Source organism: Cyprinus carpio, chromosome A15, assembly GCF_018340385.1.
Source record: "Cyprinus carpio isolate SPL01 chromosome A15, ASM1834038v1, whole genome shotgun sequence".
Taxonomy (NCBI): Eukaryota; Metazoa; Chordata; class Actinopteri; order Cypriniformes; family Cyprinidae; genus Cyprinus; species Cyprinus carpio.
The window spans coordinates 14,349,812-14,466,735 of record NC_056586.1 but is presented as its reverse complement, the minus strand read 5'-3'; the positions used below and the strand labels follow the sequence as shown (position 1 = coordinate 14,466,735).

General features: G+C 37.2%; 6 protein-coding genes, 1 long non-coding RNA gene and 2 pseudogenes across 11 annotated transcripts in view; 6 read left to right on the top strand and 3 right to left on the bottom strand.

Moving 5' to 3' along the window:
* Nucleotides 1-404: 404 nt before the first annotated feature.
* Nucleotides 405-4,808, top strand: LOC109085625 (layilin-like). Of its 3 annotated transcripts, none has more exons than XM_042771105.1 (7): nt 405-670; nt 1,139-1,427; nt 2,373-2,530; nt 2,672-2,719; nt 3,456-3,545; nt 3,712-3,826; nt 3,937-4,808. In XM_042771105.1, exons 1-7 carry the CDS (start codon nt 592-594, stop codon nt 4,241-4,243), a joined length of 1,086 nt encoding a protein of 361 aa, XP_042627039.1. In that variant the 5' UTR covers nt 405-591; the 3' UTR covers nt 4,244-4,808. The 3 variants fall into 3 exon arrangements, with proteins under 3 accessions (XP_042627039.1, XP_042627037.1, XP_042627040.1); XM_042771103.1 differs by having other exon boundaries at nt 3,456-3,563; XM_042771106.1 differs by lacking the exon at nt 3,456-3,545 and having other exon boundaries at nt 406-670.
* Nucleotides 4,809-6,246: 1,438 nt separating this feature from the next.
* On the top strand, nt 6,247-38,715 carry LOC109085620 (serine/threonine-protein kinase SIK2-like). Its single transcript, XM_042771089.1, has 15 exons — nt 6,247-6,668; nt 9,518-9,634; nt 13,040-13,103; nt 18,019-18,180; nt 22,063-22,187; nt 22,678-22,801; nt 27,756-27,976; nt 28,077-28,229; nt 28,334-28,492; nt 32,391-32,622; nt 32,756-33,031; nt 34,150-34,310; nt 35,698-35,808; nt 35,999-36,090; nt 36,177-38,715. The coding sequence occupies exons 1-15, from the start codon at nt 6,531-6,533 to the stop codon at nt 36,724-36,726; spliced, it is 2,685 nt and encodes an 894-aa protein (XP_042627023.1). The 5' UTR covers nt 6,247-6,530; the 3' UTR covers nt 36,727-38,715.
* A 4,241-nt stretch (nt 38,716-42,956) lies between these two features.
* On the bottom strand, nt 42,957-55,080 carry LOC109085623 (annotated as a pseudogene).
* Nucleotides 55,081-64,213: 9,133 nt separating this feature from the next.
* Nucleotides 64,214-68,177, bottom strand: LOC109093280 (uncharacterized protein NKAPD1-like). Of its 2 annotated transcripts, none has more exons than XM_042771126.1 (6): nt 68,069-68,177; nt 66,221-66,299; nt 66,058-66,134; nt 65,835-65,990; nt 65,688-65,741; nt 64,214-65,263 (listed from the first exon to the last, which is right to left on the bottom strand). In XM_042771126.1, exons 2-6 carry the CDS (start codon nt 66,287-66,289, stop codon nt 64,867-64,869), a joined length of 753 nt encoding a protein of 250 aa, XP_042627060.1. In that variant the 5' UTR covers nt 66,290-66,299; nt 68,069-68,177; the 3' UTR covers nt 64,214-64,866. The 2 variants fall into 2 exon arrangements, with proteins under 2 accessions (XP_042627060.1, XP_042627061.1); XM_042771127.1 differs by lacking the exon at nt 68,069-68,177 and adding an exon at nt 67,120-68,051.
* Nucleotides 68,178-77,422: 9,245 nt separating this feature from the next.
* Nucleotides 77,423-83,898, top strand: LOC109064604 (L-amino-acid oxidase-like). Its single transcript, XM_042771131.1, has 10 exons — nt 77,423-77,597; nt 78,207-78,306; nt 79,857-80,080; nt 80,747-80,856; nt 80,928; nt 81,131-81,331; nt 81,562-81,630; nt 81,756-81,892; nt 82,438-83,219; nt 83,300-83,898. Exons 2-9 carry the CDS (start codon nt 78,276-78,278, stop codon nt 83,201-83,203), a joined length of 1,539 nt encoding a protein of 512 aa, XP_042627065.1. The 5' UTR covers nt 77,423-77,597; nt 78,207-78,275; the 3' UTR covers nt 83,204-83,219; nt 83,300-83,898.
* A 1,886-nt stretch (nt 83,899-85,784) lies between these two features.
* Nucleotides 85,785-88,477, top strand: LOC109058506 (succinate dehydrogenase [ubiquinone] cytochrome b small subunit B, mitochondrial-like). Of its 2 annotated transcripts, none has more exons than XM_019075700.2 (4): nt 85,785-85,890; nt 86,363-86,473; nt 86,716-86,866; nt 87,935-88,477. In XM_019075700.2, exons 1-4 carry the CDS (start codon nt 85,842-85,844, stop codon nt 88,098-88,100), a joined length of 477 nt encoding a protein of 158 aa, XP_018931245.1. In that variant the 5' UTR covers nt 85,785-85,841; the 3' UTR covers nt 88,101-88,477. The 2 variants fall into 2 exon arrangements, with proteins under 2 accessions (XP_018931245.1, XP_018931246.1); XM_019075701.2 differs by having other exon boundaries at nt 85,825-85,890; nt 86,719-86,866.
* Nucleotides 88,478-91,523: 3,046 nt separating this feature from the next.
* Nucleotides 91,524-92,855, top strand: LOC109064610 (annotated as a pseudogene).
* A 1,406-nt stretch (nt 92,856-94,261) lies between these two features.
* On the bottom strand, nt 94,262-95,076 carry LOC122147698. Its single transcript, XR_006161746.1, has 3 exons — nt 94,960-95,076; nt 94,544-94,636; nt 94,262-94,400 (listed from the first exon to the last, which is right to left on the bottom strand). It is a non-coding gene; the product is annotated as an uncharacterized LOC122147698 (long non-coding RNA).
* A 1,674-nt stretch (nt 95,077-96,750) lies between these two features.
* LOC109103530 (sortilin-related receptor-like) overlaps nt 96,751-116,924 on the top strand; it is a 60,485-nt gene continuing 40,311 nt past the window's right edge. Inside the window, exons 1-5 of the mRNA XM_042771082.1 lie at nt 96,751-97,084; nt 103,366-103,482; nt 105,017-105,145; nt 108,766-108,927; nt 109,173-109,240. Coding sequence (XP_042627016.1) covers nt 96,797-97,084; nt 103,366-103,482; nt 105,017-105,145; nt 108,766-108,927; nt 109,173-109,240 — 764 coding nt within the window. The 5' untranslated portion in view covers nt 96,751-96,796. The remainder of the gene's footprint in view (nt 97,085-103,365; nt 103,483-105,016; nt 105,146-108,765; nt 108,928-109,172; nt 109,241-116,924) is intronic.

Sequence of the window (116,924 nt, the reverse complement as noted above, 5' to 3'; positions counted from 1 at the left end):
AACGTTATTATGGATTATGGACTCTAAATTTTGTCCGGAATTATTAGTCTGAAGTTAAAACACATTAATGATGGATGTGTTTTACACACAAGCAGCTTTTATGCAGCTTTCCACTTCACAAGACGTTGATTGAAGAATTGGAGTATACTTGTTGATTACTGTGATGTTTTATCAGCTGTTTGGACTCTCATTCTGACGGCACCCATTCACTGCAGAGGAGTGATGTGGTGCTAAATTTCAAAACTGTACTGCTTTTCAAAGACACATAAAAAAGTAAACACGCACATAAATACATTTGTGTAATCTTTTAAACATGTGTTAGCTAAGTTACTATTAGCTTGTTTATTTAAAAATACCGAACAAAAACATGCGATGTAGAAAAACCCATTTCGGAACACTTCACACGTAATGAGTGGGAGCGCAAAAACAGCTACAGCAGCTTCTGCTAGCAGCCAGCCACTTGGATTCGGAGACTCGAGCAACCTTTCTGGAGTCTGAGCGAAAACTTGACAACGTTGGGTTCTGTCTGACAGCGGGACGTTTCGGCAGGATCTAGAAACAGTCGTGTGGTGCCATTGAAGCTATGTAGAGATGGAGTTCATGAAACTGATCGGAACCGTTTTAGCAGTTTGTTTCCATCTCTGCTGCTGCGCATCAAGCGCGTTCGGCGGTGAGTTTCTGCTTGTTCAGGCATAGTGATATTCAAATGATCTTACTTCGTTAGATTTTGTGTGCTTCTTGAGTGCACAGTATTTAATAATGACAGTCTAATAATACGATAGTTTCGGTTAAGAGACTGCAGTCTTTTTCAATAATGATTTTTGAAGCCTTTGTTTTGCAGAACCATATTTTCGAATATAAGCGTCTGGTGATGCAACAAACGCTTAAGCAGAGTTCTTTTATGTTACAGTGGTTTGTTTATGGATTTTATTTTTGGGTCACAGCTGTTTTTTAGTGAGGGAGGATATGGCTGATGGCTGTTCCGCCTGGAAGTTTGTGAAAGTTCTACTGGTTTCTTCCTCTCTTTGCTCGCATATGTTCCATCGCCAACTTTCCTATAAAGGTTCCTGCAATATTTCCATAACAGTACTTCAGGTTCAATACTAACATCAGCGGTTTTTGTTGATGTGGTTTGCAGATCACAGGATATGCCGGAGAGGGACAGAGAAGCCCTGCTATAAGATCACAAGCTTCCAGGACATCGGGCTCAGAGCAAGTTTTGAGGCAGCCAGACAGAAATGCAGGGAGGGTGATGGAGAGCTGCTCAGCATTGAGACCGAGAATGAGCAACGTCTGGTGGAGAGATTTGTGCAGGAGCTCAGGGCCTCTGATGGAGACTTCTGGATTGGGCTACGAAGGAGCTCACAATATAATTCTGATTGTTCATCACAGTATCACTGGTTGGATTACAGTCAGGCCACATTCAGGTTGGATATTTGCAGTAATAATCTGAAATATTCTTGTGATTGATTAATTGATTGACTGATTATTTATTATTATTTATTTTAATTTTTTGCATGTTTGGTTATAGTTTTCCCAAAAAATAAAATTCAGTAATTTCTTCATTCTCATGTCATTCCTGTGAATTCTTTTCTTCACAATAAGTTGTAGTTATTATAATTAAAACCAAAACTCCATACTACCTTAATAGTTTTTGGTAATTGAAATAAAGCTGAAATAAAATAAAATATACATATTATATAATAGAAATATACATATTAAATTAGAAATGTTGCCTTGGCAAGTAACTGAAAAAAGGTTTAAGTTGCAGTATTAAAATGAATAAAATGGGAAAAAAATTAAAGCTATATAGAAATATTAAAAAATGACAAAAGCATATAACAAAATTAAAATGAAAACTCTACATGTAAAAATCAAAGCTATTTAAAAATAAAAAATAAATACTATAATACTATATAAATATAATTCTGTGTTCTTTTAATGTATTCTATGTTTTAAGTCTTCTGAATCATGTTGGTGAGTAAATGTTGATTGCAATTTTTGGTGAGCTTTTCAGTGAAAGCAAAATACTAAAATGTGACACAGAAGAGAAATATTTGAAGATTTTCAAAAGCACAAAACAAAATTACTAAAACTTAAACTAAAATTAAAATGAAAACTGACTGTAAAAATAAAAGCCAATTGAAGATAAATAATAAATGAAATAATATAATAGCATATAAAATAATATTTTATTTTTCAATTAGTATATTCTATATTCTAAGTCCTCTGAATCAGGAAATAAAGTAAGTAAATGATGACAGAATTATTAATTTAATTAATTAGTAATTTTTTGGTGAACTGTTCCTTCAAGTGAAAGCAGAATGGTAAATCTGATATAGAATATTCAGTGAGTCTGTGATTTTTTTTAGGAACTGGTTGGTGACAGAGCCCTCATGTGGCCTTGATAAGTGTGTAGCATTATTCTACAGGCCCTCACCTTCTTCTGGCCAGAAGGAGCACAGCCTGTTCAAGTGGACTGACGACAACTGCAATTCCAAGAATAATTTCATCTGCAAGTACTCAGATGGTAGGCTTTTGCATATGTTAATGTTAGCTGTCACATTAAGATATTGAATTGGCAACAAATCTGAGACAAGCATCTTTAGTGTTAACATATTATGTAAGAGGACTTCAAAAGTAAACTCTGCTGCCTCCTGTGTGTGTTTAGAGAAGCATCCTGTCCCCACTCCAGCAGGAAATATCACAACACCCACAGGTAAACAATTCCTTAACTTTTCTCTGTTGCATTTGCAACTTTTTTCTGACACGATAATGGTTCTATTTTTTTTTTTTTTCATGATAGTACCTTAAATTACAGATTCAACTAAATTATGTCCTACATAGCTCAAAGATTAAGGGGGTAGTTCCCAAAAAAGTGCAAATAATTCTGATCATTTAACAGTGTTATCATCATAAAATAAATATTAGATCAAAATTTTTTTCCAAAAAAATCTGAAATGCTGCCTTGGTAAATTGAGATAAATAAGTGCAAGCTGAAGTACTAAAATGACTAAAACTAAAACTGATATAAAACAAAATTAAAGCTAAATAGAAATGTTAAAATAAAAATCAATAGAAAACAAAAGCATATAACGAAATTACTAATACTCAAATTTAAAATTGAATATATTAAAATAATAGATAATTAAATATATTAATATGTAATATAATAGTATATAAATTTAAAATAACAAAAAATTATAATTTACTCTCCTGTTCACTTTAATCAGTTAAATGTGTAAACTAGGACCTAATAAAAGGACAGAATTTTAATATTGAGGCGAAGTATTACTTTAAAAAGATAATAATGCTTATGATGACCTCTAGTGGTGGAAGTGGAATTATACTTTTGCCTAAAGTATACAGTCAGACTCAAAATCCATAGTAGGTCATTCATCAAGGCCAAACACCATAAATGCTTATTTATCATTCAAAGTGATTCTTGTTTTTAGGTATTGATAACCTGACTCTGGTGCCAAAGCACCTGCCGCCCATTACAGTAGACAATGACAAGATAAAAACTGAACTCTCTGAGTCATCAGGTATTTCAGAAATGAATGGTAAATAGAATATTGTTTGAATTATATATATATATATATATATATATATATATATATATATATATATATATATATATATATATATATATATATATATGAGAATTTTCTGGATATTAACTTTTTTATATAATGATGGACTTTCTCTTAGTTTCTATTTCAGATGACACTAATATTTACTACATCCTCCTCGCCACACTGCCTGTAATGTTGCTGTTGATATTGGTTGTGTCGGGGGTGTTTTGCTACAGAGTCATGTCAAGGAGGTATGGAAAGACCTGCTGACATTTTCATCATTTCTTAGTTTGTTATTCTCTATGAACTATTTTGTCTGTCACCCTGCCATATAATATCCTCTCTAACTGTGTCTTTGCAGGAGAAAAGAACAGAATGAAGTCTATGCTGTGCCAGGACAGTGGGTGCGTCCCGTAGCTCCAAAATGTCAGAAGGATTATGAATGCACCGACAAATTCAACCAGTCTGGAGCTCATCTGGAGTACATGAGCTCTGAAATTAACAGAACATTTAGTATGACGTCTGCAAAGAGTCAGTTTGAGGACTATGAGAACGTCCAGAGCCGGCCCACGCAGTGCGGTTTTGTCACTAATGACATCTACGAGACCTCCCGGGGGTCCTCGGCGGTAGAGGCTGGATGGGTGGACAATGACATCTATGGATACTAAAACACTATAGAGTGTATACTGACTGGTAAAGTCTCTGTCACTAGTGTGTCTGGCTCTCCCACCATCATGTTTGATCTCTTCTCCAGTCTGTATGTCTGCTCTTTTTATGTGACCTGGTGGGGAAGTCATTGGGGGTCTAATGCAGGGGTGTATAGATTCCCATAACTGACTATACAAAGTAGCATAAAGGTGTCATCGGCTTGTGAGAGCTTCCTCTGTGGAAGCTGGCATCCTGGAACAGGACCCTCCATTTGGAAATTCACAAAACAGTGCGCTGACCTCTCAGCTCATCTCAACAACATCCTTCTGTGTCTCTGAGAAAGCCCTCTCTAAAGGATACCTACTGCTGTTCCCTTCTTTTTGAAGACTGTGTAGTTGCTTCGTAAGCTCTTTTGTGTCAAAACTGAATGGAAGGATTTATATATATAAAAAACATTATTGTAACATATTGAATATGTATTTTGCTTTCAGGTATCAAATTATGAGCAAAAAGATGAGAGTTTTGTGCTATATTTGGATTGTAAATGATATATTGTTTGTACTACTAATAATACTATCTTTGTCAGATGTTTGTGTTTAATCAAAATTGTTCCCGCACTCCTGGAAAACCTGGAAATGTTAGGGAATGTTAGGCCTGAAAAGGAAGACTGTATATTTTTATAGTGAATATACATTTTTCTTGTTAGTTATAATTGGTAAAAAGTTGAGTGCAGTCACTGCAAAAGTCATAGGAATGCTCTGACTTAACCCTAATGAATTATTTTATTTAATTGTATTTGATAAAAAATAACCTTTTTTTTTTTGGAAATCTTATTCAGATGCTTTTGTTATGAATGCCAAGAATAGATCTCTACCTTTTCCATATCGTTAAATGTCACTGCTGCATGCTTAGCTTTAACTTCACATCGGGTTCAGATGACTCGTTTTCCAAACCACTCTGTTTGTACCCTTTTTATTGACTGCGTCACTCTCAATTTATTGCGAATATTTTGATCTAAACGTTATTCTCTGGAAATGCTCTATTATTCAGCTGAATTCCCTGACGTCATCGGAGCAGTGAAGTATTTTCTTAGGCCTGAGTGACTGCAGTACAGCACGTGACCGTGAGGGGTCGCCATATGATAGGCCACCTAAAACCGAAATACGTGAAGCTTTTGAGGACATATTTGTTGCACTTATGTCATGGAGGTGTTTAATTACATTTTCCAATACAAGACATGCACTCTCTGTAATGCGTTTCTACGCTTACATACTCTTAATATGAATGACTTGTTTATTAAGCTCGAGTGCTGTCCAGTACAGCCCTCGCTCAGTTGATTCTTCAAACACATTTAATGTCTAGTGACAAAATACTGCTTTATATGACTGTGATTATGATTATGTAATTGAGCAAATATGTGCCACGCCTGCTTTGATGTCTACAGGGTTGGGTTGCAAACATTTGACTTCGTACCCTAGATGTCAAAATATGATTACTTAAAGACAATTAAGGGTCCAGGGACCACCAGGAGGCCGCAAAGTGGGTTCATGGAAATGTTTAAATGTTTTATTTAATTATTTTTTAATATATATAAATAAAAAAATTACGATTTAAATTATAAATTACATTTAAATAAGTAAATATATTTAAAGAAAAATATACTAATGCACTGTACAGTACAGTATAAGTGGCGTCTTTCCGCAGAAAACTATTAAGAGTCTCCGTGGAATCTAAAAAGATTGAAAACCCCAGACTTAAGATATACTTAAGATTCAATAAAGCCGGAAAACCACAGCGTAAAGCCTTCAAACTCCGAGCACGTTGCCCTCGGCTCTCATTCCTCGACTGAAGCGCACGAGAGACTGCATCAAAGTTACTGTCGGAGCCCGCGCTCGACAAACACAGCGACTCTCTGGCCGTTGACGTAAGAGGTGGGTCTGGTCGTCTTGGAAACGAATTGGCACTGGAGTGTGGAAGCGCTTCGAAGCCCCGCCCCTTGTACAAATACCCCCACAGGCTCTGACGTCAATGCACGTCAACCAGAGAACATGATGCCTCCTGCAAGTCAACTCGTGTACTCTCGCAAACACAGCTGAAATATTAGAGCTCTATTGTATTGGAGGAGGTGGCGTGACACATCGGCGCGCTCCTGCTTCTTCGGCTGAGACTGGAGCGGACCGTCAGCGAGCACCCTGGCCGGCACGCTGGCATTTCGACACGTTTTAGCCTCTGCTAGACGTGTTATCTTGAGGCTCAAGTGGCAGGTCTCTATCTTCTCGCCACAAACCCTAGTGTTTCACTAACAGCATGGTCATGGCTGACTGTCACCAAAAGCCAGTGCTCAGGGGTCCCGTCCGAGTGGGCTTCTACGATATCGAGCGGACTCTTGGAAAGGGGAATTTCGCTGTTGTAAAACTGGCAAGACATCGTATAACCAAGACCGAGGTGAGTTGAGCACATATCAGCTGCAGAGTCATAAGAGAGAGTCCTCTAACTAACCCCTGTGCGCTGCACAGAAACACTACGAGATACAAGTTACAGTTTTACTCACACTGGCTTGATTATATCATACTATTGTTGATGCTAGTTATGTGAGAACTTGTTATTATCTTTGGGTAATAAACAACCTGTTTGTCTGAAGCAGTGTCACTTTTTTTAGGAGCCACCTGGATTTGATTTTTAGGAACGTTTTATAACTTCAGATCAAGGCTGATTTTTTTATTTTCTGTGTTTTTTATGTTTTTAACCATTTTCTCGAAATGTAAAATACTTAAATGTTTAATTAAAATCAGTGATTTTTATTATAATATAAAATTATCATTAAGCTCATATCTAGATAGGCCTATATAAAATACTAATAACATAAAATAATAATAATAATAATTAACTTTTTTAATATCAGTTGCATTTTTGTTCATTTCTGACTATGGTCTAAGGTATGTTGACTTTTCTAATATTTTTTGGTTTATAACAATTTGCTTTCAAGATGTATGTAAAATATTAAAATTAAAACAAGTGTTTTATGTTCATAACACACAAATAAATAAATAATATTTTTTTTGTCACTTTCAGTTACATTTTATTTCATTTCAGACCCTGCCTTTGTGCAGCTTTGCATGCACTGATAAACACGCATCCAGAGTATTCAAAAAGAGCAAGGTGTCCAAAACTAGTTGTCAAAGAAAGACAAAGGCTGTGTACAATAGCAAGAAATGATGCTGGTTTAGTGCCCTTTAAATGTGGGCCATGCTGTTGTGCATTTGTGCAGTGGTTGCATAAGCAAAGGGTGATTTTGTGATAATGGATGTCGTCTCATCACAAAAAACAAGCTGATGTTTGTCTCACATTCCTTGCAAAGAAACCCTGCTGAGCACTGTTTGCATGACACAAGGTTACCGCAGTCACAGAAAATGTCATAAATTATGAAAAAAAAAAATTCACATTATTCTGGTTACACTCAGCTCTAAAACATTTGTATTTTGTAAATGCATTAAATGATTTTTAAAAATCCAAGGCAATGACCTCTGGTGACATTGTGCCATTGTGATTGTCTCTTTGTAGTAAAGTTTTGGTTCAGGGTGTTATGCAGAAGGTGCGAGCTGTAATTTATGCTTGGTCAGAAAGCTCCTGTGGTTTTCAGACTGTCTGCAGATGTAGAGTTTAGCATTGGAGCAGTGTGTGAGGGAATTATGATATTTAACAGGATTACGTTGTACACAGCTGATGCATCTCTGCAATGGCTGCCTTGAGGTGCTTCATTTCTGAGGAGATGGCACTGTATCAGCTTCCCATGAGTCTCTTGTGTTTTGTGATTTCTCCGCTCTTCCTCTGAGCTGTCTTCAGAATACACATTATTTGATAGTATGTGTCTTCTGATTTGTGCATTGCTTTTATTGTTCATGGTTTCAGTGGACAGTTGGATCACTGTTGCTGCCAATTAGAATGACTAACCACATTCACATATGACAGCTGATTCATAGCGATGTGCGCTAATGTTTTCAGTCAGTTACGATTATGCTTTTCAGGGGTCAACAACAAGGATGGCCTGGGGTCAGTGTGAGACAGTTTCAGGCCAATAGACAGAACGGTTACTTGTCAAGTACATTTTGTCTTACATGCGTTGATCATGCATATATGTTTATATGCCTTTGAAATATAAACATTTGGATTTATGCAACAAAAAAAAAATTTGTTTTGCAAATTCTGCTGATTTTGATTACACCAAGATTCTACCCTGGCAAACAGAGATGGTGTTTTGTTGAAATTGCGTGAAAACAAATCATTAAAGCATAAGTTACAATCATAAACCAGTCAGTATTTTTTTTTTTTTTATCATATGCCACCCTTTCAAGTCTTTGTGAGCCTTTGAGTAATTTTGTATATATTTTATTTAATATATTTACTGCATATATTTACATTTAATATATATTTAGATACATTTTTATATAGATTTAAAAATATTTTTATAGAATATAGGTATTACACTAGGTATTTTATTCTAGGTTTTGGTTTTTGCAGGCTTTACCAAAATTTTCACTGAGCCCAACAGTTTATTTTTCAGAACATTATTTTTAATGTTTTGCAATGCAACAATGTTGGAAAATATATAAATTGTGGTAGGACTGGTGAAAATGTTGGCAGGGTAAAAATCCAATCCGACCTGGCCAGCAGAAAAAAATCCTTATTGTTGAGCCTTTCTTTCGCATGGAAAAATATTTGTGGTTTAATGTACGTCAAGTTCGACTGATATTTTTTTTAAGATGTTTTTTTTATTATTCTGTTATACTATAAAGATTCCTCATACTAACAGTAGAAAGCAAGCTGAAGCACCACAGTGTCATAAATCTTCATAACATAAAATGTTTTATATTACTGTAATGATATAAAACATAGGTCAAAGTCTTTAACTCTGCAATCTGTTTTTTCTGCTTCTGTGTACTTACCTGAACATTGTTATTATACAGTCAAAAGAGGGATTGACGTATGAGTGGTTATGAAATGGTAAATAACTCCTGTTCTTCTCCCATTTGTCTGGCAAATGATGAAAAGCCTGTGGGAAAATGCTAAGATAATTCGGCTCATTGGCCTACTTCAGTAGTTAAGCCGTTAACCATACGCTCAGGTGTGTATTAGCTTTGCTCACATGTATTCTGCCCTTGAACCCCGCATAGGCTTGTGAAGACTGGATCGAATTGCACTGCAGACAGCAATAAGACTAATGAATTTCACTGAGTAGCTCGAGGCATTAAGCTCTGTGCCAATGAAAGTGTGTTTCTGTGCCCTTCGTTCAACAGGTGGCTATAAAGATCATCGACAAGACCCAGCTGGATGCTGTGAACCTAGAGAAGATCTATCGTGAAGTACAGATCATGAAAATGCTGGACCATCCACACATCATTAAACTTTACCAGGTAAAGGCCATTTCCTGTACTGTTCAATATAATATGATAAATTGCTTGTGGTGCTTTTCGTTTTTAAGTTTATTTGGATAAAAGCATCTGCTTAATGACTAAATGTAAAAATAAAATGATAATAAATTATTTAAATAAAAACCCTATTTAGAAAAAATAGTAAGGTTTTATGAGGGATGTACCAATGTAGAATTTCTGGGCTGATAACAGACAATCTACAGCTTGTTGTGGCTGGTACAATAACTGATGATTTTGATTTTAGTTTTTAAAGTTTTGAGCCTTCAGTCTGGTAAGCTAGCTAGCTAGCTAATTAATTAATAAATAACACAGAGTAGAATTTGGACTTTACAATGCATACAGGTGATCTGAACTCTGAAATAGATTTAGAAATAGAGTGAAACAGCTGTTTCACCACCAATTTGAACATCTGTGCAACTGCTGCTGGAGATGGCTTTAGACGTCTGTGTTTGGAAGTGTTGACCCAGGACTTGTTCTTGCATTAATAGACACCAAACAAAATGGAACAGACACTTATTGCACAGGATGCTGAAAAAAACAGCAAGAGGTGCAACAAACAAAGAAGTCCATCTGACACGTGTTAACACAGTGGCAGTGGCAGAACACGCAGGCAGCCCATGTCATATACAGATGTGGCTTTTTTGTAGCCTTTTGACTCGATGGTAACTCTTAAAATGTCTTTCAGAGTCGCGCTTACAGCTAGTGACACTAATGCATAAGATTGTATGGTTGGATCTTTTACAAAAAAAAAAACAATAGTACAAACAAATATGGAGTTACAGTTTATCAGCTGTAGTTCCACTGTCTGTATTGATAATTAAATTTTACCTGAAATATTATTTGATATACGATGCAGTTCTCTAATTTTACCTGAGCAAATATCACCATATTACCAGCCATCAAGCCGAAGTTAATAGCTAACTACTTTTTATAGTAAACTTTCGCATGAACACATTAAATTTGTCCAACTGGAAAAAGCCTATTTTTTTTTAACTAGAGATCATTCACACTTTGGAGTCAAAGTCACACAAGCACTTAGAAGATGAGATAACTTCTCCCCTAGTGTGACTTCACTGCAGCATTATGTAAGAGTCAAGACTTTAGGTCACTTTGGTTTTTGGGAATGGGAATAGCGCTTCCTTATTATACAACGTACCGGCACCATTCCAAGCCCTTGCCGTGTAATCATAGTGTGTCATTATTTCCAATGGTTACTCCATTTAAACGGCATGGGTCAATTAGTCATTTCCTTTCAGGCCTCATAAACAGTGGGCAGCTCTGCAGGCCCTGCCATCTCATCTCTAACCCCCGGTTTCCTTCTGGCCCATCTGCTACGGCTCAGGGTCCTAACACCAAGCAGCTGCTCTGCACACGCACCCTCATGTACACGTCATGCAGCAGCAAATGGTCCATATGTACTGTGGTGATCTGCCTTTATTCACACGTCATACATCAGCAGCATTACGTGTCAGCTATTTCTTTGGTCATTTCAGATGTGATCACATAGGTGCATATGTAGCACACATGCATTTCAAGCACATTATAATCAATTTATGAAGCATGAGTATATTAATATAAAAACACCATATATAATTAATTATATATAAATATATATGCATACAGTGGGTTTTTATATAATCACATTTTGTTGCTTTGCAGCCTGAAATGAAGACGTACACAGTTTTTGTTTTATCCAGCTCTATTTACTCAGTGCATCTTATAACATCCAAGCGAAAGATATAACTCCAACATAAAAATAAAAAAATTCACTGAGTAAAACAAAACTGGCAAAAAAAAAAAATGTTATGATTTTAAAGGGGGTGATTCTTTTCTATACCCACTGCATACTTTTTTCATACATACACACAGTTATAGGGGTAACGCATTACAAGTAATGCGAGTTATGTAATCAGATTAAGTATCAGATTCAACTAGTAAAGTAAAGTTGCTTCCTGAGTTTTCCAATTTATTCACTGACACTGCATATTAAGAGAAGATGGGAGTGAGGTGCAGAGGCACTTCCTTTAGCCTGAGGCTTATTAATTTCACGTTTTGGTATGAAAGGGCCAAAATATAACTTTTGTTATTAAAAAGCAAATGAGCTAACCTGTCCCAGGTGAGAAAAAGTAATGCAAAAGTAACGCAATGTACTTACAACCTAGAAAATGTTTAAAGTTTGTGTGTGCTTGTGCGTGTGTTGGGCAAAGTAAATTTTAAAAGTAATGCATTACAGTATTGTGTTACTCCATAAAAAGTAACTAATTGCGTTACTTAGTTACTTTTTATAGAGTAACACAATACTGTAATGCATTACGTTTAAAATTAACTTTGCCCAACACACACACAAACTTTAAACATTTTCTAGGTTGTAAGTAAAAATTTATTGGAGTACTGTAAAAAAGGTTATTGGAGCATGTTTTACAAGAAAATACGTCTACATCAAAATTTCATGTTTAATTCAAAGTGTTACTTGTGTACAAATTAATTCTTTGCAATTGTTTGCGAAAACATTACTAGCAATTGTTTCTACACCAAATTATTTTCAATGTACTTGAATAGACGTTATGTAATTTCTAACTGATTGATAGTCCTATTTTGTTGTCAGTTATCATTGGCAACAGCATGACACATCCCTTGGTGTAATGTGATTAACCACTGCCAGTGTGTCACGTAACAGACAGCCAACTAGTGTACAATCAACTACTGACATGAGATAATTTGAGTTATTTCCAGTTATTTGCTTATTTGGCAGCTGATTGGGATAAAAAGTGCTTTGTGATCATTGTGTTCTGAGCAGCTCTGAGATCACAGCTTCCATCAAAACATGTTTCTGGAAAGGAGAATTAGTTTAGGAGTTTAAAAGATGATTCATATTCTGGCCTAGCTGCTGATTTTATTAGTCAACCCTGTAATGCCTTTAAATGGAAAGAGCAGAAAAACCCCTACAACTTGAGCCCCGATAAGGGCCCAAACCAACAGACTGTATAAATGGCTGACAGTAGTGTTTATGTGGGACTCTGTGAATGTTTCTGAATTATAACATGCTGCTTCTCTACACTACATTTAGTCCTATTCATCTTTTTGTTTTCTTTGGCTAATTCTGGAGTCCTCCCACACATTGCTGGCTCTGACACTCCACTGTGAATCGAGCTTACGAGTAAACCAGCATCCCACTCTGATTCATGTGTGTTTCATTATAATACTGTGAACTCAATGGGATACTTCAGATTTCAGCTGAATGTACTGTAGCAGTCATTTTATCACTCAACCCACTATTTGCACTCGCTTTGTGATTCGTGTGTATTTTGGATCTATGCTGGCTATCTATTGTAGTGGCAAGACAAGAGGATTTTACCTGTAATGCATAATTTTTTCATCCTCATGCAGGTCATGGAGACCAAGAATATGCTGTACCTTGTGACAGAATACGCCAAAAATGGAGAAATCTTTGGTAAGTGGTACCAAACATTTACAATGGTGAGATGCAAATTTTGATACCTGATATGAAATATCTTGCTCTCTGACAGCCAGACCTACCACTTATCAATTTCACTATACATTTATCCTGATTCTACATCACTGACATGGAGAAAGTGTGTATTCAGACTAACATCTTGGTTTCAGATGATAGTACCAAAGGTCAGGCTGAAATTAGTTCAGCCGAGACAAACACAGTCTGTGTGAATAACCATCATAGTCACAAGCAACAAATGTGTCAGTGATGATGATCATATTCTGACGGCTCAGCTGTCTGTCTTTCCGTTGCTTTGGAGTTCTGTTCTGTCTGACACACAAGCTCAAAGCTAAGAGAAAAACTGAAGGTCAAAGATAATTAAAGGATTAGTTCATGCAAAAATTTGCCTGAGTGCCTTACTTTCTTCCGTAGAATACGAAAGGAGAATTTTTTAACGAAGTACCAGTACTGGTCACCTGTTACAGTTAGAGTGGACCAACTGAATTTTTAATGCTTCAAAAAGCATCCAAAAGCCCCACAATAACAGTCCATTTGACATGTGCTATATTCAAGTCTTCTGAAAGTCATATGATCACTTCATGAGACACTTCATGATTTAGTTCCTTATTCACTGATAATCTTCCATTTGGTTTTTCCCACAAAGTTATTGAATGACGACTTAAGATTTGTAATATTAGGGAATACTACTGTTATGATATTGTATAGTTTTTTTCACTGCAGCCCTTCACTTTTATTACAGTAGCTATATGGAAAAAAGATATTCTGGTCAGATGTTCTTTAAAGACTTCACACAGAGAAGATGGTTTGGAATAACATGGACGTAAATAGTTTGAATTTTCAGGTTTTTTTTAGATGAACTATCCCTTTAAAAAAATGACTTGTTGGTGATTTCTGAGGGTGAAAATGATGTACAAATAGACTATATTACTGCCAGTGACTGATCTCTTTGGCTGAATCTGAAATCGCCCCCTATACCCTCATTCACTATTCCTTGCATTAGGCTACTAATATAGTTCACTTGAAGGAGTGAATGAAAACGTGAGTGAATTCGGACACAGTGCAGAAGGATGGATGGATGAATCAGCTGCGGGCACTATCTTCTGGCAAGATGCGTCAATTCATTCGCAGAGTGACTCTCGCAGTGCACTATGGGTATTCTCTAGCTGTTAAACATATATCAGTTGTACACTCGTTATTGATGTGCATTGTGGGATTGAATGAGTGAAATTGATAATGTCCTCTAAGGTTTCGGACACCACTGAAAATGGCTGTCCCCTCAAATAGTGCAACAATTAAGGGTGTGGGGGCGATTTCAGACTCAAGGTTTGATTTTGTAGCAGCAGCTGCTGTGCACCACCTGTGAAAACTCACATAATCATCACACATTGTTCTTGCATAACAGTGTGTCTGTTTCACAGTACACGGCAATGTGATATGCTACCAAGAATGTGTTCCTACCCTGGGGAGTCAAGTTTTTGTGTGTGTGTGTGTGTAAGTTTTGATGCGTTTTAAGGGAAATAGCTGTAATATAAAGCCTATAGATAGAGTAGCCCCGCCCACAGTGAAATCCTATTGGTCCAAAACTGTATATTCAACATTAAATACATTCTAATTGGCTGTTCTGCATTGTGTAACATTTCTGCATTCATTGCGGACAGACAAATGACTTAACACTGTTTTGTTTCGGATGTAGGCCTATTTGTTGTATTTTTGTAAACATACAGTATTTGTCACGCATATTCTGTTTGGCCAGCCACCAATCAGCAAGCTCGTACTGGTAAAGTGTTTTATGGCTAGACAATAAACAGATATTTAGCGTGATTCTTTTACAATCTCGCGGTTGTGGTGTACTTTGTACGGACACCATGACCCTGGTGACAACAGCCTCTCTGTTTTGAAAGAGATATAAAGAGGGATGTCGTGGCTGGGGCAAACCAAATGACTTGTTCCCGCCCAATTGTGCCAAAGGGTGAGATAACAGCCAAATGTCCCGTAGAGAATTGAAATGAGGTTTCCGAGGTCAAACAAATAAAAAAACAAATAAAATGATCTGTCGACATGGCATAACTAATACTTACACAACAGTTTTTGTCAAGATTACCATATAATTACTCTCTTGTAGTACTGAGAGGCCATGCTGTCCAGCTATTGAGATTCTCTGTTGCACAATATGATTATGCAACTTATTTACAGCATGTGCCATCTCTATCAAGACTAAAAGTCTCTCGTTAATCACAAATTATGAGAGATACTTTTTGGAATCATTAAGACCAAGTGGTGTGTGCTTGCATCACACCGAATCTAAGCTATTCTAACATAACAAAGGCACTCACTCCCATCAAATAATCTTCACAGGGATAAAAGAGAGAGGAGAGAGAGACTGAGCAGCATTTGGTGTTGTGAAGTGCTGGGTTCGGTCCCCCGTGGTGGAGCTTAGCAGCACAGAAGCCCACTACTAGAGCATGTCTGCTCCACCAACACCGCAGAGCAGAGCCGAAGCATTAGAGGGACCTGGAAATTGGGTCAACTTCGAATAAGTAGGAGCTGCAGAACGCACAGGCAAAGCAGGAGAGAGAGGGAAAGCTAAGAGACATTGATTTGAATTTTGGAAGAGGAGGGGAGAAATGTAGGCCATGCATATTTTAGAAAAATCTAGAGCTGGAGAAAAGGTTCTTTTTGAAGATGTCAGCTGATCAGTCTTGACACCCGTGTCTGCCCTCAGCGTCTCGATTCCTGCCTTTTACCCTCTGGCTCTATTTCTAGTCTGTCAATTTTAGGTTTTAGCATTAGTTATGGTAGTATAGGAAAACTCATAATTCCTGACTAGATCATTTATGACTCACTGGAAAGAGCGTACATGTGTTCGGAGACCAGAAGAAAAGTATTCAGTATGTTGGAAATAGTTTCACTTATTTGTAACAAAATAACCAAAATAAAAATTACCAAATTTATCTTGTTATTACCATGTTTTTGCATATTTATTATGGAAGCATTAAGTTTTTTTTTTTTAGATATTTAATACCACGGTTTTATTCTTTAATTTGAACTAATTTTGAACTGATCTTTAATTAGTATGTATGCAGTTTAGAGTTTATGATCTCATAAATTAAGAGACTGATTGAAAAAATTTGAAAATATTTTTTATAATTAAAACAAATGGTCACACAGCAAGAGAATACAGAATGATGGTGAAGAGCATGATGTGAAAAGCTTAAAATAAATGGTCATCTACTTAATGAAGAATCTAATTAAATCTAATTAAAGTATTAGAAAATACCAGGGCATAGTTTGAAGGATTTTTTTTTTTTCTAATTATTTTAAAATTAATGTATATGCTTATATATGCAGAATGACCTTATTAACTATTAAATGTAATATGTTTTTTTTATTAATAAAATATTTTATTTATTAAATACTTATTATTTTTATTATTATTACAAAAAACTTATTTATTTCAGTGAATTAAAGTTTTTTTTTTGTACGTGACAATACTGCCAGGACAAGGTTCAGTTAGTTCATGCTTTAAAACCCCTAATAAAAATTACCCCGGCAGTAAAATGCACCTTGCTGGGAAGAGGAAATGCTCTTTCTCCTCTCGCGTGTCTCTTAAAGGCAGTAAGTCAGTCTATGCGACTGTGGTGTGACTGCTGCTCTGTTTGTAAGGGTCAGTTGAGAGTAACTCCAGTTGTACTACTTATAAAGTAGAAGCAACTTTTATTAGCCCAGCTGGCCAGCTCAGGCTCTTTTAAGTCTATCTTGTTAATGCTCACATGGCTAAGAGAAGAAAAAAAATCATGCATAACAAGATCATTTTAGATGCCTGAGGTACCTGGTATGCTGGCACCAGAATGATATGTTGTTCTGTTGACCAAAGTCCACAGTCTGTGATTTAGTGGGGGTGATTACACCCAGTTGAGTGGTATAAAGCAGAGTGTATATGAACACCTTATCTTAAAGCAGATTCCTGTTGGTCATTTGACACAAATACGAGACATTCCTATGTCAGACGTGTTTTTTGATTAGCAGAATAGTCCTAAAAAAAGTTTAAAATGGAGCACAATTTCAGAATGTTAGAATCTGGTATCTAATTGGTAAGCTCAATGAATTTTACATTAAATATATATATATATATATTGATGTCACGTGGACTATTTTAACAATGTCCTTACTACCTTTCTGGGCTTTGAATGTGGTAGTTGCATTGCTGTCTATGCAGGGTCAGAAAGCTCTTGGATTTCATCAAAAATATCTTAATTTGTGTTCTGAAGATGAATGAAGGTCTTACAGGTTTGGAACGACATGATGAGTAATTAATGATAGAATTTTCCTTTATGGGTGAACTATCCCTTTAAGGCTAGGTTATCCAAGGTAATTCTGCAAACACAAATTGCCGTCTGTTTTTGAAAATTGATTTTGATATTTGAAAAACAGCTTATGCAGAGAATGACGTCTTAAACACACTGCCATGTACCCACAATCACTCTGCCAGCCCACCTCAATGTAATCCCAAGACGAGTATGGAATGGAATGTGTGAGGACTGTAGGTTTGGCCCACAGGCCGAGGGCCAGGGACTGACCCAGTACTCTAGGGTGTGGTGACCACATGATTACACCATCCGGGGGGATGTTTACCTTACTCACACACCACAGAGCCTCCTTATTGTGGCTCATCAATCTCTGCCACTAGCCACACTACACCGCCGGAGCCTTTCCCGGTACAGCGTGTGGTCATGGTTTTCAACACTTTCTTTTTTTTTTCTTCTTTTTTTTTCAGTCACATTTTATTGTGACCCATATTACACTACATTACCCATTTAAAATGTTTAATTGCTTCAGGTCTGTGCTTTGTGTATTTGTGATGTTTAACTAACCTCACTTCATCTTTATTTAGACTACCTAGCCAAGCATGGACGGCTGAGTGAACCAGAGGCACGACGCAAGTTCTGGCAAATTCTGTCTGCTGTTGAGTACTGCCACAATCGAAACATCGTTCACCGGGACTTGAAGGCGGAGAATCTGCTGCTTGATGGACACATGAACATCAAGATTGCTGGTATAGGCGGTCACAGTTACATTATCTAAAATTTTGATACATTTCTAGTCTTTGGTACATTGGTATTGATATTGAATTGTTGAAAAATATAAAACAACTGTTTTATATTAGTTATTTTATATATTACATATAATGTGTACACATTTACCCAATTTGATAATATATAATATATATTCTATGGCTATAATGAATTATATTTTATCATTATTTTATATGTAATATATGCTCAATGAAATAGATTTATTTATTTTACTTATGCTTTTTATTTATGCTATTGGGTAAATGCACAAATAAAAAGCATAAATAAAAAAACAACTGTTGTGTGTGTGTGTGTGTGTGTGTTTGCTTTTATCAACACTGAAGTGGAGAGTCTAGATTGTAGTGTAAAACATCATAGTTTGTATAATGGTTTGGTACTTTTGGTTTGGAATTTCCCTTGCTTTAGAAGATTTTCGCCTACATTTTTGTGATTTCACCATAGTTAATTATAGGGTGTGATGGACAATTTATTAATCAAAACTGTACTGCTTAGGGTGATGACTCGGGTACTGCTCAGTTGGTGGAGTCATGACTAACGTCAAGAACACAGGTGCATTCTGTGTTGAGCTATATATTCAGACTAAGGTTCATTTGCAATTTAATTTGAATTTGAGCAATCAAGAGGTTACTGACTATAAAGGCAGCCAGGAGAGCTTCCCACACACATATGTGTGCACATATTCACACGCAGACCAAACATTGTCAGTTTCCCTGACACATCAACCTGCTCTCTGCCCAGTCTCCACTATCATGTTGGTAGATTATGATGTTTGGCACAGCAAGTAATTCAGTGGCCAGTACAGAGGAGTGTCCCACAAGGCTTTGTTAAAGGTCCTTTTTCTTTTAGCCCTCACACTGATGCACAGTCAGCCTTTTAGAAGATGGCTGAAGCTGGGTCACTCAAAGAAAGGTCATCAGCCTTTTATGTTCCACTTCAAACATTTATGTGCTTGCATCATGACTGAAAGAAGAAGACAGTGAAACTCTAATCTATTAACCATGAATACATTTTTCCATATTGTACAGATATATAGAGCAAAATATGTTTCATATTACAGTGGTTTTGCATTGTGATTACATGACATTAGAATGTTAAAGGGTGAAGCAAGAGAAGAGTGTACACTACAACTGTTTTTCCCGTAAATCATGTTGAATGAGCAAACCTGTGGGATTGAGAGACTTCCTGGGGGTGGGCAATGATTGGGAAACCGTATAAAAATTGTTATGATTGGATCCCCAGAGATCTTTACACAATCAACCTCCAGCACCAGTCCAAATGCAGAGCATGTTGTGTGTCCACTACATGACCAAATTATGAGAGCCAGTGCTACTGACCTCAATAAAAGCTTTTATTTAAAGTAACAAAAAGTTCAGTTCTGCCTGCCTTTAAATATGGCATTAGCCACTGTTTTCCAAGCTGCAGGAGTTAAGCTCCAGGGCCGGATGTGATTCCTGTATTGAATGCTGAGGCTCACTCCTGCAATGTCTGCCGCTGGACTGCCTAGGGCATTGACGTCAATTCCTCCTGCTCAGCATTCAACTCATGAAGTGGGTCAGCTCAACTGATATGGACTCATCATACTGGCTTCTTACATCACAGTCACAATGTAAAACGAACATGGCTGCTTTTTATCTCTCCCTTAAGGTTCCCATTTTCATTTTATGAGGCCCCTGAAGCTCAGATTCTAGACAAACTCTTAATACTCACTGGAATTTAAATAAAATCTGAAGATTTGACATTCCAATGATAATTTCATCCTTAATGACTAAATTCCAAACAGAATGCACTATAAAATAATGTGTATATATGTGTATATATAATACATACAAAATATAATACGTATACACATTGGCATTTTTTTTTTTTTTAAGCATAAATCTAACTAAATTTAGTGAGGTTTAAGCATAAAATAAGAAAATGCAAATGTAAGAAAAAAATAAACCTAATTCAAGATGTATTGTTTGGAAGCAGATCCTAGTATCTTTGCTTTTCAAGTAAATTGGTCTTGTTTTTTTTTGTATGTTTTTTTGCAGCTGCACACAGTTATGAACAAATACAGGTTTGTAGCCTATGCTTTTAAGGAAGGTCGACCGTTGTACACATTGGGCTGATTTATCTGAGAACCATATTTGGCCAAGACGCCACTGTCTTAGACTTCTGGCAGTGGTGGCCATTGTATCTAATCTCTGAGCACTTTGTAAAGTTCTTCCAAACCCATTAAAGCCAGATTGAGGTGGTGATGACGGTTTCCATCTTCAGGGTTTGCACGGCATGATCCACTAAACCCTATTACAGATGCTGCTCAGCTTGTGTGTTGGCTTAGCGACCCTCTGTTCCTTCATTGGCTGTTGTCAGCATACCGCATTATACAACATTTGCCAGTAGACGTAGTGTGGTACTGTATAATGCCAATTTAGTCTCATAGGAATTTTAAGTGACCTTGTGTTATGTAGTCTGATCTTTTCTCAATTTACACAGTGTTACAGCTTGTTAGTCAAAGTATAAATCAAGTCACTGTTTATTTCTTTCCTCAAGACCCCATGACTTTTTTAAGCACAGTTTTCTTTCCTCGCTGATGTATTTCCTATTGAAACAGGAATTTAAGATGAGACATTTCAAAGGATTTGTGTCTTTTATAAAATAGCCAATGGGCTTTAATTATATCACAGCAATGCACATTTTCCGTTATTTTCTAATCAGTCATAGGCAGTATTAAAGGGAGGGATATTTTCATTCTAGAAAGCATTTGATTGGAGATCTGTAGTGCAATGGGTGAATATTTTTGCTCTGTTTTCAATAAATGTATAAAGTGTAAATCTTTATATCTAACACTAACATATAGATGACTTCAGACAGATTCAAAACCACAAACTCAAATTTTGATTTCATGGGATCTGAAAGATTTTAAAAATGGTCTCTATATAAAAGTTGCCTTTCTACTGTAGGCAAAATTACACACTAATGGCAAAGTTTGTGTGGAAACGATTTTTTTTCTCAATGAGTACAGCAATAATATTAGTCATCAAAGTAGAAAGAAGTGGGCTGTAAAAGCATTGTTCTGTGAGCTTTGAGGATGTGTGGAGAAAATGGGTTTTTGGCTTACTGTAGGTTATTAGAGAAGGATGTTTTTGCAGTGTCTGTACTTTCAGAGTCATGGGTAATCATGTAAAGCAAGTTTTACATCTCTGGTTCATCAGTAAACTAATTTTGCACAGAAATTACGGTATGCACGCGAAAGGATATTATATTTCCCAACTCTTGATGTTTGAAGACAAATGATTCACACACTTACAGGATCCTTTCTTTTTTCCACACTTGCCAAAAGTGGGTAAATTGAGAATTTAACAACCATCAATATGCCTCACCAGTCATGAACCTGTGTTTGCCATTATTTTTATGAATTAAAGCATCTGTAATTTTAAAGTTGATGCTTCTAGCCCTGGAAAAGTCATGGAAATGTAATGAAGACTGAAGTAATGGTTGCTGAAAATTCAGCTTTATAAAATATATTTTATAAATATATTAAAGTAGAAAGCAGTTAACTACTTCAAAATATTACTGGTTTTATTGTATGTATGAGCGCAAAAGACTTAAAAAAAAAAACCCATAAACTTTTAAACTGTAGTGTAATTCATTAAATTGGTTGACAGCAGTCACAAATGACTGGAAGAGTTCAACGGTCACTAGGTGTGGGAACCTTGATAGTACAGTCAATATTGTAATGAAACTTTCCTGTTTGTCCCCTAAAGCTGAAATGTGATCCATGTCCCTGAACACAGACATAGCAAACCCTGTCAGTTTCATTCTTATATCACCTTTCTCTATTTTTTTCATCCCTGCAGATTTTGGCTTTGGAAATTTCTTCCAGTCGGGAAAGCCCCTGGCCACATGGTGTGGGAGTCCTCCATATGCAGCCCCAGAGGTGTTTGAGGGACAGCAGTATGAGGGACCCCAGCTGGACATCTGGGTAATGCTGCTCTGCACTCAACCGACAAGCCAGCATTATACGTGCAGGTTCACGCTGTAAATGATTAGTGAGTCAGCTGACAGTTGTTTGCGTTACCACCTTTTCAACCTTTGAGAACTCAGCTGACGTCAAAGCGTAAACCAAACACCCTGTGCTCAGTGTGAGATAGAGATCAGATCATGTGAAAGCTCTCTTGCTCTCTATTAACTGCCAATAAAGAAAGAGTTTGCCCAAAAGTGAAAATCGTTTACTTACTCTCAAGTTGCTGACTTTATTAGGTGGGATGCTCATATACAGTGAGAAAAGAGCAGCATTAACATTCTGCTAAGCATCTGTGTTCCACAAAAAAGAAAGTCATGCAAATTTAGAAAGGGTGAATAAATATTCATTTTTAGGGTGATCTATCCCTTTAAATGTGTGCACCTGTACATTTGCACATTGTGATCGTGTTATTCACCACTGAGCTGACGCTGTGTGTGTGTTCCTGCAGAGCATGGGGGTGGTTCTGTACGTGCTGGTGTGTGGCGCCCTGCCCTTCGATGGCCCCTCTCTCCCCATTCTGCGGCAGCGTGTTCTGGAGGGCCGTTTCCGTATTCCTTACTTCATGACAGAAGGTGAGACTAGGAGAGGTTTTCTGGCAGCAGTTGCTGTTTTTTCATGAAATTCAAGCCTGGTCAATTAAAACATTCCATAAGTGCTTGGCTACAGTTTGTGTGTGTCTGGACTGTATAAAGAGGAACGGCTCTAACTGCTCGGAGACGTTTAGCAGTGGAACATAAAATGAGTCATGATGATCCACCAGCAAACTAGTCATCCTGTAACCGACTAGTCTGTTAGTGTGGTTGACTGCTAGGGATGCTCTGATATTACAATTCTGGTCGATATCAATAAAATGATTATTTCTTTTAATTCTGTTGATGATAAGCCAATTATAAACTATTAATTTTAAATTCTACATGTGAATTTAAGCATCATAGTGTTATATTTAAATAGGAAAAATGGATGTTCATTTTGAGATTTGCTAAATTACATTTAACACTGTTAATAAATTATTCAAATATGAACGCCAAAGATAATCTACACTTACTGTTCAGAAGAAGTTAGAAGTTCAGAAGTTAGAAGTTTCTTATGCTCACTAAAACTGCATTTATTGTAAAAGATTGGAATTTAAGATAACTATTTTCTTTTTAAATATATTTTAAAATGTAATTTATTCCTGTGACGTTAAAGCTGAATTTTCAGCATAATCTGTGATACTTTTTTTTTTTGTAACATTATAAATGTTTTTACTGACAATTTTGATCAATTAAATACATCTTTGATGAATAAAATAATTACTTTAAAAAAAAAACTTTTGTAGGATAGTTAAAAAAAAAAAAAATTCAGGGAAATGAGCAATTAAACATCCAATATCGACCAATGCAATAAATGAAAGTCGCTTACTGATGGTACTGCTATGTCATGCATCCCTATTGACAAGTGTATCTGAATTTTTTTTTTTTCTTTTCAGTTCATATTTTTTGCATGGATTCCACCGTTGTGTATTTTATTTTGTTACAGATAGTATTTTGAAAGCACGTCTCGAGATCTCACTAGCTGAATTAACCCACTATGTGATTGCCCCCAAAGAAACGCATCCAATCAGGGTCAGGTGAACCAGAACGCCGATCTAGTTATACAGAGCTTCCTTAAAACTGATAAGTCTACTAGTTGTTACTTTAAAGTGGTTGACCCATGCTCAGTAAAATCACAGCAGTCAACATTTACTCCACTCATTTTACAGGCAGAATAACACAAGCTGCAAAGGGCGAGATTGTGATCGAGATAGAAAGGAGGGCAAGAGAGATAAAGTGAGAGGGCAACGGGTGAGAGCAAGACAGTTCAGACTATCCTCGCTGGCAGCGAGCCAGTTCACGGCAGACTGAGAGAGAGAGGGAAGGAAGGACGGTGGGCCGCTCTTGACGTAAGAGTCAGAATGTCACATTCGTTCATTCTACACAAGCTTTGCTCACTGTGATTAAACACGGATCAAGTAACCCGAGGAAGAGCGAACACATGTTAACCTACCGGTCCTGCCAGGATGGCCCATGATTGGGGGGAGGGGGGCTGGTAGTAGGGGTCCATTGACTTTGTTCAAGACATTTAAACAATTAAGCAACGTTGAGATCCTTGCAGGTCTCGCAGTGTAGCTGAGCATACTCCCCAAATGAGAAGAACAGCGTGTGCTTTTCCTTTACATTTCCTTTTCAAATGCTCTCATCACACAGGATTTCACCCGTACGGAGTATCGACCCCTCCTCAGCGTGCTCTTAGACAGAAGAGTGCTAGTACACACTACATGCTACACACTACGTTACACAGTGAATACAGCACACGCACCGTTGGGAAAGATTATGAGCGCCTGGTGTGTTATACGGGGAGTTTTGGCTTTCTTCTCCGTGAAGAAGTACTTTTCCAGAATTATTCTGGTTGGTTTAATCAGAACTCGAGACAATGGAACATTCAGGAACTTGCATAGTAATGGCAATATCTTCTATGAAATGTACTGTAGGACAACTTTCAGAAATCCCAAACTTTCCTATGGTACTTGTCTAATAATTTGAGGTGAAATAAAATTATGGATATGGAAAGTACTTTTACTTAGAAATTTGAGATTTGCCACAGATTAGGATAATTTTAGTATACTGTAAAAAATAAAAATAAAAAAACATTCAAACTGGCTTTAAAAGTAAAATTTTGTATAACTTAAACTTGAAATTGGTTAAAATTATTTAGATGAGTTAAAATAATGGAAAAACATTTGTTGCTATGACTTACTGATCATATCATTTTTTATATATAGGTCTCACTAGAAAAAAATGTTAGAATTTTTATCACAAGTAAATTTGAAAAAATCTTTTGTGATGGATAATTGATTTTATTTTATTATTTTAATCCTCCTTGTTCTTGTCATGAAAATAGTCTTTGCTGCTGAAGTTTCATTAACATTCATTTTAATCCTTAGTTTTGACATTCCTGAATTTACGCAAAAAAAAAAGTTTATAAACAATCTAGATATCCGATTAAATTGTTCCTGAAATGTGATCTGAAGACAAAAGGAGTCTTACATTGTCTTTACATGGCAAAAGCCCTGCAAAAGCTGCAGCTTAATCTGCATATTTACCACAAAAGGTGCATTTAAGCTGTTGCATGCTGCATAGAGGCAGTGCATTTACACAGAAGTTTTACAGCTGTACATTTTTGTTTAAACCATCATGTTTAAATCATTTGCACAGAACCAAAGCAGCATCTGATCCTCCTCTGATACTGGGGTCTTTGTTAAAGTCGACAATACTACTGGAACAAAGTTCTGTAGGCTAAACTAGAACTTTTTGGGTAAATATAAAATCTTTATCTCCAGGGAAAACAAAGCGCTGCATACCAACACCAAATCGTCATCCTTACATTTAATGAAGATGTGAAATGGTGTTGAGCTGCTTTGAACAGCCGAGATCAATAAACTCACAGAGGAAACAAGACTTTACAGCAGCTGTATAAGATCTAAAGCTCAAAGACCTTGGGCCATGTTCCATGACTCAAAACATAAGTCAGTTACAAAATGACTCAGACAGTCTGCGGTTTAGGATTTAAAAATTTCTAGTCCCGGGCTTGAAAGGATAGTTTACTCAAAAAATGAAAATTCAGTTATCATTTCTTCACCCTCATGTCATTCCAAACCTTTTAGCATTTCTTTTTTTCTGTGGAACACATAAGGAGATATTTATGAATGTTAGCAACCAAATAGCTTTTGTTCCCATTTACTTCAATTGTATTTTTTGGTTCATATAATGGAAGTCAAAGGAAAGAAACTGGATAACATTCTTCTAAATATTTTATGTTCCACCTAATAAGAAAGTAAATCATACAGGTTGTGATTGACATGAGTAAATGATGACCGAATTTTCATTTTTAATTCATAAATATAGTCTTCAATCATATAGTGATTAAAAATCTATAAATATCAGTATTACAGCCAGTTTGCATCCGAAGAACCATTCATCCTAAATTCATGGTATTTCCAGAGGGTTTACAAACTGTTCCTCACAGCTGAATTTATGGATATGATTTCCACATGAATGTGGTAATAAGATTCTGTGATTCCCGCTGCTGAAGTGAGGGAGCTGTCGAGAGGAGGATGTTTCCAGCAAGACATCCCACTGTGTTCCAGCACAAGGAGTATTACTGTAGCTGTGCGACTCCCTCTGTTTGCTCTAGTGTCTCGCAGGCTCTCCAGAAACCGTAAATGCTGCAGATTAACAGGAAGAGCCAGTCTTGAATAAAATGATCAGCAGCGAGACGCACAGAAGCGTTGAGAACACCCGCATCACTGTTAGTCCTGTGAAGTCTCATTCAGTTTCATTCAGCCCAGCTGAGTCAGACATGGTCATTAATCAAGGGCACAGGGACAGACAAAAGGCCTTGTGCATTCTCAAGAGGATAATGTGTTTTGGGTTTGGGTTAGTCTGACAGTGAAACGTTTGTTGGGCAGTTTTTTTAGTTGAGCCAAGCATTGGACGGTACAGGCTGTCACCAATTCTGAGTGTACAGTATGCTTTAGATGCAGCAGTGTTTACTGTGAAGCAAACACACTGTGACCCTTTCAGGATGAGATTGTAAAGAGCTGCTGTTCTCACTGCTGAGACAAGCACAGAACTTTCTTACTGCTCCCACAATTATGATAATACTTGACTAATAATAATGATAATTTACTGGTAATTGCTTTCAGAAGAAACAGTTCCTCGGCCAAGTAAACTGTAGTGCTGTTTGGGTTTTGCAAAGCAACTTGATGCATTAATATGCTGTCACATGTGTATTCAGGAATATTTTACAATGGGTTTTGAATATTTTGATTTTTTTTTTCTGACACAAAGCTATATTTTGTATTAGTTCATTAAATGTATATTAAAACAGCTTTTAATGGGTGTTCTTAGACATGTGAAGCAAAACACCTAAATCCATAGTAAAGTGTTTTCTATTTAAATAGATTTTGAAATGTAATTTTGTATATTCCTGTAATGGCAAAGCTGAATTTTTTTTAACACCCATTACTTAGTCTTCAGTGTCACATGATACTTCAGAAATCATTCTAATATGCTGATTTGATGTTAGTTTTTATTATTATTATTATTATTATTATTATTATTTCAAGCATTTATTTGAAATGGAAATCTTTTGTAACATTATAAATGTCTTTACTGTCACTTTTGATCAATCAAATGTGTTCTTGCTTAATGAAAGTATTATTTAAAAAAAAAAACCTGTAATGACCACATGCTAGAGAATATGGTTTAAACATATTACCCATCAACTCACATTTGCTTCTTGGCCAGTTAGTAAGAGCTGTGCAGGTAAACCTCACCCCCCTGCAGTCTTTAGTGTCCTTGTTAGCGCGCCTGCCTCCTTGCCGGAAACACTCGCTTAGACCGGCTTGAGTAGAACCGGAGGGGTTAGATTGGCAAGTGTTGTTTTTGTTCCTGGGTACAGGAGGTGTCATGTTTATCTTTATCTTCTTTTCTCTTTTATGTGCAGACTGTGAGCATCTGATCAGGCGAATGTTGGTGTTAGACCCCTCCAAGCGTCTGTCTATAGGACAAATAAAGGAACACAAGTGGATGGTGATAGAGGTGCCTGTGCAGAGGCCGATGTTATATCAGCAGACTGTAGAGGGGGAGGCTGGTGTGGGAGAATACAGTGAGCAGGTGCTCCGGTTGATGCATAGCCTGGGCATTGACCAGCACAAGACAGTAGAGGTGAGAAATAACACAAACTTAAAGAAATGTAATTGCATCTTTAATAACCACACAGGCTTGACTAATGTGGCTCTTTTTCGTTTATTTCTCTGTTTTGCAGTCTCTTCAGAATAAGAGTTACAATCATTTTGCTGCTATCTACTACTTGCTGGTTGAGAGGCTAAAGGCCCACCGCTGCAGTTTCCCAGTGGAGCCCCGACTCGATGCCCGCCAGAGACGTCCCAGTACAATTGCAGAGCAGACTGTCGTCAAGGTATCACTCTTCAAATTGCCTCTGAAAATTAAAATATTAACAGTAGAGTAAATATGGTGTTTACCAACTAGTTGACTTTACGTATCTCTCTCTCCGCAACGCAGGCGAGCAGCGCTGCTCCTCAGGTGAGCCTCCTTCCTCAGAACATACGTCTCCTAAGATCCCCAGCTGTGCCTCAAGCCCCTGCAGACTCCTTCACGTTCCCACAGTCCTCCTGTGCTACTCAACACAGCCTCATGGAGGAGGAGGTTGGGACTCCCAAAGTGAGTGAGAAATGGATTAGAGGTTGAATTATGGGGGAATGAAGCTCGTGTTCTCTTTGTAGCCTGTTTAAAGCTCAAGTTTTCACTGTAGCATAGCAAATGTTTAAGATCATCTAAATTTTGATGAAATTAGATGAAATGGAAACCAAGAACCAGTGTCAAAAATAATTTTTTGCTAAGGGGCAGTATTTTTCCACTTTTATTTTAAGGGATTGATTGATGGCTTCGTGGATTGATAGATAGATAGATTGATGGGCAGGAGGACGGACGGATGGATGGATGGATGGATGGATAGATATTGATTGAGTGATTGATTGATGGATGGATGGATGAATAAGCAGATAGATAGATTTAAATAAAGTTTTTATTTAAATAAAGGCTAAAGGAATTCGGAGGAATTTTGTTCCCACATATTATATTTTTTCTTTTCTTAAAATGTCTCGCCCAGTGTCAACCATATATGCGTTTTAGCAAAATCCCCCATAATCCCATTCTTGGGGGGGTGTTGATTAGCTGTTACAAACATCTGTTGTTACAGCGTTGAATCAGACTGCTGCTCATTGAGTGCTCTTACACTCCTTCCCAACATTGGTGTTAAGCAATTCAGTCCTTCCAAGGTCAGGCAGTGGGCCTGGCTGTTTGCTCGGGCCTCCTCATCAAGCCTGCTCCCCGAGGAGCCTTTTGTTCAGAACCATACTGACAGACGGCCAGATCTGCTGCCAACTTGGCATACAGAACAGGAATAACAGCACAGGAGCCGGCCAGCTCTGCCACTCTATCTCCTCACTAGAGTCCTGTTTACACTGTCTTCATTTTTATCTGTCTGTCTCTCGCTCTGCTGTCACTCTGAGACAGCAATCGGCTCTCTCCAAGACTCTTCTTTCATGCACATACTTTGTTTTAATGCCTTTTGCGTCGATGAGGGAGAAGCTGTTTACTTTGATGGTTTTAGCCTTAGTCATTTTGTCTCTATGCATCACTGAAGGTGAGGTGAGACATACACTGTGAGTGTGTTTCCCCTTGAGGACGTCCACAGCTGTTTGGGTTACATAAGCAGGTCAGTCTGCAGTCGTCTCTGGCAGTGACACACATTGGATGTGACAGCTGTCCATTCGCTCCGGCTTAGTCGTTCCACTTTTTCTTCTCGCTCTCATTCACTCTCACATACGTGCACACCACAGACTGTCTGGCTTTGTGTGTGCTGGTATTTTACCCTCTTTGGAAATGTGGAGTTATTGAGCATTCATGGCTTTCATACTGAACATTGCATCAGCCAGTTCCTCTCTTGAACAATGTGTTCAATAAACAATGTACAAAATTCCTCTTATTGTAAAACTTTTATCGGTAAGTGTCACCTGTATACATATATGGATGTTAGAGTTTTGTTGCAAGAGGAAATGTGTACATTATTTCTTGAATACTTAGTTTAGGAGAGGAAATAATTAATGCAAAACTCAGTAGGAAGTTATTTGGTTGGTATTTATTTAAATGACATTTACGATATTTGAGTAGGATATTTAATGCAAAAAAATCAAGCCCTTTCCAGTGTTATCTAAGTATCATTGATGTTATTATAATTTTTGTTCATATTTAGAATTAGATTTTATTTTTATATTTTCTGTTTTCACTTTCATTTTTGTTAAAGGTTTAGTAATTTTGTGCTTTTTTAATCTATGTATATAGTTTTGATGAATTTTTATTCATCTGTTTTAGTTAATTTAGTTTAGTTATTTTAGTACTTTAAGTTTAATTGAAAATGAAAAATGTTGCTTTGGCAAGTTTTCTTATATTTTATTTCAGTTTACCTTTATTTTGTTTCAAATATTTTTTTTTACAGTTTTAGATTTAATTAAGAAATAACAGTTTTTCTTTATTTTTTTCATCACAAATTGATCAGGTCATAAAAAAGTTGTTTCAGAGGTGGAGCAAGTTATATCTTGTTAAAAGATAAAAAATTGCACAAAATAGCATCTGTTTTCACACAGGTTTCCCCAAACAAGCCCCCATGTGCTATTGGCTGAACAAACAGATAGCCCTGCCCCAAACTCACACCATTGGTTGAGGGAGTGTTGCTGTTGTCAGGCTAGTTTGCTCTGTTTGTTCAAACTAACTGAGCAATATTTTGAAAGCACCATAGAGATGGTGTTTACATTTCGAGGGAAATAAATGGCTGCAAACGTCTTATTTATAGTTGTCTCTGCTTATTAAGATGAGAAATTTTTGCACTGAAAAATGACACACTTCCCCTTTAAGATCAGAGGAGGAATTGTGACACTCTCCAACATGAGATGTTTAAAATATGAAGTACAACAGAACCCCTGGTAGGGAGGGGACGGCAGGGATTACATAATTTGTTCAGAGTCTGTATAATCACACTGTTTGTGTGTGAAGGGACCGGGCAAAATGATGGGCTGAAATGTAAAAAAAAAAAAAGAGAGAGAGAGACAGAGAGATAGAAGGAAAAAAAGACAAGAGAATCTGTGGCCGTTCTTTAACCGTGTGCTGGGATAAGAGTATTCCTGGCCCAGCATGCTGCAGGAAACTCAACTCATCCAGATGATCCATGTTGGTTGAGTGTGTGTTTGATGGCATGTCTCAGTGTACTCCGTCTGCATGAGACTCTGACAGCCCTCTCAGCCAAAACACACTTCCTGTCCCTGCATTCCAGAATTCCACCCCCTCCTCTCCAGCTCACTCATTCGTTTAAGAGAAAAGCAAGAGTGAAGGAGAGGGAGCAATAAAAAGAAGCAAAAGGGAGAGACTGCAGTGCTTTTGTTTACACTCGCTTCATCCCCAAATCATTAGGGAATGTGTTCATGAAGTTCAGCTTGTCATCACAAAGCATGTTAAAGTTTGTGTGTTTGGTGCTGACTGAGTGGAAGTTTGCCCCAGAACTGTGAGTGAATTATGAGGGCTGATGGGAGATTAGAACTTGGGAAATACAATGCTTGAAGGCAAATGTCTTATCTACAACACTGGTGTAAGTGAGGGTTCATCCAAAGAAAAAGAAACATCCAAAAAAGATCTCCAAAATCTTTTAAAGGAAATGCATAAATCACATTTATAACATTTCCACTTCAGAGTAATAAAGAAATTAATTATATCACAATTTCCCTCAAATGTTTCAGGGTTGCGGCTTTATTTTTCTTATATTCTCCAAATTGCGACTTCATAGTTTTATCTCACAATGTGACTTTCTATCTCACAATTTTTGTAACTTAATATCTCTAAATTATGACTCTCGAATTTACAACCATGCTTTTATCTCACAATATGATCTATATTATAAAATTATGGCTTTATTGTAATTGCCTTTGCAACTTAAGTTCACAAAAAGACAACTATATTTGTCATAATTATTAATATATACGACACAATGACTTAATATCTAGCAATGTGACTATATCTCACATCATAATTGTAACTATAATTCTAGAAAATGCAACTTTTTTTTCTCACAATGTGACTATATTGTGACATGACTATCATAATTGCGACTTGTGACTATATAATTCACAATATGAAAATGCTGTATCTTGCAGTGGGAAAATATTTAACATTTGCGACTTTGTTTCTGGTAATTGCAAATATGTTTCTTGTAAATGCAACCTTTTATCTCTAAATTATACCTTTATAGACTTTTTATCTCAAAATGTGACTTATTTTGAGATCATGACTTTATCATTATTGCAAAGTTGCAACTATTTCTCATAAATGTGACTATTTTGCACAGTTGTACAGTAACTATGGAACATGCATTGTGACTAAATATCAGATTTGCGACTTTGAATTAATATCTCCCACTCGCAATTTCAGGTCTTCTAGAAAAGCTTTCCAAATACTTTTCGCTACAAAAAAAACCCCCATTATATTTAGAGATCTTTACATTGTTTTGCAGGTCAACGGCTGCATGCTGGACCCCCTGCCCCCTGTGGCTGTTCGCAAATCCAGCGCCTCGTCCCCCAGCAACATGATGGAGACCTCTATAGACGAGGGCATTGAGACAGAGGAGCTGGACACCGAGGATGATCATACCCACGTCTTCAATGCCTATCAGACAGCCCGCTTTGGACAGCGCAGACACACGCTGTCTGAGGTCACCAATCAGCCAGGAATCATGACCAGTGGAGGTGGGTCTGGCTTAAGGGTATTCATTATCCCTGTATTAATAGTAACAGTTTAGATAAAAATGACAATGAAATCACAATACCTGTTTCATAAGTGTTAAGATGATAAATTATCGTCACCTCTCTGTTGACCCAGGTAAACTGTTCAGTGTGGGTCATAACCCCTCACTGGGTAGCATGGACTCAGAGTATGATATGGGCTCCATGCACAGTGACCTCAGTCTGCTGGAGGATGCACCCTCTCTTAATGAGGTGGTCCTGGCCAACACATCCATGACTCCACCCTTCATCAGCGCTCGGCCCGCTAACCCCGCCATGCAAGCGCTGAGCGCCCAGAGGAGAGAGACACACAACCGTTCTCCCATCAGCTTCCGCGAGGGCCGCAGAGCATCAGACACCTCACTCACACAAGGTGAGCACGACCCTGGGATTACAGAGAGACTATATATATATATATATATATATATATATATATATATATATATATATATATATATATATATATATATATATATATATATATATATATATATATATATATACACACTGCTCAAAAAAATTAAAGGAACACAAATCAGAGTAAATTAAACTTCTGGGATATTGATCTGGTCAGTTACGCAGCAGAGGGGGTTGTTAATTCATTTCAGCTGCAACAAGATTTTTTTTAAAGAAATTGATACTTTTATATTGCAGAGATGCATTCAATTAATCAAAATGACACTTACAAAAGCTATATTCTATTTGAACTTTCTATTCATTAAAAAATCCTGAAAAACACTGTTTCTGCATAAATATTAAGCAGCAACAGTAATACACGGTTGTTATTCTGATAACATAATTTATATTAAATATAAAAAAAATAAAAATAGCTTGAAATTAAAATTAAAAAATGTGTAAAAATATTACATAATTTAAAAATATGCACAAGTTTCCATGTTTACTAGTGGTCTCAGACGATTGGATCCCACTGTGGTATGTGGGTTAGATTCGATTTCTCTTCCTTCTCTTTCTCTCACACTTATTGTTATTTTCACAAATTATCGCTCCCTGTTTCTCTCTTGTTTTGCACCACCCCCTGTCAGATGAATCATTGTGTTGAATCAGAGAGCGCTTTGAAGATTAGGCCAACTCGGTCCTATTGAGTTCTCTCATCCTGTGGCCTGAATAATTACCCTTAATCACTTGAAGCCCTAAAATAACCTGAGAATCCTTTTTTTTTCAACCCTCTTCCATTCAGCAGCAGAGGAGTCAAGAACCACTAAACAGCATTTTAATATGCACTTGAGCATTTGCAGCCTGCCTGGACATAACTTCTCCTGAAATAGATTGATTAGCCACGTTAAGTTTGGTCACATGGTAGAACCGCACCAGAGCAGTGGGCCTGAAGGAATGAGAGTCACTTCCTCTGTTCTGACACTCCCATTTGAAAATTCATGACCACACATGGATGTGGTACATTATCTGATGATCTGTAAGTCATTCGGAAATAACAGTGCTATTATTCATTATCTTATTCCTCTCTTCATGTAGGCTTGGTGGCCTTTAGACAGCACCTACAGAATCTGGCACGGACTAAAGGTATCCTGGAGCTAAATAAGGTGTATGAGCAGATGGGCTCTGGAGAAACCCCTTCCCTGGGGCTGCTGAGCCCTCAGGCCCATCCACATGACTTATTGGATCCTGCACTACAGGTCAGTCCACCAGGGAAGCTAACCTGAGATCTGTTTTGTAGTATCCCTTACAATCAGGAATGACTAATGCAGAGGTTTCAAACTGAAAAAAAGAAGCCTAGATTACTAAAATTACTGAGTAACATGCCAGATAAAAGCAGTTCGTTTTTTTACACCAACAATATACTATAGGTGTACTACTTGGCACACTGCCTTTGTCTTGTCCTCACTTAATTTAAAGTGCTCCCACACAGCTGAGGTCTTAGGCATTTTTGTCTTCTCTTCCAGATGAACTGAATCATGACATTCACTCAAGGGCGATGCATATTCAACGGTGAATGAGAACCGTTTCGTGGGGGATGCCAGGTGTTCGAAAAAAAAAATATTAAAATCTCAAAATTGAAAATCGAATGCAAACCCACCAGATGAATATTCGAATAATCAAATATTCTGGTCCAGCCCTAGTAACTAATTATGTTATCATGTGTTTTTTACACAGTCACCAAATTTGATTATATTACAGTTTCATTCTGCTTTCAAAACTGGTAAAAAAATTCTGACAAAGTTATTAAGTCCTAGTTTTAAAACACAAGAAATAATAAACAAGCCTGTATTTATTTTAAAGATTTATACATTTCATATTTCTGTAATAGTGTGTAGAAAAAAGATCCACTTTCTATATTTTCTATTTATTGCTCTCTCTTTATATAAGCCAAAAACATTAAACAGCAGAACTGTTTTCTTGAGCATCAAATCAGCTTATTAGAATGATTTCTGAAGGATCATGTGACACTCAATTTGTTATAATGATATAAATATATATGCATAAAATTAATTGGAAGCACTGTGCGTTACTTTGATTGGAAAGTGTCAGAATGCCCTTACTTGAACTCTTCTACCCTTCTAACTTCCCTACTGACACACAGACAGACCCGCTTATGTAATTATGCGAGAAGAAGCAGCCAATTGTCAGTTGTTTACTGTCCATCCGGTAAGCCCCCTGAATGCAGCCATTGTTGAGTAACAGGCTGGTGCCCGGTGCCCAATGCAGGCTCACCAAAGACAGAGATTTAGTATGAATCAGTGAATAAATACTTATGGGAATAACACATAGGGATACCACGCAGAGCAGGCGCCAGTGTCTAGATGAAGTCCAAGAAAAAAAATCGTCTCTAAATCGAGTTCATTTTACTGGGCTAATATAGCAGTGAAAATGATCTTCCATTAGAGGCATGTGGCATTGCGAGGATTAGCTACTGGAGCAGACTGGCATGTTTTTCCCAGAATCCCTCAGGGTCAGAGGACAGCTATTCAGCCTTTTCATAACCAAGTAATGAATTCATGCATTTGAGTGCACAGCCGTCAATGTGGCTGCCTAGCAAGGCGCTGACATGTTTTCTGTGTGCAGGAGGAAAGAGGTCACCAGCACGACATGGCTCTGTGCTCAGGTGGAACACACCCCGCACTGTTGTCAAGGAGACAGAGTCTGGAGCCGCAGTACCTGTCTCACAGAATACAGGTGACGCACCTTTATTTCTGACAACATTATCTAAATAACACACATTTTAGCTCATCTGAGATGTGTGTACAATAAAAGTAATAAAACGGTAAAAGTTCACTGCAGTATTTCACTAGATGTGCATTGCAGTGTAGGACAATTTCTACAGCTCTGCATTTCACAATCCTTAACATTGTGTATCTCTGTACAGAAAGCCACACTGATGGCCAACAGCCCCAGCAGCTGCCAGATGTTCTGCAAAGAGACCCCTCGCAGTCTGGAGCAGCAGCTGCAGGAACACAGGTATTACAGGAACTACAGATTACTCTGCTTTCCCTTAATGTCAAACCGGTGATCCATCTATTAAACCCCTTCTGTTTGATCTGCAGGCTGCAACAGAAACGCCTGTATCTTCAGAAACAATCCCAAATGCAGGCCTACTTTAACCAGATGCACATTGTGGAGGACCCTTACTCTCCCTGTGCAGCCATGGGCCACCAGGACTCCAGAGCCCCCCCTCAGCCCCAGGGTTCGATAGCACCAGCACATCAGCAGAGTTCCCAGTCCTCACCTCAGTTTGCACATTCACAGCCTCTCAGCCACCTAATGGAGCCCAACCCAGAATCCCTGCCGTATGAGCCCTACCTGGGCCATTATGCTCAGATGCAGCCTCTACCACAAAGCTTCTCCGCTCAGCTGCAGCCCCAACAGCCCGAACCCCTCAACTACACCTACCCAGCCTGCGATCCAATCCACTCCGCCTCAGGAGAAGCACTGTACCCGGAGCAATATGACTATCCGCTTGAGCCCGGGCAGCTGCCTCCACCTGCAGAGGGCGGCCCGGCTGGGTATGAAGGGTTGACATTGGCCGATCCATTTCTAGACAGCGAAATGATGGAGACGGTGGACCCCCAGCATGGTTTTGTGCTGGTGAACTAAGCCGAGACTCGAATAACCAGTATTACCTTGATTTCTGACTCACTACGGATGAATTGACGGATGAGATGACGTCACAGGGACGGATTGAGTTTTGTACGTTCGATGTTTAGGTTGCGGCAAATGTGAGCTGTAATCTGTATACTTCATGAAACTCCTCCCTACCTCCCTCCTCGTTCTCCAGTGGTCCCACCTGCTGCTCTCTCACGATAGAGTGCCGGATGGCGTGGCGTTCAGGCCAGCCGCAATGGGGCTCCGAACCGACCGCAGGATAGGAGCTGCTCGCTACGCGCCTTATGTAGCACAAAGACAGCCTAGATCTGCAATACGGAGCCTGCTCGACAGCACAATTAAATATTGACACGTTTTGTACTGAACAAGATCACTCAAAGCGTCTGACTTTGATTATGGAAGACTAGTCATGCGCACTCAATAAGTGCAATGTTAGTTAAAAACACATGGCAATATTGAAGCAATATACTGATTCATCTAAAAACTGAAAAAAACGAAGCCATAAGTCAGAACTGCACCACCCAAAACTGCTATCACCAGACGTTTCTCAACTTTTAAACGGCCAAAGCCACAGATAATTGTGGACGAAGCTGTGATTTTCACTGGATTCCCTCCTCACGCTCATAACCCTAAAAATAACAATCTGTTCTCCTTGAACCGCAACAGTGTTATTTTGTCTGCTAATATTCCTCAATATTTGCGCACCATGAAAGATCAGTCATGACTCTCTTTACATGGTGATGATTAATAAGGAGCGGTTTTTAAGTCAGGGTGATATCATCACCTCCATGGGTGGTGTTGGTATGCGTTTAAATGATTTAGAGAATTATATTGCTGATATTTACCCCTTTACACTAAAGAATACATCAGCATTCAAGTCAAGTCACAAGACACTGGATAGTTCGGTTAATTCATTGCATTTACGACAGACAAAACGGAGATTGTTTTTGTTAGCAGCACTTAGAAAATCTGTTCTACTTGAAATGACAAGTCTGTGACTAAACCCAGATATCAGATACTCTACAGAGAACAATCATCACGCAAACTGATCGCAAGGTTCAGGGCTTTGTAACAGAACACGTATTAAGGCAGATAATATACTGGAGCACTTTGTCAAGGAAGCTAAAGGAAATGTAGCTGAGGAGACGGCAGATGGGTGAGGTGAACCTGCTCTGCTAGTTTCATCAAACAAGAGACATAAAATTCATCTCTTTCCAATAACGCGCTCTCTCAAAGAAGGATGCCGAGAGAGAGCGCGACTGGGCGATTGTTTTGTGTAACGTAGAGGTTAGAAACTTTGAAAGTGCTTTCAAAATGCAACAAATTTTGTATTTAATGTGATAGTGTTCTGTGTGCCTTTTTCTTCTTTCTTTTAAGTTAAGATCTTAAAAGGATCGTTCACCAAACATTCAGTCTTCATTTACTCTCCCTCATGTCGAGCCAAACTTGTATGGCTGACTTTCGCCTGTGAAACACTTTCAAGCATCAAAAAGAATGCAAAAGAACTATGAGAGTATCATGAAAATGGCCCAAACAGGTTAAGAATGACATGAGGGCGAGTAAATGATTTTTGGGTGAATAGTTCTTTAATAACCTTGTTTTTCAGTTTGATTCTGTTGGTATTGTTACAGGACATATGTAGACCCAGGTTTTACAAAGGTACAAAACCAAAGTCCCCTCAGAAGTGTTCCTGTATAATAACCCCACCGTGTGGAGTTTGGAGCTTCTTGGTCAGCGTTGTAACAGTGCTGTTTTTTTGTTTTGTCAATCAGTATATGCCGGTGAAAAGTATTAATAGCAATATTTCTTATGAATAGTTCAGAATGAACAGATTAGTGAATGTGTTGCCATATCATAATCACACCTGCTGGCAAACACCATTCCTTGGACATCCTACAATTCTGCATTTACCTTCATGGTTGTTGACCACACATAAGCTAATGTGCTGTTAAGATTTCAAAAAAAGATTTATTGAACAAAGCGTTTTGTGTGTTTATTTTCTCTGGTGGGATTTTCAACATAACTCAAATTCACTTGACTGCACTGTTTTTCCAATGTTTTATTGTCACTTTTACACAGCAGTAGAACACGGCTACGTTCACACAGACTTCGGTTATTTTCCGGAGTGACAACATTTTTATAACTCACAATGAACCACATTTTTGTCAAAATTCACAAGGGGTCTTGTCACGTCATACAGTGCGAGAGATGTGCTTTGTGCTCAGGGTTGCCAGGTTTTCGCAACAAAACCCGCCCAATTGATACTCAAAACTAGCCCAATCGCGTTTGGAGGGGGTTCCCGCGGTAAAAAAAAAATACTTGCATTCCGGGGGGTTAAATACACGTTTTTTCGGCGGGAATCCTCCAGTAAATTTGCATTCCAGTGGCTAAATATCATGTTATTGGTGTCGCTTCAACCCACGGCAGCAGTGTTAAAGTAGACCAATTCTGCGGGAAAACCACAGACTTGGCAACACTGTGCTACACAAACATCTAGTATTTCTGTTTTTTTTTTTTTTTTTTTTTAATGTGTGTATTCAGTAACTTACAAACTCGCAGATATTTGCTGTCTGTTATCTGAAGGTTTTAGATCCAGTCATTGTCTTCCAACGGATCTCCTTCCATCAATTTTGCTTGATTTTGGGCAAGTATTCAAAAATTCTACTCAAGTGAAAGTACAGATATTCAGTGAAAATCTTACTCAGTTAAAAGTATCTGGCCAAAAGCATAATTGAGTAAAAGTAAAAAAGTATAACTTTAAATTTTACTTGAGTATTTTATTGAGTATTATTGAGTATTCCAAATAAATAAATACATGAATAAATATAATAACAGGACATCCAAAGATAATGCTTAAAAAACTACACAATTACACAGTGAGGACGATGGTAACCCAAACAACACCTATTGATGAATCAATGTCGTCTTAAGTTAAATGATAGGAGTGTGTAAGAAAACATAGGCCTACAAATATTAGGCTTCCGAAGCGGTCCTGTACACTTGCATTATATGCACACATTAACCGTCCAGCATGTTTAGAATGTTTAAAACAATTGAAAAGCAGTGTGATGCACAAAAAAAGCCCCTTACAAACCCTCATAGAAATATTAGAAAGTATTTCATGCTACATCAGTCAATTAAACAATACAGTTTTGGTGTGTAAAGGGGTTTGTGAGTTTAATTATGTGCAACAAACTTATGATTCCCTATTAGAATGTTTCAATTCATTTGTTCAGCAGAGCATTTAGAGTTCACTCTCAAAGGAAGCTTCCTCTTCTGCTGTGATTTTCACATGACCCTGAGCTCATTTGTTCTCATTCACACATCCATGTACGTTCTCGCCCTCTCTTTCTCACTCTCACTCTCATTCACTCATTCTGATCACATATGAGGCAAGAGCCCGATTTCCAGACAGCTCACCACACAAGAATGCTCACAAATTACACAAGCGGAGAAACTGTTGTTTTTTCCACTGTTCTCAAAATCAACCACCACTAAATATTTCTCTTACCCAACTCAAATCAGATCGTATTGTAGCCGAAAGTCTTTTCCAACAGTTTGAAAAACGTCCATTTCACACATCCTGTCTGCTCAGTGCAGTTCTGTTGAATTTCATTTATTTCATTTATACCGGGAACAAGAGAAAGTGTAAAACCAGGTACAAAATCTATTTTAGGTTCCTGCTCTACTTGCATAAAACATAAGCACAAGTCAATGGCAGCAATGTTGACAGTGGAATGGTGTTACTCTTGATACACCTGAGACAAATGTGTTTAATGCAAGAATAGTCCCATTGCTGCAGAATCCTATTATTACAGCATAATTAGGTGGTTATCAGACATATTATCCTCAGAGGAGCATCAAGATTGGCACAGATTCATTTGGCCTGCTAAACTGGACAGAAACAACTGATCCAATGAGGTCAGTGATGGCTTACCTGTATATAAGTGTCAGTGCCATCAAATCCTCATTTTCTTGGAATCATGGTTTCCAACTGGTGCGTCTCTCATTAGGCAAGAATTTTGAATTTGGTATCAGCCAACAGCAGTTTTTTTTCCTCACATTTGGACAAATATGATAGATCATTTAGTAATAACTAATATCTGTCTCAATTAATTGTTTAGCACTTGCTGAAATCTTAACACCGTGTACCGTTACAACACTATGAAATCAAAAGGCATGGCCACTCCACAAACATTTGCCTTTTTAACAAAATATTAAAGTTAATAAAGAATAATGAATAAGAGAAGAATTTTCCTTAGTCTATAAACAGTTTATACAATTCCATTTCATCCATAAGAGACACAACATCACAAAGGACTGGACTGGAATTCTTCAGTGGTGTTCATTAGCCTCATGAAAGACCATCACATCATAAGACAAGCATGAAATATCCAAGGTGCAATCTAAGGAAATTGAATTGCTACAGCAATATAGTATGCAACAATTAGAATCTTCGCATATTCTCAAAATATTCAGATATCACTTGTCAAATCAGATTAACAATAGGTGTAAGAGAAAACCTTAAACTTGTTGTAGCTTTCAATCTCTATGTTAATTGTCCCCGTGACGATGAATGTTGGCCTTTGTGAGTTAGATGCAATGTTTGTTGTCTTCTGATTGAAGTCAGATTTAACATTTATAATTGAATACATTGTCCGTCAAAACTACAAACAGAGATACACTTTGTATCTTGTTTATTTCCTTAAACAAGTAATGTGTTAAAAGGACAATAATGCATTATTGATGCAGGATGCCTGTAATGTTCTAGTAATGTTGAAGGCCTTGATTAGCTTGTTTAGGCATGTTCAATCCGGCCTCTGTAATGGTAAGTTTGGGACAATGCCAAGTACGTATATAAAAATAACAAAATCTTAAAAACAAGTGCCATATTAAAAAGAGGGATGAGTCAAATGACACCTAGATTACAGTTTTTAGAGAGCTTTAATGTTGACTCACAAACCAAGCTTTGTTTTTGTCTAATTAACATCAAAAGATTTTGAGTCGAGTTTCAGGAAGTTACAGCTCATCCAGTACTTGATGCCACAGCGAGATGCAGCAAGGAAACTGATAGAAGTGGTGTTTCAGAGCCGGTGCTGAAATCTGAATGTCATCAGTTTAGTAGTGAAAGATGACACCATGTTGATAGATTTTATCAGCTCAGAGAAACAAAAGTGAAGAAAATAAAAAATGTGCCAAGTACTTAACCTTGGGGAACACCTTGTGTAATTGTGAAGAAATAGTAGATTTGTGCTTCCATTAAATAACCATTTGAATGATGTAATAACATTAGAAACTAAACACACAAGAAATTACAGCATTTTGGGAGTAGATGACCACATCTCAGTGCCATCAGTCTTTGATTTCAGCATGATGTTTAAACAAAATGATTATTAGCCATCTTCAGCACAGCTGCCGTTGCATAATCTTGCTTAAACACAAGCAGGAACATCTGAAAACATTTGGCCACAATGACCCATCTCAGCTACACAGGAATTACATAGACTTAACACTGATGAGAGCACAGCTTAAAAAGTTGACTTGAACATATCCACTTCCTTCAAGACAGAGGTCCATTTCACATTTTGTTCTCTAGTACTCTACATGCTATCATATACTGCATGGCCATTTATAAGAGTAATTACTAAAGATATTAATTTGAGGTTTAGACAGCTCACTAATGGTCCATTGTTTCCACATTTAGGTTCAGGTAATGAGACGGTATTAAACACCCATGCAAACCATTGATCTTAAGTCAGTCTGATCTATGACTAAATGCCTCCGAACTGTTAGGGTCCGAATTCAAATGATACAGGAGAGTTTGCTACCCTCGCTAATAACTTAAGGATGTGAGCTGTTCAAATTTGTTCCAAATAAGTCTAGTCACAAATCCATCCTAACAGTTTTTACAGAAATAATTCTGCTTAAATAAGACATCTGATACTCTGGAGAAGTGTCAGAGCGCAGTACCACCAACTCCTGCCAAATTCGGTGACGAAAACACGCAATCCAACACTGCCAATAAGATCACTAGCCAGGTAACTATAGAAAACGTTTCATCAGGAGACCAAAAACCTGATTGCACATTAATCCTTAAAATTCATATAGGATGACAAACTCTTGGAGACCATATTTAACAGGTGTGACGCACACCCTATTCCAGTTAGAATTATGCAACGATTAGTCTGTGAGAGTACATCAAAGGACAACTGCAAGATACGTAGTTCAAATGACTTTATTTGCTCCCAAAAGTACACCCATTTACCAAATGAGTTAAAAAGAACAAAAACAAAACTACACGTTCAAATGATATTAACCATAAACAAAGGGCTCCCCCAAAATGCACTAGGTGCAAGTTGTTTGTAACAATGAATATTGCTGATTTAAGTCCCACACAAGACACCATTCCTTCATACCAGCCCAATGATTTCATGACATGACCACTTATGATCACTTAACATGCCCTCCACTTAAAGAGAAAAAATGTATATTGAAAAACTTACAAAATAATAAACAGTATTAAAACTAGACATTTCATTGGCACAAAAGCTAAAATCTACAAGTTTATAAAAAGGGGTATTCAGGACCACCATAAGTGCAAAAATGCAGTTAAAACTGCATGCATTGATGTTGTTTCGTACGTGTATCCTGTGTTACAGCACAACTGATTACATTATATGGTCCCTAGATGGAAAAAGCTCATGATAAAGGTGTGACTTTAGAGTGTGATAAGGTGTGATTTCTAGAGAGACCGCAATCCAACCATGTGCTCAGAACACTATCTGCCCTGTGCACACGGAGGACTCTGTGGTTAAACCATGTGAGCACATGAGATTTTTATTCCCTCTACAGAGGAAGCACATGTAAACAATGTGCTGTGCACTAGCAAATCTACTAAAACAAATAAACAGGCATTTCGCACCATCTGCTACTGGCAGGATGAGCTCCAGTCTAAGAAAAGCAAATGGCACGCCGAAGCAGGCTTGTACCGATTACTATACGATCACACTGGAATGGCTCATGGGTTGATGTTTGCGAACAGCTATAATTGTACAATCATGCAGAGCTTATCTGCGCTGACAGTGTTTGAGGTAAAACTTGACAAAGTTCATCCTTTGAGCATTGAATATCTTTTAGAGTAAACAAGAACACACTGACGATACTTAATCATTCAAAAGGAACAATAAATAGAATGCAACAGGTCTTGTGTTGTCAGTTTTCACTGGATGTGGTGAGGAGGTCAGACAGGCCAAGGCAAGAACTATGGAGAAAGCAGAAAAAAAAAACTGCATAAAGGAGAATGAAAATGTTTCTGAGAAGATTTATGTTGGAAGGTTAAAGAGATACATACCACTAATAGCCTCTAGAGCAAAGTACTTCACATCCATATCTTGGTCTGTAGCTAGTTTCTCGAGGACTGGTTTAACCTCTGCCTGCAAAGCACTGTTGAATATATCATTGTTAGTATTGCTTATAGTTTGTTTGCTTATACCATTGAGAACAATAAGGTGTAGGCAGCTATTATTTAATAGCTGCTGTCCAAAACTGGTCTGATCTTCTGTAAGCACCTAGCCACCTGATCAGTGGACAGCTTGAGAACTACAGGCAACATGTGCTTGGTGGTGATTTCCTGTCCACATACTTCAGACAGAGCCTGACCCACATCCCCAAAAAATGGCTTTCAGTTATTCCCATTTTGCAACACCAGATACTGATGTAATGCCTTCCAACTGGAAGAACATTTAGTTTTTTTAGTCACCAGCCAGGGCATCCAGACTTACATTGATGCAGAAGAGACTGGTCATCCTGTGCAGGTAGTTGGAATCACTGGCCATGCCAAGGACTTTGGCCACAATGGTGTTCTGGGTCCAATCTGCTCCAAACTTCTCCACCAGCTTCATGAGGTTGCAGGTGGCAGCCTCTCGGATGGCACATACTGTAGAACAAGGCAAAGATACTAATGTTAATTCATATGCTAACATGAAGATCAAGACTGAAATAAAGATACAAACAGATTTAGATCCATGTAATTTTTCAAGCTACACCACCAGATTTACTGCCCACTGCAATACAACTTGAAAACATACATTCTTCCATATTACAAACAAGTTGTCACTTAGAGCAAAGTACAGAAAGAATGATTGTGTGTATTTTGTCCAAAAAAAAAAAAAAAAAAAAAAAAAAAAAAAAAAAAAAATTCTACACACTGGTATGAAAAATTGTTGGCCTCCTTCCTGATTTCTTATTTTTATGCATGGTTGTCACACTTTAATGTTTCAGATCAATAAATATTAGTAAAAGATAACACAAGTGAACATAACATGCAGTTTTTAAATGAAGGTTTTTATTATTAAGGGAAAACAAAATCCAAAACTACATAGCCCTGTGTGAAAGTGTTTGCCCCCTAAACATAATAACTGGTTGGGCCACCCTTAGCAGCAACAACTGCAATCAAGCGTTTGCGATAACTTGCAATGAGTCTGTTACAGCGCTGTGGAGGAATTTTGGTCCACTCATCTATGCAGAATTGTTGTAATTCAGCCACATTGGAGGGTTTTCGAGCATGGATCGCCTTTTCAAGGTCATGCCACAGCATCTCAATAGGATTCAGGTCAGGACTTTGACTAGGCCACTCCAAAGTCTTCCTTTTGTTTTTCTTCAGCCATTCAGAGGTGGATTGCTGGTGTGTTTTGGATCATTGTCCTGCTGCAGAACCAAAGTTCGCTTCAGCTTGAGGTCACGAACAGATGGCCGGACATTCTCCTTCAGGATTTTTTGGTGAACGGCAGAATTCATGGTTACATTTATCATAGCAAGTCTTCCAGGTCCTGGAGCAGCAAAACAGCCCCAGACCATCACACTATCAGCACCACATTTTACTGTTGGTATGATGTTCTTTTTCTGAAATGCGGTGTTACTTTTACGCCAGACGTAATGGGACACACACCTTCCAAAAAGTTAAACTTTTGTCTCATCAGTCAACAGAGTATTTTCCCAAAAGTCTTGGGGATCATCAAGATGTTTTCTGGCAAAACTGAGACAAGCCTTTATGTTTTTTTTTGCTCAGCAGCAGTTTTCGTCTTGGAACTCTGCCATGCAGACCATTTTTGCCCAGTCTCTTTCTTATGGTGGAGTCATGAACACTGACCTTAACTGAGGCAAGCAAGGCCTGCAGTTCTTTGGATGTTGTTGTGGGGTCTTTTGTGACCTCTTGGATGAGTCGTCGCTGTGCTCTTGGGGTAATTTTGGTCAGCCGGCCACTCCTGGGAAGGTTCTCCACTGTTCTATGTGCTCCTATAGCTCAAGTGGTAGAGCATTGCATTACGAAGCGCAAGGTTGGGGGTTCGATTCCCCGGGAACACATGATAGGTAAAAATTGATAGCCTGAATGCACTGTAAGTCGCTTTGGATAAAAGCGTCTGCTAAATGCATAAATTTAATTTAATTTCTATGTTTTTGCCATTTGTGAATAATGGCTCTCACTGTGGTTCGCTGGAGTCCCAAAGCTTTAGAAATGGCTTTATAAACTTTTCCAGACTGATGGATCTCAATTACTTTCTTTCTCATTTGTTTCTGATATTTCTTTGTATCTCAACATGATATCTACCTTTTGAGGATCTTTTGGTCTACTTCACTTTTTCCAGGCAGGTCCTATTTAAGAGATTTCTTGATTGCGAACAGGTGTGGCAGTAATCAGGCCTGGGTGTGGCTAGAGAAATTGAACCTAGGTGTGATAAACCACAGTTTTAACAGGGGGCAAACACTTCTTCACACAGGGCCATGTAGTTTTGGATTTTGTTTTCGCTTAATAATAAAAACCTTCATTTAAAAACTGCATGTTGTGTTTACTTGTGTTATCTCTGACTGATATTTAAATTTGTTTGATGATCTGAAACATTAAAAGTGTGACAAACATGCAAAAAAATAAGAAATCAGGAAGGGTCCAACACTTATTCATGCCAATGTGTGTATATATATATATATAAAATTATATAAAAAGAGAGAACAATCTGTAAATACTTTTTTTCTTTAATTGTTAATCTTCATCGCTCAAAAGTTGAAGGAATATCAGATATAGGTATACCACTGTTCTACTAACATGTTTGAAAAAATATCCAAGGCATTTCAACAAAAACTAAATTGTGTAGAGGCCCTTGCTTTGAATGACTACATTTCTTTTGTAATATTTACTTTGCTAGTTTCAGCTTTTGGTTTGTTTGAACAGATTTCAGGCATGAGAGGTGGACCCAAGCTGGGTTAGTCAACATTGTTTTGGTGCTCAGATTTACCTCCACAGATTACCTTCCACCTAAGTAAATATCTACAATCAGCCTGTGAAATTGTGCATCACAAATCCACTAAACAACAGACAAGCGGCTGTTCAAATCAGTCTGACGATGACATAACCCCCTTTTATCAAAAGGCTGGGAATTTGCCTGAGACAATCCTATTTAGAGTTTAAAATTCAAGACAAATCCTACCCTTAGTACTCAAAGTTTACAAAATAAAAAGCTGCACATCAGCCATAAAGTGATGAGCAGTTTCATGAAGTAAGTCAAGCTTTAAATGGGGATTATAAAACGCACATAAAATGAGACAATCCATTTGACACCATTTACCTCTTGCAGATGTGCCTGTGTGTATTTGTCAGAAAGATGATTCACATTTACACATGACAGACAGCCGAGCGCAACACCACTCCGGCTCTGAGCTCTTATGTAAGAGGACGGCACTGGCCCAGCAGCACAGAATATACAAGAACATTCCAGTGATGTAACCCATCTGGCCCTTTGTCTACAACTGTGTCAGAGTGTAATTGTGCGTCTGAGTGTGCTGAAAATCAGTGCAAAACACCTCAACAGCTGGATCCACTCAGCGCACGGTTCAAAGTGAGATCATAACTGTTCTGACAACCATTAAGTTGAAGATGTAGTAAGAGGCTCATCAATCTGAAACATTCATTACCACTGACATGCCAATCAAAGCAAGATCAGCAGGCAATTTACAAGTCGTATCTGTTCTACAAAAGTGGTGCCTGTAGAAAGCTGGATATTAGATATTGTGATGGCAAAACTGACTTTTCAGCAGCCATTACTCCAGTCTTGAGTGATCCTGAAGAAATCATTCAAAAATACCAACTTTGTGCTATTCTTCAGGATTCTTTGATGAATAGAAAGTTCAAAAGAACAGCATTTATTTGATATAAAATGAAATACAATTATTTTTAAAAAATGGCAAAAATAAAAATGTCTCTGTCACCTTTGATGCACCCTTACTGTATAAAAATAAGAGTAATTAAAAAAAAAATCTTACTGACCCCAATCTTTAGAACAGCAGTGTACATGTAATATGATTTTACTTATTATATAAAAAATATAATCTTGATCATTTGCTGTATTTACAGACTGTACTTATTTAGACTTAAAACGGATTTAGATATTTGTGCACTTTACCTTGTTAAAAGGAAGGTAAAATTGAGAGAAGAAGGAAAAAGCAATAGAGATGAAGAGAGGGAGAGCGTGCTAGAATTTTATCACTCTTGTAACTGGCCGATAGCAGAATCTTCCAGAGATGAATGCATGTTTCTCTTTCTCCTTTTGGGGAAGGAGTAGGACAGGACAGAGGGTGTCTTGGCTATGCTATCTTAAAATGTAAGCAAATGCATCTGCTTGAACTTATACAGTTTAAAAGTTCTGGTTCATTGTTGTCAATAACTCAATACATCTTTTTTTCTTACGGCACTTACGAAAACCTACCGTGATCAATGAGCCATGCCATGCACAGGGAATTCAACTTTTCATCGAAGAACTCCACTCCCTAGAAACAAAGTTGGAATATAGTTACACTCCATAGAGTTTAAAGGAATGATTCAACCATTTTTCCAAATCAGTCTGTCCTTTTTGGAGCGTAACAGGAGAGTTCACCCAAAAATTAAAATTCTATCAACATTTACTCACCCTCAAGTTATTCTAAACCTGTATGGGTTTCTTAGTTTATGCTGATCACAAATTGGAAGAATGTTGGTAATCAGCTGACAGCAACCATCGACTTGTAGTCAATAGCTACCATCCACTGTTCAGTTACCAACATTTTCCAAAATATCTTGTGTGTTCAACAGAAGAAAAAAATTCATACGGGTTTGGAACAACATGATGGTAAGAAAATGATGCCAATTTTTGGGTGGACTATCATTATCCATCCAGATACAAGTAATCGATCTTGAGTGAAGTAAAGACTCACCAGTTGGCCAGCCAGCAAAGGCATGTACTCAGCCAGCTCTACTATAGCTGGCAGCAAAGACTGAGAGAGCTACCGAATCCCAATCACCTAATTCACGCAGTCCAGATTTGAGATGATGTTCAGACGCACCTCGGGACACTACAGGAAAATACGGATTTTTTTTGTTTTAATATTCTTTTTTCTTTTTGATCAGATGCAGACCAGGACACTAAAGGAAAATAAAACATTTAGATTTAAAATTACATATATAGACATACACACAAACACTATATTAACATAAGGAATAACGTTAAGAAGTTTCAACACTGATGAAACTTTCAGAAAATGGCCAGAATATTAAATGTGTCATGGCCATTGTTTTTATACTATCAAAGCCCCCATAACAGCTTCCCAGAATGAACTTTACTGAAAGCAAAAGGTGTCCATCTTTATATTTCCCTTAAATGGCTCCAGAAGGACGCCACACTTATGTGATATTGTTACAGCGCACGCATACATGCTGCCAAATATTTGATGACTTGCTTGAGCAAGTACACTTTGGTGATGACTGACTAAAATCCAAACAACAAAGTTTGTTAGTCAAACAGAGCCGGACGGATAAGCAGCCAATGGAAATACACTCCAGGACAGAATTCACAGAATCAAACTCTTAACATTTTCTGATCTTGTGTTTGACAATTGAGAGGAGTCCAATAAAACAGAAGGGAACACAAACACTGGAGGAAAGAGTTTGGATGGACTTCGGTTTTGGCATGGTCTTGCTGAAATCTGAGGCCAAAGTTCAACTTCCTTTAAAAACAGTCTAAGAGTTTATTACTACAATCTAAAAGCTAATACGTCTCAGAGAGTAGTCATGGATAGGAGCCCAATCAAAGGAACATCCATCAAGGACTTCAATCAAGGACAATTTAGCAAACAGCACTTAAGCCCAACACAAGCTGACCTATCAGACCTGGAAAATGAACAGCTGTGTCTCTTCTCTAGTACAATCAGAAGGATCTTTGACCACAAGAGAAAGAGAGAGACTGGGCCGAGCTCCAGGTGGGTTACCTCGTCCTTCAGTTGGACCAGGAAAAGAGGCAGCAGATGTTCTACGGTGTTGTCCTTGCCCAAGATGGTAGACCGACCCATGATGACAGAAGCCAGGGCAGACTTTACATGCTGGTTTGTGTCAGACACCAGCTCCTGTTAAGGGAAGAGAAGGAGGCTTGAGGCCTTTGAAATCAAGCTATTCTTCTACAAGTAGCTATAATCAGAGACAAGGTGACTGAAGGACAGAGGAGGAAAACAAATGAATATACTACTGTACAACAACAACATAAAAAATATATACTGTATAAATAAAAGCTTACTGCTACAGTAGTTGTTACTATTATTATTCTTCATTGTTATTCATAGCAACAACAAAAACGGTAACAGAACAATATTTATTCTCAGTATTATCATTATTAAATAATGTATTACTATTACTAACAACATCCATAAAATATTATTATTAACAGCAGCAAAAACATTTCTTGTTAGTACTATAACTAACAACTACTCATTATTTTAATAATAACAATTATTATTATTATTATTATTATTATTATTATTATTGTTGTTGTTAATATTATCAGAAACAAGATATTTATTTTACTATTAATCGCAACTTCAATGACAAGACAATATTTACAATTATTATTATATAAATATTATCATCATCATCTTCATTATGTTAATATATATATATATATACACACACTGTAGTCAAATCAAAAATTATTTAGACACCAGATATAATTTTTGATATCTGTTTACTAGTGGGTGCAGGTCACTATAATCCATTTATGTAAGTGAGGATAGCAAAATAAAGCAAATTGTGACATATTATATCCAAAAATTCTTCATACAGTGGAATACCAGTAAAATTTATAAAAATTTGGGACCAAACTTCGACCTGACCATGTTTTGTTTCAGTGTTATTTGACATTTTCAGGATGAATTTGTTCTGACACAGTTTAACTCGAGTTCTGGTCATATTTTATTAACATTTTCTAAACTATAGCAAATAAACTGTGATGATGTGTGAAATGTTGAAGGTGTCTGAATAAATTTAGGTTTGACTATATATATGTAGTAAATAAGTAATTCTGTCAACTTTATAAACAACACAGCAACAAGCCACTCTAACAGCTCACCTACACTATTACTGAACAACTAAAATGTACAGTATGTAGAATAGTTTTGGAATCACCCCCATTACTGGGGTCTTTGAAGAAAGGCAGCATCTCAGCGAGGAAGGCGAGATCCATTCGAGCCTGAACACCTGGACGTTTATTTGCTTGTAAAATGCTGCAGAGGGTCTGAATTATCTTTGATCTGATGTTTCAGTGAACAGCTTGTATGTATAGGCTAACTGCCGATCATATCTGCTGACAAAGTAAGCAGAAAGCTGTTTGTATCTGTGAAGAATGATCCGCTTACATAAGCTTATTAACAGATATCAAACATCAAGTCATGAGACTCTCAGGCCACTCATGAGCAGAGAACACCTTATGAAGCTCAAGCAGGCGCACCGAAGGGCTCCACTGTTCAAAAATGCCTAATGAGAACTTCTGGGAAATATTCATATGTGATGCTGGTGGAGAATATTTCTGAAAACAATTCACTATTACAAAAAATTTTAAAAGGTAAAATAAATTGTGTTTCATTTTAATCAGCTGAAAGAGATGAAGCAAATTTGTTTAAAACAATTCTTAGATTCATTTGCGTTCCCATACTGCCTTTCTTACAAACTCTATTTAAAAGCAAAATATTTTTAGTAATACACATCTTTTAGACTTCCCATGGTTAATATGATGGCAAGCTGAGGCTATATACGGTAAAATTGGACTAAACTCTATTAATATAAAATGCCATTTCACTTCCTCTAGCACTATGATTCAGTCAGTTACAGCCATACATCAGGAAATAAAAATAATAGAAGTCTATTCCAAGGCTGATGCTTCAGTAAACCCACAGACAGACAGCTGGCCTGGGATCACTTACGGGTGTAACAGATAACAACAGTGACCCCTGCTGCCCATCACCTCAGAAAGGACAGTTCACCAACAAATTAACTCACCTGCTGATGATGTCCTAAATATGAGTGAACTCTGATAATCTGTCTGCATATATTTATGCATGTTTAATGCATGAGCTAGATTACTGCATGTGTATATGAAACAATGATTGTGTCATAAAGCTACCACTTGTTTAAGAAAACAACCAGACCTACTGCAAGGACTCTTGCAGAGACAACCTGGATACCTTCCCAGATATGATATCACATTATCAAAAACCAGCTTGAGTTTTTTTAAGTACCCCCTCCTGAGAACTTGGCTGGCACCATGCGACATAACTGTTCAGCCACACACAATTTCAGAAACAAGTGGGCAAGATTAAAATGTGTACCTTTACGCATGGCAAAATATGAGTCATGATGATGGTCTCCCTGCTGTCTTCAGGCAAACTTTCACAGAATACTGCAGAGATAAATAGGCCGGGGTGTTGTTGTGTGGCTGTTTTCATAGAGACATCAGACTTTGGGAGGCTGGCAGTGGGACACCTCACCTTTCACCTTGTTGGCAGCAGAAGCCCGGACCTCTGCCTCGCAGAACACCGGGACCAGATCATTCTTGGTGATCTCTGGGCCAACTGCTTTTTGCAACTTTACACAAACAGAAAAACAAGCAGAGTTCTTTCAGAGCCTCAGAGGCTATGTGGATAACAGGCAAATATGCGTTTCATAAGTACCCACTTCTGAGAGTTTGTCTGCCACCATGTAGCGCACCCTCCAGGACTTATCATCGGCGGCCTGACGTAAAATCTGAAACTTCTCTTCTGAAAGCCCAGGCAAAAAGAAAAAACAGTCTTTCTTTATGCAAATGTGTACCAGTGTACCTTCTCATCAGATGCTAGTGCTGTAAAGAGAGGAATGATGTCACTCTGCACATAGTCCAGCTCCAGAACCATCGCAACCTAGCTTAGAGGCGGCAGCTCGACGCCCCATGGGAGTGTCGTCCGAAAAAATTGTGCGGAAGTGCCTGTGAAGACACCCGTAACATTAAATACTGAACATGAGCGCAGTGATCAAGGAGCTTTCAGAAGTGTACGTCATGACTTCAACGGATTTCTGCTTTAACAGTACTGGTCACACGTGGGTAGCAGACGCTCAGGAGGTGAACCAGTCCCCGCTGGCCAAACGCTTCACAAGTGGTACAAAATACACCTCTAGGTCTACGGGGGAATGTTCCGGAGAGATCTTTCACAGAGACTCCACGGCCTTGTCCCACACAACCGTTTCCTCCACTGTGACCAAACTCTCCAGGGGAGGCTGAGGAGAAAAAAATCAGTGCAAGATGAAAACACATAGAGAGGTGTCTCAACTTCAGATAAATATCTGTTAATATCTGATCTGATCATTTTTCGTAACCAGATTCCTCGCCTTTAATGACTTATTAAGAGACAGTGCACAAACTCTGGGCCTCCAACCAGTACAGTGAAGCTCCCGAGCTGCTGGCATCAAAGGGGTGGTTGATTATGATTTCACTTTTTGAACTTTAGTGAGTTTGTAATGCTGCTATTAGAGCATAAACAATGTCTGCAAAGTTACGACGCTCAAAGTTCAATGCAATAGGAGATATTTTCTTTTAAAGAAATCACTGTTTAAGGACTACAAAAAAAACGGCTGGTAGGGACTACAATGAGCTTCTTTCTGACCCCTAACCCAGATGTTTATGTTATATTCTGAGGGAGGGGCTTCATACCAGGAACTGACAAGAATGGAAACATCTGTGTAGACTAAAGGTAAAATATGTGAAAATGTGTGAAAAGTGTGACAGACTAAGATCTTTGAAAGAACAACAAATGGTCAATAAAAAACAGTATGACAATTAAAAAAAAAAAAAAAAATTCTCTTGCCACATATTTCATCACACTGAGTTGTTCAAATTATTTTTGGACGTCACAATAGTTTCATAAAAAAAAAAAAAAAAAAAAAAAAAAATAAAACCTAATTAATATACCAAAAGAAATCGCAGTATGATTCGCAGGGCTCAATGTGTGTATGCATTACAGCGGAGTTAAATGAAAATTCACCCCATCTGTTTTCCAAATGCATGTTATTAGTCATAATGTCTTGATCTTCTGATGAAACAACAGACTCTGGTGACATATCCAGGACTTCTCCAATCTTTTGTCCACTTAAACCCCACCTATTTCTTACAATCAATGGCAAGCTTGCATTCACATACAACAGTCTCAATACAATCGACAATCAGTGAACTGAACCAAGTCCTGCCCTACATTATTATTTTTTTAATAATCAATTTCATTCAGATGTACATCACAATACGGAAAAAATCTGTCTCTAATTTAGTTTCATGACTTTAGCCTTTGCTGCAAAACTTAATCATTTACATTAAAAAAACAATACATTAATTAAAAATATTTTCAATAATACAACAAATTGCACTAAATAAATGTTTTCAAATATTAAAATGAAAATTAATTGACAGGCCAGGTAAATATCTGAACTACTAGTCTAACTAGCACAAAAATAACATGTTGATGAGCCATGATTAACAAACGAAAGCTAAGATCCATTTAACAATTCATTGGTTTCATTAATCCAGATGGTGGGATTTCTTACCAATAAGGAAGGGCAGCAGTTCAGTCCGTGTTCTTTCCACTTTCAGTGCAAGAGCAACAGTGGACAACTTCTTAATACTGAGGATGTGCACATTATAACATTAACGTTAATAGTCACACACAAAAAAAGATGCAAACCTGTTACTGTTACGTTTCTTTGCTTTATGCATAAAAATCCAGGTCAGTGGCTCTCATACATGGTGCTGGAGGACAGCTGAGTAAGTTAACTCTTCTTAACTTAACACACATCATTAGTAGAGGCTTCGAAACTTTACCTGGGTGTGTCAGACATCTTCATTCCTCAATTCATCGATTAAAACCGCGATGGGATAAAGCGAATCGTCTCCTCTGCTCCTGACATTGATGATCCACTACACTGCAGAGCAGTTGTGTTGTGCTTGTGCCGCTCGATTTCCGCTCGACGCGCGGGCTGATGGGAAAACACCCGACAAATTTAAAGTCCGGTTACAAATCATAACAATGCATGTAAAAATAAATAGCACAAATATATATATATATATATATATAGCATAAAAGGATGAATTGGTTTAATAAAAAAAAAAATATATATATATATAGAACTAATCAGTTATAAATTGTGGGAGGGGGAGGGGGTTGAATAGAGGTTTTGGATTTATGGGTAAAATAAGCACTTTCAGACATGAATTTTATATAAAGTCATACCTAAAACGTACATTTTGAAATCAGTGTACATAAACTCACATTCATGTGGTAGTTGTAGTCACGTAGAAACGATACACAAATACAAAGCAGCTTTGAAATTCAAGTTTGAGGAATAAAAATGACCAGCTTACTGGCGGGAAAGATTCAGAACACTTGGAATGTAGCACATGAGTCATACTGTAGTATTTTTTAGAATGCTTTTATTGTGGTTTTGCATACTTTTGAGGTTTGAAGACACTCCAGTTCCAGTTCCCATTCATCCAAGCGACCACTAAAAAAAATGTGGTGCCGCACAGAGGAAAGAAAATAATGACGAGTTTGGAATGAAATGATGGTGAGTAAATGATGACAGAAAATGATAAAGGATTTTAATTTTGGTACTGATTGAAAGGTCTAGATATATTCTTCAGTATTGCTGTATTATTATTATTATTATTATTATTATTATTTTGAAAACAAACATATTAAGAGTTATTTATTTATAGAAAAATAACATCAGGAATTCTTTATTTTGACACAGTTCTATTATTTCTGTTCATTCCAAGGATATCAAAAGAGAAATAATATTAAATATCCACATTCTGTTTAGTTCGGTATATGACCCTAAAGAGCATGCAGAGAGTGGCTGTCAGCTGTTAATAATCAAGTAGCTGGAGGCCACTCTGAATGACGTCAAGCATTCCTCCCTCACATCAGGCTCTCTCTCATCCAGCCCTGCTCCAGATCGCCTGTATAGTCTCTCCTCAGATGCCTCCCTCATATTTTCCACTCTGAGCTTATTAATGTTAGAACATGATTCCTGTACTCCCTCTTTAAAGGTCCAGGCCCCTCCAGGTGTGTGCAGACCACCCTTGGCCCTTGTTGTTTATATAACATCAAGCTGAGCTCTTTCATGTGCACCACACTTTTAGGAATCACTGGGAAGGAAAAGATTTAGCCTGCACCCCTACGCCCTCATCTCAAGGATAAACATGATCCTGAAGTACATGCATACTTAAGCCTCTGTGCATAGTGACGGTGTCTGGTTCACATATGGAGAAACCGTAATACTTTATGCTACAGGAGTGCAAGGGTTGTGACATTTTTTGGTTTTTGCAAAAAGTTTTAGCCTAAAAACTTCACATTTTGCCTCAAACGTCTTCAGCGTGTCAGTCAAATTAAAGGAATAGTTCACCCAAAAATGAAAATTTGCTGAAAATTTAATTAAGTTGTTTCTTCATCGGAACATATATGGAGAAATTTAGCATTACATCACTTACTCACCAGTGGATCCTCTGGAGTGAATGGGTGCCGTCAGAATGAGAGTTTATAAAAACACTGATAGAAAGACAATAATCCATAATTATTTGTAATAAACAAGTCCATCGTTAAGATGTCCATAATAAAGCTTCCTCCAGTGAAAAAGTCCATACCCCATTGTCCTCTCACATCAAAATCCACCAACATTTTTGTTTAGAATTGTTTTGGACTGTTTTCACTTGTAAACGGAGCTTGATCTGTGCATATTTCACCCCTGATTCAGGTGAGATGACTTTTTTACTGGAGACAGCAATAATGATAGAGGACTTGCATTGTAGCCAGAAAGAACAGTTTGAAGTTAAAACATCTAAATGTGATGTTTGTATCAGCTGTTTGGACTCTCATTCTGACGGCACCCATTCACAGCAGAGAATCCATTGGTGAGCTAGTGTTGTATTGCTAAATGTCTCCAAATCTGTTCTGATGAAGAAACAAACCCTTCTACATCTTGAATGGCCTGAGGGTGAGTGAGCTTTAAGCGATTTTTTCATTTTTGGGTGTACTATTCCTTTAAGTGTGCAAAAAATTGTCATGGGCCATGTGAATTTTAGCAAAGGCCCTGTATTATGCAACAAATTGTTACTGATGTTACATTTACATCTACAAGACAATGTGTTATATTCAATTTTTACTTCTCTCTGGGTATACAATGTCTTGGATAATCAATTTGCATAATGCATCATGTCTGATTAGATGTTGTGCTTGAACTGTTGCTTTATAAATACAGTCATTACCTGGAAAAGAACATTGTTCTTTGAATGAATCCTCTTGTGCTTTCTTGTTTCCTGATGTACTGCTTGAAATGTACATGGGAGAATCCTGACATGCAATTTTCTGCAATTTTACAGTTCAATTTTCACAGTTAAGATTTAATTTAGTGTATGTACAATTACCACATATATACTGATGACCTTGGAAATTAAAAAGACATATGATTGTTAAAATCACAGTGCATTTGCCAAACTGACATAAACACATTAACTTCAAACAGATGAACCTATCCTGGTGGATATGATGTCAGCAGTTTATTGGATGAATGTTCATCCAGTGGAAGTACATTTAGCCTCACACCTCAACCACAGACATCACTGTTCGCTCGACTTCTAGACCACAGACCACCAACTTATGACTCATGCCAGAAGATGTGGGCTGGTGACATGTTACAGTTTAGACTGAGCGGTGTTGGTGATCACCATTCAAACAGCACACGGCTGTCAGGGTCGGTATTACAGATGAGTATTGTAAATTGTCTGTGTACAATGAGCATGATGTTGGTGAGTCATTTTTCAAAAATAGCTAGTGGGCTAATAAGCAAGTAGGCAACGGTAAAGAAAAAAAACGCAAAGGAAGAATAGTGGCTCAGGGTCACAGGAAAAGGAGGACAGATGTAGGTAAAGGGTTGCTTGACTTGTCGTAATATGGTCAGTTTTTGAACTGAATGAAACTTTTATTGGTACATTGCCATTTGGAGTTATTGCATTGGAAACACCAAGAAACTATTTATGTACTGTCCTTATTCTGAATAACCGTTGCTGTTAACACTTCTTCATTGTAGACCAAATCCTGACATTCAGATGCACTATATATGAAATGGACTGTTACTTATAAATGACACACAGTTTTACAGTAAATCTAGCCCACCTTACAATTTCTGGTTCCAAGAATGTTCTGAGAACAATAGTTATGGTTCTCAGAATGTTTTTTGGTTAGCTAGGAAGGTTTTTTTTTTTTTTTTTTTTACTGAAAATAAAGAAATTTCAACCATTCCAACCATTTTGCAACTTTACAATTTATTTATTTATTTTTTTACAAAAAACAATAGTACTTTTATGCAAAAATAACATACCGATATGAATTTTAGATCAACAAATATTATTAAGCAAATCAATTTTGCCTTTAAAACTAAATCCATTTCTGGTTTCTCAACAGCATTTAAGAAACATGTTTGATATGGTCTGGTTTTTGTGAAATCATCATGCAATTCCACATTAATTTAAGCCCAATGTAAAATTTTTGGGTTAACAGAACGTTCTGTGAATGTTTGTTTTTGGTTGATGAGTTTAAGATCAACACCATATTCATGCACTTCTCCACACTGAAATGCTGATAACACATTGCAGAACCTTCCAGAGCAGAGCACTTTAATACTTTTTAATCATCTGTCAGATGATGCACGTCCAACATCCCCCTCCTATTTGCAGAGCTTATAAAAGTGCGTCGCTCTGTTTATTTGACTTGAACTGGGAGAAGACGTGAGGAGAGACCTGAAACAGAACAGCTGCTGCCACAGACCAATTAGCTGGAGGCTTGCTATGCTCTTCCGAATCAATTACTGCAGCCATTTAGCAGCAGAGGCAGACTATGGGCTGAGCTGACACTCGCTGACGTCAAACCTGGCGTCCCATAAGGCTGTGCAGGCGGAGGTGTGATAGCAGGGATGTGAAAGTGAGGGAGGGTAGGGGGTTGACTGCTCAAATCAAAGCTTCTTGAAAGCTCTGAAAGCTGTTTTCCTCCCTGGATCATACATCCATTTCCTCCTCCTTTTTCTGAGTATGGCAAAGACATGCAATGACGTCACACCGTAAGGCCTTTGAGTGTTTAACAGAGGTGATGGAGAAGCATAGTGCTGCTGTTTTTGGGCTTGAATGTGTCCTGGATTCTTTTGAACTGAACACAGGGGACTGGTTGCTCAAACACCTTTTTATATTATGAAATAACACAGCAGAGTGTGATGTTTGAGGCAAAGGTCAGGCAAGTGCTGTTATGAAACCCAGACTGTAATAAGGTTATCTGTCTGGTCCAATTTTCACAGTAGACTTTCATTACATAATGTAAAACATTTATATTAGTCTTAGCCTTAAGCAACCAGAATACCCTAGAAACTGCCTAACAACATGCTAAAACCCTTGAACTCCTTAGCAACCACCTAGAAATGCTTTAACCACCCAGAACACACTAGCAACATGTTAAAAACTGCTCAGAACACATATGCTGCATCTGAAATCATGTTCTTCCATATGAAAAACATGCGAAAAAAAGTACGCCAAAAGAGCAGTATGTCAATATTGTTAGTTTTCGAAAAACAGTAGGCGAAAACTACCTGGATTCTTCTTTATTATACCTAGTTCTGCACAATTTTTACATTTTCTTCAGAATCAGGTTAGTAACTATAAACAAATTTGAAGAAATTATATCAAGCAGCTCATAATGATGATGTCTGGGTCAAGTTTTCATGTGTTTTGCATTCAACATGTATTTATCCACATCTAATGAAGATGAATACTTGAGGATAATTGAGTATGTTTTCTTTTTCTAGTTTTGCTAGATAAATGCCCCACTTTTTGAGAGTTTTTTTAAACATTGTCATTCGAGAATGCTTAATTTGAACACATCCCTACGTGATAACATGCAAATTCTAGGCAGTGATGTTGGTGAAGCCTCCAGTAGTGTCAAGAGAATCCAATTCCTTTACGTCAGGTTGCCGTAGCAACGGCAGCAGATTGACCCATGATTCACTTGGAGGCTAAATGAAGCAAAGTGTGTGAGAGGGTCACCCTTGATGCATAACTGATTTGAAGAGCAATCCAGGAAACAGCAAGTGTTCAGTGCACAGGCTGCAGGAGCTGTCCATTAACCTTGAAAGATTCTCAGCAGAGGGCAGAGTGCCATGGGGTCCACCATGCTTAGACCACGTCATTTGATTTCACCTTGAGAAATCTGTACTATAATTGTGTTTTTTTTTTAGACAGTATTTATATAATCTGACCAGGTTTTCTATGCTAAACTGTAGATGAGAAGGTCATAAAGAGGCTATCTTGACATTAATAGTATTAATCAGTATTAAGGTGTGGTCATATTTATCGCACCGATACTCATGACAAAGTTCTTTTTCATTCATCATTTAGGGGTAAAAAAGCTGGAAATGTCTTTGCAATGGTATACTGTTAGCGAATATCCCTGTTGGTGGGAAAATAAAATAAATACACAAAATAAACACCCAACTAAAAAGAATGACAGCAGAGAGAAAACAGCAGTTAAGAAAGCATCCAATAGTGATGTGGATACGTTTGCAATTCAGCACTCCAGTCAAGTCACCTCATGTTTATTTTTGTAGCACTTTATACAATTGACTACTTTAAATAGGGTGGCCATATGCGCCGTTCATACGGGTCACATCCCAGCCAGGATTTTAATGTTGCCTAAAATATCCAGGTTTTGGCTGTTTGCACTGTGCAGGTTGATCATTGTGTGACATTCATGAGCTTTCGAATCGCTCTCATGTGTTTGTTCATTTGTTCGACTTGAAGCGTCGCTGCACAATTTGGTGTCTTTTTTTGATCGGTGCGCAGTGACGCTTAAAGTCAAAATAACAAACACTTGCGCATATTTTCATCGCTTTGATCATTCCCTGTAGATCTCACCTTCTCACTCGCAGCCCCACAATTGGTCGATTATATACAATACCTGCATGTTATTGGTCCAACTGTTTTGGATGTTTTAGGCAATATTAAAATCCTGGCCGGGACGTGTCCCGTATGAACGGTGCATATGGCCACCCTAGCTTTAAAGCAAGCAGCTTTGCAGTATTAAACATTTCTCTAGTGTGTTTATGTTTTAACTCTTGGATGTCTGATCTGGACAGAAGAAATGAACCTGAGAAAATTTCCATGTCAAAGAAGGTGGAGCCCCAGAGCCACACCTACCTAATACGTCATCACTAGGAACCAATGGTAATTCAAAGGTGTTTAGCAACTGGGGCGAACTTTTCTGAAAAGTTTGCTTTTTGCAAGTTGTTTCGAACTCCTGAAACAAACTCCAAACAAACATAATTTTGGTCTGATTTTGTTCGAAATGACATCACCAGTTTGCTCTTTGATTTTGCTCTAAGTATATCAGGGCCTTCACTATGGAGGAAGAAAAAAGAAAAGTACAATTACTGTTGTTCTGTGAATTTTTGTGGGCGAAATCCAATAATTAAAGGTGCAGTAGCAAAATTTAGTGGGCAAAACAGGTCCATTGTCTTTTGTCAATAGTGCAGTGATGTATAAAGCATGTTACACACACACAGAAGTCACTTTCAAACCAAGCAATTGTACCTGTTACGAAACCTGTGTGGGAAGATTTTTGCCCTCTGACAAATTGCATAGATTCCTATTGAAATTACTTTATTTTGCCCATGAAAATTTGTCGAACAATGGTTGTGGTACAAATGGTACCACAACACGAATTCACGCAATTGGGACTTTCACGTGAGGGCGAAGGATTTCTCCAGATTTTACAACAGGTTCACGCTGGTCATGCAAATTTATGTTGACCAACATAAAGCTGCTTGATTTGAAACTGACTTCTGTGTGAGTGGTGCTTCATTGCCACAATGTTGACAATGGTCCTTTTTCCTACAAAACTTTGACGAATTATAGCAAATGTGACCACACCTTTAATAGTGTTTTACCTCCTTTAAGTTATTTTGGATATAAAAAAATGAATAAATATAATAAATGCCTGCCATCTTTTAACATTGGCATGAGAAGCTATTATTAAAGCAGAATGAATGACTGATGACATAGCCAAAGTGGATTCATAATGAAACTGACTGGAAGGAATCGCCACACTTCAGTACTAACTTTGAGGATGTATCATACTTCCTCTGTTTGGCTCATTTGTAACCCTCTTCAGGATATGTTCTTTTTCTAGCTCTGATAAGTGATACTTATCTGCCGCCTCCAAGAACCAACCTGAATGAGATTTTATCAAACTCATGACTGGTGACTCACAGATATGATGTCAATGAAAAGCTAAAAGCACATACACACTTCAGTGTAATCTCTACCTATATGTAATTTACACAGTGATACACACATCTGATCCTCTGTAAACCATACCTACGTCATTTACATAATTACTACCGGACCAACAGATCATATTTAACTCAAAACTATTGCTCATTCTGAATCATGTGTTTTACTATTGTGAGGAATAGCCTGAAATAATTCAACCCAATTTCTGGTCCCTCTATTTTATAATAGAGACAAGCATCACTACACCGTCACAATATGACGTAAATATGAAGTGCTCTGCAGGCAGAACTCAATAAAGAAGGATTATTGGATTGACCTGCGTGGCTAGTTCTGACATGGTTAACTTGAAGAAGGAACATACCCCACACAGTAATGTGAATGTATTAAAGATCAAATAAAAACATGAGATCAGTGTTCTTCCTTCTAGGCAAAATCGGAGGTTCTTTATCAACTGTGTACAGATTTCTACTGAACAAACAGCAAGTACTGATTCCTCAGGGGAAGATTTTGCTTTGTTGAATTTCTAAAACATAAATTATGACTTTAATATAAAAAAAATTATAGGGCTGACAGAAGATTTATTATTGGCTTAACATGTTCAGTTTCGCTATCATGTATTTGATTGATCAAAATTACAGTAATTTTGTAAAATACTATTACAAATTAAAATAGCTTTTTTCCCCCATTTGAATATATTTTAAAATGTAATTTATTCCCTGTGATGCAAAGCTCAGTTTTCAGCAACCATTACTCCAGTCTTCAGTGTCACATAATCAATGATCCAGAAATCATTCTAATATGCCGATTAGGTGCTCAAGAAAAAAAAAAAAAAAAAAAAAAAAAAAAAATATATATATATATATATATATATATATATATATATATATATATATATATATATATATATATATATATTAGGCCTATTATCAATGTTGACAACAGTTGTGCTGCAGCTGCTTAATATTTTGTGGACCAGTTTAATGCATCCTTGCTGAATAAAACGGCAATGAACGTTTTGTTATAAATGATTTCTCTGTGCATGATTCTTTAGGTTTTGTAAAAGCAGCCTTATAAAGTTGGTATATAAATAAAACATTATTATTAAGCTGTAGCTACAGATGACACTTTTGACACTCTTTCCTATTTTCGGCCTATCAAATGTCTCAACCAAACTAACATGAAAATGAACGAAAAGCAATATATTTCTCAAATTGCTTTAATCTACAGTAGTTTTTATTTATTTATTTGTGTAATGATGATCATTCTGATATTACTGATAAATGCTGAAAGAAACACTGGTTTAGTGTCAAAGAAGGGGCGCCAGATTGGACAACAATATCATAGTATGAAACTGGAGCGAACCCAAAGATTCCAAAAAGTTACAACTTTAACAGACCAGCCAGTAATTCCCCTCAGCGAAACAAAGTCTGAACAACGTGTTCCTCTGAGCTGCGTGTTAATAACCGTGTTTTACCGAACAGCTCGAGCTCAACTGATGGAAGCTGGCCACATTTAATGAGATTTAATTACGACGCTTGGCAGCTTGAAAGTGTTTGATGATATTCAGAGTTGTTTTGAGTCGTCGTGCCAGGCTGTTAGGAAAGGGCAGCGTTCATTACCACTCAGACACAATGTTCCTCACGCACCACGAGTGATGGTCATCCCACACCGATACTACCGTCCGTACAACGCTCGTGGACTCCGTGGACGTGAGCAATCACAGTCAACACTGACAAACAGGTCAACTCCTCTGAGGGGACTTTAGCTACTAAAAAAAACAGTTCTTCAAAAGTCAGCTTTAATGACATTACATTTACATGACATGAATGTTTGAACTTTGGCAGTTTAGTGCAAATGAATCAGTGAAAGCAGACACATTAGCAAGGGGAAGTAGCCATTATCCGTAAACGTCGGAAGTAAACAGTAGCGTTTACAAGAAACCGTTCAAAACAAGTCATTAAAAGAAAATCAGGCAGCCTCGCTTTGAGATGGAGCTACAGGGCCACCTTCCGGACAACTGCCATACTTTACTCAAACTGAACACACAAATGTTGTTTGGCACCAAAAAAAAAAAAGTTATAATATACACACACACACACACACACACACACACACACAATTGTATTGTCATAGCTTGCAGGTTAAAGTATTTAAAAAAAAAAAAAAAATCAATTCAATTTCACACGTGGCAGAAGAATACCTGAGTTTTTTATACGACAATAAAAGTTTTTCAGTCTGACAAATAGTAAAAGAAAATGTTCAAAGATATTTAAAAATGTTTAGAAAATATACAACCTCATAAAAATAAGACAAATTCTCCGGGATGCAAACATGGTGGAAAAAAGCCATCAAGTGTCTGTTTGGTGAGGTATAAAGCCCATGATCAGGGTCTCCCGAATATGAATGATATGCACTGTTAAAAATGCGTCTAGCCTGGTCAAGCATCAGAGCTCTCCTCTGATCTCTCCTCATTCGCCACTTTCCAGTTTTTCCGCTTTTTCCTTTGAGGTTCGGGCAGCGTGTCCGTTTCAGGGCAGTCTCTCTTCCTGTGCGTTCTCGTCCTTGTGTCTGAATGGCTGTCCTCGGTTCTGTCTTTGTTTTTGTGCTCCTTTTTCCTATGCTTGCTTTTACCTCCCTTCCTCCTCTGTTTCCTCCTGCCGGTGTCCTCCTCACCGCTGCAGGTCTCAGAGCCTGAGGCAGCTGACTTCCTTCTCTTCTTCTCTTTTTTCTTTTTCTTCTTCTTAGAGGACTTCTTGGAAGATTTCTCTATGTCAGCGTCTGGTTTGTTCTTGTGTTTTTTCCTTCTGTGTTTACTATCACTGCAGTCTTTTTCTCTGGAATAAATAAATATATATATAAATGGTTAAACAAGCCAGATTCTGCTGCTAGAATATTTAGATTACACTTTAAATTTTTTAAGATCAAATGAAAAGTAGACTCTATAAGAGAGATCTTTCACTTTTGTATGTATACACAAAATACTGTTAATAGTAGTTACATGATTGCATAGCTATACAGTCTTATATTTGTATAGATGTTAATTTTACATTGAATTAAATTAATTTTATTTTATTCTAAATGTATTTTGTTTCACAAAAACTTAGGTCAAGACCAACAATATTGTAAATGTAATGATCAAACAATAATAACCCCCCCTGCAGTGCCACCGTGGACCATGTTAAATACCTCTGCTCTTTAAAGATCCTGCAACAATATGCTGAATATTCATTAGACAGTGACAGGACTGCTTCTTCTTACCCATCAGAATAAAATTCCTCTGGATAAAGCTCCTTAAATCCACTGTGGCCCCACCTGAGGAGACCGAACATGCTTTGTGATCACAGGAAATGCCTCAAGCATACAAAATAATTAATGCACCACAAGAACAAAACCAACCAGCAATACCTGTCAGGATCATTGGCTTCAAACTCGTACAGTTTTTGCGTCCAGTATCGTGCCTCCTTCTCATCTCTCTCAGACATCTCATCTCTCCTGTCTCCAAGCCGCTCTCGCATGGACCCCTCTGAGCCTTCCAAATAACGGTCACAGTGCATGCCACCCCTAAGTGAGAATTACACATGGTCACTTAAGAGAAAAAGACATCAGGAGCAATAAACAAAGGCTGTACCTGTGCTTTGGGAGATGAGCAGACAAGGTCTGTCGCTCAAGGTCCCTCATTTTCCACATCTCAGATTCCTCTTGAATCTGCAGTTGGAAGTTGAATCATTACAAAGACTGATTTCAGCTGATATACAAATTCTGAAATAATGCAAATTTAAAAGTTCATATACCTTGTTATGGGCATCTGTGTGTCTGATGACATTTCGGAGCAGTACTTTACCCATAGACACCTTTGACATGATATCAAACCTTAAAATAATAAACCCACAGCAGAGTTTAATGTTTGAAAAGATGTATATAGTCTACACAAGACTGAGAAACCGAGGACTTAAATAAAATCTCTATTTTGAACAGAATCGCTTTTTTGGAAATCCAAAAGCCAAGCAAATGAGCTGGATATGCAAAAATAAGTGATTACCAAAATAAACATTAGACTTGCCATGTTTTTGTTTAAGAGATTTAATTTAAGAGATTTAACTATAAGCAAAACCTCAGCAAGAAAGACGTCAAATCTAGGTAAAATCTTTTTGTGAATAAAAAAAATTACAATGCATCACTAAGAGACTGACAACAAGATCAACAGCATGGTCAGTGCCAGAAAAATATAGAAATATTTATTTCAGCGAAAATTTTAAAGATAAATAACAACTTAAGTTCTCCCAAACAGATTTTAAACTGATTGCGATAATAGAATAAATTAATTAAAGTTTCTTCCTCAACTTTGCAGAATACACATAAGATAGAGAGATCAAAAGAAGAAGCAATTTGGGAGTTGGTTGGATAGACATTATGCAGAATCTTAAAATGTACCTCTCTTATTTTATTGTAAATGCAAATTTTTTCAGGCAGTAACCATGCTTTCTTCCATTAAATAATATCAAAAAATCCAAAAAATTTACATCTAGGGCATGTATATACTGAATAATGTAACGCTCCTTTTTTATATCTACTGTTACATTTTTATATCAAGATAACAAACTCGATCCAATGAAAGTTTGGCCATAATTATTTTTTTCTCATTAAAGCAAATGTATGTTTGTATGTGTATGCTTTTAATTTGTGGACAAACCTTTGATAACAGAATTGAAAGAACTAGCTGGCAGGGGAAGATTATACAAAGTCATAAATTCTTCATACTCCAGTATAGTACCAGAATTTTTAAATGAATCCAAAACGAAAACAATACCTCTGTCATACCACTTGTCAATATTAAAAAAAAATAAATAAATAAAAGATTTTCCAGGGATTAAAATGTTCAAATTATTCCAAAGAATTACTTTGTTGGGAGAAAAGTTGTGCACATAACAGTTTCCAAGCAAGTACATCTTGTTGATGAAAATTAGAGCGAGAGAGATCGGCGATTTAAAAGGGGTGAAATTGCATTTTAAAAGAAAGACCACCCAATCTACGAAATATAGCACTATACTGAGTTATTACTACGGAGACATTTTTTTAACCAACTAATTCTAATTCTCAACTAATTCTTCGAAATCTAAAACTTCCAGTCCACCGTCAGAACGCCTGTTAGACAAAACAGATTTCCTAATTTTATGGGATTTATTAATCCAAATAAAATTCAGTAACACTTTTTCATATCATCAGCATTTTTGTCACGACCAAATAAATACCAAGCGGGGTGAACACAACGGGACGACCCTTTAGACAGAAGCCCTCTGCCGAACATGGACAGATCTCGTTGAAGACTATTCTAGTTTCTGTTATTTTAAATGAAAAATTAAGTTGTTGGCGAGTCAATCTATATTTAGTACGGAAAATCCCCAGGTACTTGACACAGCCTTTAACGGGTAACGTTATATATGTAGTGTTGATGACTGTTTGGTATCATAAAGATAAAACAGTTCACTAATTGGCTTCCTCTTACGGTTTCCTACTAACGTTAGCTAACACAACCGTTCAGTTAAATTAAAGGTTTATTTGGTTAAAGTACAGTCATAAAAAAGGTCAAGATTAAGCAACATTTTCTGTTTTAAGAAAAACAGAGTAAATGATGAACTGACCTTTCTATTATTCAATAAATTTGTAATGTAATGAGCAACGTAAACGTGGCATCAAAAACAAGTAGATTGTGTTAACTTCCTGTTCAACCTACGCACGAGTTATTTCAAAATAAAAGTAGCGAGTAAGCGAAAACTTTAATTTCATAATAAAAGTAATTATTGCAGTTTTTCTGAATTGCTAAAACACACTTTTTTTGAAAACCTTAAACACAAATCCAAACCTTCAAACTAGATTCACAGAACCACTGACTCTTCTGGGAAAATCAAACAATCGCTTCAAAACCATTTCAGCTCAAAATCACACAAAGCTTTCAAATCATACACACATTAGTCAATAATATATACACTACAGATCATTCATTAGACACTACATCAAAAAACGGAGAACACAGTGTCCAGGGCATGTAGTTACAAAAAAATTAAAAATAAATAAATAAATAAATAAAAAAGGTTTTTGTAGCCTATTTAGTAAATATTTTGTAACACACACACACAAAAGAAATCACACATACGTTTTAGAGAATATACAAAAAAAATGCAACTCTCAAAAAGGACCACACACAGTTTATATATATATATATATATATATATATATATATATATATATACACACACACACACACACACACACACACACACACACACATACACACATGCACACATACACACACTCATGTACATATCTTGCTCTTCTTCGTCCTCCTCTTCCTTCACCTCGTATACACACTCTTCCATACCTCTCAGATTGATGGATGCATGCCCTCTGTGCACTTTGAACTGGCTTATATTTTGTACATTCATAGAAACAAGTGTGAACAGTTTTCAATTATTGTTCAATTATAACTTTTGCTTTCTTGCGTTTAGGGTTTTGCATCACAAGTTTATCACAGTGCAAACTGCATTTTAGTGAGTGAGAATGTGTTTAGAGTTTTGCAAAAATAGTGCATGAGATCTGCAAACAGTGTGTAAACTGCATTTAAGGTTTTGCAGAAAGAGTGATTTATTTGACATTTGGTTCAGAATTTGGTTTAGAGAATGGGATTTAGTGTCTTAGCAAATGGGAAAAACTGTAATCAAGTCCTTCTAAACATTAAAAGTGCTATTTGAAAATCATCTGAAACACACCTGAAAATAATTACTTTTTCAAGTTAAAAAAAAAAAAAAATCAATTAGAATATGCATATTTTGAGACTGTTTTGATTATTTTTTTGTTGTCTTTTATTAAACAATACATAATTTTATTTTCATCTATTATAAACACACACACATACGCAGAACATCTCTGTTTAATTTGATTTGTTGGTTATCCTACATATCATGGGGACAGTTGTGTCACAATGGCATCAACCATATGATGATGCAATATATCCTTCCACATCCCCATACATCAGAAATTTCGACTTTCGAAGGCCATGAAAGACAGAGAGAGCTAGAGAGAGAGAGATACAAATTGAAATTGAAACGGATTAGTATTTTAATTACACTGGAATTCCCCGAACAATGTAAGAAATGTCGTTTTCTTATACTTTTTCTTTACATGCTACTTCCTTGTGAATGAAGAGAGAGACAATTTAACTTCTTATACTTTGAACTAATACAAACGCATGATTTAATAAAAAGAATTTTACTAAACTATACTATTTGTAATATCTATTAAGTTGATTATAAGTATCATGACTCTTGATTTTATATGATAATTTTTAATATATTTAGTTTAAAATACAACAATGTAAAAAAAAATTATAAGGTATTAGACTATAAACATTTATTAAAATCTGGAAACACAAACATGATGATGAGACTGCATGTATATTCAGTCTAAACAAGGAAGTGAAAATCTTGACAAGACATACAAATACATACATACAGTAGGCAGTCGTGGCCTAATGGTTAGAGAGTCGGACTTGTAACCTGAAGGTTGCAGGTTTGAGTCTCATGTCCAACAGGAATTGTTGGTGGGGGGAGAGAATGACCAGCACTATCTTCCACCTTCAATACCACGACGTTGGTGAGACCCTTGAGCAAGGCACTGAACCCCAAATGCTCCCCGGGCGCAGCAGCAATATGTCTGCCCACTGCTCCATGTGTGTGTTCACTTGGATGGGTTAAATGCAGAACACAAATTCCATACTTGGCCACACGTTACTTCACTTTCAAAAAAATCTTGAACTATAGGAGAAATTAATTTGCAGTTTTAAAAACATTAAATGAAGAAGAAAAGTCCCAGTTCTGTGGGACTTTGGTTGGTCTGGTGACAGGATCCTGATGACGCTCATGTGGTGTATTGTCTTGTCTCTGTTTGAATGTGCAGTGGTTCTCAGGCTGTTTCTTGTGTGGCTGCAACTGCAAAAAGCATCTATTATTTTAATGAACTTATTTTTTAACAGTGATGCAAGAAACAGCAGACAACAAGACAATATGAATAATAATGGAATTGATTTAAATAATTATGATGAAAAAGATTTTTGATGAAGTACTTGCAAAAATCAGAATCAAAATCAAAAAGATAAGCTGTAAACGTTTCTACAGGCAAGGTGAACTATATATCATCCGATAAAAACATATTTACGGACAACCAATAAATACCTGCATTATCAGCATATGAAATCAAGAGCTTATAAAAATACTTAGCATTTGTTCAAGTTAAAGACAGACATAAATGAATGTTTATATGCAAGTATGGTGCAGATGTGGTTATGTCTGCTGCAGGATATGTGGTTGTCACACTTGTGCTTTTAGCCTGGGTAAGTGTCTGCTAGACAATCATTCTTTCATGAGAAAAATGTATATTGACCACAAATGCACTTTCAGGGGCAGTGTTTATTGAGTGCTCAATGAAATAATGTAATGATGACTGACAGCAAGCAGAGATTATGCACCTGACACAGCCAAAGTCGTTTCTAGACAATGGCCAACTACAGGTGGTTTAGGATTCCATGGAGGAGACAGATAAACACATATACAGAGACACAAGTCTCAGTCTTGCTGACGAAAACTTGTAACTGTAAACAACACACACGTGAAGAAAACACATTTCAAAGTAAGAAAGAAATTACTGGGATTTTATAATGGATTTAGTTGTTTTTCTAGAATGAGTCATCTTCAAAGACGTATGCAGCTAACAAATGCGACAGAAAAACAAGCGTGCAGCCATCTTTACAATGTTGTCTTTGAACGTCTGTTTTTGCAGTAGCTCTGCACATTTCAATTTCAAGATGTCTGTTAAAGATAGCTTCATCTGGAAAGCATCTGCTGTGTACAGACATCAGATAGACGTCTATAAGACGTCAGTTTTACATACATTCTAAATCATAAACATCTTTAAGACATCTTCTAAATGTCTATTTGACATCTAATAGGAAACATCCTATTGCAGATGAGCAAACACTCTGAAAAATATATCTTGCAGATGTAAATGCAGACATCAAATAGACGTCTCCTTGAAGTACGTGTGCTATCAGGGTTTGTCTAATTGTTTTGTTTTCTCTTAGTTAATTAAAATTAACAACACCTTTTTGTGCTGGAAATATCTATCTATATCTATCTATATATCTATATCTATATATCTATATATCTATATATATATATATATATATATATATATATATATATATATATATATAGATATATATATATATATAGTATATAATATGTGTTTATCATGGGAAGCCTGTCTTTGCATTCATAAAAAACCCAAAATGACCCCCAACCCCTTAACCTGTTCTTTCAGAGCAGTTAACTCAACAAACAGCAAATGGAATTAGTTAGTAATACAATAAAAAAATAAGAATTACAATTACAAACAATAAAACAAATACAATAGAAAAAATATAAATAACATAAACAATTTAGCCAATAAAGCCTATACAGAAAAGTAATAAAGTGATCAAATGTAAAACTAAAAGTCTTCAACGTATGAATTAGCCTATATATAAATGTATTCATAACAAAGCAAAAGTTATTCAGTGAAGATATGTGAATGATTCTCTTGTTTTCTTTTGTTGTTTGATTAACACTAATAACACAGACTACACGAGAACCCATTATAAACCAGGCATTTTTGCATCCAGTGGGGACATAATAACTGATTATAATGATTTATACTGTCTTTTTACGTGTTGTGTTGCGTATCGCGCTGCGTAAACATAAAACCATGTCTGGAGAAACGACAAACAACAAGCGCTACTCTACACTGCTCAAAACTCGCATTTGAATCATCATTGACAAATTCTTTAAATATAAAAAACATACTTACAGGCTGTGAGTCAGAAGCACCAGACTGTCCTTGCAAAGTTTTTGCAGTAGCGCTGTACATTTCTTTGGCATTGCTGTCAAATTAGCGGGTGAAGTGGATTTACGTATTGTTGAGTTAACAAAAGTTATCATGAGTATTGCAATGTTTGAAGAGGATGTCATAACAAATGTCTGTTACAGACAGGGAAGATTTTAAGTTAATGTGCAGAATTCATTCATAAATCCGTAAGGTATACTTTCAAGCTGTGGAAATACAAACTGGAAATCAAAAGACAATGAATGCAGGAAAAGACCACGCGGTCTATAGCTCTCGTGCCTAGATGGTGTTCTATGAAACATGTTGAGGTCACTGATCTATTGGAGAATTATATATACATTTAGCCTATAGGCTAGATCAGTGGTTGAGATGCGTGTCACACAAACACCCCCAACACACTTTATCCAAATATCAAATTTTATTTAACACTAAAGTTTTCAGATATAGCCTCAACTAAAAGGATAAATAATGTCAGTATACTTTTTTTGATTTACCATCTGATAATTATATAACAAGAAGTGAGCGGTTATGGTTACTTCTGCTGATCATCACTATTGTAATTTTAACCCATGTGAGTCCTCCATGGATTTGACCTCTCTTTGTGAGTGTGCGGCTTTGAGTGGTTGTTGGGCCGTGTGGCTGCCTTGCCCTGCCATGTCTTGGCCTGCCTCAAATTCCTTGCCTTGCCATGCTTTCCCCTATGAGGTAGTTTCCCAGAGAGCACACGTACAGTTGCAAGATGTCTGTTAAAGATAGCTTCATCTGGAAAGCATCTTCTGTGTACAGACATCAGATAGACGTCTATAAGATTCAAGATTCAAGATTTTTATTCGTCACATACACAATTATTTAGAGCATATATAACCAGCAGTGAAATGTGAGTCAGGTCCGCTCCTATAAGACTCTTATAAGATGTCAGTTTTACATACATTTTAAATCGTAAACATCTTTAAGACATCTTCTAAATGTCTATTTGACATCTAATAGGAAACATCCTATTGCAGATGAGCAAACACTCTGAAAAATACATCTTGCAGTATAGTATAATGTTTATCATGGGATGCCTGTCTTTGCATTCATAAAAAAACCAAAATGACCCCTAACCCCTTAACCTGTTCTTTCAGAGCAGTTCACTCAACAAACAACAAATAGAATTAGTTAGTAATACAATAAAAAATAAGAAAATGACAAACAATAAAACAAATACAATAGAAAAAAATATAAATAACACAAACAGTTTAGCCAATAAAGCCTATACAGAAAAGTAATAAAGTAATCAAATGTAAAACTAAAAGTCTTCACCATATGAATTAGCCTATATATAAATGTATTCAAAGCAAAAGTTATTCAGTGAAGATAAGTGAATGATTCTCTTGTTTTCTTATGTTGTCTGATTAACATTAATAACACAGACAGCAGCAGGTTTATACAGAAGGGTGCTGCATTGGAATGCAGATCTAATAGACTAGCTAGCATTTCCGGGAGACGTGTGTGTTGCGTTCTTAAATGTTCTGTCTGGAAACAAAGATGCAGAGACGCCAAACCCCCTCACGTAGTGTTTACAACTGTGAGGACAAGCGCTTATCAGGATCAACTACTGGAGTTTTCAAATTATGTGAAATATCTAAAGTTTCCGGCATAGAAGAGAGAGTTTTACAAACCGGTCTGTTATTAAGGCGACATTTCCACGCCCCGAAACATGACGCTGAATGAAATTAACTGTGATTAGTTGTTTGACATGTCGGTGAAACGGCCTCATGGGCGGGTCTTGGCCAATGAAAGCTGCCATTAATTCCAGACCTTTAGCCATCAGTCTGTAGGTCTGGCTACGCAAGACTAATTAACACCTGACTACTCTTGTGGGTTTGCTACTGTTGCAATTAAAAATCGTAGAAGGGTAAAAACATGCCAGGCAGACATTGGTATATGTAAGCAATACAGCTATAATGGGTGTGAATAATCAAGCACTGACAATAATCAGAAGTATTGGTAGCACTGAGGGGCCCCCAAATAAAATTCTGCTTAGGGCCCCATAAAGGCTTGGGTCGGCCCTGTGCCTGGGCAACTGTGTCTCTGCCGCAGCTCATTGTGTTTTTAACTTTTTTTTTAGCATTGGGCACAGCCGATGTTGTACCGAAATCTGAAATCTTCCAGGAGACTGTATACGACAGTCACGTTACGTGATTTGACTGATTTGGATGTTATGCAGAAAAGGTGACAGCACACCATTTTAAAGGAAAAAAATATCCATAGCCAAAAATGAAACTAAAATTAAAGGGATCATATGACGTTGCTAAAACGAACATTATGTTGTGAACATTAAACATAAAACCATGTCTGGAGAAACGACAAACAACAAGCGCTACTCTAACACTGCTCAAAACTCGTGTTTGAATCATCAGCGTCAAATTCTTTAAATATAAAAAACATACTTACAGGCTGTAAGTCAGAAGCGCCAGACTGTCCTTGCAATGTTTGAACTGCCCCACTTTATTGAAACAGAGACGGGCATTGTAAGCTATTCTCACAGGAAACAGTCCTCATCCTCCGCAAAATGTGGTGCACACATCTGAATATTTGGGTAGAACTGTTCTGGAACAGTGTTGTAAATACAACTTAACCACTGATTTCTAGTTGTGTCCTCTTTTGGAAGGCCAAACAAAGTAGCTTCGCTTTCACAATGAAACAGTTTCACACGCGGTGGCCTAGAGTAAGGAACGGCCGGCGGGCTGAGTGAGCCGCGACTTTAGTCTTTGCAACTTTACAGATCTTCTTTATGGGAGTCAGTCCCATAGACTCTCCATGTTAAATTGCCCAACTTTACAGCAGAAAAAAAATGTTTACAGCCTGGTTCAAAAAATTATTTTGGTCTATATAGGTAATTTTGCCCTTCGTGACAACTGTGAGGGGGGTGATTTTTTTTTTATAACTCATCCATTTAAATTATATTAAGCCTTAAAGTTCTGCATAATTAAGGGCGTGGCCACGTGAGTGACAGGTGGATTGCTGGTGCTGACACTGCCATCGCGCTAGGTGGGCGTGGCTTCAGCAACCAGCTCCCGCCTTTTTGCCCATTTTCGATTATCCGGGAGTGACGCGCAGTGACGTGCTGCCAAGATGGCGATGGCCGCCTCTGCCCACTTTGCGCTTCAAAAACGCTCTTCAGGAATCTACGGGTGACGTCACGGACACTACGTCCATGTTTTTATGTTTTTAATGTTTTTAACACTCTCCAAGGTAATGCTAAGTAGCCTAATGTTATTGTAATCTATAAACTGGGCATAAGTCTTTTTTTTACTTAATTATCAGATTATTATCAGCTATTTGTGTCATATGTCATAGGCCGTAAATTTAATTTAATAAAACATTGTAAGTAACTAATTCAGGCTTCCTCGGTTAACAGCGAAAAGAACCTTATCAGTTCAGTTTATAAGGGAAATTTAAGGACTCTCAAAGTCAAAAAGAATAAAAAAAACAAACAAAAACAAAGACCTCCTGTAGCAAATCAATGTTTTTTTGTAAGAAAAATATCCATATTCGCGGGTTTCCTCTTACGTCATACTCCGGGGTTCCCTTAGTCATTTATGCACCTGCTACTCTTCAAAAATGGCGCTTATTGAGGACGCGATAAAATTTATCGATTAAATTTATCGATTAAATTTAGCTATATTTAAATAGAATGGAATATATAGATTGTACTGCATGTTAGCTTGCTTATTGTGCCCAAAAGCATAATTTATTTAAGTCCATATGTCTTACTAACAAGAAACTATGCTTCTAACCACAGGTGGAGAGTTGCTCCTACCAAGTAAGTTTGCGAATGTTCGTTTGAACTGTGGTTACGGGAAACACCGAATCGTTGAACTATGCTGGTAACGACGGAACTTGTGACCATAGTTGGCGAATGATGCTTTTGGGAAACGCACCCCTGGACCAGACAAATTTCTGTAACGTCATACAGTGCAAGTTCAGTAATTTACCAATGCGTGGATATAATATGTGTGTCAGCTGAAGGTTTTAGATTCAGTCAGCTGTGTTACAACAGAAGTGATGCTTCAAAGTCTGTTTTAAATCCGGGGACGGAAAAACAGGAATCGTACTGCTTAAATGTGACAATTAAACTTTAAACGGCTATGATTTAATCAAACGCGAGCATGGCATGTTTCAAAATAAAAACGCAGTTAGCAATCACCAAATAGCTCACATTTATGGCAACTTCTGATCTACTGATGATGAATAATGAATATTTTGTGTAATTTATGGTGTTTAAACCATATCTGTAAACTCACATTTTGGCCAGGAAAGTTCTGATGGCATGTTCTTTTTGTATTGTTTACTTTATGTAGCGTCTATAATTCTGCTGTTCCACAAGCGCCACCTTCTGGCAGAGTGAATTTGCAACTTCACTTACAGTAGGCTATATAAAAAAAAAAATTGACACATATAATTGTCAGGAAGCAAAATAAATAAATAAATAAATAAATAAAAATAAAACATAAAATATGCCCTCGCGTCCTCCGGGGTTCGTTCTTTCAAGTTAACCTGGCCAGACTGGTCTCTACGCAAATCCGCAATTTTCATTCTTGGAATTGAGAAGCAGCCAAAGTCCAATTCATGTTGTGGCAAAGCTGAATCTACATCAGCCATTAATTGTGCTGTTTAATTTTTTTTTTTCAAGGATTCACTGATGAATAAAAAAAAAAAAAAAGAACAGCATTATTCAAAATAGAAATAATTTATGTTGTTTATATTTCATTAAGTCTTTAATATCACTTTTTATCAATTAAACATTGCTGAAAGTAGCCTTAATTTCTTTCAAATAAGTAAATAAATAATAAAACCCTATTGATCCCAAACGTTTAAACGGCATGCCGGTCTCGCTGATGCAGACTTGTCTTGACATGTTCATATAGGTTCCAGCTGTCCTAAAGCCCTGTGATAAGAGGGAAGAGGAGAATTGTGGCCAACGTTTTGATCTTACTCAAGAAACCGAACTTTGAGGTTAAAAGGAATAAATGTGCTGTGATCAGGAGTAAAAAAGTCCATATCCTCCTGTCTTTCCATTAAATAGGCCTATGAAGATAAAGATGTCGGTTTTTTTCTTAACCTGCATCATGAGTGACAGGACAGCATCGGAAACTTTGTGGTTAAAAGCATCACCATCATCTTCTTTCGGTTTCTGCATGGTGTGCTATAAAACAGGCTACCAGCAGACCGGAGTGAGTAACAAGATACCTGGTAAGTGATGTATGATTTATTTACCTATACAGATGAGACTTTAAAATTTCTTAAAATGGCAGAAACAAGTAAATCTGATGGAAATGTACAAATATTTATCCTACCTAAATTTGCTTGCCAACTTGACATAATTACAAACTAATAAACGAGTGGTTAGAAATGATTGATTCTGGGGAAATTAGGTATGTTGATAAATACTAAAGCTCACTAATCTAATTTGTTCAGTGTGGTTGAATCTTGAGTCTATGTGGGAAAATATTTCTTGCTGAATAGAGGAGCCCACACATGATTATAGCCAGAGACATTTATTGCTGGAATAGCCTGTCCAGACACTTTATCCATCTTCTTCGTCTCTTCAGTCAATTAAACTGTAGCAATTGCACTCTTAGATATATAGCCTAGCAGTTAAATAAAGCTCTGGACCACTTTAAAACCATTTTTCATTATGAAGGTGAGTATTAGTCAGTTATTCCAGTGCACGAGTATCATTTTAAATTTTTATAGCTTGAATTAGTCTGTGATTTATAATGTTATTATAGTGATAAAACAGTTTTATTATGCTGCCCAAATTTCTCCATAATTTTGCACATTGATTGTGTTCTTCCATAGGTTTCGCTTTCCACTTTACGCAAGAGAAGGTGCGTTAAGCGCTCCGGCTTCTGGCTCGCTCAGATCAAAATGTTGAAAAACTTTAGCCTGTGCAAATACTGTGAGTATTAGAGGGACATGTCCTTTTGATTTATTAAAATGCTTTGTCTGAATCAGCTGGGGAGGCATACAAGTTTAATTTTTAGGGACTCCAAAAGAGGTGAAATAGGTCACGTGTTTTTCATTCATAAAAAGAAAGTAGCCTAAACCGAAACCACTTTCATGTGAGGGAAAATCTTCCTGTATTGAGTCGAAGGAAAAAAGGATCGTTTTGCTGGAAAACAGAACTAGTCTACTGGATATTTTTAACACTTGAATTAGCTTAGGCAGCACTTTTGAAGCATTCTGCAGCTGTTCAATAAGAAATTATGCTCCATGTTGACACCTTATAAAAAGGTAGCAGCAAACGTTGAAGAAAAAGTGGAATTTACGCAAAACTTTCGAGAAAATAATTTTCCCGTCAAAATACACAGCCTACCCTCGTGGAAAAACCTCACCAAATTCTTACAAAAAACGGATAATGTCCTGGCAGAAAATTACCCGTAGTCTGTTAGCTAAATTTATGGAAGGTTTAGCTACATTTATTTTCAGTTTCCCTTCATTGTTTAAAGATTAAATTCATTCAACCCCAAAACGCTACACAATGCGTATTAAAATACGGGTAAAACACCTGTTAAAATCAAGTTCAAGATCAAAAAATCCTTCATATTAACACATGAATTGTGCCGTATTTTTAAAAGATAAAGATAAAAATGGGTAAGTTTCTGTCATTCAGGACATTAGCTACATAGCCTACATTTCTTTAACTCTAAAACACGACTCAAATAGCTTACAATAAGTAAGTCAAAGTATTGGGGAAATAGGCCTAACTTACATATGAAAAATAAATAGGCTATGGAAAATTCCTTCATATTTTTACGGACTTTATAGAAATATATATATAGCTAACTAAACCATACAAAGGCTTATGGTAGGCTTTTCAGCATTTAGTGATCATTTTGAGTGAGATTTCGATTCGATTTTAATTACAAAAATTCACATTTCAAATGTTGTTTAATAATGAAAGCTTAAAGTTGCTGTAAGTAATTTTTGGCTCTACTAAAGCATAAAAATACCATAATATGTTTGCAGATATTTAAGAAACATGCTAAGTTAACATACTTGTTTATCTGAAAAACAATGCTACAGTCAGTTATTCTCCTTTGAAAATGTGCGTTCCGGCCGAATGTCTGTCTGTAGTTGTTTTGTTTTGTGAAACCCGCCCACTGCCTGTTTACCCAATTGTATTTCGGCACCCCGGGTTGCCAGTTGGTGGAAAACACAACGTATTTCGTTTAATTAATCGTCAAGTGTGCTCGTTCTTGTTGGTGTCGTCAATCTGGCAACCTGCCTGTGAGTCAAGTCTGAGGAGGAGGGGCCGGGTGAAAAAAACCCTCTCTAATATTTTGAAATTGGACTGCAAATCCTAGTTCAACCACTCGTTTTCAATCCTACATACAGCACCTTTAAAGGGTTTGCAGTGTAGGCTTAAAGACAAAAAAATAAATTTTAAACATAACTTCAAATAACTGATTTATTTTTACATTTTACACTTTAACGTCTTTTCAACAGTATCTGCAGTGCTGGCACTGATCTTGGTTTTCACCTACCATGCTGGTGGAAATATGGAAGAAGATTCTCTTTTCAAATGTTTACAAGACTCTGATTATGATTACCTTCTGAAGCTAACAGAACAAGGCCTCCCTCCAACGAAGAACCCTCAGCATGTGATAATCATCGGAGCAGGTGCTGCTGGACTCACTGCTGCCAAGTTTCTGGAGGATGCGGGACATAAGGTCTCATAACGCTATCTATAGCACAAAGCAACATTTAACACTAACACTATAACAGACTCATGAAAACAGGATATACAGATAGAAAGAGCTTTCTAAACACATCTAAACTAAAGGAAACAATGTCTGGTGCAAATGGGGTCTCTATTAATTGCAAGAGACTGTTAGAGATAATTGGCAGCAATATGTTTTCCCCTTTTCTTCACATATGAAAAGACTGAAAGAAGTTAGTTCCAGTTATGTATTAGTTATCTAAATCACCTGTTTAACCATTTCAGACACCAGACTGTACAGACACATCAAAGCTTTGGTTATACTTCTAACCACTTCCATATGAGATTCATGATGCGGCCTAACATAGTAACTTTCTGCTAGTTCCAAAATGACGCCTCCAATCTCATGACCTGGCTTTCCCCAACTTATACAGCGCATTACGAAATCAGTCCTTTTTAGGAAAAGAAAATGACAGTAATCAAGATTATATAAAGTGGATGAAGCAGAGAAAACCCCTAGAAAAAGTTTCCCTGAAGCACTGCATGATTCAATTTTATTTAAGGTCTTTTCCGTAGAATCACGTCTACTTTCTATTTTTTATGTTTTATAATTATATGTAATTGTTATAATATTTGTCTGCTGCTTTTGCCTGTTCTTTTTTCTCTGCTCTTAAAGGTGACGATTATTGAGGCAAGTGACCGCATAGGTGGACGAATTCTAACACATAGGGACCAAGAGGGCTGGTATGCAGAACTCGGTGCCATGAGGATCCCAAGTTTCCACCGGTAAGCTCTTTTTAATCTCTATACATGAGAGTCAAATCCTATTTCATATTCACCTCATGTAACTTTCTGAGGGTAGACAGTACAATAATTAGTGTGAAACTATATTACAACTAGATAAACATGCAGAGATTTACTTGATAGAGTTATTCACAATGAATAACATTAGTGGGATAACAGGAAATCCAAAATGTGAAACTGACATAATCAAAGACTGCTATTCAAGTGACATTGACAGAAGGTTAATCAGCTTGTTTTCCATGATATCACTTTCAAGATTCTCAGGACTTTTGCAACAAAGCTGGGCCTGAAGTTTGGACCCTTTATGCAGTACAACGACAACACTTACTATTTTATAAACGGATTTCGCTATAAAACCTACACTGTAAAGCAGAACCCAGATATTCTGAACTACCCTGTGTATAACTGGGAGAAGGGGAAAAGTGCCAGAGAACTGTTTGACATGGCTTTGGGCAAGGTGAGTAGAAAACATTCTGTTTATTCAAAAACACATGTATCTGGCCAGCCAAATGTTTATTTAAAGGGAGAATGAATGAGGTTAATAAATCATTTTTCTGATAAAATCAGTGACGTGAAGTCAGAATAATTAAATATTGTAAAACAATAGTTAATTTCCCCCTTATCTTGCTTTTATTATTTATTTGCTAATATATTTTATTGTTCCTTTCTTTCTTGGATCTTTATCAGTTAAAAGATGATCTGCAGAAAATGGGCTGTGAGAAAATGTTGAACAAATATGATTCATACTCAGTAAAGGTAAAATGTCTGTAATATCTCATCAGATTTAATTAGCATTTACAATAGCTCAAAAATATATGGGTTAGACTAGTCTAAATACGAGTACTAATGGTAGGATGTCTCTAATTCCAATCTGTTAACAGGAGTATTTAGTGAACGTGGGAAATTTGAGCAGAGGAGCTTTGCGAATGATTGGTGATATCCTGAATGAAAACAGCTTCTACTACACAGCCCTCACTGAGATGCTCTACATCCAGTGTGATATAACTGACAAGGACACGTAAGATATTACTGTTAACCCAAACTAATGTCCTCTATACACTATCATTCAAAAGTTTGGTTTTGTTTTTAAGGAAGTCTCTTTATATATGAATGTATTGATTTATTTTTTAATATTAAAGTATGAACAATTATATTGTGAGTTATTATTTATTTTTAGTATAAATATTTTCTATTTGGATATATTTTATATTTCTGGGATGGCAAAGCAGAATTTTCAGCATCATTACTCCAGTCTTCAGTGTCACATGATCCTTCAGAAATCATTCTAATATGCTGATTTAGTGCTCAAGAAGCATTCGATGTTGAAAACAGCTATGCTGCTTAATAAAAAAAAAGAAAATTGTGGAAATCATGATACATTTTTTTCCAGATTTTTTTCAGCATTTATTTTCTGTTGTTCTTAATCAATTGAATGCATCCTTCCTAAATGAAAGTATAAATTTCTTTAAAAAAACTTACTTCAGACTCCAGACTGGTAATATATATCATCTAAAATATCAAAATAAACATATTCAAAATGTCTACATCAATAATCTTTTCCAGGTATTCTGAATTTAAAGGTGGCTTTGAATCATTCCCTAAAGCATTCTACACTGTGCTGAATGCCACAATTCTTAAGAACTCAAAAGTCCAGGCCATCAGTCAAATGCAGGACAACGTGACAGTTTTGTACGAAGACTGTCGTAACCACTGCACCCTGACCAGCATTACTGCTGATTATGTGTTGGTGACGGCCACAGCCAAAGCAACGCTCCTCATTGACTTTAAACCTCCTCTCTCGGCTGAAAAGATGGAAGCACTGCGGTCTCTGCACTATTCCAGCTCCACAAAAGTAGTGCTGAGTTTCAGCAAAAGGTTCTGGGAGGATGATGGCATCTTCGGTGGGAAAAGCATCACAGATCTGCCATCACGTTTCATTCACTACCCCAGTCATAATGACTCCGGGATAACAGCCGGGGCTTTGTTAGCTTCTTACACCTCCTCTGATGACGCTGCATTTCTACAGACTATTAAGGAAGATGAGTTGAAGGATCTGGTGTTGAATGACCTGGTGAAGATCCATGGAGAACACATCCGGCAGCTCTACACCGGCGGTGTTGTGAAAAAGTGGGGAATGGATCCTTACAGCCACGGCGCCTTTGCCATCTTCACTCCATTCCAGATGAGAGACTATAGTAAGTCTATAGTCCAGAATGAGGGGAGGATTTACTTTGCAGGAGAGCACACGGCCAGACCTCATGCCTGGATTGAGACCGCCATGAAATCTGCTCTGAGAGCTGCAGATAAAATAAATAACAATGCAAAGTAGGAAACAAATCATGATGGTGTGTTTAATAATACACTAAAGATATTTTTAAAAACCCTTTAGTTGTCAAATGTAACCCTCTTGTGCTCTTTCTTCCAGGTTTTGACTGACTACACTCTCAGAGACTTCAAAATATCACTTGAAACGGTGGATATCACGGCACTCTGCCACCCATCACCTTTGCCAGACTTTATTTCCACTGCCATGATGCTATTTGTCAAATACCAACTATAAAAAAAAAAAAAAAAAAAAAAAAAAAACAATCTTTAAGACCCTCTTGAGGGATGTGGTTGGCATTTTGAAAGTGTTTGATATTTTATAAAATAGTATCTAAATATAAGATGTTAATGATCTTCTAAGCACTTTTGCAAAAATCATGATGCTCAGTACAATACAATACACTCATTACAATGTATTATTATTAATGATCCTGAATTGCTTACTGTCACGTAATTATGCTTTTAAATTTAATTTAATTATTTTAGATTACTGAAATTGTATCACATTATTGAATATTCTGGTACTGTATTTACACATATTATTTTATTATTAACAGTATTAATAATATCTATTTTCTTCAAATGAAATGAAATTGTATTTACATACCTTTTGTTCTACATTTACAAGTTCAGTAAATTATATTAAAAAATACATAAAATGTTACATAGATTAATAAAATTTGGCATTTGCTAAAAATATTTTGTCGTTTTATTATATGTGAAACAATTTGTAAAACATCAATATAAAAAAAAGAAATTATGAATAGGCTAACAAATCTAAAGCAATAGGCTACATCCTCTGTTTATATATATTCAGTCTGAATAAACAAAACGATGGCTTTGATGTTTAATGGGAAGTCTCACCCACTTAGATATCACCACATCAAAATAAAACTTAAAATGGCCTTTCAATGTTTTTTTTTTTTTTTTTTTTCTTCAATTTCAGCTTAAGCTTGGTGAAATTAAAGGGACATCTCCGTGTCTGTGACCAGTGTTTACTGAGCTTTAATGACTGATGTTTCGAAAATAAGTTGAATAAATTAAAAGAACATCTATACATCAGTTCATAAATTAATACAGGTCCTTCTCAAAAAATTAGCATATTGGATAAAAGTTCATTATTTTCCATAATGTAATGATAAAAATTAAACTTATCATATATTATATAACTTATCATATATTATATAAATATATATGAATCATATATTTTAGATTCATTGCACACCAACTGAAATATTTCAGGTCTTTTATTGTTTTAATACTGATGATTTTGGCATACAGCTCATGAAAACCCAAAATTCCTATCTCAAAAAATTAGCATATTTCATCTGACCAATAAAAGAAAAGTGTTTTTAATACAAAAAAAGTCAACCTTCAAATAATTATGTTCAGTTATGCACTCAATACTTGGTCGGGAATCCTTTTGCAGAAATGACTGCTTCAATGCGGCGTGGCATGGAGGCAACCAAAATCTCCTGATATCTAGCTGCATTGACCCTGCCCTTGATAAAACACAGTGGACCAACACCAGCAGCTGACATGGCACCCCAGACCATCACTGACTGTGGGTACTTGACACTGGACTTCAGGCATTTTGGCATTTCCTTCTCCCCAGTCTTCCTCCAGACTCTGGCACCTTGATTTCTGAATGACATGCAAAATTTGCTTTCATCCGAAAAAAGTACTTTGGACCAATGAGTAACAGGCGCTTCTGCCGCTGTTTCTGGTTCAAAAGTGGCTTGACCTGGGGAATGCGGCACCTGTAGCCCATTTCCTGCACACGCCTGTGCACGGTGGCTCTGGATGTTTCTACTCCAGACTCAGTCCACTGCTTCCGCAGGTCCCCCAAGGTCTGGAATCGGTCCTTCTCCACAATCTTCCTCAGGGTCAGGTCACCTCTTCTCGTTGTGCAGAGTTTTTTGCCACACTTTTTCCTTCCCACAGACTTCCCACTGAGGTGCCTTGATACAGCACTCTGGGAACAGCCTATTCGTTCAGAAATTTCTTTCTGTGTCTTACCCTCTCGCTTGAGGGTGTCAATGATGGCCTTCTGGACAGCAGTCAGGTCGGCAGTCTTACCCATGATTGCGGTTTTGAGTAATGAACCAGGCTGGGAGTTTTTAAAAAGCCTCAGGAATCTTTTAGAGTTAATTAGTTGATTCAGATGATTAGGTTAATAGCATGTTTAGAGAACCTTTTCATGATATGCTAATTTTTTGAGATAGGAATTTTGGGTTTTCATGAGCTGTATGCCAAAATCATCAGTATTAAAACAATAAAAGACCTGAAATATTTCAGTTGGTGTGCAATGAATCTAAAATATATGAAAGTTTAATTTTTATCATTACATTATGGAAAATAATGAACTTTTTCACAATATGCTCATTTTTTGAGAAGGACCTGTATTGTTTAAATTGGTACTGCCTTGAGTTATTGTTTTGGAATAAATGTAAAGATGCTTAAAACACTAACTTGTTGAGATGTACTATATTTCAATTATTTAACTATTCTAGTATATGTAAATATTTTAATCGATTTGTATTAGTATATTTTACATGAAAAGGTTCATTTCATCACACCGGTCACGGGCAGCATTAGTACATCCGGGTGATTCCAGTCACCTTGGGTTGGTGGTGAGAATCATGGCGGCTCTTGTCAGGATACGTTCTGTTTGCTGCAGAGGTGTCAGTCGTAAGTTTGAGTGTTTTTCATGCTTTTGTTCTCGGCTCCTCATTCTGTATCACAGTTGTTTAGCTCATATGTAAAAAGTTTTTTTTTATAATAATTCTCCAATGACGTTTAATGTCAATCGCAGCACGCTTAACTTACTCGTGCAGATAACTAGCATGCTAACGTAACGTCTCTTTTCTCTTTCTCTAAATTAACCAGTTATTTATATTTATGTCAAATTGTTGGCAAACGCAATAATGTACACAGTAAATCTGAGACTATAAGATGAGATGCTTTTTATTAGCGTATAAAAACGTCTGTGTTTATAGTTATTATGTGAGGTGGTTTTCAAATTGGTCATTTTTAAGTATTGCATGAACATCATCACTGACCTCATTCGTTACAGATCAACATCAGTTTAGTACATATATTTGAAATTGTAATTCTGAATACTTTTATTTCTTGTATTGTGTGTTCTTGTCACTTTCCACAGCTCTGTTGTTTCGCTCTTGCTCCCTCATCAGACCTTTAGCTGTACAGAAGAAGGATCGTGACTGTCCATACTTGATATCAGCAAAGATACATGCTACTCCATCCAGTTATGGTTAGTGATTTACATTGTGTGCTTTTTATGTAACAAATATAGTTGACCGTACTGTCAGCCTTTCATTGGGTCTAAATTTAAGCGTCTTAACATTCAGAAGTACAAAACTATTCATGATTGTTTTATTAGTCAAGTAAATGATTTTTGACATTGGCATGTTGATGCAGATGCTCTTTTGTGAAGAACATTTGTTGATGTTACCGGTTATTTTATTTTTTTTGTATTTTTTTTTTTTTTAATAGCAGGCTCCGGGTCCAAAGCTGCTTCGCTGCACTGGACAGGAGAGAGGATCCTGAGCATAGTTCTTCTGGGCTTGGCACCTGTTGCGTACTTTTACCCTGTCCCTGCTGTTGACTACTCTTTAGCAGCAGCTCTTACTCTACATGGTCACTGGTAAGACAGTGTTTTAGAATTAATGCTTGACATATTCAAAATGAAATTTTCCTTTGCTGTTCATTTTTTTTTTCTCTTGCTTTTTCTCTGGAATATGTTGAGCTGTATATGTTTTATATATATATATAAAACCGCTCTCTTCTGTTAACTATATGTAAAAAAAAGTGTTTATTAATCAATGAAGAATTAATTCACCCAAAAATGAAAATTTGCTGAAAATACTCACCCTCAGGCCATCAGACGTAGATTAATTTGTTTGTTCATCAGAACATATTTGGAGAATTTTAGCATTACATCACTTGCTCACCAGTGGATCCTCTGCAGTGAATGGGTGCCGTCAGAATGAGAGTTCAAACAGCTTATTAAAAATATCACAATAATCCACATGACTCCAGTCTATCAATTAACATCTCGAGAAGTAAAAAAACTTCTTGTTTGTATTTAACAATCCATCGTTAAAACATTTTAACTTTAAACTGTCGCCTCTGGCCGCAATACGAGTCCATAATCCATAATAAAGCTTCCTCCAGTGAAAAAAGTCCAACCCCTGTTGTCCTCTCACATCAAAAACCAATGATATATTTGCTTAGAACTGTTTTCACTTGTAAACAGTTCTTGATCTGTGCATAGTTCTATCCTGATTCAGGCGAGACTGATTTTTCACTAGAGGAAACAATATTATGAATAGAAGGCTTGTATTTTGGCCAGAAGCAACAGTTAAACATTTCTTATTGATGAATTTATAGCAAACAATAAACTTTTAACTTCACAAGACATTCATTAATGGACTGGAGTCGTGGATTATTGTGATGTTTTAATCAGCTGTTTGGACTCGGACGGCACCCATTCACTCCTGAGGAGGATCCATCGATGAACAAGTGATGTAATGCTACATTTCTCAAAAACTATTGCTTCGAAGACACAAGCTCATCTACAACTTGGATGGCACAAGAGTGAGTAAACTTTAAACAAATTTTCCCTTTGGGTTGAACTATTCCTGTAACATCAATATTCATAACAGTCATTATTTGAAAAGGGCATTGCATTTTATTGTGTGTTATTTTTCAGGGGTCTTGGGCAGGTTGTGACAGATTATGTTCACGGAGACTTTAAAATCAAGATGGCTAATGCTGGCCTCTTCCTTCTGTCGACCGTCACCTTCGCCGGCCTGTGCTACTTCAACTACCATGACGTGGGGATTTGCAAAGCTGTGGCCCTCTTGTGGAGTAAATGACTGGAATGAGATGAGGGTGCTGTGGGATCCGCTTTCGGCGTCGGAGTTCCAGTTAATTCTATACAATTGTGACATTATGTGTAAATTCTATAAATATATTATTTTTGGCAACATTGTGTTGATTTGCAGGTGTTTTTAATTGTTAATGTTGTCAGTTTTTTCAGAACATGCTCAGCTTTTGCTTAAGATGGAAATCTCTGAAAATGGAAATGGTCTACTCACCATTGTCTGGCAAATCAGTGTTTCTGATGCAGCAAATGCAACAAATTATTGTGGCTTCAAGAATCTGGTCACTGTATTTGAACTTGAAAAATCATTACACTAACAATATAACATTTTTACAGGAAAATGATCAGGTAATAAATGTTTTGGTCATATTTATTGCATAATGTCTTCTTGTCAGCCAGTATCTGATGTGTTACAACATAATATCTTGACTTAAGTTGGTTGTGTCATCACAGCATATGCAGAATTAACTTTACACAGGTATTTGAAGGCCTCCATTAATGACCACATCATCTGGAGAATTGTCACATTGACAGTATTTCTGCTTCACACTTTGCATGGCTGTATTTCTGCTCAAGTAAGTAATCGTTCATGAAAGGAAATTTGTAATTGGATGTGCTTTGCACTAAAAGCAATTTCTTTACATCTTTCGTTTTAAATTGCTTAGATGTAATTTAAACAGGTAAAACTGAGCTTGTGTGGGTAATTATGTAAATAGTATCTAAATGACAAAATGTGTATTTTAGATCTAAGGGTATCTAGAGATGTTTTTCCTGATTGACTTTGATGGGAATACATTTTGGACGGAGACACGTCTGAAAATCACAGCGAGTCTGTCTGTTTAAAGTGCTATGGAGATTTGTGTAATAAAACAGTACAGTATGACTAGATTGTGCACTAAAATTGTGCACTTAAGAATAAAGGAAGTTTTTTGGATTATATGGTTTCTTCGGAGTGAACAGGAATTTCCACTGTACAACGGGCAAAGTTCAAAGATTAGGTTGGGAAAGAGGAGACAGCAAAATTGTTGTCAAGTATGGTGACCCATATCGAATTTAAAAAAGAAAAGAAAAAAAAAGTTGTGATATTTGCTCAGCAGTGAGAAGTGAACACACCGTGAACACACACCCGGAGCAGTGGGCAGCTATAGATCCAGCGCCCGGGGAGCAACTGGGGGTTCAGTGCCTTGCTCAAGGGTCTCAGTGGTCCTTAGTAAGTAGCCACAGTGATTGCTACTTTAAAGAAAAACTAAATTATGTTCTATAAACTAAAAATGTGTTCTAAGGTTATAAAGTTTGAATTAGGATCACAGTATTCAGATTAAGCAACAGTTTTGTTTTTATTAACACTAGATGGAGTCCGAGATTGCTCAAACAATATTGCAAGAAAATGTAATCTGGTTTGTAGGTGAAGCACATAATACAACCATAAATCTATATAACCTGTAAAGATGCATTTATAAAATTGAAAACTTGTTTTTTTTTTTTTTTTTTTAAATGATGAATCTTTTTTGTGGTGAGGTGACTTGAGGTTGTCATTTTGAGGTCATTTAAGAGATAACCAAGTTAAGCTCTCCAGTTCTAAGTCTGATCTTAATGTGCTGCTTACATGGTTTATGTAAAAGAGTCAGTCAACAGTCACATGCTTTACTGTCTTTAATAGCCATGGATATGTCCTCAGGGGAGATATTTATGCCAGCTGCTGCACTATAATAAACTTTAAGAGCTTGTGTATTAAGTTATAGCACCAAATGCCTCATGGGGAAATGATTAATATTTTGGATAACTTCACTGGAAATTCCCATGCGGATAATTAAATACATGCTGCTTTAGTTCAGAAGGTCAATAAATTTTTTATAGTTTCATACTATTCCATTTATTCAATAATGTACTGTTTTTCTGCAGTAGTTGCAGAGTTGCGGTAAAGAGGTCAAATGCACTTTTGGAATGCTCTGCACTCAATGGTATACTGCTGGACTGAGTGTAGTTTGGAAGTGAATGTTAGCAGCTCATATTGGGATGGATAAGCTTTCAGTAACCTCCATGCTACAATGTTCTGTTTAGACAATATCACAGAATCAGTAGCTGATATAACGTAATCACCATACAGCTTCACACTAAAAAATGCTGGGTTTCAACCCAACTTTGGGTCAAAAATGGACTAACCCAACTGTTGGTTTAAAATTTTCAATTAAATCTTTAAGCCAAAACTTGGGTTAGTCCATATTTGACCCAAAGAGCATTTAAAAAAAAAAAAAAGAAGTGTTCCAAAGCAGACGCTGCACTGATTACTGATATTTGGAACAAACTGGTGCTGGATCAGTAGATTGATCATACAGTAAATTAATAAAACACTAAAGGTGAGAACATTATAAGCCACTCAACCTCATACAATCAAACCTCTTCTAAACGGGATACCCCGTGACATGTTGAACCACTGTTTTCTATGAAACAAAGATCAGTCTGGTTTTTCACAATTAATGTGTTTTTAAGGGAAATTCCCTGAAAGAATATGCTTTTTATTGTAATCAACTTTGAATAAAGGATTTCACCAAGCTCAAAAGGGAAATATATTCTGCATAAACTGAAAGTCTATTTTAGGACCATTAAGATTTCTTGCATAGATTTTTGCATTCATTACAAATTAGCATATTGTTCACATTACATAAACTGGAGGAAATTAGCATAATTGTCGAATAAGAAGAAGAAAATGTTAATGGTCAAAAAGTACTACATGGTGCATTTTCTTTATGGTTTTGGGATGAAACTTGACCCAGATATTCCTCGTCAGGCCCATGCTTACTGCATTTTATTGATCTGTGATTGATCTAAAAATGGGACAATAACTTTCTTCTGTTGTACAGGATTAAAACTTTTTTTTTTAAAATCTATCAATTCAATAACAATCAAAAAGAGCTGACATGATCATACACAAAAATCATTTTATTGCAATTTACCTTAGGGTCTTTGCATTTAACTTTTTGCTTTTAACACATGGTTTTCATGTGCATTAATGCTAAACAGCACCTATCACCTATTTATTGGAGTACTGCTAAATGTACTGACAAATATTTATAAACTAAAATATACTTCAGTGTCATTTTTATTGAAACTTTTATGTCATGCATTTAAATGTGTATTTACACATTTGAAATGATAAAGATAAATGTACAGCATATACTGGTGTACAAACAACTTTGACTTTGACGAGTAAATTTCACAATTAAAATTAATTAAATGGTAACACATTTAATTAAACTGTGAAATTTTGAAATAAAAAGACCAAAAAAGTATTTTCTTGCAAAACATATCCCAATAGTCTTTGCTTCATTTATTATTTAATGTATCTCACAATGATTATTTCAGTTTTAATTGGTTTATACAAACTGCTATAGATACTGCTTCATAACCCATTAAGATGCAGATGAGTCTGAATTTAGTATAATCAGTGATAGCATATGCATATTACTGTTGCATATTATTATTATTTAGCATGTCATCTCTCTCTTCCCACAGGGCAAAGTGACAATGCAAATGTGAGCTTTGTCCAATATAAAGGAGACTACTATGTCAGCACAGAGACCGACTTTTTTTATGCACATAGTAGAACAGAAGACAAAAGAGAAGGTGTATATTATTTTTGTTTTTTTTTAATGTGTATAATATGTTTTTGTGTGTATAAAAATGTGGATGTGATGTGTGAATATTGATGTTTAGGTGGGCTGGACTAAATTTGTTGCAGTTAATGGAGCCACAGCTCATCCCCATGTGGATCCTGATGGAACTACATACAACATGGGCAACTCTTACACTCGAAAAGGTTTGTCAGCAGCTTAAATCTAAAGAATCACACTGACTGAAGAAATGTCTGAAAGTGTTTCATAAGTTGTCAAACAAACACAAAGATTTGTTAAAAATGGTTATTCTTCTTCAATTTTATTCTTAAGGTGCTTTCTACAATATAATAATGGTGCCGTCAAAGAAGGTGAATCCAAATGATACCTGAAGGAGCCTCAGTTGTGTGTTCAATCCCATCAGAGGATAAGTCCAAACCATCCTACTATCCAGCTTACCATGTAATCAATAAACACACAGGAAATGAAACTACTGCTAATAACTCCACACTGCGTAATAATGTTTTTATGTTAATTTATTTAAAATAACTCATTTTGAAATGATTCTGCTTTGGTCACAGCTGAGCCTCATCAAATATTACACAAAGCCATTGTCAACCTTCCATCAGATAAACTGTTATGAAGAAAATAGTTTCCTGATCATGGACATGTGCTGTTCTGATGATGGTCAAGCAAATAACAACTACCTGATTCAGAATCTAAAAAAGTCTGCAAATGCTCTAGATGAGGTAAAACCTTACTTCTACAGGTATTTTTTTGAAGTTGTAAATGCAAAAAAAAAGATAATTGGAGTATGTTTTACAAGAAAATACTATTCCAGCCTTTCTACTTAAAAATGCCACTTTTAATTGAATGTTTTACTTGGCGATTCTTTGTAAATATTTGTGAAATTACTGAGCAATTTCTGAATAAAAATTCTTTCTACGCAAGATTTCTTTTTTACTTGGGGTTTCTGTCACCACACATCAGCTTTATTTAAGTATTACTTGTATTTTTAATGAGATACATTATGTGAATCAAATAACACCACTGAAAAGAACTGAACCTATCCTTGTAGTTTGTCAGAGATCAAAGCCAAAGATCGTCTCAGGTGTTCCTTCTTCTCTTTAAGATGAGATTCCAAGCTCCTGGCTTCAGTAAGTATATCCTGCAGTTCTCCGAGCTGTGAAGCATCCACAGCAGCTCTTTCCCTTAGAAGATAACATGTGAAATTAATGTTTGAGTGTAAACCTTATTGATCTATTACTGATGAGACACAGGGGTAGCATGCAAATCCAGTTACCTCAAGACCTCTGAGTACTTGGAAAAGAGGACACTGACCTCTTGGTTAGCCTCTAAAATAAAAAGACATGCAGAAAAATGACTAATTTAACTAAAATAGCTGTCATGACATATTATGCTACACAACCTCACATATGTTAAATAATTAATAAAGGTATTTAATTGAGAGGTATTTAATTGTCACAGGTCTTTAGGTATTTAGCGGTATTTAAGGTTTTTAATTTGATACAGAGTTCCTTCACAGTTTCCAAATCAAAATTCCATACTTTTCAAGACTCAAATTTACAAACCTCTCAGTAGGTTTTCAGACTGTATTTAACATGCGTAGATGGTTCATAGAGCATTATTTTCAGCTTTATATTTGGTATATAGTACAGTCATCTGTAAATATTATTATTTTCTCAGGGGTTTATTCATTAATTTTCTTGAAGTGACATCATACAGAGCCCCTAAAAAACCCCCACAGACTTTTGCACGTACACAGACTTTTTGTGCTTATGGATTACAGTTTCTAGTTTTATATAAACTATAACCTATTTCCTTTCACTTTCACATCACTGCATCTTACTATGAAGAAAGTGAGAGCGGATTCACATGAATTAATACAGATATATTTGCTCAAACTTTGGCTTTTATCAAGGTCTAATGTCCAATTTAATGCATCCTCTGTGGTGACGGAGAAGCAATAACACAAAATGGGCTGTGTGTGTTGTGTGGTTGTGTGTGGGTCTATAAAAAAGACTGGTATTGTAAAACAGTGTTCAGAATTTGGTTTTCTTTAAAGCAGTACGTATATTTCAAGGACTTAAGACTGCTTTAATGCATACTCTGCTTCGGCCAAATAACTACACCGCAAAATGGGCTGATGGCACAAAGACTCAGTGTGCATTGTCCTATTAAGTTTAATGGTTTCATGCGCACACGAAAGTCTGTATATTTTTTATTTTTTTTATTTTTATTTTTGGAGGGTTTTTTTTAAGGTGTTTGGAATATTGTGAGAAGAAACTCAAAACACTTATATCCTGCATTTTTGCATGTTGGAAAAAGTGCACTTTGAATTCATTCATTCGTGTTTGACAATCATTAAACAGCTGCCATGAAAACACACTTCTTGTATGATACATTTATTTTCATGAAATTCTTAAATGTATATAATAGAAAACTAAATAGGCGCAAAAGTCTGGAAATGCAATTATTTTCTATACTCTGCTTTCTTTCTTCCATATTCCAGACTGGAACCCACAGGATGAAAGAGAAAACCAGGACTTGCCTTCTAATGCTATTTCAAACCCATAAGACGTGTCTCCAGCTGCTGATTTGAAATGCTGTGCCTTCATCATTTTTGCTGGAGATGTCTCAGAAAATGGTGCATTTTCAACCTATATGTATATATGTGAGCATTGGTTAAAAAAAAAGTCAGAAATTAGAAATGACTAACAAGCACACAGAAGCGGGCTGTTATTTGTGACTGTAGATTTCTTTCACAAGATCAGTTCAGTTCATGAGGACCTAAAATCCTCACCTCCCGTGTTTTCGCTTGAGACCTTTTCATTTCTGTTCCTCTGACCACCTCTTTAGTGCTCTCCAGATTGCGTTGTGTCATTAACTTACTTTCCTGAGACCGAAGAAGAAAGTGGCGTGTTTTTAAAAAAAAGAAAGAATACTCCCACTTTGAAGTCAACAAAGTCGTCTTAAACAACAATAATGTTAGGACAAACATCTGGGTAATTAAAAAAAACAAAACAAAACAAACAAACAAACAAACAAAAAAACATTTCAATAACTGAATCTTTTGTCCATGGAGCTCACTTTTAGGATGAAGCTTATTGCCAAAAGTTACACAAGATCTGAAACTTACTTACATAAAATCAATATCTCTGACAAAAAGGTTGTTAGTTAATAATGAATATCAGTTGCTTGATAAACTAAAATAAATACCAGAAAATCAGTAGCCTTCGATAAACTTCGTCGCTGGGTCACCTCAGTTCTGTTTGATTCAGTTCACCTCACTGACCAACCGCCGCTTTTCAACCGTCAATATTCGCGCGCTCACAGAAAACGCGCAACTGTTGGCTACTGCACTACAGTACTGAGGGTACAACTCTAACCTCTACCGGAGAAAGGAGACGCCACTTAATACTGATTCTTCCGATTCAATTATTAGTGGTAAAATTAGTCCTATATAAAAATATAATGCCTTTACAAATTCTGACCAGCAGATGGGGGTTTTGGACAACTATGAACTCAAAACCAGATGATGAGCTCACTAGGTGATGAAAAGATCCTGCAAAATATAATTACAGTAGCCTATAAGGGTGTTGTGGTTGTATCTTATTTGATGTAAACCTTAAGTATTGGCCGAAAATGACTTTCTTGTGTATTAAATAAATTCAGTGCACACAGACTGAAGTAGTTTAAGTCTTGGGTTCTTTTAATTGTGATGATTTTGGCTCACATTTAACAAAACCCACCAATTCACTATCTCAACAAATTAGAATACTTCATAAGACCAATAAAAAAAAATAAAAAATTTGTGAATTGTTGGCCTTCTGGAAAGTATGTTCATTTACTGTACTTGTACTCAATACTTGCCAGGGGCTCCTTTTGCTTTAATTACTTCCTCAATTCTGCGTGGCATGGATGTGATCAGTTTGTGGCACTGCTGAGGTGGTATGGAAGCCCAGGTTTCTTTGACAGTGGCCTTCAGCTCATCTGCATTTTTTGGTCTATTGTTTCTCATTTTCCTCTTGACAATACCCCAAAGATTCAAAAAACACAATGGACCAACACCAGCAGATGACATTGCACCCCAAATTATCACAGACTGGAAACTTAACACTGGACTTGAAGCAACTTGGGCTATGAGCTTCTCCACCCTTTCTCCAGACTCTTGGACCTTGGTTTCCAAATGAAATACAAAACTTGCTCTCATCTGAAAAGAGGACTTTGGACCACTGGGCAACAGTCAGTTCTTTTTCTGCTTAGCCCAGGTAAGATGCCCCAGGAGTGGCTTAACAAGAGGAATACGACAACTGTAGCCAAATTCCTTGACACGTCTGTGTGTGGTGGCTCTTGATGCCTTGACCCCAGCCTCAGTCCATTCCTTGTGAAGTTCACTCATTCTTGAATCGATTTTGCTTGACAATCCTCATAAGGCTGTGGTTCTCTCGGTTGCTTGTGCATCTTTTTCTCCCACACTTTTTCCTTCCACCCAACTTTCTGTTAACATGCTTGGATACAGCACTCTGTGAACAGCCAGCTTCTTTGGCAATGAATGTTTGTGGCTTACCCTCCTTGTGAAGGGTGTCAATGATTGTCTTCTGGACAACAGTCAGATCAGCAGTCTTCCCCATGACTGTGTAGCCTAGTGAACCAAACTGAGAGACCATTTTGAAGGCTCAGGAAACCTTTGCATGTGTTTTGAGTTGATTAGCTGATTTGGCATGTCACCATATTCATAATTTGTTGAGATAGTGAATTGGTGGTTTTTTGTTAAATGTGAGCTAAAATCATCACAATTAAAAGAACCAAAGACTTAAACTACTTCAGTCTGTGTGCATTGAATTTATTTAATACACGAGTTTCACAATTTGAGTTGAATTACTGAAATAAATGAACATTTCCACGACATTCTAATTTATTGAGATGCACCTGTATGTGAAACAAAACAAAACATCATGTGCCATCATGTGCCATCTGTATCCATGGTAATGAGTGTGAATGCGGTTGACCGCTAGAGGCGCCCTGCCACACATCACATTCAACATACACAAACATGGCGTCAGGGCAGAAACGCAGGATGCTGGCGCTCAGTCGCTGTGCCATATATCTGTTATTGTTACTCGTTCCTGGCGCGATCTCCTCCACGCTTCGACTTCACCATGACCAGAGATTCATGCTACCACAGGACAGGGGTTTCTCCCTAGTGCGTGCACACCTGCAGCACGCAGAAAGTTGCGTCGTGCGTCTGGAGAGAGAAGTCAGGGAGGCTTCATCATCCGCGCACCAGCATCGCGTTCGGCGGAATGCTGCTGGATCACCCGTGCCAAAGGTTTATGGAAGGGTAAGCGAGGTTTACATTAATTAGGTGTGATTGCATGGTTAATAAGGGCAAAAACATCCTCAAGAGTTGGCATAACATCATAAATATTAAATTCAGTATTCCCAATAGTTGTGTATCATTCACCTTTGGTTTGCACGCAGTCACCTAGAAGTGTAAGTTAATTGGCCTGTTTGTCAGACGAAAGGTTCTCGCACTCCCCTTCATCTGGCAAAATATTGCTTCTCCGGTGAGGGTAAAATAATTATATATAATGTATATAACGTAGTCATATTTTCAGCACTGACGTGAGTGAATGTGTCATGGAAAGGTTTCATCATTACCCACCAAATAAACAGTATCACCTTACTCTCGTACCTGATATGACAATAAAGATATTTGATACCAAAACAAATAATTTTTTTCTTAGGATGCATTATGTAAAAAAACGCAAGTAACTCTCTCTCTCTATGAAATATTGTTGAATGAGACATTACGTTTTATTTTGAATCAGTTATAATTGATTTTAAGTTTTATTATTAAGCATATGTTACCTTTTTCTCTATTATATCTGTCTCTGGAGTGATGCCTTACTGAATGCTCCTTCTAGAATAAGAAAAAGCTTTCATTCAGTGGGCATCTAATAATTATCAAAAGGCATTTTATAGGCATTTTATAACAACAATGCTCTTTTAACACACATTGTTATGCCATGTGGGGTAACTTGTCACAGTATAACCTGCCTCTAAACAGCTTGTTGTGGTTTTTTGGCAACATTTAGATGGTGAAACATTTTTAAAACCCCAAATATATAGGTAAAATGCAAACTTATAATAAAATGTTTTACTTAAAATATTATAGCTGCTGAGATAAAAACCCTTGTGAAAACTAACCCCATTCTCCCTATATATAAATATGTATATAAAAACAATGTTTGTTTGTTTTTACACTAAAGGGTTTATGGTTTATGTCAGTCTCTTGGGAATTAGAAATGGACTCGGCTCATCTGGTTTCCTATTAAATGTATGACAGTGGTTCTTTGTTTACCGTCCGTCAGGAAGCAGCTTTGTTACGCAAGCATTAACAAACCAGAGAGGCATAACTGGTTGCACAGTCTTGCTGGGAAATTTCTGAGCTAAACCTTTACCCCGCAAGTGTTTTGCTTTTAGATGTTTGTTAAGACAAGATTGTGGTTGGCAGTGTAAATACAGGTATTGTGGTTTTTGGAATGGCTGGCTGACCTCACATGGGCTCAAACAGACTCATGTAATGCAGCAGGTGATCTTATGATTTGTTGTGACTCACTTGTGGCAATACAATCTAAAGTACTGGTAGAGGGTATGACTCTTGATTTGTTGAAGATTATCACTGTGAAACTAAATACATTTGAAAAATGAATTGAACAGAATTTTAGTTATTTGCATTTTAGTTATTTAGATCATACATACTTGTAAATATATCTGAGCGGTGACTTGCAGTATTTTTTTCAGTGATATAGTGAAAATTTCTTAAACAGTCAAAAAAATTATAAGGAAGTTATTATACAATCATATAATTTTTCTGTAATGCATATGCAGTTGCAGCAGTGGGCGGCCACTAAGATTAGACTTTCACCCTGTAGAGTGTACAGGAAATCCTCTATGAAGTGTTACTAGTGTCCTGGATGGAGTCCATTGCAATTGCTATGAGGTACATTACCCCCTCAGATGATCCAATTAAGATCTCCCATCTGGGCCCCCCTTCCTTCCTTCCCTCTTTCGGACCTTTTGGTTTATGTGTTGTTTTTGGCACATACGGGGAAGCAATGTTAGGTAAGATTTAACAGGCGTCAATCAACACTTTTTGTCTGTTGTGATCAAGTAACCTAGAAGGGTCCTCAGCACTGCCAGGACAAGGATATACACAGATTTAAAGGGTCTTTTTGTTGTCTTTGCAGATTTGTTGTGACACACAATTACTCTTTTAAGTTTGGAGAACTGTGACAGAGTCATTATCATAAATATTCAGTTCAGCGCCAGACCCCCAAGAGCAGCACTTGAAGGCAAATGCCTTGGAAGGCTTCGTAGCAATGAGTGTTTTACTGAGAAATGAAAAAAAAAAAAATTAAACCAAACAATCCCCTCTATTTTTTTGTTTCCATTTGACACATTTGCTTATACATTTATTGCTTTTGGAGAGACGATTTAATGGGAAATATTTCACAATTTGACCCAGCAGCCTTTATGAAGCAATAATTCATTCTTAGAAGTATATTATACATTCAAAACAATTTTTCTAGTAAATTTAATTCATATCATGGACCTTGGATCTTGATCCCATCTTTTCCCTCATATATTAAACTATGCTAAGTAGACTCCTGGCAAACAGATGCACTTTTGTTCTAGTATGTAAAGTATGTAATACAGAATCATTACCGTAGCCGGAATCTAAATGAGTTGCCTTGACATTGCCTCACCTTTCCCAGGAAAAGCATGGCCTTACTTCACGAGTCTCTAAGTCATGTGAAATCAGTTTTTAACCTCATTTGGTAATTACTGCCATTCTTTCTCATTTAGTTTCTCTCTGTCCTTGTACTACTTGAAAAATGTGATGTTTAGTTAAGACCGAATCATAGTTTTGGACAGACTTTGTAACAGCTTACTTATTTTTGTATGTATGACAGTTACTGCAAAAGAAATTTGCATTTAGTTCCCTTTTAGTTTTTCAGAAAATTATAGAAAATGACCCTAGTGCCACTCGGATCACATTAGCATTCCTGTTCAAACGTGATATTTAAGCAGCCTTTCTTGCAGACTATTTTAGTTTCGTTTTCTGTGATAAGAAAATTTAAACGCCTGGTGAAGGAAAAAGATGGGTGGTGTAGATGTTTATAATCATTCCATGGAGTATTACTGGAACTTGTCTGAACAGCCTGCCGGTTTTGTTTCGTTTTTTTCTGAAGTTCTCCTCTTGCATTAAGCTCAAGGTGGAACCAAATCAACACAGATGACTCATTTAATCTTTATCGTTCCCCTAAGACACAATTTAAAACAAACATCAACAAGAAAATTATAGAAGAACTCAGTATTAATCTTGTCAGCAGTTACTGGTTTAAGATGATTTATTAATGCTTTATGTGAATATCAAAAGAGAATGATCATTTCCTTTTTAGTATATTTACTTTGTAGCGTGCTAATGGATATTTCAAGTATGTTCATTACATGGTAGCATAACACGTCCCATATAGTACTTATCCATACTGCAATAATAAAACAGGCTTTTAGTTGTACTTTAAGCCTTTAACTGCATAATGACTCCTTGGTTTTCCTTTGGTTTCGGCCACAGTGATAATAAAATGTGTGGTTCACCCGGAATTTTTTTTTTAGAGAGGCTCGTATGGTTGGTAGCCAGAAGGGAACGGGTAGGCAAATTGTTGGCCCAAATGTTAGTGCTGCAGAGATGATGTCATGGTTTCAAGCCGTGCGTTGTTTACAGCGATGGGCGAAGGTGCTCTAGTGCTTGCACTCTCTCATTCTTTCCCTGCTGAATAATACATAAGACACAGAAAAAATGTAATTATTTTATTTTCACTGTCTCTCAGTCTTTATTGCGCTTTCAGCAAGACAAGCAATAATGAACGTGAAGTTATTTGCACTTGTATTACCGTTGATGCTTTCAGGATATTACGGTGTCAGTATAAATGAGGGCCCTGTTAGATTAGCAGAAAGTCAATTTCCAGGATAACCAGAAATTGCAGACCGGCCTTTAACTCTCTTTGAATAAGCAGACCCAAGAGTTTACCGGGCTGAGACGGATCGGGTTGCAACCATTTGCGCTTTCAAAGTGTATGTTGGCAAGGTGGTGGGAAAAGCTCTTCTACACATCCTGATTAGATGGTGGGGAACTGTTTTTACAGATTAATCAGCTGTTAAAAAAACTACAGTCAACCATAAATCAGTTGATGTACTGAAGTACATAATGACATTTTTCTTAATGCTAATTTAGTTGAAAGTTTATTGGTTTGTTCAGATTACTTTTCGGTGAACTGACCAGTGTCATTTTTAACTCCATTGACCAAAAAAAAAAAAAAAAAACCCCTTCAGCAAAAGATCATGACTATAGCAAATAGATTAATAAAAAACAATTATTAAAATATATGCACTTTAAAGGTTGCATTTAAAATTTTTCATTTATTATTTTATTGTTATATTTAACATTTAAATACAACAGTTTTAAATATTTCTAAAATGAATTATTTGCATTTTTATTTTTTAATAAATGAATAAATTGATCATTGACTTTATTTTTAAGAGGCATTTCTAGTCTTCCATAAACTCCCACACAGCCTGAAACAGCAACATTTACAGTAATGGAGCGAGTTTGGGGCAGGACTAACTGGTTGTTTCACCGATGGCACATAAGATGTGATTAAATTTACTTCTACTTTGAATAGTCAAAAACACGTTAGACAGGTCACATCATTGTAAAACAGTCTGTCAAGATGTCATTACGCATCACATTTTGCATGTGACACATTTTATTAAACAAATTTAGAAAAACTGTGGATTATACAGCTACAGTATTTCATGAGTAGAGGTAAAATAAAAGTGTTTTGAGGTTTTCGTAACAGCTCTGTCAGTTTCCTATAGTCTCTATGTTGTACTAACATGCTGATTGCCAAGCAGGCCTACAGAATAGGGAGATTTACTGCCGTGTCATGGTGAATGAAAATATGACTGCATTCAAGGTGAGGTAGCTTGAGGCAAAAAGTCACAGCTTGTACATTACAAAAAAAAAAAACATTCCCAAAAGAACATCAATATGCATTTTTACTAATCCTATAATGTATATTGTTTAAAATGGTATAACAAGTGGAAGTAGTTTTCTTTTGTTAAAAGTCTGTAATGTGATCTTTCAAACAAAAAGTGGTCTAACAAGTTAAAGAGGTCATATGACGTTGCTAGAAAATTTGGTGTAAAGTTTAAGGTTCAAAAAAACACATTTTCCACATACTGTACATTATTGTTGCTCCTCTATGGCCCGTCTTTCTGAAACGTGTCGATTTTTACAAAGCTCATCGTTCTGAAATGCGCGGTGTGCTCTATTTGGCCGGCAATCTAGTGCATTGTGATTGGCCGAATTCCTCAAGTGTGTGACGGAAATGTTACGCCCCTAACCAGGTTCAGGAAAATTTCCCTTTGAATATGTGCTGCACACGCTCGAATATTTGGGTTGTACTTTTCTGGAACAGTGTTGTAAATAAAACTCAACCACTGATTTCTAGTTGTGTCCTCTTTTGGAAGACCGAACAAAGTAGTTTTGCATCGCAACAAAACACACAGCGTCTCCACGACGGTGACAGCAGCAACAAAACTACAGCAAAAAATAAAAGTTATGCCTTCGTTCTTTGCGTATACATTTGGGGGGTGTTATGCAAATCTTCCCACACAGTTATGTAGACATGTGGGGGCGTGTTTGAACGAGGCATTTTAGGAGGGCATGGCTAAGCATTCACTTTTATAAAGAATATCGCTTTGGGTTTGAGACTTACGAAACTTCTGTATGCACGAACAGCTTTTAACACTCCAAAGAGAAAGAGAAACATGGAATTGCATCATATGACGCCTTTGAGGTTAAGTAAGTAAATCTGTTGTTTGCCAGTGAACCACCACAGTGTTCCTCAGACAGGAGAAGTAGTAGTCTTAGCTTTTGTTTCTTTACAAAAGCAACCTTTTGCAAGTTCTCTTTTATGACTGACAGGAGATATCAGAGGAAAACCCATCTGAGGATCCCATGGTCCTCATGCAGAAGTTTGAATTAAAGATGAGACAGGCTGTTCCTAGCTTAAAGAGAAGAGGGGGATGGACATGAAAAGATGACATGCATTTCTTTGTTCAACAGATCAGATTGGGACGCGGCAACCCATAGTTTCAGTTTTCCTGCCTCTGTGGTGTAGCTTAGCCCTGCTCTTTTTGTGTGTATTTGCAGTTGTGTTTGTTTTCTCAAAGGCTGACAGCCTTACGTGCAAGAGACACACCTGCAGTCTCTACCACAAACTCAAGGCTGTCAAATAAAGATTCATTTTAGCTAAAATTACAAATGCAATATGACTCGGGTGGAAAATGACCCAGTGAGTGAAGCAGAAACAGAGAAATGTCTTTTAAAATCAACTCTGAGCCAGTTGTGAAACAGTGTTATGCCATGACGGCTTGATTTGTGCTGTGGAAACCTAGATACTTGTCTGACCACAGCAATATAAATGTCAGCTACAATGTATCTAGTCAGCTACATTTAGATGGGTTGTTCATCATATTTTGTATTCACAGGCCAACCTGAATGACTCTCATAATCAAATGGTCGTCCATTGGGCCGGGGAGAAGAGCAACGTCATTGTAGCATTAGCGAGAGACAGCGTCGGTGCCACAGATCCCAAGACCAGCTCTGTGAGTATATCGGTTTTTTTTCTGTATTTATTTTTATATATATATATATATAAGTTACAGAGAATATTTTGACCAGCTAGCTTTGCTTTGTATTGCTCTTAGAGTCATACAGATGAAAGGCCTCCTTCTGTTCTTCAGTTCCCTGCACTTTCAGTGTATCATCTCAAATGCTGCCCGTTCCAACTCGCTGCACTACCTGGAAAGACTCTCTTGTACCCATAAACCAAAATCCTTTGCTAAGATAAAAATATTTCTAAACCTAAACTACAACTTCTCCCTTTCTTAACTTTCTAAAGTGTCAAATTAAGTGGAAAAGACGAGTCCAAAGATGCTTATAATAAGTGGATCTGGCAACATGCGCCTGCACACTTACTGCTCTCTCAAGCCTAGTTCACTCCGCCAGTGTCTGACGGCAATCATTTTCATACCTCGAACGCTTGCTAAACATCCTTGCAAACTGTCTAAATATGCAGACAATAATATAAGGAGTTTTAAATAACCAATTCATCATTCAGAGAACAAATTTTATTTCTGAACATGAAAAATGTACCGAGGTCTGGACCTCGGTGACCTCAGACCTCATAGTGAAATTCAAGACAAAGCAAATCAAAGTAAAAAGAGCTCCATGTACAAACCAGTTTCTCAATGGAAATTGCAAGTGATTACAGATGAGTGTATTACAGAAACAGTCTGTTCCAAAACCAGTGCCTTTTCAAAAGAATAACTGCATAATTTTGCTCACTTAAATTATTTAAGGTAAATTCTAGCATACTTGCAGGTATCCTCTTTGGAGAAGACAATCTTAGAATGCAGTCTGTAAAAATTTGCATCCAAGATGTTGGACACATAAATTATACACTTTATTGTCCTTGAAAGGACATTTGTCTTGGACTAATATGCAAAAAAAGTGACAAAAGAAGTGTTCTGAGAAAAATATTTCAACCCATACTGATATGTATTGAAAAACATAGTTGAGTTCAAAATGGGCTATTGTTCCCAGGAAAATATACTGTTTATTTTATTTTATTTTTTGACGACAACATGCTAACCTCAAACTCTATTGGAATCAATTGTATGCAAAGTCTTAATGTGGTTGACATAAAAAGTTACTTATTACATTATCAAGCTGTTAGCTTAGCAACATGCTAACATCAAAATCTGTTGGATTCAGTTGTAAGAAGAGTCTCGTGCTCCTTATGTAAGCAGTGTTATTTTTGAGACATAAGTAGTTGCTTAGTTTATCATGCTTTTAGCTTAGCAGCATGCTAACATCAAAAAGAAATCAATTGTGAACAGAGCTCTCATGTGGAGTTCATTTAAGGAGCATTGTTTTTGAGACATTAGGAGTTTCTCCCAATTAAGAAAGTACCAAGTATCATATAATATTAAAAGGTTTCGTGTTGACACTTAAAAGGCAGCTGCCTGTGTAGACAGTAAACAGCAGGGCAGCTTACTAGGTTTTTGGAACAGATCTACAATTTCAGCAGTGTATCAGGTTGAAGTTTGACATGGTGTTGTTTTTTACATTTAACAGGTGTACGTGTCTTATGACTATGGGACCACCTTCACTCACGTGTCAGAGAAATTTAAACTGTCTGGGGACCTGGAGGGCAAGAAACAGGTCATCTCACAGTTTTACCACAGCCCCGCTGACAACAAACGAGTAAGTGTGTGAGAGACATCAGCTGGACTATCAGTGTGATGATGAGTTGTTTTGTTTTTATGAGCTTAAGCCGAGGTCAAACAAGACCGCGGTGACACTGACTGCTTCTCGGCCATCCGCAGCTGTGACCTTCCACCACTCCAGTTGCTTATACACCCACAGATGGTGTTTTCTAAGAGAGCAACTCCAAGGGCTGGGCAAAAACACAAGCTACATCCTTAGTCTCTGCCCTTGGCACCCACTGTAACAGGCTGCTCCAGTCAATCTCTGTGAGGTGCAGAGGCTCATGGGAGTTGGAGTGGGGAGCTGCAGATGTGGGCAGAACCGCTGTGGGACTCTGCATTGCGTTATTGCAGGGGCTGACGGCAGCAGACGGTGACCATTCATCTGGAGTCAATGATGTGGCTGGCCCTGCAGCTGCCGCCTGCTGCTGCTGAAGAATCAACGCTAAAGCATTACGAGTGTAATTTGTAAAGCATACAACCTCTTGGTAGGAGCACAGGGCTGTTTGATTACATTATGCATGATCGGAGTAACTTGCGCTGTTGGTCCGCATATGGAGAAGAACTCTAAATATTGATTGTTACAGATGGGATAATTAACAGAGATATTGACAGGGAGCTTTTGTGGTTTGTTGTGGAGAACTTTAATGCATTTGTGATAAATTAATAATCCTGACATAATCTCGTATGAATAACTGTGTGAAGAATGAGCTGATATGCACTCATAATTAATTCTGAGCCTGTTTGTTTGATTGATCTCTTTGTAGTGGCTTTGACTTGCAAGTGTGAATGGATTTTGTAAGGAGTTACTATTGACTATTATTATTCACAATATTATTAATATTAACATAGACCTTGATTATTATAGAATGTTATTAGAATCTTATGTAAATGTTAATTAACATCAATAAATCAACAGTATTATTACTCTGTCAGGGTTTTACCTGCATAGAGAATTATGAGGCGGCCGCCTCCGCCAAATTTTGTGTCGCCTCCGGTTGTCGACAAAACTCAGGCAGGCAGTCACGTGAAAACATTACTGAATTGCTTCCATTAGAGCTTTTAGTTAATATTTGGAAAATACAGATATTTTTATACAAGTTTACTTGATATTTCTTTACACAGAATCATCATTTCTATTAATTTTCCACTGATTTACGCGATCTGATGAGCATTAATATCATTTATCTGTCTGAATGAATGATGCACGGTGCCGTTTACTACACACACACACTGAAGCGCGTGCAACGCTCCCAGTGATTTTAGCATCTGTCATCTCACTAAATGAGGACATAAATACACAAACAACATCTCCAGGACTGCTCTGAGAGTCACTTCATGAGTATTTTATCATTTCATTTGAGTAAAACTAGCGTCATATGATTTACACACAGAAGGTATTCACAGCAACCCGTCAAAATAAAAGTCTGGCTTACCTTGAATACATTGCAGCAGAAATATATGACTTTGTTCAGCAAAATGTACATACTACTACTACTAAAATTATTAAAACTTTATTTTTTAAGGAATGATTACTTATTTTATTTTGAACGAATCACACAGGAATGAAAACATTTCTTCCATGTTTTAATTTTAATAGTAAATCCTCTGTTTACCAAAAAAATAATTTTAATGTTCAATAATTTAAAGATAAATTAAATTAATGTTTTATGCCTTCATTTAATAACCAGATACACAACACAGATATTCTGAGAAAAAGAAAACATTTAAAAAGGCTATTTTAAGAATAAATGTGAAGAAATTAAGTCATTTTTATGCATTCAAATGATTAGACATGCAGCAACAAAGAATTTGGTAACAATAAAACATATGGTGAAAGAAAAGAAAATATTTCATAGGGCCCTAAACATGTCATTTTTGTCAAACTTTTAATAAACTGATGTGGCATTGTGTAAGTTCCGTGATTTTAATTAATTAGACGTGCTTTTTGTTAATAAAATGTAATTTAACCATTAAAAAGGATTCTAGAAAAATTTGAACCGAATTTGGGAAAAAAAGAATTTCATAGGGCCCTATATTTTACACATGATTACAATAGTATATGGTTTGTATGTTATTTTAATGAGATTTGGGGTGTTTTCTTAACAATAAAGAAAGTTTACATGAGAAATTCCAAGCTGGTAGCTTAGTATAAAAACTATAAATAAGTAATTACACACACTCGATGCTGTTTCATGAAATGTTTAACAACCTAATGTTATATGTTCACCTATACAAAAGGGCCCCTTTTAGCTGGTATGTTTTATTTAATTTCATGTTCAACAGGTTTGTTTTTGTAAAATGTAAGTTTAGAATTGTCATTTTCTTTAATCATTTAATTATTATAGCACCTAAAATATGTTGCATGTAAAAAAGTGTTTGTTTCAGACAGTTAAAGGGTGGGTACATTGTGTGGACATGATCAGGATGGTACCACCTCCGCCTCATTCTGTCTCTTTACTTTTTATTACTATTTTAGTTAACTAATAATATTAATTAATATTTATTGCTTCATATGTAATTTAATGCTGAACTATTATTATTCACACACAATGAAGTGATGAAATCATGTGGCTCGTTGTGAAGAGTTGTGGTGCTCCTTCTCTAAGCTTTTTTGACTTGGTCTTGTAAGAAACCACTCAGAAGAAGTAGGAAAAGAAATAGTAAGGTGCTTTGTATGTGTGATTGCTCTGTGGAGTACTGTGATGATGAGTTTTACAATGGTGATCATAGGTTATGCTGCAAGTGCATATGCTCCACTTTATCTTTCTTCCTCTTTTTGTTCTTCTTCTTTCATTTTTCGTACACCATTAGGTTTCTAATGCTGTCAAGTCAAGCATTTCTGTTTAAGTCCCAGTCCTCATTGCCTCAGAATCTGGAAAGGGAAGTGCCCTGCTTCCATAACCAGGCCATGGAGAGGACAAAATTTATAGCAAAAGCTCTTAAACGAAAGATCAAAGAGAATGGAGGCACATTAGAATGGCAGAATTGCATAATCTGAATAATTAATTATGTTAAAAATGTTTTTTTTTTTTTTTTTTTTTAACTATACCTTAAATGCTTTGATGTTCTCATAGCACCAACAGCTTGAAATAGAGACTGGTAATATAGCAACTTTGAGAGCTTCTGGTGTGTTGTGAACCACTACAGGGGTTACATGCCTAGTTCACCCCAAAATGACATTCTGTCATCATATATTTACCTGCAAGTTGTTGAAAACAAATAAGATATTTGACATAATGTTGATGCTGCTCTTTTTGTGATTGCTGATTTATAATGGCAATTAAAAGCATCATAAAAGCAGTCCATATGACTTGTGTGCTCCAAGTCTTTAAGACAAACAGGCTGATAATCAGATCATTATACATTGTAAATCTTGTATGAGTCATATGGACTACTTGTATGGTGTTTTTTTGGAGCTTGGCATTATAAACTACCATCCACTTTCACTGTATAGAAAATAGATACTTGGCACCACTTTGCATGTCCTTTTATGTTTTCATCTCCTTTTAAGATAATAATATAGGATTTGTAATATTAGATTGAGTAAATGGTGACAGTTTTTGCTGAATATACACTTTTTTTTTAAGTTGTCTTTTCTCAATTTTTCCCTTGCAGTATCTGTTTACTGACACCACAAACAGTTACCTGTGGAACACCTTTGACTTCTGCAATGCTGTTCAGGGTTTCTCCATCCCATTCAAACCCACAGACTTACTGCTGCACAGTAAGAGGCCTAACCTGGTCCTCGGTTATGACAGCTCTCACCCCAATAAACAGGTATGAAGTACTGGGCTTTTTGTATATTGTGTATCCAGTTTTAGTAAGATGAATGGCATTGTCATTTTAGGCCTTTAGCTGTAAGTAGAGATTTGCCCTTTTTTATTTTGCACTAAGCAGCATGATTTCATATGAGGAAATCCGCTGTCATTTGACGCTGGTTTATGATAAATGTTGAATCATTAAATGTTAGAACAGAAACTGCTTTATTAAGACTGATTTATTTCCTTTTTCTTTTTTGGCAGCTGTGGAAATCAGATGACTTTGGTGAGACGTGGGTGTTAATTCAGGAGCATGTGAAGTCTTACTTCTGGTAAGATTGGGCAGTGTTGACGCAAATCGCTCTGTGAATGTGTCCAATATGAAATCTGTTTTGAAATTTTGTCTCTGCTACTAATTTAACTAAATCTTTCGGTGCTATAAACATAGTAGCTTTTCTAGAAACAAGCTACTTTTTCCAGCAAGTAGTGGTAACAAAATGCTACATTGCTATTTTTTGTCACAACATATTTTGCATTCAGCTTTACGGCCGAGGAAACTGAGGAAATAATCAAACATACTTGCATAAATGTCTACTGCCTAGTAGCTTAAATATGCATTACAGTTCATTCATTACAGTTTGGGGTCAGTAAGATTTTTATTTTTAAAGAAATTAGTACTTTTATTAAACATTTATTATTATTTTTTATTGTAATTGAATGCAAAGATGTTTATAATGCTGAAAAGATTTTTATTTCAAATGCTGTTCTTTTAAACTTTAATCAAAGATTAATAGAATAAATGTAATTTTAAAATGCATTTGATAGAAAACTGTTATTTTTTATTTGAATAATATTTGAGAATACTATGTTTTTACTGTATTTTTGATCAAATAGATGCTAAAGATCATACATGGTTCATTGCTGAGGTTTCAGTTGTTATCTAATATAACAGGGTTGTGAGTTTGCAGCTCATTCTTACACTAAACATGCAAAATGATCAGGAAGATCACTGGCAAATCCAGTGCTTGCTCTCCACGCTCAACAGGAATTTTGCATCAGTGTTTGTAATTCGAAGAGGGTTGAGCGCTCTGTGCCGCCTCTCTCAATTCACGAGTTTATGTAGGAATGTGAAACTCTTGCTTTGGGTTGCAGCCAGCACTTAGTGTTTGCACAATCAGGGACTCGCATCCAAAGCAAGAAGCAACTAGAAATAACAGAGTGACGTTTATTGCTTGCCCGTTCCAATTCAATTCACGAGTTTATGTAGGAATGTGAAACTCTTGCTTTGGGTTGCAGCCAGCACTTAGTGTTTGCACAATCAGGGACTCGCATCCAAAGCAAGAAGCAACTAGAAATAACAGAGTGACGTTTATTGCTTGCCCGTTCCAAAAACAGTATGCTTCAGGATATGATCCGAACGGAAGACTGGAGCTAATTAGAATGTTATGACTGTAATTCATCACAGACGTGATTACCGTTTTTTTTTTTTTACTTTAGCTCTACAATGTCTACAGTGTCTTGATGCCAGAACAGATTTGTTTTGCACATTATTGCAACATAACAGTCTGAGATATATGAGGAAGAGGTCGGTGTTCACAAGCGCGTGGGCTGCTCTCCAGACAGGCTGCTTGACTGTGAAACAGTCGGTTTTGGATGTTTCTCTGATGTGGCTCATACTGCAGTCGTATTAATAATTGATTGTGTCTGCCAGCCGTGGCCAATTTCATCGGCTGGAGTGGCAGTCAGTGCCTGTGGAGATAACATCGGCGACCCAATGGGATGGCCCAACATAAATGACTCGAGAGCTCAGAGGCCGACTACACCATTACTGCAGTGATAACCCTTCTGTTCTTTGCTCTTAAGACCTCTCTCACACTGAGCCTGGCTCAGATTTGTCTGAAGAACCTGTAAATTTCAAACACCTCTATCTCTTTCTGGATTGACAGATGTTTTTCAGATGTTGGATCTCTTTTAGGGATGCATGATCAAATCTTAAAATGGATATCCATTTTTCATACTGTACATTATGCTGTCATTCCTAAGTTCACCTGTAGCATTTAAAATGACCATTCAAAGGTTTGGGGTCAGTAAGATTTTAACATTTTTTTTTATTTAACAAAGACATAAATAAATCAAAAGTAAAGGCATTTATAATAGTGTAAGAGTTAAAAATTCAACAATTTTGTTTTGTGTTAGAAATGCCCCATGTTAAAGTTCCTGTTTTGATGAGGACTTTTATTCTGATGGGGGCAAAAGGCGGAAGGGAAAGAGAGAGGAGTAGGTGAACAGAGAATAAAGTTGGGAAAAAGAGCTCATCAGTATTCGAGGGTTTTATTTCTCAAAACATTCAGTTAAAGCCCCGAAAACACCCACAAACGCTCAAGGAAGCGTTACACTGGTGGCAGCGGTGGTTTCGTCGGATATTCGAGTTTCTTTTTTTATTTATGCTTTGTTTTTCGCCGGCGCCTTGCACGAGCGCGGTGTGGACATCTGTGTGATACCAGCGGGACTCCGTGAAGTTCGGTGTGCCGTTAATAAACTAAAGAGATGTCAGACGAGGAAGCCCAAGCGCCGCGGGGAGAACAGTGCTCATACCTCGCGGCCGCGCCGTGCACAAACTTCCCCAAAAGACATTCCTTTACCGCCGCCATTTCGCAACGACGGCACTGAGTCCTTTCAGCTGTGGGCTCGTCGTTATGAGGTGATTCAAGAGGCTTGCTATAAAGATAGCGGTGTTGATTTGGATGCAGTGTTAGCAGCAGAGTTGCCTACTAGACTGCCACCTGAACTGTTCATTGTTTGGGACAATTTTCCATCTGAAATTCAGCACTCGTTTAAAGCAGTGAAAAAAGAATTACAAGAGGCGTTTGGCCAGAAGGATGTCATAGCATCGTTTCAAACATTTCCAAATTCACGCCATAAATTGCCTAATGAACCAATGGAAGTGTATGCAGCAGACATATGTAGACTGGTCAAAGAAGCTTTTCCTGATTTCGAGCAGAATGCATCTGAATACATGAAACTATCACGATTTCTGGCGGGTTTAGATCAAGAACTCCAGATCAAGTGCCATGAGAGGGGAGTGAAAACGTTCAAAGACGCCTTCCAAGTCGCTACCCAAGCTGAACGGGCACGTACAACAGCCAAATTAGTACAGCCAGTTTCATCTACAGTAAGAGAGAATTCGATAGCACAGACAGTGAATGTTATTTCTGACTCTGACACTCTTTTTTTGAAGCAAGCCGTTGTTGATCTTACAAACACAGTCAAGGATTTAAGTAAGGATGTCTCAGCATTGAAACTTCAGCTGCATGATCATCGCAGCCGATCTCATCAAACCCCATCACCACATAGTTCAACGAGGCATGTTAGTCCAACAAGATATGCCACGGAATGGAGTGCATCGTATGATCGTTTATCAACCAAACATCCTGAGACACGTCCTCCATCACCTGGCATCTACAGAAGATCTCCCAGCCGTCGCAGAGACCTTTACAGACAACAGGACGAAACATACCAGCATAATGACAGAGTGGACTTATCACCGCATCGCAGGGAGAGGTTCGAGGATTACTATTCTCCAAAATACTCCACTGCAGCCGGCACTGACCACTACGTGGATTACAGACAGGGACAACGTCGTGACACCATGGCTTCCAACAACTCGTCATTACAGCGACGCAGTCCAAGCCCTCATCACAGGTGTGTCACCTTTGACGACTACCAGGACCATCATTACAGACCTCAGCAGCACAGCCTGGATCATCAGAGTGGTTCATGTGATGTCTACCTGGATCGTCGCACCTATCGTCAGGGAAACTTCCGTTAGCTGATGCGGCGGGGCACACATCAGCTATTTTATCACCAGCCCCAAGTGACACCGAGCAGATGACAGACACCAGACATCCTGAGAATGGATGTTTTCCTGTTGCGGACATGACAGACACTAGTACAGCACACATCAGTGGTATTGTTGAAGGTACTGACATGCACATCATGATAGACACTGGGTCTAGTATTTCATTCATTAATGAAACTACCCGTATGGCAATCCGTTATTTGCGTAAAAGACCACTAAAGAGTACATTCATTCTGTCAAAATCTGTAACAGGTCAGAATTTAGATACTCTGGGAACTGTGACTGTTAACCTCAGATTAGGTACATTGACATTACAGCATGACATGCACGTCATCATAAATGTGAATCAGGGTATCATACTTGGTTGGGATTTTCTCCAGAAGCACCAAGTGGTCTTGAATGTGGGTAAAAGTATGTGTTGCCTATATGACCAAACTTTACCACTGTTAAGCAAATCTCAACTTACCCCTGTACATTGTACAGCTCAAATTACTGCGACAACTACCATTCCTGCCCAATGTGAGATGCACTGTATAGCACAACTTATCCCCTCTGCTGTTCATGCAGGTTTAGCAGATGGATACTGTGGGTTGTTTGAGCCATATCTATTTAAGTTGGATGGTATTGCAGTTGCACGAAGCCTTACAATGGCTGAAAACGGTCAAACTGTAGTGCGGCTCATGAATCCAACTAACAGCCCTTTTGTACTGCAACCAGGTATGCAACTGGGGGAGTTCACTCCAATAAGCTCAGATGATGTTGTTGAGCACTCTGATGTTGTATGTAATGTGTCTACCCCTTCTACACAGGTATCACCTCTTCAATTTGGAAGTTCAAAAGGGGGGGCTCTCTGATTCTCAGGTGAAAGAACTGCATTCACTGTTATATGAGTTTTTGTGACGTCTTCAGTAAGAACCCTACAGACTTTGGTAGAACAAACATAGTCACGCACAAAATCAATACTAACAATGCAATTCCCATACAGAAACGTGCATATCGCACTTCACCTCAGATGCAGGAGGTGATTCAGGCACATGTGGATGACATGGTGGCAAAAGGCATTGTGGAAGCCAGTCATAGCCCTTGGGCTGCGCCTATCGTTATGGTCCGGAAAAAAGATGGCACCTGGCGCTTTTGCGTAGATTATAGGGGCCTTAATTCTGTCACCATTAAGGATGCCCATCCATTGCCTAGAATGGATGACACCTTGGATGCACTAAGAGGTTCATCTATATTCAGTACTATGGATCTTTCATCCGGATATTGGCAAGTGCAGCTTCATGAGGCAGATAAACCAAAAACAGCTTTCACCACGGGTCGCTCTTTGTATCAGTTTACAGTGATGCCGATGGGCCTTGTCAATGCTCCACCCACTTTTCAACACTTGATGCAGTTAGTGCTGCATGGCCTGTCCTGGAAAGCATGTCTTGTATATTTAGACGATATTATTGTCTATAGCAAGAGTTTCAGTGAGCACATACAGCACTTGAGAGAGGTTTTCCAGCGTTTGAGGGCAGCAAACCTGAAGATAAAACCTGCTAATTGCTCTTTTGCTCAACCACAAGTGACATTTTTGGGCCATGTGGTATCATCTGCAGGTCTTCAGCCAGATGGGAAAAAATATTCTGAAGGTCAAGGATTGGCCCATACCAGGAAGTCCTACAGAAGTTCGAGCCTTCTTAGGTTTGTGCTCATATTACAGGCGTTTCATTCACTCCTTTGCTCAAATTTCAGAGCCACTGCATGCTCTAACTCAGAAAGGGAAGTTGTTTGTTTGGACTGAGACAGAACAGGAAGCTTTCAATTCCCTGCGACATGCACTGACCAATGCTCCAATTCTTTCTTACCCAGACTTTTCAAAAGAGTTTTTACTCTTCACAGATGCTTCTAACACAGCCATTGGGTGTGTTCTATCTCAGCTGAATGCTGACAACAAAGAAAGGGTCATCGCTTATGGTAGTCATGTTTTGACATCTACAGAGAAATGATGGTCCACCTATGACAGGGAGTTGTGGGCTATCGTTTGGTCCATTCGCCATTTCCGTCAGTACCTCATGGGGCACTCTTTTCGGATCATCACAGATCATAAGCCCTTGCTTAGTCTTAGGCGAATGGTTTTGGATGGTGATCCAACGGGTTGCAGAGCAAGGTGGGCTCTAGAGATTGAACTCTATGACTGGACTATTGAGTACCGGCATGGTCATAAACATGCCAACGCAGTTGCCATGTCTCGTAGACCTGACAAAGAGAGTAGGGAGATTGCTAATAATTCTGAGATCAAGTCTGTCCATTTAGTGACCACTTCAATGCAGACTGAGGTCACCGAACCATAATCTACTCCTGTGCAGCCTGCTTCTTCTGATAAATGTTCTGGTTTGAACCTTCAAATTCTGCTTTCCCTACCTGTTCCAGCGTTGCATGCCTGGGTATGGGTAGTGAAGATATACAGCAGGCTCAGACAGCTGATCCTGTCCTAAGCGTTGTTGCTGAATGGGTATCAAGTAAGAAGAGACCTACATATGCAACTCTGAAAGGAACTGCTAGCGAGCTGAGGTATTTCTGGAAAGAGTTCCCAAGGCTTACTTTTGTGGATTCTGGTCTTTGCCGTAAAGTTAGACCCCCACCAGGTGATCAGATCTTGCAGGTTGTAGTTTCACCTGCGCTGCAGCCAGTAGTGTTTGAGAATTTGCATGGTCACTCACTTTCTGGACATTTCAGCGCACAGAAGACATTGCAGCGTGCTCTGGTGAGATGTTTTTGGGCCCCACATGTCTAGGGACATTACACAATGGTGTGCTCAATGTCAAGCCTGTGAATCAAGGAGACCGCCAATGCCTCATCAGCAGGCACCAATGCAAAAACATAATTGTAAGCATGCCTTTTGAGAAAAATGCTGCTGATCTAACGGAGTTGCCTGTTACTCCAAAAAGGGAACCGTTATGTTCTTGCTGTAATGGACTACTTTACAAAATATCTCAACCTCTATGCAGTTGCTGATCAACGTGCAACGACCATCACTAAGTGTTTTTTGCTGAAGATTATGTGGGCCAGCATGGAGTGCCCCAGAGTTTGCATACTGACCAAGGGCGGCAGTTTGACTCTGACTTGGTGAAAGAACTGTGCTCCCTACTTGGGATTCATAAAACAAGGACATCCCCATGTCATGCTATGTCGGACGGCATGGTGGAACGTGCCAATAGATCTATAAAAGATCAGCTTGCAAAGTACCTGTATACCAAAGTGGGAGAATGGGATGACCACTTAAAACAGGTTGAATTTGCTTACAATACAAGTGTTCATTCATCGACCAAACATACACCCTTTTTCTTGGCACATGGCCGAGAAGCTCGCCTTCCTGCTGATTTTCTTCTGGGTGTTCCCATAGCACCTTCTAGAGCTTCCCCAGGAACCCCAAATGAATATGCACATTCTATGCTTGGCAGATTACGTTCTGCTTTCAACACTGTTGCAGACAATATCCAGTCAGCTGGAGCACAGCAAAAGCATTACTATGACCGCCATATCCGCCATACAGCTTATCAGCCTGATGATCACATATGGGTTGATCTTCCAGCTATGTCAAGACACAAACTCTCTCCAAAATGGACTGGACCATATAGGGTCTTGAGCAGATTGGATTCATCCACAGGTGACATTGGAGTGACATATAAAGTGTTAGATCTGCTTGATCCTAGGTCAAAGCCTAAAGTGATTCAATATAATCGGCTAAAACCTTACCGCTCTGTGTTGTCCCCTGAACCACGTCCAGTTCTGATATCCCCTCAAAATGGATGCCCTCCGCTTACAGCGCTATCAGGGTCCAGACCTTATGTTCTTCAAGATTCATCGGTGCCCAAGTCTGTAAGACCCATTGATTTTTTTTGAGAGAGGGATGGTACATTACCTTCTGTTCAGAATGAACTGTCTGAGGGGTCTAGAGCTAAATTGCCAGTAGAAATCTCTGGTGAAAAACCAGCAGAGGGCATGGCAACAAGGTCAGGACGTTCTGTGCGTCCTCCAATACGTTATAGGGAATTATAATGTCTTTATTTATCTCCTATAGTGTTTTTTTTCCTTCCCATTTGCTAATACATTCATGGCATTTTGAAGGGTATGATAGAAAACACAGTGGAAGAATATCAAGTGAGGTTAACAAA

Coding starts and splice junctions, on each gene's coding strand:
- LOC109085620 (XM_042771089.1), top strand. CDS start 6,531: ATGGTCATGGCTGACTGTCACCAAAAGCCAGTGCTCAGGGGTCCCGTC. Junction 22,188..22,677: donor GACCCCAGCTGGACATCTGG/GTAATGCTGCTC, acceptor GTGTTCCTGCAG/AGCATGGGGGTGGTTCTGTA. Junction 22,802..27,755: donor TCCTTACTTCATGACAGAAG/GTGAGACTAGGA, acceptor TTTTATGTGCAG/ACTGTGAGCATCTGATCAGG.
- LOC109085625 (XM_042771103.1), top strand. CDS start 592: ATGGAGTTCATGAAACTGATCGGAACCGTTTTAGCAGTTTGTTTCCAT. Junction 2,531..2,671: donor CATCTGCAAGTACTCAGATG/GTAGGCTTTTGC, acceptor GTGTGTGTTTAG/AGAAGCATCCTGTCCCCACT. Junction 2,720..3,455: donor AAATATCACAACACCCACAG/GTAAACAATTCC, acceptor TCTTGTTTTTAG/GTATTGATAACCTGACTCTG.
- LOC109058506 (XM_019075700.2), top strand. CDS start 85,842: ATGGCGGCTCTTGTCAGGATACGTTCTGTTTGCTGCAGAGGTGTCAGT. Junction 86,474..86,715: donor TGCTACTCCATCCAGTTATG/GTTAGTGATTTA, acceptor TTTTTTTAATAG/CAGGCTCCGGGTCCAAAGCT. Junction 86,867..87,934: donor CTTACTCTACATGGTCACTG/GTAAGACAGTGT, acceptor GTTATTTTTCAG/GGGTCTTGGGCAGGTTGTGA.
- LOC109093280 (XM_042771126.1), bottom strand. CDS start 66,289: ATGTCAAAGGTGTCTATGGGTAAAGTACTGCTCCGAAATGTCATCAGA. Junction 66,135..66,220: donor ACACAGATGCCCATAACAAG/GTATATGAACTT, acceptor TTCCAACTGCAG/ATTCAAGAGGAATCTGAGAT. Junction 65,742..65,834: donor GAAGCCAATGATCCTGACAG/GTATTGCTGGTT, acceptor CGGTCTCCTCAG/GTGGGGCCACAGTGGATTTA.
- LOC109064604 (XM_042771131.1), top strand. CDS start 78,276: ATGTTGAAAAACTTTAGCCTGTGCAAATACT. Junction 81,631..81,755: donor ATGATTCATACTCAGTAAAG/GTAAAATGTCTG, acceptor ATCTGTTAACAG/GAGTATTTAGTGAACGTGGG. Junction 81,893..82,437: donor GATATAACTGACAAGGACAC/GTAAGATATTAC, acceptor AATCTTTTCCAG/GTATTCTGAATTTAAAGGTG.